Here is a 142,084-nt window from a genome sequence, read left to right on the forward strand (position 1 = left end):
GGTAGGGGGAAGAGGTTAGGAGCCTACCCCTCCCTCTCAGCAGCCCCTCTTAGGAAACTCAGCCACCCACACTCATTATCATCTTATTTGCATAGATACCCCACCCCCCAGCCTTCCAGGTCCCTGGCCTCACCCCATCAAGAGTTCAGGTTCCAATTCTATTTGGGTAGTTCTGGCTCTGGGACCAAGTCTGGGCCTGGCAAGGCCTCCCCAGGCCTCTTTGGGAGGCTTGCCCACCCTCAGGCTTCGCATTCTCCAGCCGGTGGCCTCATCCACTTCTCAGAAAACAGGACATCCTGAATTCAGGACCAGGAAGGACCGCGCCCCCATTCCAAATGGAAGAAACTGAGGCCCAAGGTGCCCATTTCTCCGGCTTCCCCCTCTATGGGGGAAATGCTTCTCCCACTTGACCTCCCCCAAGGGGGACAACGGGCAGTGATACTAAAAGAAACTCGCCGTCCCCACCCTCCGGCCCCTCCCCCGCTCCGCAGATCTCCCGGCAGGAGAGGGAAGCAGTGACCCGGCCAGGTGGTGATGATGCGGCCGGCCGCGCTGGTCACTCTTGGCCGCTCCCCGCGCGCAGCCCGACCCCAGTCGCACGGGTCACGGCGCCGGCAAAACTCCCTGACACAGAAACGCCGCAGGGCCTGCGCGTGTCGGGAACAATCCTCCGCGTGATGGGAAGCGACAGCTCTGCTCCGCCCCGCCCTCCCCTCCGCTCCTTTTCCTCCCGCGACTCCGCCCCTGCTCCCAGCTCACCCGCCGCTCCTGGCCCAGCCCTGCTGGGGCGCCCCAGCAGGTGCCCGGGCCCCCTCGACCCAGTCCAACAAGTCCCTGCCAAGCCCTCCGGTGTGTCCCACGGCGGGGAGCGGGAAGTAGCTGAACTGAGGGGGAGTGGAGACAAGAGGGACACCAGGAAAGGCACACGGCAGCAGTCAGTGTTGGCAGGGGGAAGGACGGCAACAAAAACCGGTTTCCTTCCAGGGCCGTGCTTCTGTTTTCACCACGTGCACAAAGAAGAAAGACTGGAAAGAAATATACCAAGTTGTAGAGGGGGTTCTTTCTGGGTGTGAATTGACAGGTGGTTTTCACTTGCTTCATTTTACTTGTCTCTTGGGTTTCTCCCCCCTCCCCTCTTTCTCTTTGTGTGTGTGTTTGTTTGCGATAAACATCTTGTGTGACTTCCCCACACAGGTATAAAAAAGCCAAGCTAAGGGGCTGCAAAGGGAAACTCCCACCCAGACTCCAGGCCCTGCCACTGACTCAGCCACAGGGAGGGAGGCTAGTGCACTCTGGACGGGCTGGGATGCCCCACGACGCTGGGGAAGGGTCCCTCACTTTCAGGGTCCCTGTCCCTCCTCCCACATCCCGCACAGAAGTGAAGCATACGTGGGGAGGGACCCTGGCCATAGAACAGCCCAGACATACAAAAGCAGCCTCTCAGCATTTCCTCACACATCGACCCACAGGCGCTCTGGGACACGCAGACACATAGCTACACACCCAAATGCATTCACACATGTATTCCCACACTTATAAACATATCCTTGTAGATATGGCCACACACCTAAGAACACACTCATTCACAGACATGTGCTCATACAAGCACCTGCGGCCCTTCTGTGCTCACACACTCAGCGTGTCCCTCACTGCTCCAGACAAATACTAGCCATGGCCTCCTGTTCTCACCCTTGCACCAGCCCAGGCCCTTCAGGGAATGAATGCTTTTGTTCACCTCAAATGCTCTCGTTCATCCTTCTCCAGCTATTTTTCTGCTCAGCTTCCTGCTGCCTCCTCTTCGCTATCAGCCTCTCCTATCCCTCTTGGCCCAGGCTCGTCATATTCCACTGCTTAGTTGTGAAAAATGAGAGAAAATTTGCCTGTTCTACCACCTGACCTCAGTCCCAGGTTTGGTATGGAAAGAGGAGAGACTGAAGGAGAAAATGAGGGGCTCCCCCCGAAAACCTCCCAAATAAGAGGCTTGTGTGGGATCCCTTTGGGCTCCTAGGGCTGTGACTGGGGTAGGCCCTTCCTGCCTTCTGCCTGTGGACCGCTGACCCTGCCCACAGAGCCCTTCCCTTCCTCGGCTCCAACCTCACTCCTCCCTGCCCTTTGTGGCCCAGCCTGGGACTCAGATTCTCCAGGAAGCCTTCCTCCTGGAGACACCAGCCTAAGGCCTGGCTGTCCACTGACACCCCTATCCCCTAATTGTACCCCTTACTCAGGTGACATTCCTTTTGAGGCTTCACATTTGATTCTCTCTCCACAGTTGTGAATCCTGTGACCTGCAAAACTGGGGCAGATCTTCCATTCATCTTGCATCGCCCCCCCGCCCCCCGCCCGCCATCTGCCTAGCAGTCCCTCAGTTGGCCCCTTAGTGAATGAATGAAGGAGCTGAAGAGTGTTTGTGGATACAGCTTTTGTCTCTGCTGTTGAGAGTGACATGTGTTGAGTGAAGAGGACACAGCCACATGGTGTACATGCCACTGTTTAGTCCCTCTGTGAAGGTACTAACAACCAATGCATTCTTCTCACCTACTTTGCATCGGAGGGGTCTATTTTATGAAGAAAGAGAGGCTTACAGAGTTTACATTATTTCTCCAAGGTCACACCTCTGAGGGTGGCAGAGTTTGCCAGACTGTCACTCTGTGAGGGGATACTAACAGCTTCTGCCTCCCTCACCATGGCCCAAGATGGTGTGGTGGGGAGGAGCTGCTTTCTGATAACTATGCTGCCTCCCCCCACCTCTCCAGAGTGAGGGGGTCTCTGGTCCCCTCTCAATGACAAGCCCTAAGCCTGTCTCCTTCTCAAACCCTTACTTTGGCCCTAATTCCCCTTTATACCTTCTCTGTTATATCATCTCTGCCCAAGAGCACCACCTCCCCAGTGTTCCTTTGGTCTTGAACATGTTTCCAGAAGCAAGAAAACAGGAACTACTGCCTTGGCTCCATCATTGACTAGCCAGTGGCCTTGAGCAAATCAATAACCACAAGTCTTGTCTGGCCTTGGTTTCCCCAAGTGTGCACAATAAGATGGGGCTTGAGTAGCTGCTGTCTGAGGTTCCCTCCAGTGTCAGCAATCAGGGACCCAACCTCTGGTAAGAGGGGGACAACAGAAAGCCAGCACCTTACCCAGGTTGGCCCACCCCCAGACCTCCCAAGAGGGGTTTGGGCTCAAAGAGGGCTGGGAAATGCTGTGAATTAATTACCATCATACCTCAGGCCGCTGTTCATCTCTGTAAACAAACATTTTAATATGCAGTAATTAATTACATCTGCCACACCGTCCCTCCTCTCGTTGATCCTTCTTCAGCTTTTCCTCTGCTCACCCTGAACTAACCTCCTCCTCCCAGTTGAAGCCTGAGAACCCAGGGAGGCCCCCCCCACCTCCCCAGCCTTCTTCCCCTACCACCAGGTGCAGGTGCTCACATCTGCCACAGTACTCTGCAGCTTTTTGTTCCCTTTTCTCTTTCCCTAATACCTGTCTGTCTGTCTGTCTGTCTGGCAGTCCTTTGTCTCTAATTCTCTCTGCTTGAATTTTTCTCCCCAACAAAGTTTGATGCCAAGGACGCTTGCTTTCTGGGAGGTGAGGAAACTGAAGAAGCCAGTGGACCTGCCCCCAGGTCCCAAAGCATATGAGCACACTTCTCAAATCCTCGGCAGCCCAGGACCAGGCTAATTTACAGGGATTAGCTAAAAGCCAGAACAGACCCTGCTTCAAGAGTATCACTGCTGACCCTAAAAGCTCCCAAGAGTCCTCCTGACCCCCAACCTTTCCCGCGTCCCACATCCTGCTTCCACAGCCCTCAGTGTGAAAAACACAAAGGGGACACATCCGCCCAGGTGAGCCTGCCTGGACGCACCACAATTACTTCTCACCATCTCCAACAGTCAGAAGTACCAAGATTGGACCCATGTTCCACGCCCAGCGCTCCCGGCCTCAGTACTCGCCAGGGGTAGACAGCCAAGCACGGTGGGCATGTGGGTGGCGCCCCCAACCCGTGCATTGGAGGTACCCCTTTTCTGGGGAGGTTCACGGTGTCCTGCCTGGAGTCTGGGTGGGAGCCGGAGAGTGACCAACACTGGATCAGAACCGAGAACCCTAGATGAGAAAGAGATAAAGGAGACCAGATGCCCAGGGCTCGAAGCGACAGGAAGGGCGGGAAAAGGACCGATGGCTGGAGACGTAAGGCCCAGCCTGGCCGCGCAGGGGGAGCCGGGAGCGGGGTGGGGGTGGGGTGGGGGTGGGGTGGGGGTGGGGCGGGCGCCACCAGGCGTGGCGCAGGGAACGGAGCAGAATGAAATGCAGATGCAAAACGTGCTCGTAAGAGTTTCCTCTCTCTCCCCATCTGCCAAAGCCGAGATTTTAATCTTTAATCCATGAGCAATCAGCGAGCAGCGGCGAATGGCACATTACAGATGTTTTACTGTCGCGGGCGCTCGCAGCCTCCGCGCTCCGCACAGGCGCGCCGGGCGCCCCAGCCCCGCCCGTTCCCACCCCACCCCCTTGCCTCCCCCTCTGGTCCCTCTTCTTCTCCTCTCCCCTGGTAGTCATTTAACAATTTCCCCATCACTTGCACGCTCCTGACTCGCAGTGGAAGCGGGAGTGGGGCGCAGGGCCATTAACCCTTCCTAGCTGACCTGGGGCTCCACTGCTACGGGCGGGGGCACTGACTTGGCGGCGGTGGCACTCAGCATTGCGTCGAGGCAAATTCTGGGCTGGGTCCGGACTGGGAGGCGCAAGGACAGAGGCATCGAGTGGCCCGCTAGCTGAGCTGTCCCATCCCTCTATCCCCTTCCCTGCTCTGTCCCACCTTGGGAGGCCGCTGGTGGTTCCTCGATTAGCGCTCCAGATGTTCAGCTGCGCTGCAGCGCCAATTGATTTCCAGATGTTGGGCACCTCTGTCTCACGTGTGGGACCGCTGTCCCCTCTGCATGATGAGGGAGGAGAGTACTTTGGTAGATTTGGAAGATACTAGGGTAATCTGACCTGATGGAGTTTGGAACACCAGCTGATAAAAGCTCACTTCACAATTTGGGGAGTTGTGCTCTCTGCAAAATCGGGGCAGGAGTCCCCCCCACTCCTTGGGAGCTGGCACATGAGGAGGAAGATGGAGACCTTATCAAGCCCTCAGTCTAATTTGCTTCCCCCAGACCCCATAAGATTCCTGAAAGCCACAAGGATATATTCTCCCCACTCCCCAAGCGCAAAAACCCATAGCAGTGATCCCAGTTTGCACAGATATATTTGTGTGATTGTTTTATTAATATCTGTTACTTCCACTAGTCCATAAGTTCCATGAGGTGAGACTGTTTCACCCATCATTATTTTTCCTGGGTCTAGCACTGGGCCTGGCACATAGCGGATGCTCAATGAATATTTGTTAACTGGCTGAGGGGACTCATGTTTTCTGCTGTAATCTCACATCATTCTTTCTTATGTCATTACCAATGAAGACAGGCCTTTCAACCCATGCACCTAAGCATGCACACACAGTCTTCCTCCATCAAGATTCTTCCCAAACTGCAGGCCTCATCTCTGTAGGTAACCCCTCATTGTCCCCTATCTCCCTGGTAGATCTTTCCCATTAGATATTAGGGGACCCCAGGGCAAGAGTATGTCTGACACCAAGCCTTTGGCCAGCTGCTTTCTCTATGGGGGTCTCCAGGATCTAGATCCCTCTGATTTAGCCTTCATCCCCAAGTTTTGGACATCCTTTCCCTTCCCCCCTGCTGACCCCTTCTGTTTGCATGGCCCTTTCCCTACTGGCTCCAAATGTACCACCAATCCCAACCCAGCCCCAACCTAGTTTAAAGCCTCACTCCAGTAAGCCGGGCCCATCCTTCTCCGGGAATCCCCACTCCACCCCAAATGGTTTTTGGTCTTCTGAGAAGAAAAATAAAGGGAAAGATGTAGAGACTGGAAATGCAGAAGATAAAAAGGTGAAAAAGAAAACAGCCTGAGAAGAAGCCTAGACAGTTTGAAGACGAGATCCACAAACGAGGCAGGCACAGAGAAGGGCGCACAGGGGCGAAGGAAGAGCGCCTGAGAGAGAGAGAGGACCGCGGCTCAAAAGACGGAGAAAGAGTGATTGGCAGGGGCAGCGGAAGAGTTGCAGGCCGACAGACACTAGGAAGAAAAAGGGATGGCAAAGAGGGAGAGTAAGGTGGGGGTTGGAGAGTCAGGGCAAAAGAAAAGACTCGGATTCTGGAAACCACGGCGTCGGGGAGGGAGACACCAGCGGACAGGGTCCGAGGTGGGGGAGGCGGCCCGGAGCCTGGTGCGGCCCAAGCCACCCCGTCTGTCGGCAACCCAGGGCCTTGGCCGCAGGGCCCACAGGCGGCCCTGAGAGGTGGTGGCGGCGGTAAGGGAAGCCGGAGTGAGAGGCAGCGGAGCTGCGTGTGTGTTTTTATTATTATTATTTCTGATTAAAGAGGAATTCATCTCGTATCTGCCTCCTGCCAGGGGCCGAGGCGCCGCCATTGGGGTTAACGGTGCGGAAGAATACAAAAAAATTTCATTGAGGAGGATTATAAAAGTTACTAGCTGGAACATTAACAGAAGAGTAACTTGTAAAAAATGCAATATTACAATATTCACAAGGACGGCAGAGCGTGGTAAAGCTATAAAATTCAACATTAAAATCTTCCACAGCCTAGATAACCTAGTTAACAAACATGGTATTGGAACTACTTTCTGTTGGGGCTGCGAGATATGGAGCCGGGGGCGCTGATCACCCCTTTGCAGCGGGTGGGGGTTGGTGCCGGGCGGTGGGCGGGGCTACCCGGGGCCAGCCCCGCCCCTCCTTAACCTCTCAGCCTCCTCCCCAGGAATATGGGGAGAAGCCCCAGAGAGTATTGGTAACTGCCAAAAGAAGCACCTCAAAATCTAGGATAGGGCCGTACACTTGTGTGGTTATGTGTGTGTGTGTGTGTGTGTGTGTGTGTGTGTGTGTGTGTGTGGAAGTGCTAATTAAAGCAGACAATTCAGCGTGGATTTCATCCTGCTGAATAGGATATACATCTCTCTAACTGCAGGTTGTGCATGCAAAGTGTATTAAGAAACTATTGTATGAGAGTGTGAAAGTATGCATGCAGAGTGGTATATGTGTGCATGTACAGTATGTGTGTACCCAGTCTCTGTATGTGTGTGTATAGTTCCTGAGAACATATGCATGGTATATAAATGTGCATGCAGGGCACAGAGCTTTGGGGTACAGAGTGTGTTTATACAATGAATAAATGCCAAGTGGGTCTCTTTGTGGGGTATACTGTGTATGCATTGAATCTATGTGTGGGTAAGATATGTGTCTAGACAGCATAGATATTTGTGAGTATATGTGTATATGGTGTACTCATGTACAGAATGTGTATGACATTGCAGGCATATTATATATCTTGTTGCAAGATGTGTTTTTAAAGAGGATATATGTTTACATGGTTCTGTGTGCATGCATATGAAAGGTGTATATATCACAGGGCACTATGTGGTTGTGAACACAGGATGTTTATGTGTGCAAACAGCACACAAAGTATGTCTTCTGTGTATGCAGTATATGTATTTATGCATAAGCTCTGGGATAGTGTGCATAAATGTGTATGTGTGTGTTCAGAGAGTGTGTACCTGTGTGTAGTGTGAGTGTATGTAAGCACAGTGGATGTTTCTGAATGTGTGTCCAGGTATTTTGTGTAGATATGACTCATATCAATGAACTGATTTTATATATGTGAAAGGTGTATATATGTGTGTGTTATAAGTGTATGAAAAATACACAGACATTACGTGAGGCGTCTGAGCATGTAGAGTGTGTGTGTGTGTGTGTGTGTGTGTGCAGGTGCAGACACAGAACATCTGTTTCTGTCAGGCCCCCAAATCCTAGTAGTGTGCTGGTTAAGAGCACAGACTCTGGAGACAGGCCGCTGGGGATTGAATGATAGCTTTGTCATGTAATATATGTATAATCTTGGACAAACGTAACCTCTAGCTGTTTCAGCTTCCACATCTGCAAGATGGGATTAGTAACATCACCTACTTTATTGAGTTGTTTTTAGGGTTAGATGAATTAATACTTGTTATGGTAGGAAGAATAATGACATCCCCCCGAAGGCCCCATCTTAATCCCCAAAACCTATGGCAAAATGGATTTTGAAGATGTGATTTTGCGAAGGATCTTGAAATGAGAACATTATCCTGGGTTATCTGAGCAGACCCAGTGTCATAACCAAGGTCTTATAAGAGGGAACAGTATCAAAGAAGGAGATGTGAGAACAGAAGCAGAGATTGGAGTAATGTGGCCATGAGCCAAGGAATGGCGGTGGCTTCTACAAAGTGGGAAAGGCAAAGAAACTGATGTTCCCTTAGGAACACTCCAGAATCAACACAGTCCTGCTGACCTAGAGTTTTAGACTTCTGAATTCAAGAAATGTAAGATAATAAATGTGGTATTTTAAACCACTAAGTTCATGATAACTTCCTATGGAAGCAATAAGAAGCTAACAAACTTATAAAGTGCTAACAGCAGTGCAAAGTATATAGCAAGTACCTTATAAGTACTTGTTAAATAAGTTTCTGCCCTGGCCTACTGGCTCAGCTGGTTAGAGCGTCATCCTGATGCACCAAGGTTGTGGGTTCTATCCCGTCAGGGCACATATAAGAATTGATCAATAAATGCATAAATAAGTGGAACAACAAATCAATGTTTCTTTCTCTCCCTCTCTTTCCCTTTCCCTCGCTCTCTAAAAAATCAATTAAAAAAAAGAAAAAAGAAAGTAAAATGAATTCCTTGGAAGTGATGCTTGAGGCTCTAGAGGAGGCCTCGTTGGTTAATCTGTTGCCAAATTTGCCATCCCCATCAGGCTATCTTGGGCCCTCCAAGATTCTGGATTCTGCCAGAGCCTATGTTTTGCCAACATTAGTGTGGACACATGGCCGGGGCCAGAGGGGTGGGCGGTGGCATGGATACTCCCTCAGTATCTGCTGGCTTCTTCTTCCTTCCTCATGTGCTGGGGTTGGAACCCATCTAGGAATCTAGGCCTGTGGCTGAGGGGATTGGGGGCATGTTGACAATCTTTGAACCTTTCTTTTGATTCACTGGCTTTTTGGCTCAGGCTCTGCAGGAAGACAAGGTTATTGTGGGGTAGGGAAACTTGTGTCGGAAGTTGATGCCTTGAGAGCCATGGAGTATGTACATGTCCTTAAGCACAGAGCTACACCAGACCCTTGGCCACACTCAGCCACAGTATTAGCCACAGAACCCAAGCCACCAATAGGGGGAGTTCTTGTTCAAAGGCCATTGTTCTCCCCTTACCTCTCTGCTTCTTTTGCTGTCTTCATCTCCGTCTTGGGGCTCCTGGGTAATGCTCTCCCCACAGTTCCCAGATTGGGACAGGGACTTTGGTGACATTGCCATAAGACAATGGAATGAGTGTATTAATTTGTACTACAATACATTTTTAACTCTTACACATATGTGCCTGTGCACGTGCATATATATGTGGTTGTGAGCCTCAGTTTCTTCATCTACAAAAAGGGAATAGTGATCCTTTGCTGCTTTCCTCACTGGGTGTTAAGAGACTCAAAAGAGAATGCTATTCAATCATTTGGTATTGTTAAGGCCCGGTACCCCGGGCCCTTTTCTCACATTTACTTGGAGAAAGGAAGCCATTCTGGTTATTCTACGTCATGGGCAGTGCAGTATAAGTAGAAAGTGCGGGTCACAAGGAATCTGAAGGTCCATTGCTAACAGGGAGATATTCATTTCTTCTCATTGTGGAAGAGGACACAGGGAGCCTGTCCCCAGAGGGCATCTGCTCTGGGGCTGTGCAGATGTGTTTGGACAAACAAACATGTACTTAGGCCCACACTATATGGGTCTGTGTACATTCGTGTCAGGCCTCCAAAAGGTGTGATAGAGCATTCTTGGGATGTGCCCATCGAGGGTACAAAAATAGATTGTGGAGTTCTCTGTGTGCATTGAGATGGTTAAGCACCAAACTGTGGAGTTAGAATACCCATGTAAGGATCTTGGCTCCACCACTTCCTGGCCAGTGTAACTCTGGGCAACTTAATTAACCTCTTTGCCTCAGCTTCCTCACCTGTAAAATGGGATAATGAGGGTGTCTAATTCATAGGGTTATTGTAAGTTTTCAATGTTATAGGAAATATTTATCACAGTGTCTGGCACATAACAAGTTCCCAATAAATGTTGTTGTCGACAATGATGATAGTATTGGCATCATTATGCCTCCCCTTTCTGGGAGGAAGCATGTGGTGCTATGGCCTGTGGGCCAGAGGGACCTAGTTAGAATCGAAGCCCCACCACTAATCAGTTGTATAAATTTGAACAATTGTGTAATTTTAATCCAAATGAGCCTCAGCTTCCTCATCTGTATCATTTCATCAGTAATATCTACCTCAAAGGGACCTCCATGAGAATCAGAGTTGCAAACATGTGATCCAATAGCCACAGCCTATAGCTGGCCTATAGCTGGGTTTGTTTAGTCTACACTTTAAACATGTAAATCATGCAGTTAGTGCAAAAGTCAAAACATACCCAAGGGTATACAGGGAAAATAAATCTTACTTCCACCCTTGCTGCCTTTCTTGAGGCAACTACTGTTTCCAGTTTCTAGTATATGTTTCCAGAGGTAGTCTATACAGGTACAAATGTGTGCATGCATGTAGCTTTATGTCTCTTTTTCTCTCAATAAATGGTACCTTACACATTGTTTCATGCCTTATTTTTCTTCACTTAATTCACCTTGGAGATCTTTCCATATCTATATATGAAGATTCATTTCATATATAAATGCCATAAGTCATTTAACCAGGCTCCTACTAGTGGACATTTAGATTACTTCTAATCTGCAAACAAAGCTGCAGTGACTATCCTTGCACATCTCCATTTGATCATCTGCCCAGTTAGGTTTTAAAAAAACTTTTTAAAAATTAATTTCCAATGGATTTCAAACAAAGACCAAAATTCCTGGCTGCTTTTTTAAAAACCAGATAACTTGGCATCCCTGGCCCCCATTTACGCATGACAATCACAATTTCTAGAGAGTTCCTGGCCGCTTGAGTTTCCCCAGTACCCATCCCTATTGTCTTCCCAACCCTTTCTGCTCTCACAAACATCCGTATTTAGTGTCTGGTAGCCAAGCAATACTCAAGAAATGCTATTGTTACTCTTTCATGGGGGATTACTCATCTGTAGTTTTTAGAAGGAGCCAGTTTAGTTCACACACATGTTGGTGGGTTGCATTATAACATATAAGGAACTGGTGGTCCAAACAGGAAGGGGACCCTGCTCACAGGCCCCCCACTGACACACACAGGACTTCCACACCTCCGGAAGAAGGAAGGGAAATCTTTCATGTATATCCCACCCCATTGAACATGATAAAGACATATCTGCTCAAGAGAACTGTGCAGGCCAATCCAGCAGCCATTAGCCACAATTAAATAATCAAACTAAATGAACTTAAATTTAAATGAGTAAATAAAATTAAAATTCAGTTCCTCAGTCACATTTGTTACATTTTGAGTGCTCAATTGCCATGCGTGGCTAGTGGCCACCATATTGGACTGTGCAGAGAGAGAAGTTTCAAGCCATCACAGAAAGTTCTATAGGACAGCAGTGATCTAGACTGCAGTCCATGGAGGCAGAGGCTGGGTATCTGTTGCCTACCACTGTGATTCCCATGTCAAGCAGAGAGCTGACACAGAGAAGGCACTCAGTAGCTGTTGCTCAATTAATACTGAGGAATGAGTGAATCAGCTAATCAACAGCCCACAAGAGACATAGCCACAGGCTCCTCCTTGACAGCAATGCAGTGAAGCAGGTTTTTAAGGGGAAACTGAGGATGAGCTAGGGGACTTTAATATAATGCTAGAGCTTGGCTGCCCTCAGGGAAGCCAGCAGGGTCACCCCTAAGACTGAGGCCTAAGAAGGAAGCAGTCACCTATGGCTTGCTTTTTGAAGCAGAAACCTGTGTTCTGAACATTCTTGCTGGTACTTTTTGTGAAGTGTCCCTCCTTAGAATCTGAACAAACCCCCTTCTAAAACGTGTCAGTATCTGTGGGCCTGAACTAAAGAGAACTCATTCACCCCGGGGGTCAGTGCAGAGCAAGTGAGTTTCTTCCAGTTGTTTGGTGGGGCAGTTGAGATCTTGTTGGCTACACGCAAACTTCCCCACTTAAGCCAGAAGTAGTTCCAGAGGTTGTGGGACCTGACCTGTTCCTGCCTAAGCTGTATGTATGTGCTGAGGGAGTGGGGAAGAGAGAAAGGAGGGGGGGCTGAGAATCTACATACGAGAACATTGAGAAGACAGTACGTGTCTGCACACTTATGTGTTTGAAATATGTGTCTTCTTGTATGTATTGGGAGCCATGTGTGTGGTAGCAAGCTGTGCATGTATTAGGGATTTGTGTGGTATAAGGGGGGCTATGTGTACACAGGGATTGGCTACATGAGTATGATTAGAAGGCTTGTGGGGGGTACGTACGGGGGACTGTGTGTGTCAGGGACTGTGTGTGGTGTATATGTGGTAGGGAGCTCTGAGTGAATTGGGGGTTGTGGGTGTGATATGTGAGGTGGAGGCTTATGGTGCGTGTGTGGCTATGTGTATGTGTTGTCGGTTGTGTGTGTGTTTGTAGTGTATGATGGGCATGAACATGTGCCTAGAGCGGCCCTGCTCCATTTTCTCAGACTGCTGGATGTGGGCCTGAGTTGACCCCTGGAATCCGCCGGGCGGTCCCCACTGTGGAACCCTTCCTCAGCCCAAGAGCAGAGCTCAGGCCTCCTGTTACAAACGGCCCTTGTTGCTTTTTGCTTATGGCAGGGAAATGGGGATGCTGGGTGGGAAGAAAGCAAAACCCTAGAGAGATAGGTATTGAGATGGAGACAAAGATGTAGAGAGAAGGAAGACCTGCCCGGGTCCTGGAAACCAGGTTGAGGGTGGCTGAGGAGAAGACTACAGGGGAGGGGAGAAGGGCGCATGTTATCGGGGAGGAGAAAGCGGAGAGACCGGGGATCAAAGGCCATGAGAGGGATGAAAGAGATGAGAGAAGAGAAGAGAAGAGAAGAGAAGAGAAGAGAAGAGAAGAGAAGAGAAGAGAAGAGAAGAGAAGAGAAGAGAAGAGAAGAGAAGAGAAGAGAGAGAAGAGAAGAGAAGAGAAGAGAAGAGAAGAGAAGAGAAGAGAAGAGAAGAGAAGAGAAGAGGTGGAAGAACACAGAGACAGTGGATCAAAGGCCAGAGACTGCCGAGATTGAGGGGGGGCGGTGGGGGGGCGGTGGAAGGGGCGAGGGGAGGGGGCTTGGCGGGGGAATTGCCAGGCGGGTGCTCCGGCGCTCCGAGCCGCGCGGCTCCCCGGGGAGACGGCAGACACTTTGCGGAGATGTTACTCCGGAGTTGGAGACGATGATAAATATGATAATTTGTATAAAATCTGAATGGGTCTTGTTTTCAGGGAGAATGCCTCGGATGATGAATGGGCCCGGCTCTCAGATAGATGGCTGATAAAAAGTGTATTGGATTGTTGAGAGCGATTTTAATTCTCATTCTGTACCTGCAGATGCCGCGGCCGCCGCGCCCGGCCTCCTCCCTCCTGCCCGTGGCGCGGGCGGCCGGCGGCCCGGCCGGCCTCGGTGGCTCAGGAGGCTTCTGAAATGACTCTAATTACAGAGTTATTAATTTTAAGAGGAGGGTGAGCGGGGGGTTTATGATTATTAATCGAGCGCCGGCGCTCGGCAGGCGGGGCGAACCGCGGGCAAGCCTGCTCGGAGCGCCGAGTACACGGACTACTCGCGGGCCCCGGGGCAGCTCCAAGCCCGGCGGGCTCCGCAGTGGCGGCGGCCAAGCGCACTCTGGACCCAAGCTGGGGGCCCCAAGTTTCCCGCGCGCATTCCGCACCCCTCACCTCTACCCGCAATTCGACCAGGCCGCCCAATCTCTGGCCTGGCCAGTGCGCTGGCGGCGCTGAGCTTCCGGTTCTGTGCGCAAGAGACAAGTGGGTCCGAAACCCCAAGACCCAAAGGCCCTGTTGTGCCGCAGGAAGCGCACCCTCCCAGCTCCCAGATCCTACAGGTGTTGAGGGGTGCCGGTGGACCCTTGACTGACTCAGTTTGAGCTCCTTTAAAGGCACACCATACTAACAGTGACATTTACCGGGGTCCCTATTATGTGCCAGGGTGCTGGGCACTCTAATGCTCTAGTTTCCCCATACAGAAGGGATGAACCTCCCACTTCTCAGATGAGGGAATTTTGAGTTATTTGTCCTTGGGAGGGGATATATTTGCTCTAGGCACTCCCAACCATACCTTTCCTTGAGGAAGGCCTAGGGGGTAGGGGGGTGAAGAGAAGGGGCCAGCAAGAGTGAAAGCTCCTCTCTAATTTACATCCATCCAGTCACCTTCATCCTACTGTCTTGTCTGGATGATCTGGCGGAATGCCTAACACCCTGTCCATCTTAAAGAAAGATTTTCAAAAGACTAGGCTGCAAACCAGGAAGGCAGACACTTAAAAGAAGTCCGTAAATGTTTTTGCTCCATGGTGCTGGCATTTTGGAATACCTGCCTGGCTACAGTGACTATTTTTATATTTTATTTTATTTTATTTTATTTCATCTCATTTTACTATTTTATTTTATAGGGAGGGAATGGGAGGGAGAAGGAGAGTGAGAGAAACATTGACTGTTTGCCTCATACAAGTGCCCATACTGGGGACAAAACCCACAGCCCAGGCATTTGCCCTGACCAGGAATGGAATGGGCAACCTTTCCTTTTACAGGACAATGCCCATCCAACTAAGCCACACCAGCTAGCGCTACAGTGACTCTTTTAAAGAACTCACAGGTCATTTAGAAGAGATCATTTTCTGTAGAATTGGTTAAATTCCAGTCAAAATGAAACCCCTCCAAATATAGGCCTAGACCCCTCCTCCCATACACACATATTCACTCCTGCCCTATCTACCTGGATGAGTTAAAGGAACCACAGATAGTTTCCACTGGCAAGATCATCCCTGAACTTCTTCAACCTCTGTCTTTTGACAAAGATGATTCCTGCCTAAAGTGGTGGCTGGGGGAGAAAGACCTCTGTGGGCTAGAGCAAGGGGAGACTAGGGTAGTTCCAGCATACGGGGCAGGGCAGCTCCCTGACCATAGTGAGGTCAGTTCTGAGAACTGCCAATTATGTGGACTCAGGGAAGCCAAAAGAGAAGTTGCGCTCATACGTAGAGTCCTCTGTGCTTATCTGCAGTTCCCAGGGCACATTGGCCTAGCTCATGGGGATCTGTATGGGACAACTCAGGTCAGGCCCAAATATGGGGCATCAGGATCAGTCCACAGAGTTCTTGTCTGCGGCTGGCATTGAGTGAGGAGCAGAATCCACCAGGTCTTGACCAGGAGCTGAGTCCAGCTGAGGCGAGGCATGGAGGGGACCCCCACCCCCACACATACATGTACACACATTGAGGCTGCAGGCCTGCAAGCTGGAAAAGCCTGATGCCCATGGAGAGGGACAAGGCCTGGCTGGAAAAAATCAGAGTATCCTAATCGAAAGCACAGCTCATAGGGCAGGGCTTTGAGCTTCCTGCAGGGCTGGTGAGGACTAGTAGCTCTAAAGCCTTACAGATTTCTGGCTGGTCCCAGGACCCAGCCCTGAGCTCTCAGATCCAGAGGCCCTGGGCAGAGAAGAGAAGGGCATGGAGGCAGTGAAAGGGACTGGTGTGAGGATCTGGAAGGCCGAGGGGAGGAGGGCTTCCAGACATACCAGATGGATGTCTAGAACGAGTGAGTCTCTGCAGACCCACCTAAACTCTGAGCCACATCCTATGTCTCTTCTCTCTGTGACTTCCTTTTGGGCACTAGGAATATCTAGTATAGCACATGCTTGAGAGTGTAGGTTATGAAGGCTGTATCTGGGTATAGATCCTACCTTTGCCGGCTACTGGCCATGTGATTGTGGATAAGGTATTAAAACTCTTTGTGCCTCAGTTTGCTCATCTTTAAAATGGGGTTAATAATAGATGAGGATTGATGGAATTAATATATGTACTGCTATGCTGTAAGGCCTCAGGCGCGTTAGTTGTTTTGTTGTGGTTCTTATTAACCTTGCTCCAGCTAGGCATTTGACCTTCCCTCTGGATTGACTTCCCCAGAGTATCTCTGTTTTATTGCTATTTGTACCCCTGACACACTGTGCCTGCTCAGGAGATAAGGCTTAATCAGCGTACGCAGAGGTCTGAGCCTGGAATTGGCATAGGGAATGAACTAATGTCACCAAACACCTATGCACCAGAGGTTAATATATCCTTTATTTAATACCACCCAATTCCAAAAGGCAGGTATCCTTGTCCCTATTTTACAGATGACACTTAGGCACAGTGAATTCAAGGGATGTGCCTAAGATCACATAACTGGTATGTTTTAGACCTAAGAAAGGTTCCATCCACCTCAGGACTCACCTGGCTCCATTTTCCACTCTTGGGATGCTGCTTGCTTTGTCTTGGGGTTCATGAGAAGTTATCCCCTTCTGTGGAGCATGTTGTTCCCCTGCCTTTATCAGGGGAGAAGGGGTTGCCTCCAGACATTATATGTGGGTTTCTACTTTTGTAAACACTATGGAGGGGTACCAAGGGAGGGAGGGCGGAGAGCAAAGGGAGGGTCAGGGCTGAGATTAAGTCACCCAGAAGCCTAGATGGGCCTTAATTTATTGTCTCATCTGAGAATATGCACACACAATCTGTGACCTACTCCTGACCATCTTGCCTCCACCTCTCACTTTCAGCCTGTCTTCTCTATCTCCCTCAGACCTTTTTATCTCGAGACCTCTCATCTTCTCTTGCTGAGCCTATTTTCCCTGCCTTTGCTGCTCTACCTCCAGCGCACTGTCCTTACCTCCAGAGTGGTCTTTTCTCTCCAGATCAGATCTTTTCTCTTCCCTGCTTAAAATCCCTCAAGTGGCATCCCATGGGCCAAAGTAGCAAATCAAAACTCCTTACCAAAAGTGCTCCTGGATCTTGGCCTTGCCCACCTCCCAGCCTTATTTCCCTTGACTCACCCCTAGTCCTCATATTGGCTTCACAGAATCCTTTGCAGTTCCCCACCTAAGTGGGTTGTTGTCCCTTCCCATGCCTTTGCTCCTTACTCTTTCTGCCTGGGAATACTCGTACTTTACCCAGGTATCCCCTGTGTTTTGTGTACACCAATCATCTTGCAAGACTCCATCCTCATTATGAGCATTCTCTGACTACCCCAGCTGTGTTTCCTTGTGTCCCGGTCACCCTTCCAGCTGGTATCTTGCAGACTTCCTTGGTTTATAGCTCTCTCTTTGCCACCAGGTAATGTCCTCCTTGAAGGCAGGGTCAGTGTCTTGTTTACCTCCATAACTCCAACGTTCATCACAGAGTTGACTCAGGTTTAACGACTGACACTGGTGCCCTCACATCTGGCCCAGCATGGTCACTGTCTTCTGAATTTCCTCAACCCAAAGGATTCTGATCTAGATGTCAGTTTCATCCTGTCTCCATGCAAAAGTAGAAACTGACTGAGCTGCCTATCTCCTTCCTGGAGGTCTTTCTCCTTCTATTCTCCTCTAGTCCAGCTCTGTGGCTGACCTGGCGCAGAGACAAGGCAGAAGAGAGGGAAGGAGGGAGCAGAAGAAAAGAAGTGGGTTGGTCGTCGCCCTACAAGTCCCAAAGATTGGGAAGTTTCGGGGCACTTGTCATCCCAGGGGCTGCTTGACCCATAGGGGAGATTCTTCTCACTGCACAGAAGCTTCCAAAGGCTTTGCTGGGGTCTCAGTGTCCAGCCTGACGTCCTGGAGAGGCCTTCCACCTCGTCAGATCGGAGAGGAGATGTTCCCTATCACCCTGGCTCCTTCCTTTCCCTCTGGTCTGAGTTTCCATATTTCATTCCTCTCTGTATCTCTTCTGCCCGCCCCCTCTCCCACTTCTTTTTCCTCTTCTTTTCTTTTCTTTCCTCCTCCTCAGTCTCTGGCCCGGGCAGCCCAGTGCGGGGAGGGGGGGCGGGGAGGGCGGGAGGGTCCGACCCCTAGAGCGAGCAGACTCTGCTGGGAGTCCCTCTGTCGCACCGAAGAGGCGGTTCAGGAAATGCGCCCTCCGCTGGCGCCCAGTTGCGGTTCTCGCTGCGTTACTTTTTTTTCTGGCAGCTTTGGCTCAGCGCGCCGGCCTGGACTATGGGGACCTGCAAGGGGAGCGGGGGTGAGTGGGGTGGGGAGGGACGGGAGTGCTCCTAGGCCCTGCAACAGAGAGCGACGATGTTGGGGTGGGGTCCTAGCTGTCGGGACGCTGTCTGGTCTGTACAGAGGAGGCCGAAGCCTGTCCTCCTCGTTCCCCGCTTCCCTCCCTTCGCTCTAGAGCAGGAAGTCTCAGGTACCCAGTGCCTGCCCAGGAGAGAGCCGTGTACCTTATGTCTATCCATCTCTTTCTCAGCCCTGGATCCAGGATGACACCCTACCTTTCAAACACCATTCCTTTCGGGGACAGATACTCCTGGGCACCCCGCACCCAAGAACTTAACTCGGAGTCCGGTTCTGCGCCTGGCTGGGCCTACAGCCCGCCGCGAGAAGGCTGCGCTCCTGCCCGGGCTTCCCGGGTCTACCGCCCTCCGGCTCTTGGGCGCGAGCCCTGGCCGCCACGGGGCGCGCTCTCACTGCTGAGCTTCCCAGGGGAGTTTTTGTAGAAAAAACAAAGGCTTTTGCTTTCTTGGTTTTTAAAAAATTTTCTTTATTCTTTTGTCCCTTCCTTAATCTTCCTACACGCTCTTCTTTCTTCTCGAACTTCTCTTTCGCCCTTCTCATTTTCTCTTTCTTTTCGTTCGCCTTTCTTTCTCCCACACTCTTGTCTCTTTCCTGTCCATCTTTTTCTGTATCTCCCTCTTCTGTCTTGGTCCCTTTGCCTTTGGGTACCTTCCTTTCTTTGGTTCTTTCTTCCAGGGCTCTGCACTGTCCCTGGGCTAGGGTTACTCCATCTCTCCGAATCATTTTTCCTGACCCCGCCGCCTCATTCTTGGTTTTTCGTTCGAGAGGCCCCAGTCTGGCGGGCTCGGTCCGGCTCCCTCGCCGCCGCCGCAGTGATTTATTCACCTCACCGGGCGGAATCAGGTGCTGAACCGAGCCCCGGAACGAGGGAACAGATTTCTCCCAGGAAGGGTTTTGTGAACTAAACGATACTAATTACAGGGTGAGGGGACGTGCTGCTTGTGGAGGGGAGGTTCGCCGGGCCGGGCCGAGTGCACCGCGCGAGGGGAGAGGCCGGGGCCGGGCCACGGTCCTCCCAGGCCGCCTCCCTGAGCCTCTCGCCCTGGCTGTCGCCTTTCCCTGGGAACTTTCCTGTCTGAGTTAACTATTAACCGCTGGAGAGAGGCAATTTTCTTCGGAATTTCAGCGATTTCCTTTTTGCGGTGGAGGCAGATTAACATGCAAATGGAGAGATGCGCGGCTAGAGTCTGCGCGCGGACGAGGATGCCTCTGCCCCTCTGAACAGTGTCCTTCGCAACGGCGGAAAACTACAGCCCTGGCCACCCCCCCTTGCCGGCGCAGAAAGCCGTGACCGAGCCAGTGTTGGGCGGGTGCCCCGAGAGAAGGTGGAAAAAGCCGAGAGCTCGTGCTTGGGGGCGGGGTTGAGGGAGAGAGGCTAACCCGGGCGAGCCTGGGGGACCGCAGGCTCGGGGCGTGGGCACGACCACGGAGGAGCCCGCGGCCAATACAGCCTGGTCCCTACTCGGAGACCTGCACACGGGGACGCTCGCGGACGCATTGGGAAACTCGGGGGGGGGAGTCTTTCCCTCCTGCAGAACCCCCCAGACTGCCCCCACTTCCTTCCTCTTCGCCACCACCGAGCACACCCAACACACAGGCACACACGCCCTGCTCGGACTTGTGAGCGTTGCAAACTTTGTCAAACTTGAGTCGCTGGTTACAAACTCCTCGCCTTTTTCTCCTTTCCTCTCTTGCCCGGCGGGCTCTTTCTACAGGAGGACGGGAAGGGTTTCTCAGCCTCCGGACCTGGGAAAGAACAATTTCCAAAAGCCGGGACGTTAGCTTCTGGCGGTCCGACGGGATGCGGGTCACCCAACCTGGTCCACTGCGGAAGGCGCTAATGGTCGCAGCGGCGAGGCTTGGCAGGGCCCTGGCCGACTGCTCCGCTGTTGGCATGGCCGGGCATTCCCAGGGCGCCTGTCCGGGCCCCTCACTATGGTGCGGCCGGTTCAGGGCTGCCAGCACCCCCAGACGAGCCGCCCTCCCTGCGTTCTTTCTAGTTTATTTTTCCCGGGCCCTCACCCGAGTCAGCTCTCTCTCCGTCCTCCTCGCCGGCTCTGTCTCTGGCGGGGCTGCCTCTGTCTCTCTGTCTCTCCCTGTGTCTCTGTCTCTGTCTCTCTTGTTTGTTTCAACGCGCGGACACTGATTGCGCCTTATGAAGTTCTAACTGGTTTTGTGTCAGGAAGATCTTTCTCACTGCTACCCAGCCTGGCGTGACGGATTAAACATCAACTAGTTAAATAAAAATTAATATCAACTGCCTCCTAACTTCTAATGTCATGTTGTTTATAACTAATGAACTGATTAGGGGATAAACACATCACGGAGACATTCGGCTCCCTTGCCTGGGCTCCGCCGCCGCCCAGTGCCCATTCCCCAGCATGGCCTGCTGGCTGCCAGGCCAGGAGGAGGGCGGGGCAGGAGGCTGCCATCTCCCCGGGGCTTGCTCTTCTGTCTGCCTTGGTCTCTCCCCCCACCCCTTCTCTTTCCCTTTCCTCTGTACATTTCCTCTTCCCTTCTTTCCTTCTTTCTTCAGTCTTTATTACTTCTTCCCTTTATTCTTCTCATTCTTTTATGTCCTCTACTTCTCACACTGCCCCTGGTGTTTTCTCTCCCTCCCTCCCTCCCTATCCCCAAGTGGGTCTCTACCTCTCTATCCCCCACTTCTTCCCCCTCATTTGGATTCATTCCTCCCCCGGTCCAGGGTGCAATGATTAAAAGCATCCTTGTGACTGGGCTTCTGCCCTGCTATAAAGCAGGAGGCTGCAAGTCTCCCTCAGCACCTTGTGAAAGGCTAACATCTCCTCGCCAGCTATTTAGGAGAAAGGGGAGGGACCTAGAATAAGTGGGGTTGTGTTTTGTATTTCTCCTCTATTCCATCTGGAAAAGGAAGAGGGGGAAAAAAGCAATTTTTTAAACTTTTACCTTTTCTCTTGTCCCAGAAGCAATTAATACAGGTTCAAGAGTTAAATTTAATTTTCAAGGAAAGGAAAAGTGCTCTGGTGCCCTTTCTCCAGGGACTTCAGAGCATTCTCCATGCACACCCAGCTCACCAGCCAGCCCCAGCCTGACCTGAGCAGCCAGCCTCCTGCAGGGCCCTTTCCCTAAAGATACTTAAACCAAATCACAATTGTCATCATGACAACAATAAGGCAGGAAAGCGAGTAATTACAGACCTGGCCTTGGTGATTTTTTTTTTCCCCTAAGAAGCCACAACGTTTAAACTTGGTTTGCCCTGGACCGCAGGGTCTGACAAGACAATAACAACAGAAAAAGCTTTTAAAACCAATTTAGCACACGTGAAAATGTAATTCTAATGAAGAATCAATAGGCTGGTGGATCATTTTTCCTGGGACTCCTTGGAGAACCTGAGAGAGACTCTCAATCAATGGGGCAGGCAATGAGCAAAAGGGCCTGAGAGACAGTGCGGGACAGGGCCGAGGGCTGAAGACAAAGAGCAGCAGAGCCTGAGGGAGGAGGACAGGGGGAGGCTGAGGTATGGAGCTGAGCCCTTTGACTGGCATCACTTTGCAGTTCCGGAGTCCCCAAGGCTCCAAGTATATCAGAGCCAAGAGCTAAAAAAAACCTCCTTCCTCCTCTTGGTCCCTCTGGTATGCGACAGGCTGCTTAGCACAATGGCCTCAGCTGCCTTCCCCTGGGCCCAGGCCCCAGCCCTGGCACCGCCCCAACCCTGGGCCCCGTGTTCAGGTAACTGTGACGAGCTGGCTCAGGAGCAGGCAGGGACACTGAGCGGAGTGTGTGTGTCTGCGGTTCAAAACACCTGGTTCCCCAGTGGGTGCCTCTCTGCTATGTGTGTGTGTGTCAAAAACTTCGGGTGTCAGTTCCTGTCTCTGATAATACAAGAGCAAGAGCAATGAATGGGTCTGTGGTCACACTTTACATTTTATAAATCACTTCCACACAATTTATCTTGCAAGAAGCCTGTGAGAAGGACAAGGATTACTATTTTAGAGAAGAGGTTAACAAAGACAAAAAAGTGGCACCGTAAAGGTATGACTCAGCAGGTCATGGCCCTTGTGTGTGACTGGGTGTGGTTCTGAGTTGGTGACAGAGAGGCTAACTATGTGTGTGAACATGTCACATGTCTGTAATGAGAGTGTGATTTTGTATGTGCTCTCCCTTCTTGTCCTTGGGAATGCTGCTCTGTGTATGACAATAAGAAAAAAATTGTTTTGCTTCTAAGTTTTTGGGCTCTTAGATTGGAAAAATCACTGATTTAAAAAGGGAAAAAAGAAAGGCTGGAAAAGTCTGATGTCTTAAATCACAAATAATAGTAAGGTGGTAATTTGGCCATGATTTGACTGAAAGATTAGAAATCCATGTCCCTGTAGGAAGGTTTAAGAAAAAATTAAGTTGGGAAACAAGGACGTTGGTTTTGTCTCTGGGCTCCTGTGCCCTCCAGTTTCCTGTCCTCAGTTGCACGACTTTCTAGAAGTTTAGCTGAAGTGGACGCAACTTACACGAAGAACTTCCAGTTCCTAACCTGCGTTGGGGCTTACCCGGCACTTTTCTTGACAGCCTCTCAGCGTCCCTGAGCACCTGTGTGCCAGGCTGTGCGAGAGTGGGAGGCCCAGCACAAGTTGGGAGGGGTATAAAGCGGGACAAGTGAGAAAGGGGTAGATACAGGGAGGGTAGGCGTGGGGGCAATAGTACTTGAGAGGTGTCTGAATGTGTAAGAAGTAGGCGTACAAGAGTGTGCATGTGAGAAAGTCGTGTATAAGAAGTTTGAAGGAGAATTTGTGCCAAAGGTGTGAGAGGTGTGAATTCCAAATCAAAAGGGCGCCGTGTGGGAAAAAGCTGAGTTAACCTTCGCCAAAGCAAACCTTCGATAAGGGATGTTTGGACAGGGTGTGCATTTGAGGGTCCAAGAGGGGGCGGGAGAAACAGACTCCTGCAGGGTGGTGCGGCCCAAGCTAGTGGTCGTGTGCGCCTGACAGGAGTTGGGGAGGCTCTGGTGGTTCTCCTTCTCCCTGGGGTCCTTACTGCCTCCTTAAGACAAGGGAACCAGGACTTTTCCTTTTATTTTGAGTTTTGTTTTGTCTTTTAAATCTGGAGCAGGAGAGCTTCTGAGAGACTTAGTAAGCAGATCCACAGTGTATTGGTGACAGGGACCTCCAGGGAGAGACTGTAAATGGAGAAAGTTGGGGGGTGTGGAGAAGGGTCTGGGAAACTGAGGCTAAGACCGGGGTATGTGCAGCAGGCTGTAGAGCCTGATGATGGGGACAGTAGGATGGGAATGGTGCTGTGAGTCACCGGGGAGGAGAACCTCTCAGAACTGGGGAGTGCACAAGAGTGAAGACGGCCCTGCGTTCCAGGCTGTTGACTGTAGGGGGGCGCTTGTCACAGTGAAGAGGGGGTGAGTGAGAGAGTGCCGGTATCTAGGCTGGGGATACGGTCTCTGGGTGCCTCTGGCAGCGCAGGAGTCGCTTGCCTGAGGCTGGCTCCGGGCCTGGGGGCGCGTGTGCGCCTGTGCGCTGACCGAGAGCCGGGGGCTCCCCCGCGCGTGGCTGTGCCTCGGCGCGGCCGGGTGTGTGAGCGCGGGCGCGAGCGGAGCGCACCGCCGAGGCGGCGGACAGCCTGGGTTATCTGAGCCACTCGGTCTTGGGTGGCTGCGCCCAGATCTCGGGGCGGCGGCGGCAAAGGCGAGACGCGCTGTCGGGCCGCGGAGGAGTGGAGAAGCGAGACCCAGTCCCAGACAGCAGCGGCGGGGAGCAGAGCATGGAACGGCGCACGGGCCGGGCAGGTGAGAGCCAGGTCCGCAGGCAAGGGGGGGTGACTGAGAGGGATGGGGGCGGCCAGGCCAAGGGCGGACTTCATTTCCCTTTCTCTCTGTGCTTGCCTGGCAGAAAGCCACTGCGACGGCTGGGGACGGGGCTCTGTGGCCCCTTCCCACCACTGCAGCTTCTGGCCCTCCCTCCTAGTGCCCTCTAAATCCACTTAAAACTTTCCACCCAGAAATGTGAGTTACAACTTCTCTCGATCTCTTTACAGAACCTGGCATTTCCTTTCTGTTGTGCGTTTAAGACTTTATCTTTCCACTTTCCCTCAGTGTATAAATATTTTGCACAACTTTCTCCAAGTTGAGAGCACTGGGGAGAGCCTTAGTTTCTAGTGGGAACTGCGTGTGGGTGGGTGTGCAGGTGTGCTAGTGGGTGGGGACAGGGTGTGTGCACACGTGTGAGGTCTTGTACATTAGAGTAGGAGCCAAAGTGTAAGCGCTGGTGTGCACGCCGAACACATGTGGAGAGAGGGCTCTGCCCCTCCCCCAGAATAAACAATTCAAGGGAGTCCTGGGATAAGGGGAGAGGTGGCAGGCCCCAGGGGACCCAGGCGGGAGAATATGAAACTGTTTACCCAAAAAGCTAAGGTCAGAGGGCTTCTCTCTCTCTCCTCTTCCCTTCTTTCCCTCTCCCTCTCCTCCAGGCCTGGCCACTCAGCGCTGCCCACCCACTAGGTGCCCTGGTGTATTTCAGGGAAACTAGGGACCCAAGTTTAGCTTGGGATTAGTGGGGAGGGAGAAATTTGGATCAGGTTTCCAAGAATTTTCCAAATAATCCCACAGAGGTCAAGGACTAACTCCAGGCACCCCCCCCCCCCTTTTGCCTCACTCCTCCCTTTCCTCAAATCCCCTTCCTTCCCTCCCTCCTTCATCTCCCCCCACCAACTCAGGTTCTAGTTCTTTCAGCTGGTAAAGCAGTTTCCACCCTCAGCACTACCCTTCCCTGAGGTTCTTGGCCCAGTCCTTGGGCTGTCTCCGTTTCCCCTTGGGGGCCTTGTCCCCCCTGGGGAACCTGGACCCTCAGGAGTGTCAACTGTGGCCTCCTGGGCTTTTAGGGCTCTGGGCCACCCCTCCGCACCAGAGGTTTAAGTAGGGAGATCAATAGCAAACAGTTGTAATGATCTAATTAATTATGGCAAAATTAAAAGCGAGTACAAAATCAATCTCTGATGGTGTTGAAGATGGAATTCAATTGAGAGCCCATCTGTGCACCCCCTCGACCGTATAAATATGCAGCCCAAGGACAGATCTAATGGCTGGGCCTTTCTGGGAACCTCTCTCCCCCTTTCTTCCTCTCCTGCACAGGGCTTCTCTCTCCCTCACTCTGGATCTATTTTGCCCCCTGCCCCCCTCCCTGCTTCTCTCCCTGTCCCGTCTTCTCAGGCTCCCGACGCTCCCACTTTTCCATTTTCCCTCTAGCAAGGCGGCTCTCCCTGCCTTGCAGGCCTGAGGTACCTGGACCTGGTTCCCAGGCCCATCAAGTCTCCCAGAAGAGGAAGCCTGACACCCTCCACAGCGCCTCAGGAAGGAGGGGGCAGAGCGGCGAGCGCCTCCTTGACCGCCTGTCAGGGTCCTCATCCCAAGTTTCCTGGAGCTCGGGACACTCCAGAAGGGACCGGGACGCTTACACAGTAGCGGCTCCCCCGGGTGCGCCTGGCGGAGCGGCCAGGAAGGCCAGCTGCGCACAGCATTCTCTTTCCCTTCCCCGCCACCCACGTTTTTATCGCACCCCCGCCAGTCGCGGTTTGGGGAAGCGGGGGGAAGAGCTGCGGAACTGGGCCAGAGGAGAGATTGTTTTCTGGGAGAAGGAAACCGCAGTTCCCTTTGAGGCCGCCCCACCGAGCTCCGGGGTCTTCCGCCCTCAGAGCCGCCTTCTCTCTCTTTTCACCGCCCCCTCCCGCTCCTCTGCCCCTCACCTCTTTCTTACGCACACCTGGCTGGGGCACAGCTCCCCGGAGGGCCCCGTGTCTCCCTGACGGGGCCCCACGCCCCTTTCGGCCCCGTCCGGCTAGTTCAAAATGACAGTGACACCCGCGCGCGAGCGAGCGTGCCTGGCAGATGCCCTGGCGCAACCGCCGCAGCCGGGTTTGCGAAGGATGCGGGTTTTCTTTTAGTGTCGCTGAGCCTGTTCTGGAGTAGCGAAAACCAACAGGAAAGGGGGGAGGGAAGGGAGAAGGGGAGAGAATCAGCAACCAGGTCAATTGTGGTCTTCGGCCATCACCACCTATACCTCCAGGACCATAAAAGCAAGATCTTTATTTGTCGTCCTCCCTTTTATTCTTCTGGCCTGCCCCAGCGGCTGCCTGCCGCCGGTCCCCTGCCTCTCCCTCCTGGGGTCTTGGGCCCACTCCCGAGCCCACACTGAGTTCCCATGGTTCTTTCTGCCCTCGGAGACCCCTGCCACTCCTTGGCGCTGCCGCAGGGACCTCAGAGCCTGGGGGAGACACAGCCTGATGCCTCGCCGCCTTCTTTTGCCAGGCCTCCTCACCCTGTTATTAATTGCTGTGTTGACCTGCAGGATTGATTGGCGGCCCCTCTGGAAGAGGCTGCGGAGGCCTTGGCCTGGGAGCAGCCTCAGCTGAGGGCAGAGGGAGGAGGGGGAGGTGCTGGATACGGGTCCTGTGCTCCTAACTCAGCCCCGCCTGGGACACAGCTGTTTGCCTAGACACCCTTCTCCATCCCCCTGACACATAACACCTCTTACAAACCCTTGCAACACTCAAACACACACTCTCCCAATCCCCTCACCAAGAGACGTTCAGCCCCCAAGGAGACACATAAGAAATTCTCCTTAATTGATTTAGAAATTGAAAGAGGCTTCCTCCATACATTAGTCAGTTTCTTCAATACATTCGTTAGCCGCGGGTCTAAACCTCCTCGCTGGTCCAGACGTGGCGGATCGAACTACTGGGACCGGGGCTTTCTGTCCGAGATTTACTTGGCATCTACCCCCACCCCTACCCCCACCCCAGGAACAGTTACCGAAAGTTAAGAAATACTCCTGGATGCGACCCTTAAAGTCTCAAACCAAAGCACTTTTTCCAGAAAGAGTCTGTGCCCCGACTCCTGAGGGATTCTGTCCAGCCCTTTTGTTTCAAGTTCGGAGGATGGACTGCTCTGGACCGCGGAGGGTGGAGGGCAGAGGCGTGCAGCCGGGCCAGGGGTCTAATCCAACAGCGAAGGCCCTTTCCCAGCCCTCCCCCGCCTGCCTCCCCCGAGCGCGCGCGCGCGTACGCACCCACACGCCTACACGGCACCCCCACCCCAGCCACAGCAACACCCCTCGCCCAGACCCCATGCCCACCGGCAGGAACCCCAGAGGGTGTGAGCCCCCGGGACGTCCGACTCTAGGCTGGAGTGGGCGGAGGCGGCAGGAGGGGACCAACCTCGGTCAGTCCCCCGAGAGCCGCCTCTCTTTGGGTCTCTTTCTGTCACACCAGCCCCTCTCTCCCCCGTTTCCCCCTCTCCCCTCCGCTCCGGTCCTTTGTCTGCAGCCACTTCGCGGCGCCAAGCAGCCCATCCCCGCCCGGGCGACCCTGCCCTTCGCTTCCCAGGGTCGTTGGCGGGTCTCCCCTTCCTTACCCGCTCCCGGCTCTGGCGCGTTCTCCGCCTGCTCCTCACACCCGCACAGCTGCTGGCAGAGGAGAAAGGGAGGGCGGGCGCCGCGGATGGATCCGAGAGTAGATTTGGTGCTTGCTCGTAACTCTGGGACAACTCAGCCCGCCGGGCTTCTCCCGCCCCTCTCCAACTGTTCCTCGGCGCTGCAGAGCCGAGCGCCCTCGCCCGCTTTTGGCTCCTTCCTTTCCTTGGACACTGGCTGCAGCTCTTTCCCTCTCTTAGGTCCGCCCGGCATCTGGAGTTGCGCTCGCCCTGCCCCGCACTCCGTTCCCCTTCGGCTGCCCCTGGCTGCCGCCTGCCCCCTTCCTCCGCAGCCCCCTTCGTCGCGGTGGCCGTGACGGATAGCCCCTGGGACGTCCAGGCCCCACTGGCACTGTCTCCCTGCACCGGAGCCAGGTCAGGCTGCGGGCTCAAGGCCTGGCTGAGAAAAGGGTTAATCATTACTTGCCAGAGCCACTCAGCCTCACTCGGACTCCCTCACCCCAGCTTGGGGTGGAACCTGGGAAGCGGTACTTGGCCGGGTGGTAACGTCGGCTTCTCCCAAACCTGCATCTGCAGGCCTTCCCAACACAGGTGTCGTCTCCGTTTCCTCAGCACCCTTTTCCGTCCCTTTCTTCCCCGCCCCTCTCCCCCTCCAGCCTCCCCTTGGTCAGGCCTCCCGCACCGTCTCATCTCCTCTCTGGCTTTGGCAGGTTGACTGCAGGTCCTGGGAGGACCAACTTTCTTTGTTTGGAACCGGACTGGACGGGATTTTCTTCCCCAAGTCTCTGCCAACAGGCCAGCGCCTCCCGACGGTTTTGGCAGACTCGCCCAAAGGGGACTGCGCCGGAGGCCACAATTAACCCGGCTGCTGGGGTGGAGGTGGGGGAGTTTAACTGATCCTCTGGCAGCTGCGCTGGTGCAGCCGGGCAAGTGTGCATGGAGGAGTGGCAGATAGATAGGGAGCAGAGTGGTAAACATGGACGGAGTGTGGTGTAGTCAATGGAAAGGGGGGAAAAATCCTGAAAGGGAGCAACACAGGAAGGGAGACAGTGACGGACCCTCTAATTACCTTTATAGGATAGAAGCTGGATGGGAAATACCACCTCCTGCCTTGCCTAAATGCTCAGGTCCCTCCCTGCCCTCTTTGTGCAAGGTTAAGGGTTCAGAAAGCTAGGCACTTATTCCTTCATCTGCTATAGAAATATTTGGTTTTCAAAATGCTTTCCTATTGGCTAGCTCCACAGAGTAGACAAGACAGGTGTAAGTATCCCTATTTCACAGACAAAAAAACTGAGGCTCAGACAGGCGAAGGGTCTCTGCAGGTGGAAGCTGCCGTTCCTTCCCACGGGCTGTAGAGTGAGTGGTCCTTTTGGCTGTGCAGGGGTCCATGAGGGTGTGTTGGGGGATCCAGGTTTGACTAGGGCCTCACTGGCCCTCTTGCCTCCCCGCACCCAGTAGCTTGTTCTCTGTTGGACAGAGCCCTCCACTCCTACCCTATAGATCTGCTGTCCCAGTTTCTCCTGGCTTGGCCAGTTTTTCTGCTCCCCAGTCGGGTGACCCACCGGGGGCAGCCACCTGGCAGGCCCCTGCGCTAAGAGGCAGCTTTGGTGGCCAAGTGACTTGCATCGTCCTTTCCCTTCAAAGGGGCTGCGAAGGGCCGGGCAGGTCGCTAGGACCTCCGGTGAGGAGAAGCCGGGTTAAAGGGGGAGGGGCCCCGGAGGATAAAGGCGCAGCACGAGCGAGGCCCCCGCAGGACCGACGGACCAAGTGGGCAGGGCAGGCCGGGAGTCTGGCCCCCCGGGCTTCACGCAGGGAGCCCAAATATTGGGAACAAAAGCGGGAAAAGAAAAGTGAGAGCAGGAGGGAGAGAGGGAGCAAGGGAGGGAGCGAGGAAGCAGAAATTAGGGGGTCTTAGATGAAAAAAAAGAAGAAGAAAGTAGCTTTAGGGGGAATGTGCCGTGGAGTGTGAAATTGCAGCCCATGGTGCTCCATATTGTACCAGAAGCTCTTCCAAAAAAAAAAAAAAAAAAAAAAAAACCCATCCTCCAACGTGACCAGAGGGCTAGGAAGGGGGAGGGACGGGGAGAGTATGGGGAGGAGGAGGGGAAGGGGCTGGGCGGGAGCTGGTCTGGCCGAGCTGGAGAGGGGGCGGGATGCGTGCGCCCACTGCCCAGAATCTGATCTCAGAGTGTGCGGCCGGGGTGGGCCGGGGTGGGCCGGGACCCTTGGGGAGAGTGGGTCGCTGGGGGTCCGGACTTGGGTTGTCAGACGAACTTTTTCTTCTTTCCTTTTTTGTGGGGGTGATGACTTCCCAAACCGGGAATAATTCAGAAAAGGAGTTCAGCTGCGGAGCTGCTGTTCTGCACTACCCTCCTCTCTTCCCTCCTCCGTTTCTGCTTCTCTTCCCTTCGGACTAGTTTTTCCCCCTTGGTTCTAAACAGCTTCTTTCCCCCCTGAACTTTAATGCGTTTAATTTGGTCCGCGCTGTGGGAAGCATTTCCTAGGGAGATGCATTTAATTTCGGAATTTCTAATCCCTTCCCTGAGAGCCTCGGCCCTGGCTCCCCTCGCTGCTCCCCGGGAGGTGCCAGGAGTGGAAGCAGGAAGACAGGCCCAGGCCAACAGAGCGCGGCTGGGGGACTTTCTGCCGCACCCCCCAGGCCCAGCCACCTTCCCAAACTCCTTGAGGTCGGGTGCCTGAGCCCCAGGTCAGGGCCCTGCCTGTGGAGGGGAGGCAGAGACATCTCTGCTTTTCCTCAAGGGGTGAAAAGCCCTGGACCAGGGACAGGGAAACTGAAAATGAGCGGAAGGATTACAAAATTGGGGTGCAGTTGGGGACAGTGGACAGGATTTCCGTAAGCCCTTTGCTTCACACACAATCTGCCCAGAAACTCATTTGGGAATTTGGAGTGCTAGTCGTGCTTGGTTTGGCTTGGGGGCCTGTGCACGTGCACCCTGTGGGGGAGGAGAAAGGAGCTCAAGGGGGACCGCCACCTCCTGCTCACCTACACCCTGGAAGAGCAGGCTCCAGACAACCGGAGACTCAGAAGGGCCGCGTCTGTGCCAGAGGAAGGCGGCGAGGGTGGGGGCACTGGGCGCCAGGCAAGCCTGGCAGAGAAGGGAGTGGAGAAGGTAAAGGAACAGAGATCCACAAGGAAGATTTATTGGGCAGATCAGATGCACAGAGGCGGCTAATGAAGCAAATCCCGAGATGGGTATCAGAGCAACTCCCCAAAAGTTTATTTGCCTTTAAATTTCCGCAGGGAGGCGGGCGCCTTGTTTGAAGTGTAAATGCCCCTAGGTTGGGGGGTGGAAGGGCTGCTTTGAAAACACCAGAGAGAAAAGGTTCATTTAGAGGCAGACGGGAAAAGCAACCAACCCTGACAGGTCGGAGCCCGGGTCGTGTTTGGGGTTGGGTTGTTTTCTTTCCTTCTCTTTCTTTTCCTCTTTCCTCTTCTCTCTTCTTCCCTTTTTTCCTTTCTTGCTTTTTTTCTTCTCTACTAGGCTCTATAGAAGAAGAAAGGGAAGAACAGAAAAGAGAGCATCAGAGGGAGAGGCCAGCCCTTCAGCCTGGAGAAGGCAGAGTCTTGGCTAAAATCACTAAGGAACGGGGCTCTTTGACTTTCTAAACCCAGGAAGGGCTGGAGCTAAGGAGGAAGCTGCCAAGGGCTGCCCTGGTGGGAGGGTGAGTGTCCAGCTAGTGCTGGGTAGAGAAAGGGTCCTAGGAGGGGCTGAAGTGGGGTGGGTGGGTGGAGTTCTGGAATCTCAGGAGCTAGCTGTGAAATGGACTATCTTGGAAAGGTCTTCACTTTTCAGGGAGTACATGTGGAGGATAGGTGTGTGAGTACAACTTCCAGCATAGTTTTGCATTAAGTGTCCTTTACAAAAGATGAAACTGCCTCTTGCAAATGCCTGTTGTCTGCACCCACGCTTCATCACATATGTAACCGTGGGGTGTGTCCATCTTATTATAGAAAAATCTGAGTCTGTGTAGAGGGGGTTCTGCCCACAGTCTTGCTCCTTCAATAGTTCAACCTCGCGAAGACAACTTCCTGGACCACCATAGGAAGACACGGAGCAAAGGGCGCCTTGAGTTCTGAGTTCCTTTCAGTAAGGACCTTTCCTCCATGTTTTCCCCGTCCCCCCGCCCCCGCCACCCCCCAATTCTGGGTTAACTGCCTCTCTGAAGAAAGCCCAAGGCTGTACCAACTAATATCACCTGAGAGCCTTTTAGTCCCAGTCCTAGGGGTGGGAGCTTTTCCCTTTAGGCTGTGAGAACTCTGTTTTGCTTTTTCACTCCACACACGAAGTTAATGCGTGTTCGTGGGGTTGTGAGGCCAAAGCAAACCCGGGAGCGCCATCTGCAGGTCTCGAGAGGAAGAGACTGACCTTCGGGGCTGGACCCTGCGCCTTCCACCTCCTGCCCCAGGGAATCATCTTGGCCACCCAAGGGAAGTGGGGTTGGGGACTGCGAGGGAGGAGGCAGGGCGGACAGGGTTTTTTGTTTTGTTTTGTTTTTGTTTTGTTTTGTTTCTTTCCCTCCCAGAAGTTACTCCGCAGGTGGACTAAGTGGACCGGGATCAGGAGGATCCAGCCAGCAGGGCAACGTTAGGATCCCGGAAGGCCCCGGTCCCCTAAGGAATGGGAGGCTCAAACTCTCGGGCTGAGCCTGGACCTAGCCCCGCAGGGGGATTAAAGGCGCCTCAAAACCTGGGTGCAAGAGGTCCAATAGGAGTCCCCTGGCTGAGTCGGGCGGGTGTGGCCCTCATCTTAGCTGCCGCCAAGGCTCCGGCCAGCGGGACAGTGGCATGGGTCTGCGGCGCTTCGGCGAAAGCCAGGGTCTGCAGGCATCGGCCAGCGGAGCCTTGAGTCCCGGAGGCTGGAGCGCAGCGCGGGCTTCCCTGAACCGCCCTTTCGCAGACCCAGGGAAGCGGGGGGAGGGAGCGAAGGAGGGAGAGAGAGTTAAAACATCAGCTGAAGTGCCAAGATGATTTATGAGACGAGGGAAAATATTTCATAAAGATCTCCTGGATATTCTGTACTTAACCAGTTAGGAGACAAAGGGCTTCTCCTGCCTGGTGCGTGCAAGCGGACCCGTGCGAGCGAGGGAGCTAGTGCGGACGAGAGCTGCGGAGGCTGGACCGGCGGCTCGGGTAGGAGCGGGCCCGGCCAGGCGCGCTGCGCCCCCTGTGCTAGCTCCGGATCCGGGAGCTGGCAGCGGGCGGCGCTCAGCCTCGCTCGCAGCCTCTTCTCCCCAGCCGGGGAGAGCCAGCCCTGGTTTCCCGCGTTCTCTGCCGCCAGCGACCAGTCACTCTGCACTGTGTCCCTCCACAAGCCCTCCTCCCGGGCCATCCTAGCGTCCAGGTGCCCAATACCCGGGCTCTCCCACTGTCCGTTCGGTCCCACTGAGGCAGACGGGTCCTCCTCGCCTTAGGCCTCCGCCTCTATTCTAAACCGAGTGTTTTGGGCTGCCCGGATCCCAATGGGCAAGGGGGTGAGGGAAGCCCTATGCGCAGCCGCGCGTGGGACGGGGAGAGGACAAACTGCCAGGCACTTTGCCCCGGAATGAGAATTGGGGGTGCGTGGGTGGGGAGGTACCTCAGGAGGGAAAGGGGAAAGGGAAGGACCAAAGGGAGGAAGGAAGAACAAGGAAGGAACGGAAGGGAACTCAGAGCGGAGAGTAGGGGGCTAAGCCTAGGGATGCGGACCCAGCTCCGGGCGGCGTGGCCCAGGCGGGCACTGGCCGGTGGATGGCGGGGCTGGGTGAGTCGGGACTTCCAGCCTGGCTTCCAAGCGCGGTGCGCTCCGCGGCCCTCTGTCGCTGCCTGAATATTCATTAGACTGGCCGCTCTTTATCCTTATCTAACGTTTATCTTATCGGCGAGTTTCGTTTCTCAGTGTAGTTTTAATCCCGGGCTCCCCTTCCTCCTCCCCCTGGCCCGCTCCCCTCCCTCCCTCTTCCTTCGCCCTCCGCTCCCTCCTCCCTCCCGTTTCCCCCTCCCCTACCCTCCCCTCGCCGGCACCGGAGTGACAGGCGCGGGGCCCTCCTCGCCGAAGCTCGGGGCTCCGGCGCTGGCGAATCACAGAGTGGTGGAATCTATTGCCTTTGTCTGACAAGTCATCCATCTCCCAGCGCGGGGAGGGGGAGGGGGTCTGGAGGGGACTTTGCAGCTTTTAGAGAGAGACACACCGGGAGCCGAGGCTCCAGTCTCCGACCGAGTCTTCTCGCGGCCGCAACCCACCTGGGGCCAGCCCAGTGCTGCCTGCGCCGCTCGCTCCCTCCCTCCCTCCCGGCCCTCCGGCCGCGGCAGCGTGCGCCTGCCTTTTCCAGGGGTGGGGGCCCGGCTCGCACTCTCCCCTCCCGAAGGCGCCCGCCCAGACATCCCGAGGATTGCTACTTCTCTGCCAACTTCGCCAACTCACCGGCACTTGGAGCGGCCCGACTCCCAGCCCGGCGCCCTCGGGCCGCCCCAGCTCCTCGCCCTCTCCGACTGCCGCCTCTCAGATGACCGGGTTCCAGGGGAGCTGAGCGAGCCACCTCCCGCTCCCAGCTTCAGCCCTGGCCGCAGCGGCCGCGAGCGCCATGCGCCCCCAGATCCCCCCGGCCCGGCCCGCCGCCTCGGGGCCGTGCTGCTGACCGCCCAGCCCCGCGCCCCGACGGCGGGAAGTTGCGGGCGCTGCGGTTGCCAGTTCCGGCCGGCCAGGGACGAGTCCCCAACGGGAAAGCAGCGCGGCGCCCCCTGCCCCCCAGCGCCCTGCCGCAGCTGGGCGCCTGCTCACCCCCACCCCCATCGTCCCTCCCTTTTCTCCTCAAGTCCTGAAGTTGAGTTTGAGAGGCGACACGGCGGCGGCGGCCGCGCTGCTCCCGCTCCTCTGCCTCCCCATGGATATGCACTGCAAAGCAGACCCCTTCTCCGCGATGCACCGTGAGTACCGGCGCCCGGCTTCTGTTCCAGTTCGGGGCTCCCCGTCCCAGCCCGGTTCCTTCCTGGCGCGGCCCTGACCCCCGGTTCTCAGGTCCCGTCTTGGAGGCCAGGCTGGCTTCTCCCAGTCTCCCCTTTCGTTCTTCCTCGCTCATTTTCCACTGTTTCTAAAGCCTTCCGTTTCTCTCCCTCCGCCTTCTGTCACCCAGACTTCTCCTTCTACCTGCCTTCCTGCCTTTTCCTGGTGCCCATCACCTGCCTTCCTTCCACCTGCCTCTTCTTAAGTCGTGGATCCACAGCCCACCCCCTCCAGAAACCCCACTCCCTAGTCACCCTCTTGCCCTGGGCTGGGTGACAAATGGGCTGGCAGTTTTCAGGGTTTGTGTTGTGTTGTGATTTCTCTATCTTCTCTCTCTTCCTCCCTCGCTGTTTGCCTCCCCTCCTCCCGCCCCTCATCTCTCTGTACCTTTCTCCAACTTAGAGTGTGGTTGTCCAGGATGGGACTGGGAGCACCAGCAGCCTCAGTGTCAGGACAATCGGGCAGAAGAGTATGGGGGTGGGGTGCCCCCTTCTGACCCTCAGCTCCCAGCATCTCTGTGCCCTGCCAGCCTAGCCAAGGCTTCTTGTGGGCTGGCGTGAAATACTTCTTTCCTCCTTTTTTCTTTCCACCCTCCCTTCCCTCTCTTTCTCCTTCTCTTCTCCTTGAGTTGGGAGTCTGAGATTGGCAGGATGTGGTGGTCATCTTTCTTCACCTCTCCCAGAGAGATACTCTAAAAACAAAGAGATGTTCCAAGGAGAAATCAAAATCAGCAAAAGATGGAATAGAGGAACCTTCCAGGAGGCACCTGGATAGAGCAAGCCTCTGCTTCTAGTTCTGGAGGCTCCTTGCCCACCTTCCCACTCCCTGGTGAGGACAATTTAGCCAGTGACCTGGCCAGGGGGTAAGCAAAGAGGGAGAAAATACAGGGGAAAGAACAAAAGGAAGGCAAATGCCAAAGCTGGGGAGAAAGGAAAGAGAAATCAAAACACAGGGAAGAAAATAAGAGAGAAAACAGAAAGGATGTGACAAAAAAAAAAAGCGTGGGGGGGAAGAAATGAAAAAATAAGAAAGGGGAATTATTTTAATTAAATTTAGATTTAATTTTTGCCATATGTCTTTAGCTTGGAAAACAATTCAGAGATTTTTGTCAGGCTTCATTTTTTTAAAAGGTAAATAGATTCTAAATAAAACATCTCTTCCTTTGTAGATTAATAATTAAGGATGATTTGTAACTTTTCAGAGGGAAACTTTTTAGAACTAGCTTGGATCTGTGCTTCAGTCAAGAGAGCCGAGGAGGGAGAGCGGTTTTTTCTCTAAGCATATATATATATATGAAGCGTTACAAGGGGAGCTTTAAAAGATACTCCTGGGATAAAATGTATTTTCCTAAATAATACCCAAGCACAGGAAATCTGAGCCAGGGGCCTCGGGCTGCCGCGAGTCTCCGCGAGCCAAGCCAGAAATCCCGGCTCCCTTTCTGAGCGAGTGAAACCGGGTCTGCACGCCGTCTTCGCCCAGCCCGCCTGCCTCTCAGCCGGCCGCCTCTGCTTGCTCTCTTCTCTGGCTGATCCCGCGGGGAACCCGCCGAATCCTGGCTGCCCACTGGGTGCCACTTTGAAACCTAAAGTGGAGCAAGGCGAGCTGAAGGTGGTCGGAGGAAGGGAGAGACCGTGGCGCGGGCGGAGGGCGGCGGGCGGCGGGCGGCGGGCCGGCTGGCAAGCCTCTGCAGCCGGAGTGGGCGCCGGCGGCAGTGGCGCATCCAGGCCCGACTCAGCTCCGGCTCCGGCCCCCAGCCCTGGACTCCCGCCGTGTTCCCTTCCATTCCCACCCCTTAGATTGGGGATGAGGGACCGGGCCCAGAGCCCGGGGAGGCTGAATTATTCATCTTTAATCTGCCCGCAGCTGCCGCCTTTTCATACCGGTAACGCGAGTTCTCCCGGGGCCTAAATTATTGATGGTCGGGGTTTGGAGGGCGGGGAGGGGTGAAGAGTGGGGTTAGAGGTAGGGAGACCAGCAGAGATGGGGAGTAAAATAAGAGGTTCCGGCCTTCCCCAGCCTCCAGGTTCCGAGGCCTCTCCCCAGGGGTTTTGCCTGCCTGTGCTATGGGTCGCCCCTAGAAGGGGAAGGGAAAGAATTGAGCGGGACGCAGATGTCCCCGCTTTCTCCGAAAGTCGCCCGAGGCTAGCAGGGCAGGGGCTGCAGGTCGATGGCCGGGTCCGGCCCAACTCGGCCGCTAGAAGTCTCCGTGCTTGGATTGATCAGTAACTGCGGCTGCGGGTTGATCGCTCTGGGTGCAGGATTTCTAGACTGCTTTAGGCCAGGGAGAATGGGGAGTCAGCAAGCGCCCTCAGGCCTGGCATCCGGTAATCACCTGGAACCATCCGGGCTCCGAGGTTGGAAGCCCGAGCTGGAGTCCGGAGTCCGGTTTGAAGCCCAGCGCCTTCCTCTTGGCCAAGCGAGCAAACGCCTTGCTGTGGGCGACTGCCAAGGTCTGAGAGGTCAGAAGGACGCGAGCTGGCCCGGGCTGGCTGCACAGGGTTCCCCGTGAGCCCTCAGCCCGCCAGAGCGGCCTGTACCAGGCAACCTGGGCGAGGCGCTGGGTCCCCGAGCCTGGCGCAACGCAGCAGGCGAGCCCTAGCCGCCCGCGTCCTCCAGCTGATACCCGCGCGGCGCCGCGGCGCTCACCGCTGCCTCCCTGTCTCGGAGCGCAGCCGACTCCCGGCCCCTGCCTCTTCGGCCCTCCCGCCTCCACCTGGCTTTCTTTGAACTATAGACACTAGGGAGGTGAGAGGGAAATATGGACCCCCAAATACCTGAAGAGAGAAAACATAAAGGAAACGAAAACTCTCGATTAAAAAACAGAACAAAACAAAAACACAGAGAAAGAGGTAGGAAAACCCCAATCCGATTAAAAATAAATACAAGGAAAAAAAGGTAGAGAGCAGGAGGGGGATGTCAGGGACTTGCGTATGTCAGAGACTTAGTGATGTCCCTCTCTGTGTTCGGAGCTCTTATGTAGTCACCCAGACCTAGACCCCCTAAAGCACCCGCACACACCGACAACTCCATCTTGCCTGCGGCTCAGGCGGGATCCCGCTCCGCGCAGGTTACGTCCTCTGCCCGGGCGTTCCTTTCTTCCACATTCTTTCCTGCTGGCATTAATTCCCCCTTTGCTGTTTTCCCCCCTTCTCCCCTCTTTTCGCTTGCTCTGAGTCTCCGTTCCTTCCTCCACTTTCTCCCTTGTGTCCCACTGGTCTGAGCCGCGTTAATTCCCAGCCCTCTGCCTAGCGTCTGCGCTCCCGCGTCTCTACCGGCCCGCGGGTTCCAATCCCCAATCCTCTGCATTGTGGTCTGCGGGCCACCATTCTCCCGCGACTCCGAGAACATGCCCCTCTGCCCTGCCTGCTCCCTTCACGCGTCCTGGGCCGCGGACCCTGACTAATGGCTGGTCCCTGCTGTGTGTGGGGTGTTGTTTTTTTTTCTTGTCTCTCCCCAGCAGGGCACGGGGGTGTGAACCAGCTCGGGGGGGTGTTTGTGAACGGCCGACCCCTGCCCGACGTGGTGAGGCAGCGCATCGTGGAGCTAGCCCACCAGGGTGTGCGGCCCTGCGACATATCCCGGCAGCTGCGGGTCAGCCACGGCTGTGTCAGCAAAATCCTGGGCAGGTGAGGGCCTCGGAGCTGCTGCCCCAGGGGGACGCCCTGCCTCCTTCCCCTGCCGGCCCTGGGTCTCTAGCCTAAGGACCTGGCTAAAAGTTGAGGATGCCAGCGGGAGAGGGAAATAACTGACTCGGTGTATCTGGAGAGCTGCTCCTTTTGGAGAGAGCATTCAGGTGATGGCTCCAGCCCCAGGAGCGAGGTTGGAGCAGGGTCACTCAGCGCCTGCCCAGCTCTGGGAGGCAACCTGATTCCTGTCTTCAGAAAAGGAGGGGGCAGTTCTTTTAGCAGAGTTTATATGGACTGGGGAATTGGAGGAGCAGGGAGAGGAGCTAAAGCCGGTGCCCAAGAGGAGAAAAATTAGCACTGAGAATGTGGAAGGATGGTCTTGGTTCCCACAGGGGCTCTGCACCCAGTGGGAAAGGGCTGGAGGTGGTGCCTCAGCCCTGCTCTGCCCCAGGGTCTGGAAGTGCGGTTCCTCCTGCTCTTCCCAAATGAAAGGCTGGGCTTTTACTCCCAGGGGCACCTATTTCGGCTGGTGTACACCCAGCCACTGGCATGACTGCCTCCTGGAAGGAGTGCACTCCTTGTACTCTCCCTCATCCTCCTCTGTTCCTCGCCCTAGCCAAGCTCGCTTTGGAAGCTGGCTTAGCCAAGCTGGGCCTTTTCCCTCTGCTCAGCTGCCTCAGGCAGGAGAGCAGTCCAGCTGCTCTGGAAACTACAGCCCCCACTCCCCACCCCTGCCCTGCCACTGCTGCTTCTCGCTGATCCCGCCGGCCTTCCCGGCGCAGGTACTACGAGACTGGCAGCATCAAGCCCGGAGTGATAGGTGGCTCCAAGCCCAAAGTGGCGACGCCCAAAGTGGTGGACAAGATTGCTGAATACAAGCGACAGAACCCAACTATGTTCGCCTGGGAAATCCGTGACCGGCTCCTGGCTGAGGGAATCTGCGACAATGACACAGTGCCCAGTGTCTCTTCCATCAACAGGTGAGCAAGCTTCCCTGGGCTGCAGGGCAGGACTCCAGCTCCCAGCTCCTGCCCACCAGGGCACCCCAGCACATGGCCTTGGGGTCTTGGTTCTTTCTCCAGGCCTCTGCCCTTCCTCCCCACGCTCAGCCTCTAAGTCTTTCGGGCATGGAGAGGGGACCTGGGAGGCAGAGAGACAGACAAACAGGGCTGTCTCCAGCTTAGGGCTGGGTATTCCCTGCCAGGCTTCTCCCGCCGGTGTCCTGGAAATGAATCCAAGTGTTTGTGGTAATTAAGACTCCAAGATTACGCGCCTCGGTATCTAGAGACAATCACAGCCCACAGCCGAAGCCTTTAAAATGACCAGTGTCTATTCATCGCCTCCAAACAGACTTCCCTTTCTAAAGGCGTGCTCCCTTCCCCAGGGGCAGCAGCCTGTCCTGGCTCCCCCACCCTCCCTGCCAACTCCCACAAAGCTTGCCTCCCCGGAGCCCAGGCTTTGCTAGCCAGTTTCACACAAATTTCCGGCCTACAAGCAGAAGTATCCAGGCCTGTGGAGCAAATGCCAACCACTAGCCAGCAATTGGCAGGGACTAGAGAAGCTAGACAAGGAGTGGAACGCCAGTCAGGGAGGGGAAACTCAGGATCCTGAAGCTGAACCTTAGGAGAGGCCTCTGACTACCTAGAGTGCCTATGTCCAGGCCTAAGAGTACATTGATGACAGGCTCAGGCACATGGAGACGATGCAGGCTGGAGTCAACTTGACATATAATAGCAGAAGGTAGTTAGTCTCCCTGTCCCAAAGCCTCTCCAGCGTGTCCCCTGAAAGTACACTTGTGCACACTCCACCCATGTATGTACACCCAGCCAGCGTGCAAATGTGTCCATCTGGGGTGGGTACAGCATATGTAAGCAGGAGTTGGATGCAGCAACCCAGGGTGGCTTCAGCATCCCAGAACTGTACAACCGGACATTAACAGAGACCCTGTACAAGTTCCAGATAACCTTGGCCAGCCTTTCAACCCCTGCCCCCTATTTTAAGGCAAATCCCCAAATGAGATGAGGGTTAAGGGTTTCATACCCTTGTTGTTCTTTGCACTCTTCATAGGCTCATTATCAGGACAACTAATAACTCAGATGGTGCCTTTTTCTGAAACTGGCATCACGTGTCAAGGTTTTTAAAAAAATATTTTGCAAATGATATGGAATTATCCCAAATCATCCTGAAAACAGCAGGTAGAATTAGCTGGTAGAATGTACCTTGGCTAAAGAAGATTCCCTCTGCCACACTTGTGCTGTAACGCACTGCAAGGCGACCCCAGAAATTATCCCAGTGTGTGCCATCTGTATTAAAATGGTTATTCAGTTATGAACAGGGTAACATAATACTGATCAGCTAATTATACACCCTCCGAAAACCCTCCAGCTCCCTGGGCCTGGCTCAGCTAGGTATTGAAAGCATAGCAGTTTGACTTTCAGACACCTTCCGAAGGAGCAGGAGAAAGACGCTGGGTGGTTTGGGAGAGGAATGAGTCTTTTGCATTTAAAAGCTAGAGGAGGAGCCTGGGGATGCTCTGGGTCGGAGGCAGGAGCGGTGGCTAGGGAAGGAAAGAGGACAGAGCGTTGTTTTCTGATCCACCTGGAGACTTAGCCTCTCCGCTGGCTGCTGGTCCTTGGTGTGAGTTGTAACTGAGGTCTTGGGAGGAGAGCAGCCCTGCTTCGGGAGCAGTGGTGCTGGGACTGGGTGCTGGTGTTCTGGAAAACACTAGAGAGAAATGCTGCTGTCAGCAATAGGGTTTGCTTTGGAGGAGCCCAGGACATGCACGGTTAAGGCGGTTTGCCCCTCTTGATGGGTGGGGGATCAGAGCCACCGATGCAGGTGTGGTGGCAGCACCCCTTGTCCAGCACCTTTCCTACCACCCCTTGCTCCCCTCACCCCAAAATATACTCTGTGTCATAGGCTGAGATGTTTTTGGAATCTGACTTCGGTAAAAGTTTGGGGGTGCTTTCATCCTGGAAAGCCATGGAGAATAGGGGACAGGTGACCCCAAGATCAAATTCCAGAGGCCATAGGGTGCATCTGCCAGAGTTATGGAAGAGTAGAGAGGTGAGTCCAGGTTGCAATGAGAGGGCAAGAAAGGACGGCCTCAGCTTAACAGCTCTGACAGCTGCAGAATCTGCTCAGGGCGGAGCCCCGTCACCTGAGGGGCACAGAGGCTCCCTTTGGGTGTGAGGAAATAACCACCTGTGGGCAGGTGTTGCTGTGGATGAAGAAGGAGTGGGAGGAAAGGAGCGGGAAAGCCACTGGCGGAATGGGCAGACAGTCCTGGGTCCGCAGTTGGGCGTCCAGGCTTGCTCTATCCCCAAGGAGCAGTGAGGGTATTCACCATTTTGCTTTGGGACAGAATCCCATCGTGGTTAATATTTTAGAAAGAATTCTGGGAGCTTCCCCAGAGTGCTGCTGAGTCGAGGCTGGAGAGATACCCCACACCCTTAGCTTCAGCCTTGCTGGTGCTTTGCTCCGAAGGGGGAAGGGTTGTCTGGAATGTGTTGTTTCACCCTAAAGCCTAATGAAGGCAGGTGTTTCTGCTGGTGCTGGTGATGTCAGGAACTTTGTGAATTCCCCCTCTCTGTGGGAAGAGCCTGGAGATTTCCTCCTGTGCAGAAAGCGTGGCGCATTGGGGCAACAGGCAGTTCTCGAGTTGAGAGATTGACTGTTGGTGAGATGCCCACGTGCGTTGGGTACTTTATAACCGTTATGAGTAAGGGTGTGCATGTGCCGGTGGTTGGCAAGAAAGGAAGTCCACACATGCTCACCCACCTGAGCCAAATCGTAAGGTTTTTCATATTCTTCTCCTCAAAACAGATGCTGTCGCCGCACTTGAAATATGCTGTTATGGTTATAAACTAAATTGCTTTTCATGCTTTCAAAATGGTTTTGGCTTTCTCTGATCCTGTCGTGATAAAGGTTTAGACAGCCAGCCCACATTCTCCGTTGGCAGCTCCTCATAGAATTACTTCTCTGAGCTGGTGGGGTAGGTCAGGGAGGCCTCCCACCCCCAACCCCAGAGACCACTGTCAAAAATCCAGAGGGTTGACTGGATTGCTTAGCATGTGGATCATTCCTTAGTATCTGAGTCATCATCTATATTGGGTGGCTGATCACTGAGCGTGGAGTTGCCAGTTCTTTAACCTGTACACTGCTGTTGTAGAGGCGGGTACGTATAAACAGGTGACTTGAGATTGAGACCTGGTGCGGGAAATGGCCTGCAGAGGGGAAAAGATGGAGGGAGATCCATGCTACTAAAGGGGAAAAAGTCGCCTAGTTACATCGCAATCCACTAGGTAGGAAGGATTTTCCTGATTATACTGTTGCTCTGGGCAGAGACAATACAGCTCCTTTGAAAGAACAGCGCAGACTGCAAGGAGAGTCTAGGGTTACTGCAAATCCCCTGAGGGCAATCTCTGGGAATGAGCTGACAAGAAGGCCATCACTCTCCTAACTTCTTTCAGCCTGCCCTACCCATTTTGGTACCAGGGTACTCCCTGCCCCTCGATCTTTGGAGCGGACTCTTCCAGGGTCCCTCTCTCACTGCACACCTGCTACCCCACACTCTCTTCACCCTGTTCAGCTCTAAGTGAGCATATTCATTCTTTTAGCAGGGGCAACACTGCCTTCAAGAAGGCCACAGCCCCAATGTGTTAGAGAATTCCATCGTGTGTCATTCACAGGTCTTCATCAGAGCTCTGGCAGCGGGGTGACAGTGGTCTACCAGCTGTTCATTCAAAGGCCTTTCCGTAGAAGCTGGGAGTCACTTATCCTAGCCAAGGGAACACCGAGGACATGTTCAGGGCTAGGGTTTTATCTCCCCCTCTGAAACTCAGGTTCTAGAACATTGCACATTTGACTCTTGGACCTAGCTTGACACGAAGCTGAGCTCAAACCACAGCTATTCCTTTGACATCTTCATAGCTCTGCAGCTATTTGGTGGTTGGGGCTCTTGGTCTCAAGGGAAAGAGCCAAGGCAACTTGATGGGCTAAGAAGGAGACTTCTCCCAACAGAGGAATGAGGAAAATAAGGACAGAGAACTTGCCTTTCATGGCCCACTAGATTGGGTCATAAATAGCAAACACACATGTCGGTTTCTGTCTGAGAAGCCTTGCTCACCTGTCCCTCCCCGGAGAGGGTCTCCTGTTGCTGAGTAACATGTGAAACAGCCATGACGGTTGGTCCTCTTATTCCTTCACATGAGCTGGTGTTCTTCTGAAAAACCATGTTTGTTCTCTTAGTTATTTTAGACTTTTTGGCCAGCGGTTGTATCCGTCTGTCTCCCTGTTGGCTAGCTCAGAGCGGGCCTTCAGACCACAAAATGGCCTGCAGGTGAGAGCGATGGCTGGTTGCCCTGAGTTTTTACCTCAGCTGGCAACTCTTGGGAAGAGGCAGAAAGGAAGGGTTGTCCCTTATGAAAGCTCCAGGTGGGTTTTGGATGGTGACACAAAGTGGAAAAGAAAGGGAGACCCCTAAATAAATAAATAAACAAATGGTGTCCCAACTATTCTGAGAACGCAATAAAACAATCACATCAAAATGAAGAGGCATAAATCTTGTGTCTGCACAGGTAACCCACTCAATTGCTTTTATTATCGCTTGGGCTGCCTCCATTTATTACCGTCCACAGCCTGGGCCGTGGAGGTTGCACGGAGGGTGGTCTCCAGTGCAATCCTACACTCTGAGAGGCAACAATCAGCCCATACAGGCAGGGATTTCGATGGAAGCTGGGGAAGGGCCCATCTGTCTGCATGAAAACCAATCAATAACTCTGTAACCAGAGCCCTGTCACAGGGAAATGGACAACACAACAGTTCAATACAGGGGCCACAGGGGGAATTAGCCAAGTGGAGATGGGGCCAGGCAAGAGTAGCCCCTGGAAAACGGAAACAGGGTGACTGAAGAAGGGAGTACTGGGGAGGAAGTGGGGTGCCCCAGGAGAGAGCATTGGCTTTGTGAGCATATTGACACAAGGGGAGAATTATTGTGCAAAGTAGATGCAGGAGATGAAAGGCACCATAGGAAATTGGGGTGAGAGGGAACAGTTGGGAAATGGGCTTGTTGGGTACACATGGGATCATGTGGTTGCCTGTGTGATGGTATGCGCTCGTGGACTAGATATAGCTTCCAGAGAAAGAGTAGCGATGGCAGTAACTGGTGCAGAAGATAAAACAACCCCGTCCACTCACCAGGACCAAGAGCTTGCTCTCTGAAGAGCCAGTTTCTTATGAGCTCACACAGGACAGGTGTCCTGCTTCCCAGTCTTCTCAGCAGGACTTATAGAGGAACATCTTAAGCCAGGGCCTGCTCCCAGCTTTCTAAATTTTAAGTTGTGTGTGTGAGTGTGCACCAACCTATATTTTCTCTTTGGCGAAAGGGTTCTGAAGCCGAGAGGAGGAAAGGGAAGAAGTCCCATAGGATGTGACCCACAGTCACAGACAAAGGATGAACCCCTTGTCCTTGGGCCCATCATGTCAATCAATGAGGCAGTCATTGGTCATTGGGCAATTATGGGGCTGGGCCAAAGATTCTTTATGTCAGAATTTGAGCAAACTGAGGCCAATTTTCTTTCTTTCTTTCTTTCTTTCTTTCTTTCTTTCTTTCTTTCTTTCTTTCTTTCTTTCTTCCTTCCTTCCTTCCTTCCTTCCTTCCTTCCTTCCTTCCTTCCTTCCTTTCCTTTCCTTTCCTTTTTTTCTCCTCCTCCTTCTTCTCCTTTTTCTTCTTCTTTTTTTTTGGCATTGGAACACTTCATAGTCCAGTTAACCTCCAATAAGAGGGTCTTTGCTACAGTGACGCGACCCTTGTGATGGAGAGTTTTGTAATCAGCTGTCCATCTTCACTTCGACATTTGAGTCTTGGCCCAGTTGGCATGACTAGTGAGGGACCAACTGCATAAGCAGCCAAAAAAATGTTCTTCCTGGTGGATCCCCTTCCTATAGAGTTGCACTGCAGTGACCCATCAAGCATTGCAGATGCCCCAGCAGCAGGCATGGCAGCAGCACTGGGACACAATCATGGGCAGAGCTTTCCCAAGAGCTGGGCCCTGGTTCTATCCTCCAAAACCCTTCCCCAGTAATCCAGGTGCCAGGGAAATAAGGAAGAAACTATGTGCAAGAAATGCATAGCTAGAACTAGAGAAGCCTTGGCTACCAGGAGGGGCACGATGGCAGAGGCAGATGCCTGGGGCCTCCCGGGGAGGGCTGGCCAGAGGGGAGCTGTTGGGTGTGTGGGAAAGAAGAGGAGAATGGCCTGGCACTGGAGGAGAAGGAGCAAGGCCCCAAGTAGACCTGGGAACTCCCAAGGAGGGAAGGAAGGAGACGGGAGAGGCCCTAAAGCCAGGTTCCTCTTGTAGTTCATCCTCAAAACCCATAAAAATAATCAGACTCTTTCTTTTGTTTTTTAAGAGCTAATATGATAAGAAGATATTTTGTGTTTTCCATGTGTATGTGACAGGGAGAGAAACAGAGAGCCTGAGAAATGGAGAGTCCTTGGCACCCTAGAGAGATCAGGCTTATCTTAGGGATGTGAGGGGAGACAAGCAAGGCCCAAAAATCCAGATTGACAAGAAACGTGTAAGTGAGGGGCAGTGACAGAGTTCCCGTGTGGCTGTGTGGGTCCGAAGCACAGATGCCTCTGGGGTCCACGGCAGGGAGGGCCAGTGGGAGCAGCCACAGGAGATGAGGCCGAAGTGGTGAGGGCTGGACCAACGGAAGCCAGAGTGCACAGGCCCAGCCTACAGGCAGTAAGACTTGGTTTTTAAAAACTCTGTGCTGGCCAAACAAAATGCATCTTCAGGCCTGATTCGGTTCATGGACCAGCAGTCTCCAGGCTGCATAACTGGACATAACTTATCTCCCTGCTTCAGCCCCTGCTTCAGACCAGAACAGTAACCTCAGTGCAGGTGCAGGGGGATTTCCTGAGCTCCTTAGTCCAGCTCCTAAGTCTTTGAGGGAGCGGGTGACTCTCTCTAGCTGGGGGAGGAGAGGACAAGATGTGGATGGAAAGCGAAAGACAAAAGTGAGACTGAGGACTGGAAGAGCGAGGAAGGAGGTGATGAAGCTGAGAGGGAAAAGGGAGGGGCCTGGGACCTGGCTCAGCCTGGGCAGGTGTGTTTGGAAACGGACTGTGTGGGGAGAGGGCAGAGCGGGGAGCGATAAGAGCTTAAAAAGCAAGGGGTTGGATCTCCACATCTGAGCCAAGGGCCTTTGGTAGCCCTGCAAAGTTTTGGAGGTAGTTGGAGGGTGCCAGAGCCTTGGGCAGCTGGTAGACCAGGTTGAGGGGAACTGAGGAGGCTCAGAGATGGTAAAGGGGAGGCCAGCTGGGGAGGAGAAAGGTGGAAGAGCAAAGGAAGTGGCATGGGAGGGTAAAGTCACAAGACCTGGACCTCAGGGCCAGGCAGCACCCTGCCAGGCAGGCTGGCAGGGACCATGCGATCACAGTGCTTTTGCTCCAGCCTGGTCCCTGGCAGGAGAGCAGGTGGGAAAGAGGCCAAGGGGAAGCAAGGTCCTCACCTCTTGGGTGTTCCAGATTAGAGCCCCTTCCATTCAGGAGCCTCTGGCCACTTTGCTCTGGACTTCCTTCTCTGCCTGCCTTCGGCTCTGCCCAAGCATCTCTGCAGTGAGCCCTCCAGGAACAGAGGAAGCCAGAGGACATGACCAGCAGCTCCTGGCAGCTCCTGGAAGCTCCTGGGAGCTTCTGGCAGGAGGAGAAAGGCTGTGACACAGGGTCACAGGCTGGAAAGGAAACTGTACCCACGTTGTAGGTACCGTAAGGTCAAGAAATCAGAGAGGAAGGACTTGGGAGGAGAGCGGGAAGGGAGATCAACAGTGGCCCTAGAGAGCTTGAACTGGGGCCAGCTTTCCCTGGCCCTGATGTTCCCTCTTGGCTCCAGGGTCTTTGCTGGGCTGGTGAAGGAAACTGAAGGAAATCAGGATCCTCATGGGCAGTGTCCAGCTTGCCTGGTCACAGAGATGGACAGGGAGGAGGAGGTCCTCATTCTGCCCTTATCCTGTGACCTTTCATCCCAATTCTAGAGAACAAGATGGTGCCTGCCTTGTGTATTGTACCAAGAGAAGTTGGTGACTATGTACTGGGGGTTTCTGTGTGGCTCTGTTCTGGAAAGAGCATGTGAGCTTGTGGTACCTAGCTGAGCATGGCATTCATGCCCTGGGAAGCCTTCTAAATGGCCCTGGCATTCCAGGGAGCTCTGGAAGGAGTCAGTCCTGTCAAACAGAGACCTAGTGGTTCACTGTTCAGAGGGTTTCCAGTTGAAGGGATTGTTTGGTCCCAGAAGAGAAGTCTCTGCCATCACTTGGACAGCCTGCCTGTTTGGAGTGTTAGCAAATTTAATTGGGAGATTGTGGGGTTGAATAGATGGTAGTTGTCCTGCTGGGTTGATGAGTAGGGGTCTGTCAGGTATATAAAGGGTCTGGACACATTTAGTCTGTGAGTATGTGCACATGCATTTGCTGTGCTGGAGGTGAGGGTGCAGAGTTGTATCTGATGCCAGGGCAGTGGGTGTGTGTAACACGCTACTAGGAAAACATGTAGCCACCGCTTGCTTGTGGCTGCTGAGGTCCTCAAAGGGAGTGTGTCGGTAGGATAAAGACCAAGCTATTCAACTCCTTTAATCAAATGCAGAGAGGACACTCATCCCACATGTTTTCCTTCCTCTGTGTCCCCCACATCATCACTCGGGTTAGCTGGTTTGGGTTAGGAGGCCAATCTCAGTAGACTCTAATCGAAGATTGAAGATAATTTGATAAGATAAGGAAGGCCATCGTTCCTCTGGGGACCAATAGAGGTTTCATGTTCCCCCACTACGCTCTGCCTCCCTAAGGAGCTGACCCCAGGGCAGGCGACCTTTCCACTGCCTGTAGCGTCTGGCCTCTGGGAGAGCCAGAGAAAAGGAGGCATTCCCCAGGGTCGAGACATGGGTTCCTTCCCCAGTTGCCAGGGGCCTGGAAGGGACGGTCTAACAGAGCTCTGCATGAGACAGGGGAAAATGGTAGAAGTGAGATGGCCAAAGACAGGAGAAGAGAAGTGAGAGCCAGATGAGATTGACATGGACCAGCCCTAGCAGGAACTTGATTTTTGGCCACAGGAATGCACTGGGTGTCTGTATTAGAAATAAGGTTTTTTATTATTACTGTTATTATTATTAGGGAAGAGACTCTGAAGGCTTTAAGCCAGTCTGCTGGGCAGAGCACTCAGTTGTTTGCAGAAAGTACCACCTTGGTTCAGGTCCAGCCCCTCCTAGAAATAGCATTCACCTCACTCTTACACCCCCTGCCCGCCTACCCCTGCACATGCACGCATGTGCCTCTTCCCCTGTTTTCACTTCCCCTGAACTTGGCTCTGAGGACCAGGTAATTCCTGGCCCCAGGGGACAGCCTGGAGGGTAATTTAGGCTCCTCAGGAGATGACCTCCGAGAGTGGGTGCAAAAAAAAGTTGAAAAAATTTCATTTCATGGCCAGTGGCTGCTTAGAAAAGGCGATTCCAGCATACGAATGTGATAAATGTTAACTGAGCATTAGTCGCATTAAAGAGGGCCCTATAAACTTTTCATTTCTAATTAAATTCATCCAGTGATGCTGCCCAAGCGAGTACTCTGGGCCTTTGTTTATGTGGAAAATTAAAATGCAAATACAATGGGATTTATATCCAGGAGTGGAGTGATGGGCTGGCCCCTCTGGCTACTGGTTTCCATGCTTGTCAGGCCAGGTGCCTGCTTCTTTGGAGGTGCTGACCTCCTTGGGACACATTCCGGTGTGATGGGAGAGGCCAGAGTTCAAGGTCAAATTGAGTTAGAAATGAGGAAAAGATGTGGAAAGAATTGAAGAGAAAGAAAAAAAGACAATAGATGACCCAGAAATATAGGAAGACATTGTCCTGGTATCCTAACCTCCAACTCACACTTCTAGGAGAAGAGGACCCCCCCCCAAAAAAACCGTGCTTGTGAATAATGTCATCACAGTTTCCTCAGCAGCTCTGGGGTGAAGGGTGTGTGTGAGGGGAAGAGATATTGGAGGAAGCAGCTGGGCCATACATATGTGGGTGTGGTCACCCCCCAAATGTGGTCATCAGCAGGGAGGGTCCAGGACCTGGATTTATCTCCAGCAGTCTGAGGGTCAGCTTCTGTCCGTATTATGGTTTCGCTGGGCTCTTCCTGCCAGTGCCAAGTGGCATTGACCTAGGGCAACGAAGCATAGTGGCACAAACTGAGGAAGCTGTGCATGCACGCCCACATGCACACAGCCTTCTCTCACGCAGGGAGAGCCAGTCTCTCATAAGAATAAACAAATGTCCCTTGCAAGGAGTCCTTTAGTGCCATGATCCCTTTGATAAAAGTGATAACCCTAAATACTACTGAATGGAATGATCTAAATTTCCTGTTTATTAAAGCATAAATTAAGTCGAGTGGAGAGAAAACCTGGTAAGAAAAATCATTTGGTTATATCAATAGAGACACTGAAAGATCGCTGTGCTGCTCTACAGACAAGGAAGCTGTAAATAGCATTAAAAAGTAGAGAGGGAAAATGGAAGAAGGAGAGATGATAAAAGGCAGGGCACTAAATCACAAATAGAGGTGCATGTACAAAGTCACAAACCAGATTTACACCCAGCTTTGCAAAATCTTCAGCTTGGACTGTTGATACGTAGAGCTACTAAGCACACAGAGAGTAGTCGGGCTGTGTCAGTATGAAGAGGGTAGATTGGCTGCAACATCAGCTCTCTGTACCAGATGCTGAGACTGATCCATCAGCTCTATCATGCAGAGATCTTATTGGGTCTAGTTCTGTAGACAGTCAAGGATATAGTCTTATAAGGTTTTTAAAGCTCTTTAAGCACACGAGTCTCTTGTGAGCTGGATCCATGTTCTAATGGATCTCCAAGGCAGCAACCCATTCCCAGAATGGAGTCTGCCTGACTAGTTTTGTCCAATAGCTGCTACCCCAGTTCTCTTTAGTCTGTTTTATTCTGGGTTATTTTTTTCTCTTTAGTGTTCACTTCTGTCTCCCAGAAATCCATGAGCACCTGCTGATGAATAGGTTAATGACTGTGGCAACTCCTAAACATCTGGGTGAAAACCAAAGCCTTTAGTCAGTCATTTAATAAAAGTTGTCGATATGATGTACCTGGTGATTTTGGAGATGTCTAAGTAATTAATTAAATTTCTTAGTTTTTATCCAGGCACAGAATTAACACCCATTTTCATTTCATTGGCGTTTCATTTATTGGGAAACACCTGTTTGCAAAGGAAAATGGGAAAGAAAATGTTGTGGTTAGAAAGCATCTTTGATGTATTTGAGTCTTGTTTCTGATTTGAAGGGAGACTGGGCTTGGCCTGAAAGTCAAGTGGAGAGCTGGAGCTTAAAGCATTTAGTGTTTTTCCCTGGCTGGTGTAGCTCAGTGGATTGAGCTCAAGCCTGCGAACCAAAATGTCGCTGGTTCAATTCCAAGTCAGGGCACATGCCTCCATTGCAGGCCAGGTCCCCAGAAGGGGTAGCATGAGAAGCAACCACACATTGAGGTTTCTTTCCCTCTCTTTCTCCTTCCCTTCCCCTCTCTCTAAAAATAAATAAATAAAATTTATTTTTTTAAAAAAAGCATTTAGTATTTGAGCAAGCACAGCTGATGGACACTTTCACCTGAAAGTTGGTTGGGAGGGCAAATCACTTTGTCCAAATTAGTTTAAGCTGACCGTTAGGGCTGGCTTCCACAAGGGAATTCGTTTCTCCAGATTGAAGGAGAGTATCAGAGGTCTTAGTAGGTATGGTGTTTCATTCATTTATTCCTTCATTCATCCATTCATAAAACCTTTGCTAAGCACCTGCTAGGTGTGAGGCAATTCAAATAAACGAATGTGGCATAGAAAATATAAGAAAGCAGGTTGTGGGGAGAGCGAGCTTGAAACTAGCTTCCCTACTCACTGGCTGTGTAGTTAGAGGTAAATCTCATGTACTTTCTGGACCTTAGTTTTCTCCCTCACCTGACGTGGGGATAATGGTACAGCTTTTTCATAGGTTCTCATGAAAGTTATATGAGTAGTCCACATAAACCTCCTTAGAATTGCACCCGGCAGATATCAAGTGCTCAATAAATGTTAGTTATTGTTGTGGCAATAGTATTCATCAAGTGCATATTTCTTGTTATGTGTCTATGTCAATGTGTATGAGTTCTGGCTTTAGTGTGCATAAACATGGAAATCTTTTAAATAAAAATGCTTGAGGAGCTAAAAGGATATTCTGTGAACAGAATTGTGTATCATGAATGCCAGTGAGAACTGTGGTCCACTATGAGCTCAGCTGAATTTAGGAAGGGGACCTGCTCTGTGTACCTCTGGGGGGTGGGGGGAAGAAACAACTCTATAACTCAGCCATCTGACCATTGAACAGAATGAGTTATATAATTTTCCCCTTTGTCCATTCTGAGAGGCCTGCCTCTGTGGATGTGTGTGTGTGTGTGTGTGTGTGTGTGTGTACTTGAACTTCGTATGACTGCACATTTCTTCTCTGTGAGCCTACCATTGCTTGAGAAGTTGAAGGTTGGCATTTTCTGGGCTTCATGGCATTTTCATGTGTTGTGGTGCTTTGCATTTTGTAGAGTTGTTTTTTTTTTAAGATAAAATGAAACAGTAATGGAAAAAAGTTCCTTATTTGATAGGTTTGAAGGGTTCCCCTGATTCTTAAATGTCATAGAGGGAAGGGGAAGGGAGGGAAACAGGAAGAGGAGAGGAAGAGAGGAGAGAAACTAGAGATAAGATAAAGGATGCAGAAAGAGGAGAGGAAGAAGTGAGCAGATATTTGACAAATTTAAGTCTGTCTACCAAATTGTCCTGCATATCTATACATTCCAGGGAAGCATAGGAAGTTGATAATTATTGCCCTTATTTCCATTACTTAGGAATAAAAATATTTTAAGGAAAAAATGAAGAAAAAAATTTACTTTGGGCTTACTGTATTCACTGCAATGGCTCAAAGTAATTGGACAGCTACAAATTTCCCTTTTACTCTATGCCCAATGACAGCAAAGATGAAAACCAAAGTTTCCCAAGCTCACGATAATGTGTTCTGGCTCCCCATCTTTATGGGAAAGCCCATGGAATGAGACTGAGGTTCCAAATTCTTTCAGCCTCTTTGGCCTAGTTAAGTGACCAAGTTCAGCTCAGTGGTCTTCCGTCAGATCCATATCCAAATGCCTTAACATACACTTATTTAATGGATTCTTTTCATGCCTCTTCCTTAGTTTCCAAATTTAACACCTAGATTCCACTATTCCTCATTTACATGTTAGGTGGTAAATGTCCTGATTTTTTTAATTAGAAAATAAATATTTTAAGTGAGCTAAATTTGAATTCTGAGAGCTCAGTCATCCTCAAATTTTTTAAAATAAGTGTTAAATGTATATGGGCCACCGTCTTCCTTTCTGCCCTCCTGGATGCTGTATGCAGCCCTCCCACAGGGATGGGCAGCGGTGAGCTGCGTCAGCCCCCAGCCCCTGCCACTGTCCAATGGACCAGAAGGCCAAGAAGAGAACTACCTCCTGCCTCCACCTGACTGCCCCTAGCTGACTATAATTTTTGCATTTCTCTGCTTAAATCACACAAACACCTTGATTTATGTTAGGTTTTATGCATATTAGCACACGTGTGTACATGTTTATACCCATGCATAGGCTAATCTTATGGATGTTTTACTTGATAAGTCATAATAATAATAATAATAATAATAATAATAGCAGCTAACAACTGCTCACTGCAGTAGGAATTGTTATAGGTATGTTACATGTATTAATTGATTTAAGTTTTATAAACAACCACATAGGTCTTTGTAGGATTGTTTATAGATGAGGAGTACAGAGAAGTTAAATAACTTGCTTTGGCCACAAGCTAAGTAGTAGAATAAGGATTTGAATGTATGTGGTACTAGCTCTGAAACCCATGTGCTTATCCACCCATCCATACTTCATATCAACTTTTGATCAAAGGAAGTGAAAACATGTGTAGTATATGGGGAGCTCTGTATATTTTGCAGTTTCATACCCAGCGATGTATTAATACATTTACTCACAAGCTCAGAACAGAGGCCCTGCACCTCAGTAGAAAGTCATGCCTCGTCCTCTTTCCTGTTCTCTCCCGTGGTGTGAGTGCTGAGCCACATCATCGGGGGACACCAGGAAGGAAGAAGATGCTGATGGCCAGAGCTGCAGAGCGGAGCAAACTGGGGATTCTTAGAACCAGAGTTTATGTCGTTACTCCCATTGAAATTGGGGAGCTTTCTCCCCTGCAGCCTCCTCTAGCCCCATCAGGGATCTAGACTCTCTACAGGCATAGGGTTTGGCGTAGGGGCTTAACTCTCCAAATTAGGCAGAGGCAGGGAGGGTGGCACTAGGACCTGTGTCAGCGGGATGACGTCAGAACTGTTCTGTCAAGCAGAAAAAGTTGGCTTCCAAGAAGAATAGAACCGTGCATTTGGTCAAGAAGAGATTTGTTCTGCATTTCTAGAGCCTTTCTTCTGGAAAGGAGCAGTACAAATGACTAAGCCAGAAAAGCTTTAAAAAATGAAAGAATGGGCCCTCTCACCCACAAACACACCGAGAAACCAATTACCAAATTGTACACCACCACCCAGCTTCAACATCATTACCCAACCCACATCACCAAGGAGACACCCATTAACCTACTCTCTGAGAGACATACATTACGGAAAAAAAAAGAAATGCTGATATGATCAACGAACACAATAATTCAAAACAGAAACATGGACATTGCCACCAAACAATACTTAAATTCTTCTGACTCAGTGTTACGCAAAGCACAATCTCCTTGATACAATACCACAAAACACCAAGTAATGAACCTTAAGCCAGCTGCCGGAGGAGCGAGTCGGCATGAGGCAATACACCGTAACACAGCATAGTTCCGCTCTCCGTCCCACAGGCACACCCGTACACAAAGGTGGGTAGCGTGCGGCCATCAGAGTGACAGTCAGCACTGATCAGACACACAGAGAGATGGAGCCAGCAATGCAACACCCAGCCCTTCTGCGTCCCCAGTGCAAAATGGTCACAGGCTCAGACTCCCCAGAGCCAGTGCTCTCGTGATCCCCAAGCACAGCGCTGCCTGCCAGAAAGCAGGGCGCTCCTGTCACTCCAGCAGGCAGATGCATCCAGACCATCACCTCTAACATGGCCTCCAGGCTCCCTTTGCTAGTAAAAGAGTAAACTGTCCCCTGAGCCTGTTTTGCAAGAAAGGACAAATCAGCTCTATCTTGGTTGGGGTTTAATCAGACTTTGCTGTTACGGAAAATGACAGAGCTCCAGGGATGGACGGAAAGGTGGGGGTGGGCTAGGAGGGGGCTTGCCAAGCCGGGTACAGGAATTCCCCGTCTTCCACCAAGCCCTGCCCTCTGTGGTCATTCCAGAACCGTAGCCCTCTTGCCGGGTGTTCACGGAGTATCGATTCAGTCTGCAAGCAATTTTAATATTTCTTCAGGGACTTTCCAGCAACAGCACAAGTCATTAATTCACCCTCCCAAATTGCTTATTCAATAGCAGGAACATGGCTCCTGAATAAAGTCCCAGAATTTATGTGACTCGCACGAGTCAGGAGGTCAAACAACTGTTATGGAGTGAAGTTAAAAATCCAAATAAAATATTGACACTTTTTTGGGGAGGGGGAGGGGGAAGTAAAGGTATTTAAAATAGGTTTTTGTTGCAATGCCCCCAGGATAAAGAATGGAAGGAGACTGAAGACAAGTTGGAGTTTATAAAATCAATGGAATTTATTGCACATCTACTTGGCATTTAATAATTCTCTCATTTCCACATGACTCTACCCCCCCGCCATCCTGGCCATAGACAGAAAAGATACACAGGTGTACGAATGCACATTTATGCACATCAATACTGGTGCACAGACTAATATAAAAACACGATTGTGATGCGATCATCTCAAACCGGGAAGGGAACAGTAATGGGTGTGGAGTCATATATGAGCGCGGCTTACATATTTGACAGAAATAGGCACAACGGAGCAGAAATTCATGAAGTAGATTTTGATAAATATATCCAATATTTTAAATCTTGGGTCAATGTATTAGAACAGATATGAATATAAAGACACACTAATCATAGAAATAGTTTCTAGAAACATTGAAACTGAAAAACACATCTGTATGCAGGGTTTCCACATAATCATGTACATGATTAGAAAACCAGATAGATAGATAGATGTACAGAATTGGAAAATCTACACCCAAAACCTACCAGTGCATATGAAATACACGACAACCATAACATTTAACCGGAAATTGTGGTTCTTCTGTAACAGATATGATGCTTATCAAATACAACCATGGCATGTGCAGAGGAGAGGGTCGGCATCTTTAGAATCACAGCCACATGTGATCTCAGTTAATTGCCCACATGTACATTTGTTCAGTTGTCCAGATCATGGATGTGAAAAGACTGAAAGGAAAACTTGTTCATACCCAAATAGGGAATGAACACAAAGACCTACTAACATAGAACTTTCCAGAAGAGGTAATATGGTTCAGCCTACAGATATTGGAGCCACAGCCTGGACCCAAAGTCTGGCTCTAGTGCAATTAAGCACGTGACCTTGGGCAAGTTGCTTGGCCTCTTTGTTGTCTCCTTGGTATGATGGAGAGAGTGCCTATTTGATAAAGTTGTAGTTAGGATCCAAATGAGGAGATGCATTTGTTATGATGTCTGTCATATAGTGAATAAGAAATAAATGATAGTTATTGTTATTCCTATTATTATATGCAGCTCCTCTACTCGGCCCCAGCCTCTCATGGATTCTACCATCTGTTCTTGATATAATTGACTTATCTTACCCAGTGGTTAGCAGCATGGGGCCTGGAGTCAGGTTTAAATCCTAGCTTCACTACTTAACGGCTGTGTAACCTCGGGCAACTTACTTTACCTCTCTGAACCTCAACTTCCATATTGACAGAATATGTTTAATAATCTGCATAAGAAGTTATAAGAAATAAATTGAATAATTCATGTAAAGTGCGTAACACACTGCCTGGTACATTATGAATATATATTAGCTCACGATATCCCTAAGTATTTTATTATTGTTATTATTAATAATAACACATTTATTATTCAACAAATAGTTTTTAAATATTTGCATTAGTCCATGCACGGTTGCTAAGTGCTAGGAATACAATGGTGAGAAAATGAGGTTTGACGGCTGCCCTTGGACCCCCTGCAGCCTAGGGACAGAGCCAATGTGAACTGAGTAAGCAAGAAAGCAAGGTCCAGCTCCATGTTAGACCCTGAGGGGAAGAGGAGGACAGAGAAATAGATTAGAAAGCCACTTTGGAGCCAGATTGGGAAAGATTTTGAAGGCCAGGCTGAGGAATTCTGAGTTCATCCTGTAGCTAAAAGGAGGCAATTATAGGGTTTAACCACATCACATTCTTTCAGACGGACACAGAGAGAAACGATGAGTTGTTTTCAAACTCTGGAGTAACTAGGTGAAAGCGGGTGGGCCAGAAGATGAGAGGCCAAGCAGTCTCCGGGAGGCCACCTCTGCTGCTGCCAACAGGCATGTCCTCCAGGCTTCCTTCTGCTTGGGGAGGGAGGGGCCAGTAGAGGGACAGGGAGGAATTGGTCCCAGCAACGGGTCTACAGCAGCACCCTTCATCATACGCGGCAGGCTTCTCACCTCTGGAGCCTCCCTGGCAAGAGTGTGAACCCCAGCTCTAGCCTGGAAGCCCTCACACATGAGGGCAGGGCCAGTGGCGAGAGGCGCTAGTCCGGTCACGGCTCTGGGCTTGGCACGCACTGCAGACTGGTTTCCAAATGGTTAGTTAAACACATTGCCCCTTAATTTTTAAACCTATGCCTATCTTGAAGTTAAATCAATCCATATGCTTACCATTCATCATCTAAACCATCCCTATTGCCCCCTTGGGCCAGCCCCATGGCCCATCTAGCCCAGTAAATTGTGTCTGGCCTGGGCTCCCGGGGACACGTGGTCAGAGGATTATCGCCCTCGGTGCCAGTCTTAGAAGGCTACGGTGATTCAGAAAATATGCCTGGTATCTGAAGAACCCACTGGGAATCTCTTGCCCTAAAATGTACCAAAAACTATTTTGAAATTATTTTTATTTCTAACCTATATTTTCATTTCCACAGAGGAACTGGGAGCTTCTTGAATTTCGGTTACTGTGTCAACTGGAGTCAGGATTAGCAGTTGGGGAGAAATGTCCATTGCTAGAATATGAGTAAGGAACCTCAGTATTCCTAACTCACTAAGACTTTCTCCTAGCTCTCTCCAGGCCTCCCTGGTAACCATGAGGATGGTTTCCTCACTCACCTCCTTGCTGAAGGTAGTCTTCTCAAATATTAGAGAGTTAAAGAATAATTTGGAGAATTTACTTAAATACATATTCCTGGGCCTGGCTACCATCAGCAATTCTAATCAGGAGGTCTGAAGCGAGCCCCAGAATTCCACATTTTAGCACACACCCCAGGGCATACTAATGCAGGCAGTTCAAGGGCAGTAGTGGGAGGAAATCCTTCTGTAAGCTTTGCAGTATAGGACTCTTATCTCTAGGAGCTCAGTTAAGACTGCTGAGAGGCAACAAGAGAGAGAAGCTCTTGACACGTTCAGTGGTAACCCTGCTAACCTGTGTATTTCAGCTACATCCTGCTACAGCTGAATAGAAGATCCTGCCCATAGCTGCTCCCCTCAGTGGCCATTCTCATGCACAGAACCCTGCCTGACATTCAGTCAGTTGTCCAAACTGAAACCTGCAGGGCATGTGAGCGGGTGTGGGCAAACAACTCGAAACTCGTACAAACTGCAAAGCCTCAGAAGAGTTTCTGTGCAGCGCTTTCCGGGGGCCTGTGTGGTGGGCAGGGCGGATGCTCTTTCTTCTGTGGGCAGGAGGTAGTAAGTTTCAGCTTTTCTCTTCCTGGGATGTACAGAGGAGAGATTCCAGTTCCTTAGAGTCCTCAGGAGCAGGGAGAGGTAGGAATCATTTTGGGGAAAGGTGAAATTTCCCTGGATGATCTACGACACCTCCCTGAAGGTTCTGCCAGGAAAAGTCTCCAGCTGTTTGCGTTCTGACTTGCCTCAGGGCTGAGCCGGGGACACGTGCCTGATGTTGGCAGCTCTCAAAAGGCCTGAGTTGAAACAATTACCTGCATTTGTTGGGCAAAATATCCTTTGCTGAAGCAAATATTGTTTTGTCCTCTAGAGTGATCCAGCCTATAATAATACCCAGGCAGCCTGAAGTCTCTGGCAGAGGCCCCTCCTACCACGCTTCTGGCTTAGCGAGCCGCGGGGCCAGCTGTCCAAAACCTTCTCTACCCTGGAGTTCCTTTCATCTTCCAAATCAGGAAAGACTTTCCCCATACCAGGGACTCAATATTTTCTGCAAAAACTCTAAAGTGGGCTATCTGCCCCAGGACAATTTAAACCGATTCACACATGTATATGACACATGTATGAAGAGACTTGACATCTTACTCCAAAGACCCTTTGGGCAAACCAGTGATAGGGCTAAACCTGAGCGAAGCCTGCCTTTCCACGAGGCAGCTGGACAGGATTTCACGGGGACCTGCTTAAAGACCCTGTGTATGTCACATTGCCAGCAGCTGGTGCTAGCAGGTGTTACTATTCCCATTTTATGGAGGGGAACACTAAAGGTCAGGGAGCCCCCTATCCTTCCTTTCTCAGAACACAACAGAACAAGAGAACTAGGATTAAGGAGTTTGGATTTGGGGCTTTTGGGTATCTCTCTCCTGGAGGCATTATAGCTTGGTAGTTAAGGGCATGGGCCCTGGGGTTAGTCTACCTGAATTCAAACCTCAACTTGCCATTTATTAAACAGTTGACCTTGGGCAAGTTAAAATATGCCTTATCTGTAAAATGGTTTGTTGTGAGGATTAAGTGAACCATTTGTTTGAGGCACTTAGAACATTGCCTAGCACATGGTAAATACTTAGCACGATAGTTTTTATTACTGGAGCCTCCACTAAGGAAGCACTGCTCCTAGAAATCCTGACCACTCCCTCCAAGGGGAGCTGTTTGAGGTCACTTCAATGCTAATAGGACCTCTTCTTGTCTCCTCCTCAGGGGGGAGTTTTTGCACACCATTTATTATCATATAATATAACGCAGTATAATATCATACATAACATAAGCTAATATGATGGGTAGGTTAACTTGGAAACCCTGAGGCGGACCTTGGATGGATGGATAGATGAATAGATACATTTGTACTAAGTATACATACATTATATCATTCTATTGATTTGTAAAAAGTTCCCGGTCTGCCTGGCTGTAATGAGATTTTTGAACTTTGCGTGGCGATCAATGAGAGGAATATTATTGGCCTGGAGAATTGATATACCTGCTCTCAGTGGCTTGTTCTGCTCCCAGGCTGCCCCGGCCCCCCAGGTGTACGATTCCAGCAGACACTTAACCTTTTTTACAGTGTCATCAGGCTAAAAGGAATCTAATAGTGACACAGGACTTGTGCTCAGCACTCTGCCACTATTGCTTTCCTGTCACAAATAATTTATAGCCTTCTATTTCCATCCCTGAGCCTGCACCCCAGCCCTGCCTCCCGCTTCCCCCCAGCTCCCAGGAATCAATAAACTCACACAGCCACAGTGGGACTTCAGGGTGCAAGAAGACAGACAGACAGACAGGGAGAAGAGGAGAGAAAGAGAGTGAAACACAGAAGGAGGAATGAGAGAAGGAGGTAAAAGAAGAGGGTGTAGAACCAGAGGAAGACTAAGAATGTCCCCAGTGCGTTCTTAGAATGTCGAGGGCTTCCCTGCTTCTTTCCAAGTTTAACGAGCTCTTACTAGGAGACTGGATCTGTGCTTTCATTCCAGCTCACAGAGCCGCTAGCCTGTTTTCCTCTCCAGGTTGGTGAGAGGTGAAGACGTCCTGGGAATTTACCCAAGAGGGAGTGATTCACCTGCTTGTCATCCTTTACTCTAAAGCTCGTCTGCACCCCCTGGCTTCTCTCGGGTCAGAAGAAGCTGCTGCTCATATTGTCTACAGATCCTTCCCAGCGCCCCCAGGCAGAGGTCCCTAGCCTGTCTTTTCTGATGCAACCTCTGTTTGGGGGTCGGCCTGTGACACCTGCTCCTGCTGTTTCCAGTCTTCTCAGTGCTCTTCCCGGGCTCTCTGTAGCAGCTGCATTGGCCAGGCTGGGGCATGTTGGGCTGAGGGGCCTCCTGCCTGCACCTGGCTCAGCCCCCACATAGAAAGCAGCCAGGTCTAGGGGTCCAGGTGAGCTGTCTGAGGTCACTTTAATGCTAATAAGACCGTAGGCATAATACTAGTTGTTGTGATTTTTATAGCAAGCATTTGTTGAGCCAAGGTTTACGCTAATCATTTTACATGGATTATCCTATTCAATTCTCACAACAGTCCTAGAAAGTGAAGAGTGTTGTTATTCACAGGGAATAAGTAACAGAGGTGGGACTCAGACTGAGCCCCTTCTCCCTTTGGCCATAATCCTGTGAGTATGGGAGACGCTAAGTGCCCGAAGTCCCCATCCTGGGCTCAGGCAGAGTCCTGGAGGTTCCAGGAAAGTTTGGGGAGAAAGAACATCTCTGTAGGGGAAAGCATGCTGGGAAGACAGGTGGGGAGCAGGCACCCTGACAGGGCAGTCTTTCCAGAAACAAGAAATAGCATCTCCCTGCCCTCAAGCAAAGACATGCCCCTCCAGGGCTCCCGACCATGCTCTCCAAAGACCCATATGACGGCCTCGACCTTCCAGGCCAAACCTGCCTGGGACTATGGAGGCCATAGATGTGTCTGGCTGCTTTTAGGGCCAAGAATGAAACCGAATTGGAGGAGGAGAAGGAGGGGGAACTGGGGGAAATAGTATCAGGCAATCACCCAAAGCAACTTCTTTTCTTCATCCTTTTAACCTCTAGTGATAGTCCCACGAGCTGTTGGGTTGTATACGGGATGCGGGAGGGCAATGGATGGCGCTCAGATTTCCACAATCCCAGTTCTTAAATTCCCTGAGATCAGCTCTGGGGGCTCGCACATGCCCACAGCCCGGGGGCCATGGATGGACACCAAGGGTATTAGTAACTCGCAGCAGGGGCCCTGCCCAGCTCCTCTCCCGGGCACCCCCAGGCCGCTGTCAGGGAAGTGATTTTCTGTCACTTGCTGCCTCCGCTAAATCTGCACCTCAGAGGTCAGAGGCTCTGGGTAACACAGACAGGAACTCCACAAGGCCAGCAGCTATCTGTCTCATCCAGCCCCAGCTCTGGGGCTTCCTTAGTCCCAAGCCCATCAGCACTCACGCCAGAGCCACCCCCAGGTCAGTGAGGTCCCAGAAGCTTTTGTGGCAAAATCAATTAGAAGCAGCTGCTTTGAAATGTTCTACCTCCTTCTAGACCTTTCCCGTAGACCAGTCTGCACTGCCCTTAGCTACTCTAGGCTTCCCCATTGTGATTATGCTCCAAACACCTCCCCTGCTTCCCCACCCCGCCCAGCAGCCACTCACCAACTCTTGGGAGATGACCTTGCCTTCTGCTTTGATAAGAGATAAAACCACAAAAGCTCCTTTTCAAAGCATTTGCCTCCCTCAAAGTATGCCACCTCTCCCGTTCCATTCTCTGCTCCTTCCGCCTTCCTATCACCATCATTCACAATCTCTGAGCCAACTTCAGTCGCTCCCTCTTCACTGGCTCTTTCTCTTTAGCCTAGAACCGTATCTAGGTTGCCCTTGCTTTAAAAAGCCTTCCCTCCACTCAGCTGCTGGTTCCATCCCCTGCCTTCCACACTCTTCTCTCCTCTCCTTTTCTACAAGCTTCTAAAGGCACTCACCTACTTTCACTGCCTCCCTTTCCTCCTGTGAACTTCCTAACCTCTGTTTGTCTGGCTCTTCCCCTTTGTTGATACTGCTCTCCCCAAGGTCACTAGTAGTCACCAAAATTCCCAAACCTGTGCCCCTTCTTATTCCCAATTGCCTCCGATCCTTACGTCACTGCTGACACTGTGGATTGTGTTCTCCTTCTGGAAATGTTCCTCTGCATTGAGAGGTGAAACTGCTGGATCCTGGAGTGGCCGTTTCCTCTGTGGCCAGTTCTGACCCCTCTGCAAGGTCAGGTTCTTTGCCCCCAATCTCTGAAAGCGGTATCCACTCCTCAGGCCTCCTGAACATTTCAACGCTCCTCTCCTTAACAATCCCCTAAATCCACATCTGGCGTACTAGCCGGGGCGTGGGCATGTGCACATAGTTGCGCCTCCCCCACCTCAAATGCTGCACGACTAGGATGAACATCACCACCTCCTTCCAAAACCAGTCACCTCCCTGCGTCCCTCTTTCTGGTAGCGGTACAAACCACCAGGTTTTCAGTTACCAGGCTTGGGGTTCTAGGGCCATGCTTGACTCCAGTTAATTGCCAACTCCTGGCCGTTCTGCCTTCCCACTGTCTTGTAAATTCTTTCTTTCCTGAGATCATCCCCTCGTCGCCACCTGCCTCTACATTGCTTTACCAGAAGCAGTTTGCACATGGCCCCTCTAGTTTATAAATCCTTCGTGGCTTGAGACCCTCTAAACCCAGTTCCTGTATATTGGGGTATGTGTGACAAAGTAATAAAAGCGTACGTTTTTGAGACTGAATTTTAATGCTACCCTAACTGGCAATGTAATCTCCAGTAAACTCTTAATCTCTGTCAGCTTTGGTGTTCTATTTGCAAAATGAGGATTAAGAGCAGTGTGTATAAGTGGCATAAATTGCTTATAATATTGGCACATAATAGATGCTCAATAAGTGGAAAATCACAGTTCTCATCATTTCCAAGTTTGCAGGCTTCTTTCTTCTTACGTCTCCCCCCAGTCCTGGCCGACCGGTCTGGGCGTGAGCCCCTGAAAAGTCATGCTCACCTGGCTTCCGTGCTTTGATTCTACCCTCCTCCAGCGCCTGCTTCTAATGCCCTGCCCTCTGCTTCTTTGCTCATCTTAGAATCATGTTTTTGTTTTGTTTTGTTTTGTTTTGTTTTTTTACTAGGGAAAGAGGCTTTAGAGATTCTGTAGTCCAGGCTCTTTACAGCTGGAGAAACTGGGGCCCAGAGAAGGAGGATGATGAGCCCAAAGCTATGTGGCCACGTAATGGCAGAGTCAGAAGCAGGACTCAGGGCCCCTGCCATGTAGCCTGGTGCCCTGTCCGCCACTCTCCGTGCCACTGGTTTTTGTAGGTATCTGTATGGCCAGCCCTACTCTGCTGTGAGGAGCTACAAGTTTCACCTACTCAGTGACTTCTCTCCCAATTCCCCCACCAAGCGGGATGATGCCTCCTTCTGGCACTTAGCCTGGCCCCCTGGGAGTGACTTAGCTTTCTTTGAGTGTGTGTCTCCCTCTCCTAACTTTGTATCCAGCACTGTGAGGCAAGGGCCTTATTTCTATTGCCTGGCGGTGCTCAGTATATGCTGGTTAGAGTAGAGTCCACTCATGGCTTAGGACTTCCCCGCTGGTTGAGGGGAACTTGGGTCACACACGTCTCTGCAGGGAGGGGCAACGCTGTTGGAAAAATTGCTTCCAAGGGCACCCGATTTGACCAGTGGGTAGAAGGGAGTGTTGCTCAGGGCTGGCCTTTTGCATCACATAGCCCTGGGTCCTTAGGATCCCTGACAAGCCAGCTCATCCCCAGTCCTGGGATGTTGACTCACCGTCCTCCCCTCCCCCCCTCACGTGCACAGTGCGGGGGCACCAGGCTTTTCAAGCAGACTGGTAAAGAAGCTGTGATCCAAGTAGGACCTCAGAAAAGGAGGCCATCAGGCCAGTGAGCTGTACAGGGACAGGGCTTTGACTTGATTGAGAGCAGTCAGTGGGCTCAAGAAGTTGTTCAGGGCCTGACATCTGGCAAAGGGCCCATGTGCTGTGTTGGAATCCTGGGAACAAAAGGGTCACCTGTGACAGTCCTTCGTGGCTATTTCTCCTTGGCTCGGTAAATGGGGAAATCTTGCCCTCTCCCTCAACTGTGGAGGTGTGCGGTCCAGTCCCAACAGGAGAGCCAGCTCCAAAATGATCTCCAGACCCAGGGAGTCCTGCTCCCAGGAAAAGATTTGCATGCGATTAAGGAGGGGAGGGTGGACAGCAAGCCACCAAGGCAGTCCCCACCCGCAGAGAGGGGAGGGATGCTGTGCTGCACTCACTCTGCTGCCCCAATCCCTGCTTCTAAAAATCCAGCTGCAATTCTGACGATGCACACGTGGCAGGACAGAACGCAGACTGCCTCCACCCAGAGCTGCACTAGGCTGGATCCGTGCGGCAAACAGGAGGGAAAGCCTGTGCCTCGTAGCAGTTGGCGAGGGCAGGGGTGCAGGGAGCAGACAGGTGAGGAAGGAGCTGAGGGGCTGGAGAGAGCGTCTCTTCAGGTCTGGGCTAGAGCAGGGGGAGAAGGAGGGGCATGTGATGTGTAATGCCCTTGTAATTCTGTTGCAGGATCATCCGGACCAAAGTTCAGCAGCCTTTTCACCCAACGCCCGATGGGGCTGGGACCGGAGTGACTGCACCCGGCCACACCATTGGTAAGAGGGCTTGGGGACAGGGAAGCAGGGCTCCACCGGAGAGAGCTGGATCTGCAGCTCCACCCCAGAGCTGTTTTCTTCCAATCTGTGCTCTCTCTGAGCTCCTAGGGACTCAGGGTAGGGGGTAAGGGGGGCGGGTGCTCCTTGCGAGAGACTAGCTCACTAGGACCCCGCTCTCTCTCTCTCAGTCTCCCCCCATCAACATTTCTCCTTTAGTTTATCTTCTCCTTCACTTCCTTCTCTTTCTCCACCTTTTGTTTTTATCTGATTCTGTCTCTCTACTTGTCCTTCTTTCTTCCATATCTACTTTCTCATTCCATTTTGGTTTCTTTTAATTTCTAAAATTATCAGTCTCTCTTCTCCCCTTCTCTCCCTTTTTCTCTCCTATTTTGCTTTCTCTCTGCCTTTCCCTTTCTCTTTTCTCTTCTCTGTATGTGTGGTTCTGGGTTTAGTCCTCTCTCCCTCGCTCTCCCTCTTCATGGTCTGTCTTCCTTGATCTCTGAGTCTCTCATCCACTTGGTAACTCTGCCTCGCTCCAACCTCCCTATTTACTGGTCCTTGCTCATGGCCTCCAGAGACATGGTAGGTCCCTACCAGAACCCCTGCTAACACCCCCCACCCCAAACATACAATCTTCCGCTTGGCCCAAGTGTGCTTGGTACCAGGGCCTAAGGGGCTGGGATGTGATCAGGCTTTTCCTGCTGCCCTTCTTGGCAGCTGTCCCCCTCTCTCTTGACCAGCAGGAAGTAGAATGGCAGGTCCCAGCCCTCCTGGAGTTGGCAGGATCTGTTGTTTACTAGGCCTGTATTACAGCGTGTGCTGGGAAGGAGGGTTGGGCTGGGCTGTACCTGAGTAGATCATTACGGAGTGAATGTGTTCAGTAGCCTGTGCCCTGAGGGGGAAATTGGGAACTTAAGTGATTTCAAGACCAGAAACAACAGGGAGGTAGGAGCTGTGCACTACACTCCTGGAGAATATCAAGACCACTCTTGTGTCTCCCAGAGATTCAGAGGCAGATCTTAGAAAGCCACAGACTCTAATCAGGACTGGTAAACGCTCAGCCCAAGAGACTAAGAGACAGTGAGCTGGGTCTGTTTAGAAGGATTTTCCCAGCCCTGGGGACTGGATGAGCTGTGCAAGGAGGCCTCCTAGGAGCTGTGCTCTCTACAGGGCTGCTGAGTCACTCTGTAGATTGAGTCAGCTTTGGTGTTTCCATTCATCTTCAGGGGAGTGACTTCAAGGGCCCCAGTGAAATGTATAGGTCTGCAGAGAAGGCTTGGGGTTGACAGGTCACCCCTCAGCCCAGGGCTGGACAGAAGGGAATAGCCTGCTCAGTAGGTAGCAATGCCTTCCTCCTTAAACTTCCAAGGAAGAAGGGGAATATGGGCTCCCCATCCCTCCTTATTGCCTCTGCTTCTCTCTGCCCCCAGCCCTGGGGCTTTGGCCTGCGATCACAACTGCTATCCTGATGGCATTTCCTCCTTACTCTCATCCAGTTCCCAGTACGGCCTCCCCTCCTGTTTCCAGCGCCTCCAATGATCCAGTGGGATCCTACTCCATCAACGGGATCCTGGGGATCCCTCGCTCCAATGGCGAGAAGAGGAAACGTGATGAAGGTAGGGAGGAGGGAAGAGGCTTGGCTTCCCTGTGCATGCTTTGTCTTTGGACTCAGAGCTCCGGTTTCGGCCCGGCCTCGCAGCTGCTCTGCTATGAGATCAGTTTTAGTCGCAAAGCCCAGGTCCCCCCACTGCCCTGCTGGCTCCTGGAGAGAGGGAGGCAGGCTGCTGGTGGGGCCATCAGCTTCACCATCTGCTCAGCAGCCTCAACCGCCTCGTCTTCCTCTGGGACTCACCTCCAATACCCCTGTGGGATGCCAGGAGGAGACGCCTGAACCATGCACCTTGCTTGGGAAGGTTTGGGAGATTGGGGGAGATTGGTTTTGGACATCTGGTCTCTGACCTGAGGATGAAAGGCCAACCTGCCTTGTCCTTACCTGATCCCAACCCATGGGAGATAGGGGATGGATGTCACATGTACCTGACCCTGGTGTCCTTTCTCTGTGACACATGGACACTGGCCCCAGTAAAACCACTGAGGAAGCTGGACAGGGGTTCCTCTCTGTGCTCCCCAGCGGGAGGAGACCCCACTCAGGCTCCTCTCTGGCCTCCCCCCATTCCCTTCAGTGCCTCACGGTGTAGCCAGCTGTTAAGCAGGGAGGGAGACAGGGGAATAAAGAGGAGAAGGAGGAGGGGGAAAGGAAGTAAGAGGAGAGTATATTGGCGGTGAGCTTGGGAGAAGGTGTTTTTCATATGTGTGACATTAGAGGTCCCTTGGTGACCATCTGGTTCTCTTCTGATGCATGAGACCAGGGCGCAGGGTTGGCAGGCCAAGGCAAACGAAGACACCAGTGCCTGAAACCTGCTTCTGGCCCCAACCTCATGATCCCTGCTGGGGAGGCAGTAACCTCCTAGTTTAGGAAGGGCATATGATTTTAAGGGTATATACCATGAAATAGACAGAATCCTCTAAAGATGAGCAAAAGGCAGTGACCATATATCCCATTAGCATGGACGGTCCCAATTTATGCCTTTGTCTCTGCATCTTGACCAGTCAGCATCTCCTTTTTCTCTCAAAAATGTCCTATTCAGACAATAAATCATATGGTCATCCCAAGCCTAGATAAGCCATTGATTGAGGCAGCTTTCGAGGGCAAGGAAAAGAGAAAAGAGACAAAGCTGACATTCTTTGGGCCCCAGGAAAAGGGAGTGTGAGCGCCCTGGCCTCCAGCGGAAGGGACAGAGTGTAGGAGAGGCCTGGGTCTGGCAAGACAGTGATGACCTCGTGCTGGCCTCCTTCCAGAAGTCCTAATGGCCTCGTTTCACAGGGAAACAGCTTGTCTGGCTCTATTTCTCCTTCTTCCCAAATATCCAAACCCATTTGGCTGCCACGGCCTTTGCCACTCACTAAATTTCATTGTGGTTGTTTTGGCCACAGCCCCTGATGGGCAGGGGGAGGCTGTGTGAAAGGCCCTCAGTCTCAATTCTCCCTGGGGGTTTCCCACACTCAGGCCTTAGCCAGGCTACCTGGCACCCCGAGTGGTTTGGATGACTCTGCCCCAAACCCTAAGGGGTTTCTCCTTTAATCACTGCCCCTGTATTTTTAGAGCGTGAGATGTCCAGTGGGCCAGGAGAGGCTACAGGCCCCCTCACCTCTCTCTGCCATTGTTCTGCAGTTGGACGCAAGCCTGCTTTTTGCTTCCTGGGTTCCTCTGGGCCATGAGGGACGGCCAGGGGTAGGGAGGCACTGGCATGAGGCTGAGGCCACCCCACATTGGACCTGGTTGGCCCAGAACAGAGCGCTCTCCTCTCGGAGCGATTGATCACATTCATTGTTTCAAGTCAATTCAATTCAGTGAACCCTTTCTGTGCGTCAGTCATAAGAAAGGCTTAGTGCTATAATATCCCAAAGCAGAGCAAGATATGATTCTTGTCCTTAAGGAGCTTACAATCATCTGGTGGGGCGTATAAAACACGTGAGCCCAGGGAGCAGAAAAGCCCATCAGATACCCGTGTTGTGGTGGAGGTCTGGGCTGCCGGCCATGGGAACTCAGAGGAGGGAGAGAAGAAACCCCAGGAAGGGCTGCTATGTGTGGAAGGGCCTGAGGGATGCATGAGGGTGTCTTCAAAGACGATGGTGGTGTGAAATTCTCTCTGATAGTCCCAGCCTGTGACTTTCTCTGTGGTGAGAAAGGGTAGGGGCGCTTTGGCTGGGATGAAAGAGGAGGACTAGAAGTCATGGGAAGTCAGGCTACATAGGTGGGTTAGGGCCACAGATCAGGTCAAGGCTAGACCATGCAAGGAGGCTGGACTTTTTTCTGCAGGCATGGGTAGCCACTGAAAGTGTCTGAGCAGGAAGGGAGAAGGACAGGCCGAGGTCTGGGAAGATCATCCTCTAGCGGGTTGACAGTGGTAGCAGCAGTTGAACCCCTCTAGGTGAGGGACAGTGGAGCCTCCAAGTCTCTGCTTGCTGCTTAAGTGCTTCCTGGACCTAGCTAGGCGGCAGGAAGGATCAGAGGCCCTACTTCTTTTTTGCGGAGTGGTAGGGTTCTCTTGCTCTGACTCTCCCTCCTGTTGACCAGACCGGATGGAGCTGTCCTTTCCCTGGTAGAGGCCAAAGCCTATGAGGGAGGCCAGTTCTCTCTGACACCTTGTCCCCACACTACACACACTTGACCCATCAGACCCAAGTCGGGAGAGAGAAAAAAGGAAGGCAAGAGCAAAGGCAGACCTTTTACAGCCTGTCCTCCCCCTCCCCCACTCTGGGTGCCTCCAAGCAGCCAGGCCCAGTTTGCATTAGGGAGCAGCTCAGATGATTAAGAATAGGGGAGATAATTATGTGTCAAGATGATGTAGCCCAACTCTGCAGTCAGGCCAAGGTAGCACAGCAGCTGGCAGGCCGGCTGCAGGAGGCGGCCTCGGGCATGGGCTGCACAGACACCCAGGTGTGTCCTTCAGCAGCTGGGCCGGCACTACAGGCAGAAGAGAAAACGGCCTTGAGGTGCTGAGGAGACTTGCGATGGGAACAGGTATACGGTATACGTGTCAAGAGAGTGGACTGAGGGAGTGGACGGCCACATGTCCTTCCAGGAGAACCCTGAGGTGCTACCAGGCTGGCCCTCCTTTGGCCCGTCTTACGTTTTACCTAGAGTGGCATCTCCCTAGAACCCCGAGGACAAGCTGTGAGCCTTTCCGTCCTCAGGGAAGCCACTCCCGCCCCTGCCTCTGGGTACCGTTCAGCCTATTCTTCAGCTCTAACAATGTCATGGTGGTGGGCATTAGCGAGGACAATCACGGCAGCGCATGCTGGCGTTATTGGAGACAATCTCAGCAGTAGTTATTGGTGTTCACAGTGATAATACCCAGAGCATTATTGGCACTGGCACTTGGAATATGGACAGTGTTATTAGTATCTGCAGCAATCATATCTGTGGGGATATTAGTAAAGGGTCGATCAGCTGTGACTCTGGGGAAAAAGAAGCTGACAGTAACTGTGAGTCTGCTTGAGATGGCTTCTCGTACCTTGGCCTTGGAGGTATGGAAGAATCCCCGGACTTTCCTTTGAGAAATGTGCTAGTCAAGAAGCTTTGACCCTCAACTCCCAAGAGTCCAGGAGCTCCCAGAATGAGACAGGTAGACAGGCCAGTGATAGATGAGGAAGTTATGTCACGAAGCACCCAGAAGACAGTCTGAGAAGGTAAACCCCCATTCCGTAGTCTGCTAAAAGCTTTACCTCTTTTTAACTACAACTGTGAGTGGGTATATTAGGGTCCTTTGAAGGACGCTGTTTCCCCGAATGTTGCTTGCCCTCGCTTACGCGGCTGGAGAATAGAGACTCTTGTATTTTTTTTCAGGCTGAAAAACCAAAGTCCTTTGCCTTCGCCCAGTTGCTTTCAGCCATGGCTCCAAATGTTGCTGTCCATTGGTGTCGTTGAAACACAGCAATTACATAACTTGTCCAAAAATCCAAATGAAGTCATATGGTCTGAGTCTGTTAATCTGCGGGAGGGGAGGTGTGCTGGGCTTCCTTTGACGTGTGGGATTGCAGGGGCTGTGGTTTTGCATTCCATTAATTAGGTGCACAATGAGTTGTGCAGTTGAGTGGCGCCAAACCGGTGAAGTTGTGCGTTTGCAGGCAGGGCAGGTTGCACGGCTGCAAGTGGCTCAGTCCTGTCACCGCCTTTAATAGCTCCCTTCTGCTTTGGATGGGACTGTAACTGGAAGAAGCAGTTTATTTCCTTATTTAGTTTCCCTCCTAGAGGTCCCCAGGTGTGTTGCTCAGGTTAGATTGGATGCAAACAAGGGATGAGGCTGTGGAAATGAGTGGCAGCTGCCCTGTGTGGGAGCCCTGGTTTCAGGCAAGAGAAGGCAGCACACCCCGACCAAGGAGGAGGATGCGGGGTGGGGGCCAGCGGGCAGTCCCTGAAGCGCAGCGTGCATGGGCAGTGTGGCCCTGTGGGGTACGCGGTGAGCTCTGGAGCCAGGCGTAGTGGGTGTCAACCCTAGTGCCTTGGTCGAGTCACTTAATCTTCATTAGCTCAGTCTTCTCTGTAAAGTGGAGATGGTTGCAGCACTCACTCCACAGGGACTGGGGAGAAGACTACACGAGATCATGGATATAGGGTGTTGAGCCAACCCACCTTGGAAGATGGGTCGCTGCGTGTTGGGGGAGGAAGACCTAATTGGCAGGTTTATGTTTTGAGAGGAAATGAAGTCATGTCAGAAAGAAATTTATTGGGGTAGAGCCTCCATAATCTTGGTGCTGCCCCCGTTAAATCAGGCAGCTAGGGCAGTGGGGGAAAGATGTCAGCCCCCCATGAGTGATCAGGAGGACCTTTGTCCACCTCTGCTTCCTCATTGGCTCTGAGGCTATCTAGCGGGGCCACGTGTCCTCTCTCAGCATCCGCAGGCATTCCAGTGGTGTGTAAGTGAATATAGGACCCCCTTCTTTTCTAACACAGAGGCACCCCCCCATTCACTGTTGTGTACTTGCATTACCATGTGCAAGTTTATTTATTTACCTTGGGAAAGGTATGTTTATACACACGTGGGTAATTTTTTTTACATAGTTTATGAAAATGTGAGTATGTGTGTGTTTTTCAGCATTCTGAGTTCTTTGGGTGAAAGGGGATGTGGAACGCCATGCACGGGGCAGGCATGCAGCCTCCTGGGCTGTGTGTACATTGGAAGAGACAATCAGATGTGAGCTGGCGCAGGCCCCCCTGTGCCAGTGAGCAGGGAGAACTCAAGCCACGCCTGAGTGTGTTAGGGTCCATGGTCTTGAGGCACAGGCGGGCACGTAGACTTTTGCCCAAAGGGCCCCATAGGCATCACCCTGCACTCTGTTGGCAAATGGATGGGCTGTACTGAACCTGCCTCCAGCGGTGGTCTGGGGCTCAAGGCAAGGGAGACTGGGAGCCCTTACACCCTCAGGCTATGTGGGAGTTGCCACTCAGCACCCTTGTACCCTTTGAAGTGGAGGCTGGCCTCCCAATCTCGGGGTCTGCCTGCCTGTCTTTCGGGATCTCTCAGTGTCTGTCTGTCTCTCATTTGCTCCAGTCGAGGTATACACTGATCCTGCCTACATTAGAGGAGGTGGAGGTTTGCATCTGGTCTGGACTTTAAGAGGTATGGGGGCCAGAGGGAACCTGGTGTGGGGGCCAGGGGAACTAGTTGCGGGGGTGGTTAGGGACTCTTCAGAGAGTGGGTTCCTAAGGGCCAGCAAGCAGAAAAGTGGAGGTGGCTCAAGCTTCTGCTGGGAAACCGAGAGGCTGACAGAGTCTCAGGGCCTGTATCACTTTCTCCACAGGCCACTGCTGGGTTTGGGGGCTGAGACCCCGGTGGCCTGGAGGGTCAGGCACTCAGTGGATGGGGGGCACTTTTTCCAGCCCTTGGAAAAACAAAGAGCAGATCGGGTAGTAAAACAAAAGCAAAGGAGACCTGGAAGCACCTGACAGCCCTAATTCATCACGGCCCAAGTTTTTTCCTGTGTTCCCATTATATTTGTTTGTAAAAGTGGAAATCAATTTTGAAGGTAATTTTCTGGAAAGAATGGAAGGGAGGTGGGAGGGCCGGATAAGGCAGAGATGGTAAAAGGAAAAATTTAGGCCAGGCACAGCCCAGGGGCAGCTCTTGGCAAGGTGAAAGAAAATTGCATATTCAATCTCCATCCATGAATCTCCCTCACTGCTGCCCGCCTCCTGCTTGAAAACAATGAAGGCTTTTTCCCAACACTGGGCAGGGCCTCGGTATCAGCCTCACTTTAACTTCAGGGTCATTAATTCCCTGATTATTGAAGGAGAAGAGAGGGTTGCAGCATCGTCAATTCCAAAGGCACCCCCCCACGTGATCAGGCCCTGGCTGGGGTGCGGTGGGGGGCCGCCAGGGAGGGGTGAGGTGTTGTTTCAGAAGAGCCAAGGGGTGAGGAGGGAGGAAGTGGGGAGCCAACTGGACTGGGGGGAAGGAAGCCAGGAGGAGGGCGGAAGAAGGCAGTCATTACTGCATACCTCTGTTGTGTTGTTATTGCAAATTAAAAGTAGCATGTTCCACTCCACAGCTATCTTTGGGGAGGGAGGGGCACCAAGGGAGGTGGGGGATCTTATCATTGCTTCTTCAGCAGACCAGCCGTGGTGTCACCGTGTGAGGTGACATTTGAATTTACAATTCCGCTGAGAAAAGCCATTAATTCACAAATTAACATTTCTCCCTCTCCCTCTCTCTTTAACACTCTCTCCCTCTCTCACATGGATGTGCAAGCAATTGAAAAGACAAAGGAAATAGCCTTAAGGAAGAGACTTTACTGCTAGTCTGTCTGTGCTGAGATTGCTCCCCCTGCTTCCAGATAGATAAACCAATTACCTGAGCAGCTCTGCTCCTGGCCGCCCGCGATCGCCTCTTTTTGTAGGCTGCCTCCATGGCTGGATTACACTCGGTGTATCTCATTAATGTAAACCAGGCATGCCCTGGTCACTGGTCTCTCTTCCCTCGCTCGCTTTCCGGAGGGGCAGTGCGGAGAGTGCCGGTGTCAGAAAAGGCAGGCAAGGAGGACCAGGGGGAAGAGGAGAGGCTGCCAGGCCCCAGGACTCTGGGCGCAGCCTCCAGTCCTGCAGGAGGCCAACGGGGGACGCCTGCAGGTGGGCGCTCGCTGGTAGGCTCGCAGGGTGGGACATTTAGAGGCAGAAGCGGGAGCCTCAGCCTGACTCTCCCAGGCCCACAGTGCCTGTCCTCTGTAGCCTTTTGGTCCAGATGCAGGAGGCTGGCAGAAGCAGCGAAAGATGTGAGCATTCCCTGCATGGGAAGAGCTTAGGGAAGTTTCGCTGAGCACATACCATTTTAGTGGGCCAGGTTCAGCCTGAAGGAGCTGGGAGGGGGGCCAGGGATGGCCCAGAAGACACAGTGAGGTTGCCCTGCGTTGGGTAAACCAAATGAGGTTGCACTGATTCCTTAACCTAAACCCACTACTTGGGCACAATTATGCCTGTTCACCGCTTAACCTTTATGCGCACACGTGCACACACACACACACACAGAGGTATCTGATTGCCTTTTAAAGAATCCCCACTCAGGAGTGTGGACCTGGGTGGCATGCCTTCAAAGCTCTGAAGTGAGCTTACATCATGGGCAAAAAACCACAGTGTCTCTTTTTGCTTCCACTGCCCTCCAAGCCCCGGGCAGGCCCTGTAAGGAGATATTACATTGGCAGCGTTAGAGTTTCTCTAAGGACTGGTGCTCTGTGGCTCATTGCTGGAGCCATGGGATTCACACGCACCGTACTACCCAGCACAGGTCACAGAATGCCCCTCGTGAGGCGAGTCCTATGAAAATCCAGAAACCAAATCTACACAAAAGCAATCATCCATCTAGGCAAGTGCCTGAGTTAAACAGCATTAACAAAGCTCAACCTATGTTCGTTTTCCAACAACTATTCAAGCCCTGGCTAACGTCCACCCTAATCTAAGAGCGAGCTAAGGTTCAAAGGTCAGCGTTCGCTCAGACACCAAAAAAATCCACTTATGAACACACATTTGTTGTTATGATTATATCTTCCCAGTAACCTGGGAAATCAGACCGTTCTTACTGAGGAGGGATTTTTTTTTTTCTATCTTAGTTGGATCGCATATTTTAGCCAAACTCCAGGCAATGTTGGCTGTGAGCCTGTTGAACACTGACCATGTTATTATACAGAGGTAGGTGTGGGTTATGTCAATGTTTCAGTAAGACCTTTGCCTTGGGTCCTGAGCCACATGGACTTACCTTTTTCTGAGGAAGGACCCGGATTTAGCCATGGCGGTGTAGAGCTGACGTGGGTGCATGAATTTGTACGTAAGTCCCTGAGTTTATACCAGGGACTTTAGTCCAATCATTAACCACCTCGGGCTCCTAACCGGTACATACTGTTGTGGATAAAGAGTTATAGTTCCTTGTTTGAGGAAGTATGTTGCGATTCAGCACAAAAGAGTTTTTTTCCCCCCATAAAGTACCAAAACATCAAAAGAGGTCGACCCCACCCCCCAAGAGCGAATGTACAGATTAGCAGTAGAGGGGGCTGTACGAGTTCCTCCCGGACTGGAAGTTGTGGTTGGTGTAGCACAGTATTACAACTTTCCCAACAAAGGCATCTGTGGATTTCTGGGCACATGTACAGACACCTATCTTGTCAGATTCTGTCGTCAAATCCTAGTCTTCCATTTGGCAACAACCTTCCAGCCCTGCAGGTAGGCATCATTCTCCTTCCCCCACCTGGCAAGGGCACAAAGCAAGAAATGAGAAATCTCTGCCTCAGTGATGCCCCCAGGCACGGGCCGTGGACAGGAGGGAAGGGCCAGGCCCTGAGGCCGTCCCCCGGGCCCCGCTGATAGTGGGCTGGCCTGCCTGGGCGCCTCCTCCTCTGCAGGCCGGAGAGAGCTGAGAAGGGCAGGGGCATGGGGTACCCTCAGAAAAAGCGTCTGGAGAGAAGGTAGGCTGGGGAGACCCAGGATCGCTGCCTGACAGGGATGGGTCCCCGCGGCCTACCCACCACTGAGGCTACACCAGGAGCCCTGGAGCCCAGGGAAGGACCTCTCCCCTGCCTGCCTTCCTCAGGGCCATGGAGGCTGGCAAGCTCCCTAGGACCTTCCCCATTCTGCCCCGTGGGGGTTGAAGAGCAAGGAGGGTTGGGGGAGGGCTGGGAGATGATCACGAGCCTCAGAGCCGAGTGGCAGCAGAGCCAGTAATTCAAACCATCCTGACCCTTCGGTGAACCTGAACCTGCTGACCTTGACAGCACCAGACAAGGGAGGCCTCACAAACCTCAACCTGCGTGGAGGCCTCGCTTTCTCTTTCTCCCTTCCTTGGAGCCCCGTGGCCCAGCCTCCAGGTAGCTCCTAATTTGGCCATCCCCACAAAATGTCAGCATCCCTCCCTCCCTGAGGCGCCTGCCCGCCTGCCTCAAAGCATCCTTTGTGCTCATCTCCACCAGAGACAAGTGTGTGGGCATCTCACAGGGGCCTTTCCAGAGCCAGGCTGAGGCTTCCTTTTTCAGGAGTACTGGCTATCAAGTGTGTGTGTATGTGCGCGTGCATGTGTGTGTGGGGGTGGGGCGGGGGGTGGCGCTGGGCCTACACAGGGGCTGGGGTAAAATGTGGCCAAGACCGAGCAGACAAGAGGAGGGAAGAAAAGCCTGAGGAAAGCTGCCCCAGGAGCCTGCATTAAAGTAAATGTAGTTTATGAAGTTTATGCTTTCCTCCCAGGGAGAGCTGGATTCCATCCAACAGCCTCCCAGAGCCTGCCAAACAGCTCCTGAAGCAGAAAGTGCAGGCAGGAGCGTGGGCAAACCAGTGACAGAGTGGGGTGCACAGACACACGTGTACGCACGGGCACACGCACATGCTTTCTCTGTCTCTGTCTCTGTCTCTCCCTCACTCTCGCGCTCTCTCACTGGCTCATACAGATCTCCCTGGACCCCGGCAGACTTCAGCGAATGGAGGGAGGGATGCAGACAGCATATTTGGTAGATGTGACTTCAGGAGCTTCCCTTTCCTTCCCTCTCCCCTCCCCATGCCCGCCCCCATCTCCTTTGGCACAGCGTGGCTGACCCAGACGCAGGGGCAGTGTGGACACTTGGGTGGACTGTTGGTGTGGTGAGCTGGGCCGAGGGCAGCGCGGACCACCGAGGCAGCCAGCCTGTGGGAGCCGGTCGGGGTGAGGGGCAGTGTGGAGACCTGGGCGTAGTGGGTATAAGGTCAATGCAGTCAAAGGGATCAGAATGTGGACTGCAAGGAACCCACCTTTTTTCTGCTGCCGAGGGTCCATTTTTCTCTGGCATTTGGTCCAGACCAAGCAGGTACCTTACAGCTACTGAAGGGGGCTGCTGGAGACTCTTAAGGAGAAACAATGAGAGACAGTATTGTTTTCTTCTGGAAATTCAAAGGAAATAAATGGTTGACAAGATTGGGATATAGGAGCTCTTAGAGGCACTTACAAGCATGCTGGACTATCTGCTTTTCTAGACTTTTCTTCGTGCACACACGCACATGGGGTTCATGTGTGTGTATGCACCAACAGTATGTAAGTGGGCCGGGATCCTTGACTTTAGAGATTGTGTGGAGGAGAAAAATTACTGGAAGGGGCAGTAGTATACGTAGCAAAGACCTCTGCCCCAGCCTGCTGGGTTGGCAACATCTAGCCTCTTGTCCCGGTGCTTCCAAGACATGCCTCTGCTGGGGACAGGCAGTGGGACAACCCCATCTCCCACCTCTTCCTGGGAACTTCTTGTCCTTACTCAAGTTCTACCAGCATCTGGGACAGAAGAGGACAACAGAGGCAGAGTCATCTGAAGGCACAAAGTCGGGGGAAGAAGAGAGTAGAAGGGAAAGTGAAGGATGAGCAGAAATGGTGATTGCAGAGGCCACTCTGGGAAGCCCGGAGGTGCTGGGCATGGAGGGCGGCAGAAAATGGCCAAGGATGGCTTTTGCCCTTTCTCTCCCCTCTCTCCTTTCCCCTCCCGCCCTCCCCCTCCTTGTCTCTCCCCTCCACACATCTTTATTGGTTCCGGTAATAGCGTTGATTTGCATGTCAGGCAAAGCCTTGCTACACACACAAAAAGAAAACCCCAGCCTTGGCGGTGTGGCAGTGTCAGCTCTCGCTGTTGTTCGACAGTGTAAAATTAAATTAATAAAGCCCCCAACGCAGGAAAACATAACAGGAAATTAATGGCCTTTACTGTCGCTCTGATGCAGTCATTTGCAACCCTGCTTTCCGCACCAAAGACTTCATAAATGCAAGCAGTTTCTCTAAACAAGCATACTTAGAGCGGCCTGGTATGTAATTTTTCGCCTTGCTTGTGTCCTCTGAGCTAACAAAGCCCCCTTCTCTTCTGGCTCCAGAGAGGTTTCTAACTGGTTCTGGCCCCAGCTGGAGGCCAACACCCGTCAGAAGGCCCCAGCCCCTCCCTGAAAGCCCAGAGAGGGCTGAAGGAGGACTCTGGTCCCACACAGACAGGCCCTCAGCCAGCCCTCCTTCCCCACCAGTGGCCAGCGAGCCGGAGCCCCAGCCTCTGCCAGCAGGCCAGCAGGAAGGCACAGGGCATGCTCTCAGGCAGGGAGGTTGATCACTCAGGAGAATTCACCCAGGCCCACCCAGTGCTCACTCCCTGCCCCAGTCTGTGCATTTGTTCTCTCTCCGCTACCTATTTGCTCCCTGCCCATGGTGTTGCCTGGCCTTCCCTCTCCCTCCCCCCATTTATACTTGGTCACTCTCCCATATGGGTCACACACACTCAGGCTGGTCCTGGGGCAGTGGGTGCCCATGCCATTCTTTCCTACAGGTAAACTGGGGCTTTTGGATGGAAGGAAGGGACCAACATTCAATATAGGGAAATTAACTGTACTGGCATAATTCTCTGGGGTTCTAGGGCTCCCTCATATCTCCCTTTTCTCTACTGGTTCGATAAGAAACATGAGGACCCTAAATGGTCATTCAGGCCATCTCTCTGTCCTTGGGCAAATTTCCTAGAAATCATTTCAGATTGTTGAGCATCTGTGATCTCGCTTTGGCATGTAAAGAGGCGGAAATTTATGCTTACCTTTCTGGGGATCCTTGTATCAATGTGGGCCCCAGTGTTGGGAAGTATGAGAGGAGCATAGACCTAGGACGTGGATCTCAAGGAGCTTACAGTCTACTGGGGGAGGCAGAGCTATCACATATCAGACAAAAAGCTGAACCACGTGCTTAAGTACTCACCAGGAATCCAGGGAAGTGTTTAGAAGAGCAAGAAGGAAATAGGACTTGAGCCTGGGAGCAGCTAAGATTCAGGGAGACACGGAGACTGGCTTTAGGGACACCTCCCATGTGGAAGGAGACCTGTGGGCTAAGAGCAGTGTCGAGGCAGAGTCTCAGGTTCTTAAAGGTCATCATGTCTTATCTGCCGTCACAGAGAACTCTCTCATCCTGCAGTTCTGGCTGACAGGCCACAGCCCCTGCCTAGACATAGGACACGGATGGATGGTCGTCACTATTAGAATCCAGATTTCTGGATGTGGGATCCATTTGCACTCCTTTCTTGCTCTGGGACCTTCGGTTAATTACATAATCTCTCTGAATCTCAGCGTCCTCATCTTTAAAATGGAGATAATGACATGAACCACATAGAGTGGTGTAAAGATCTTCAATGGACTCCCTCTTTTCTCTCCCTCCCTCCATTCCTTCCATCCCTTCCACCCAATTTACTGAACGCCTAGAAAAACAATGAGCTGAGCCCTGAGTGGATTTCAGTTTCTCACGTGATGTGGTCCCTGCACTTGCAGGGGGTCCCTGATCATCCTTGTTACCCATCTCTGAATTCATTCTTGACAGTTAAAGTCCCTCTTAAATAAATACTACGCTCTAGAGACAATCTAGCCAATGCCAAATACAGCAGAACCACTGCCATTCTCCACCTGGAGATTCTACATTCATAATGTAGCCTCAGATTACATTCGATTTTTTTAGCAGCCGTGTCAGACTCAAGCTCATATTGAGTTCGTGGTCAACTAAAACCTCGAGATCTTTTTCACATCAATTGCCATCAAGCCAGGTCTACCCCATGCTGCACTTGTGTGATTGATTTTTTTTAACCTAAACATAGGGCATTCCATTTATCCTTGTTGAATTTCATCTTGTTGGTTTGAACTCTTAATTCTACCCGATGAAGATCGTAAGGAAGTTTTCTATATCATCACCCTAGAAGGTTTTTTTTAAGAGTTATTTTCCTTTAAAATAAAGGAAAGCCACATGGCCCACCAGTGGAGACCTCCCTCCTGGTTGTGATAAATGAATGCTGTAGGTACTGTTAAGTCCAGCAGCCATCAACCACTTCACTTTTCTTTATCTTGTTCATAAGGTTAGGAAGGAGATTCTTTGAAATGTTAACATTCACTACATTCAGAGCATTTGTTTAATCAATCAATAAAAAAATCCAATTTAAGTTGATGCGCAGATTGAGTGCCTGCTATGTACGGAGCACAGCAGGACTGATTTCCAGAGGTAAATAGGACAAAGTCCTTGACTTCAAGAAGCTTCTAATCTAGTAGGGAGATAGATGTGTACATCATTATATGGACAGGATGTGATAGCTGCTATAATCAAGGTATGAAGTGCTATGATGAATTTGTTTTAAAAAAGTGGTAGTTGCTTCCAACCAGAGCAATTGAGGAAGTCTTGGTGGGGATTGCATTTGGTCTAAGAGCTAATATCCAGCTAATGTGCCACAATTTATTCTTGGTGAGTACATGCAAGCTCCAGGGTATCACCATTATCCTTCCTAGTGCCAACAAATTAACTCTATAATAATTTCTTCTAAAAGATTTTCAGATCCCAATATAAAATTTATTAGAGTGTTATTTGCATAAGCTGACCTCTCCTCCTCTTTATTTTTGGCAAGGCAGGATTGCATTAGGCTTTGTTACTGCCCCACTTTGTCACTGTGACTTTTAAAGGATTACCAACAAAAACGTAAAAATCCTATCTACCTTTCCTCCCCAGGGTCCTGCTCTGTGAATTAGCTGGGCCTGGGAAAAGTAACTCAGTGGAAGTGGCTGGGAGTTACCCGGCCCCCTCCTGACCCGGGCAACTCCTACTGGCAGCTCCTGCAACTCCATTTGGAAGATTCTTTTCTTTGGTGGAGAAGTTCTGCCTTCTCTCTCTTTTTTCTCAATATGAACCTCCTCTTCCTCAGCACTGAGCCTAAACCTGCCTTATTTTTTGGTTTTTTTCTCCAAACATAGCTACGAAGGCCCTTTTTTGTTGTCTCAGCTTGTTCTGAGTTTTTGTCCTTCTGACAGGCTCAGGCCACTCTCATATCCATCCTTGGTCATGGTCCCCTCCTTCCATCTGTTGTACGTCCTTTACAACAGAAAAAAAAACAACTTTTGTCTGATATTAAGTGCAATACATGCTCATTGTAAAATATTTTGAAGATCAGTAAATTTTAAAAAATTACCCATAATCTTATCATCGAGAGTAACCACTGTTGGAATTTGGTATATATTCTTTTACAGTCTTTTTTTTCTGTGCATGTATAATTTTATATATAATTTTTTATCAAAATTGGAATGACATTGTATATACAGCTTGTCTAGCTATTTTCACTTAACATTATATAGAATCATTTTCACATATCATTAAATATTCTTTGAAAACATGATTTTTTAATGGCCACATAATCTTCCACTATTCAGTGTACATGTCCTTTTGAAATCTAGGCTCATCATATTTTAAAGCTTATTCGTGTGCAACAACAATGATTTCCCTTAAATGCCCTTCTCTTTCAAACCCTCCCCCACTCTCACTCCCTCTACATGATCAGGCTGATTCTTTGAGCTCGCAAAGGCAGAATTTCAATTTTAGAGCATCCAATCCTTATGGAATTGTGTTCCCTTCTAGAATCTCTTGCCATGGGATCACCTGGCTATTCTTTCTCTCAACACATAGCAGTTTGCCTTCCTCAAGCCGGGTTCTGGGCAATGCCTCCTTCCTTGGCTGCTGTCAGCTCTAGACACGGTTGCTTTCTCCCCAGATCCCCGTCATTTACCTTTCACCAGCTTCTCTTTCTTGGTCAAAATTAAGCAGCTTGGAATAGCGGAGATGGCTCTGGGCTGAGAACCTCGGCTCCCAACCCAACTATGGCTGGGTGACATGGGGAAGTTACAGAACCCTTCTGAGGCTTTTTTCTTTTTTTCTTTTTTTGGTCTCTAAGAGAGAATGGAGTTAAATAATCTTGATACTTTCCAGCTGTAAAATATGATGACACCAAATTCAGAGTAGCAATTTTCCTTGTTGCTTCTTTTTTCTTCTAAAACGTAAAATGTTGAATAAGGCAAATTAAGAATCTATCAACCTTTGCTTTTGGAATTCTATTTGACAAATCAATCGACCTTTTTTGATCACCTACTATCTGTCAGGCTCAATGCTAGGTTTATAAAGATGAAACAACTTGTCTCTGCCTTGAAAATGGAAATTATAATAGAAACTCCCTGCTTAAGTTCTGGTGAAAATTAAATGAGTTAATATATGTAAAATTCTGAGATGGATGCCTAATATATAGTAAGCACTTAATGTTAGCTGCTGTTATTGTAAGGATTAAATCAGTGGATGTACGTTCAGTGGAGTGTCTGGCACCATAATGGGAACTGGATCGATTTTAGTTATTATTATTATTTCTGCAATAGAGGTTTGGATAGATGGCTATTGGAACACAGAGAAGGGAGAAATTCATGCTGCTGAGAGGGACCTAGCAACCCTCTGGTGTACATCTGAGGAAACTCAATCCAGAAAAGCTCAAGGGACTTGGCCAAGGTCATACAGCACATGAGCAACAAAAGTAGTTCAACCAGGAGATGTTTCTACCAGTCCAGTGTTAAGTTAGGGTCACTAAGGCAGTTAATGTCCCCAGAGGCACAGGAAGACAGGTCAGGCAGGCCGGGCAGCCCCCCGCCCACCTCTCCTCCTACCATGAACTCATTGAGTGCTTGGAAGCCAGGCTTGGTCAAGGAGAACCCTTCGGTCAAAGGTTGCCAGGGCTGGAAGGCTGACCAGAACCTTGTCTTTGGACCAGATTGCCAAGGGCTTCTTTGTGCCCTCCTCTTCAGCATGGCCCGGGGTTCCTGGACAGCGCAGTCACAAACACTGTCCAGTTGAAGGATGGGAGGAGAAGGGGTATGTCACCCAGCTCCTTGGACAGACAGTGTCCCTGCCAGCACGGTCTCCAGCCCAGCCCCGACCCAGCACCTTGCTGCACCACCTTCCTCCTCTGTCCTCCATTTCCTTTCCGTTTATACTTTCCACTATGCCTTCCTCCACCTTTCTCCCTCCCATCTTTGCCCCCTCCCTTTCCCTGTCTTCAGCCCTTCCCTCCTCATTCTCTCACACTCCTCCCCTTTCTTTTCTCTGTCCCTCTCTCTTGTGCCCCCTCCCCTCCCCTCCCCATTCCATTAATCCTTGTTCTACCCCCAGTCTGAAAGCAGCCCCATTCCTGGTCCCAGACCCCACACTCCCTTTTCTCAATCAGATGGGAGGGCCAGGGTGGCTGCTCAGAGCTTCTCCGTCCTGCCGCTGTGGGGGTGGGGCTGGGGCTGCACAGGCGGGCTGCCCTGAATGACAAGCGGCGATATTGATCGCATTCTGAACTCAGCCCAGCCGATAGAAGGTAATTAATGACTCCATTTGCCTCAGTACGGAGGAGAACAATTGAGTTTGAAACTGCAACAACTGGCAGCTGGGGAGACTGGGGGACTGCCTGGGGGTGAACCCCTCAGAGGGGGAAGGGAGCTAAGGTGTAGAGAGAGGGGGGCAAAGGCCATAGGTCCCAAAGATATGGAGCAAATGTCTGCACAGAGTCCCACTCTTCTCCCCCATCCCCCTGGAGGCCCAAAGCCCATCACCCACTGTTTCCACTTCCTCCACGTTTTTCTCTTTTCTTCCTGTATCACTTTTTCAGGTCACTTTTTGTCTGCAGATGAAGTAAGACTTACTTTCCCCAAGATTACTTACTGTCAGCGATGTGGTCTTGCACATGCTTTTAACTCTCCCTGAGCTCGTTTGCTCTTTTGTAAAATTGAACTCATGGTATCTCTTTTGCAAGTGTTCCGTGAGGATTAGAGAGATGGTGTGTAAAGCACGTCGAGCCTGCCTAGTACATAGTTAGTGCTCAATAAATGATGATAACGACAATCTTTGACAAAGGAGGCAAATTTGAAAGAGTGTTGAACAAATAATTTTGCCTCTCAGCTGAAAATGAGAATAATAATTACCTTGTAAAGGTAAACAGATTTAATGAGCATATGTGAAATGTAATATTGGCAGTTTCCCCAATGACAGGTAGATGTTTGCGTTGAGTATTAGAAAACTGAAATCAGTATGGTTCTTTACTATATACTTTAGAACAGTCCCCTCAAATGCCTAGTTCCTACTTCCTGGGATTTGGTGGGCAGCCCATTTATCCCATTTTAATTTTGTAGACTTTGATAACCTGGGCACTTTCTGACCAAGAAAATGGCATTATTGCATTTTGTATTATCATTTCCTCACCTACTTTTTGGTCAATGCATGAGAATTTCTCTTGTCCCTCGCAGTGACTACTTTGGAGTTTGGGTATAATGTCCACACACAAGGAAGACAGAACACTTCTGTTTTATCCCTTGTCCCTAACCCTCATCCCTTAGACATGGTGTTCAGTGACTGCCGCCCTCTCCAAGCTGCTGAGACCTCACGGGATAACCTTATTTATGATTGGCCAGACAGAAGGTTCTGCTGAGGTCACAGAGGTGGGGGGCAGAGAACTCTGCTCCAGGGAAACCCACGGATAGTTGGGGGGTGACAAGGCTGAGCGAATGAGGAGATCAGGCCTTTTTATTGAGTAGTAAAGATTATTAGTGATCCTAGAAGTGGTACATGCTCATTGTACAAAGCTTGGATGATATGGAAAAACTTAGATGAGGTGAAAATTTCCACGTGAGTAGCTCTCCTTTCAGTCAAGATGATCTTTGGTTTTGCGGTTCACTTCGTTTTCATGGAGACTGGGAGCTGATGCTCACTGGTTCAGTCCACAGCTGATTACAGAGCACTTTCCCTATGCCAGGCTCCCTGGGAGACATGCCCTTGAGCTAGCCACTTACCCTCATTAACCTGCAGCTCATTTACTCTGAGCCTCAGTTTCCTCACTAGTTAAAAGGGGATTATAATCCTCCCCTACCTTGGAGAGTGGCTGAGAAACCCAAATAACCTAAGGTCTTTGAAGCCTTTTTGCTAACCGCTAAGCAAACACAAAGTGCTTAGAGGAGAAGACAATATGAGCCTTTGTTCCCCTTGAAAGAATAATATACGTCAAAGGTTTAACTCAGCAGTTTGTTTAATTGAATTAATGTACTTATACCTGCCTTGTCCCAAAAAGGACTTGTGGCAGTTCACTCTCCTTGAAAGCGCTCACACTGTAGTGAATAAAGGTCCTGGGATGGCTCCAGTCCTGAGGCTCCCTGGCTGTGTGACCTTGGGCTTGTCACCTCCCCTCCCCCATCTCGCTGCCCACCCCACTAGTTTTCATTACTGTAAAATGAGGACTTTTGGACCAGGTGTCCCCTAGGCACTCTGGGCACAGCCGGTGCTCAGCCAGCGCAGAGGACACAGGCTGCAGCTTCCTTGTAGGGAGGGTGCAAGCAGACAAGGGGATGCTGGCTGGGGCCAAGGGGCTCCAGCTGGGCTGCTGGGTTTGGCACCCGGGCAGCAGAGTGAAAGGATGCAGAGAGCAGGCTCTGGGAGCAGACAGACCTGAATTCAAGTCCTGACTGTCATTTACCAGCCGCATGGCTTTAAATAAGCTACTTAGTAATCTCTTTGCTCAGTTTCCCTATCTTTAAATAGGTCTCACAGTGTTTACCTCCCAGGGGTGTGGGCGGGAGAGGGATTAAACAGGCTTGTAAAGCTCAGTGGTGGCATGGAAGAAGCTCTCAGCACTGGGAGCTGCTAATGGCTGGTGGCTGGGCAGGGCTGGGCAGGAGAACAGGGCTGAATCCTTCACATAAGGAGGCAGGCTAGCCCACAGTTCCTTCCTTGCTCTGTGGGGTCTTACTAAACTTACAGCAACCCCATTTTCCAACCTCAGTCTAAAAACGTGGCCCAAGAATAGGAAAGGATTTTGGAAATCAGACCTGTTCCAGAAATCTCAGGACATATGGCCACCCTACTGCAGCCCTCTTCTTGGAGTCCTGACAAGGGATGGGTTTCTTATCCCATCAAGGTGAAGGCTCAGGGCCCCCGTCCATCATTTAGGAAAGGCTTTCCCTGGAACCCACTCCCACCACAGGCAAATCGACCCATTCTGTGTTGACCCTGCTCTATGGGACCAGGGATTGGTGCGGGGATGCAATGCAGAGACTTTCTGGGCCCCCCTCTCAAGCAACCTCTCTTACCCGCTTTGGATGGCAGTTCTGCAGCTCCAAGCTTCTTCACTGGGAATACACTGTTCTCTGTCCCTTGGGGAAAGGCACAGAAGGTGGGCAGGATAGTGTTGAGAGCAGGAAAGGCCTCCTGCGGGCCAGAGTCGAGGCTGCCAGACGCTAACAAGCAGTGGGAATGAGTGAAGAGGGGCACGGGTTTGCCCAGGGGCCTCTGAGAGCTGGGGTGTGAGGGACTTGCCCTACGAGTGACTGAGTGTCCTGGGGTGCCAAGCCAGTCAGGTCACCAGGCCAGAGACCTTCTGCCGGGGGTCTGGCTTTGAGGGCTCCCCAAGAGAACCTCATTCATTTATTCAGTCATTTGTTGAGTGCCAAGCTCCATGCCTGGCGCTGGAGCTCCCAAGATGCATCGGCCATGGTCCCTGCACACAGGAGCTCACAAGGGAAAGGATGCTATCTAATCACTCACACCCTTTCCTTCCCTGCTCACTCTGGAACATAGATCAAGACCCGCTTCTGCCTCCTCCTCTACTTTAGCCCAGCCCTGCCAAAAAGCACTTCAGTATCCAGGCCTAGCAGCAGCGGCCTAGCCCCCTTCCACCCTCGTCCTTGCTGTCTCCTCTGAGACCACCCTTGGGGGATCCTACTCTGAGCGCTCTCTCCCTTTCCATTCTCCCGAGGAGGTCTCTCCAAATGGTCTACACTAATGACTGCTTCCTTTTCTCATCCTTTTCTATTCTCCATGTTCTCTTGTCTTTTCTGCTCCTTCTCTAATGTCTTCCCCTCCTCCTCCTCCACTCCCTACCCCTCTCTGGGCCCTGGGCTGCCATCCTTAGCTGGAGGCCCAGGTTTATGGGGAAGCAGAGCCAGCCGGGTTTACTCCTGTGGCAAGTGCCCTCACCCAAGCCAGTGCTGCCCCAGGCTCCCAGAATGGGCATCTTCTTCCCTTTCTTCCTCTCTCTTTCTGCTCTTTCTCAGGCATCTCCCTTTCCTCACTCCCTTCCCACCCTTCCTCTTACCTTATTCCTCCCTTTCTTCTCTAGCTGAGGGAAGGGTACCACCCAGCTCTCGGGAGAGAGCCTGGGAGAATCGATGGGCCCTCTGGCTGATTTCACGGGGCTGCCCCCCTGTCCCCCACCTGTCAGGCCACTGCCCTCTCCCTGCCCCGTGGCTCCCCTCCCTGATCACCCAGAACTCCTCTGTGCTCCTTGGGACTCATCATTACTGCTGCTTTCCCCTCCTCATCACCTTCCTTCTCCTTTGTGGAGTTTACCCAAGCCTCCGGCAGCCTCTCTTGGGGGTCCCCTGCATGCTTTCATCACAGCAGTTTGCTTTGCCGCTCCTCTAGCACCTTCTTTCTCTTCCTCTCCCCACCCCCTTCCTTCTCCTCTTCTTCCCTTTCCCCGCCTCTCACTGCCATCTCTGCCAGTAGCAGACTTCCTTTTGCCTTTCCTTTTCCCTCCCCATTTCTCTCCATTGCTGCCTCTGTAACCTGTCTCATCACCAGGGCCCAAGTATACACAAAAATAAATAAATAAAAAGGTCAGTGAGTGGAGGGAGCAGCAATAACCCCTAAAACAGTACTATCAGTGGAACATGATTGATCAATTGAATTCCATAGCGGCTGAAAAATGTGGGATTAAGTAGTGTATTATACGCACAATGAGTTGAGGCATGATGTTCATTTCAAGTTCATTTCGCCGGCCTCTGCCACCAGATCAGGCAATCAATAGGGGCAGCAGATATCATATATCACCTCTCTGCGGGCTGGGGAGAGAGCACCATAATCTCTCGCAAATTTAGAGTGACAGATTTGTCAAGATCTGAAGGGCCCCTGAATAAATGAAGGAAAAGAGACTCCTCCAGCCAGTGACCTGAGGACAAAGCTTCAGTTCAGCCCCTACACACACACACACGCACACACACACACGCACACACACACACGCACACAAGCACAGGCTTAGCCAAGCCACACACAGACATATTTACAAATCTACACAGAGGCATGCTATGAGTCTCGCCACACATACGCACACATCCATGCACATAATGTGTGAGCCGCCGCTCACAGACAGATGCCCACCCAGGACCCACTGGTGACACTGTAATAACCACACACAAAGACACTCTCACTGCCTCCCTCAGTCCTGACAGCCTGGCTCCCCAAAAAGGTAGGGGGACCCCAGCAGGAGAGAATTAGAACACAGTGAAACATGCAAAGAGCTACAAGGGGTGGAATGAGGGTAATGGCACATCCTTGAAAGAGAAGCAGGGACAGGAGGGACATGGGGGCAGGGGGCTCATGTTCCCCACGCAACCTCTCTCTCACACACACACACACACACACACCTCTTTTCAGAAAAGTTCCCACTCTGTCACTTACACATACCCAGACACTTATATGTTTATACACGTAGAAATGCATCTGTTAGGAGGATACTCACACAAGAAAAAAAAATAAATGTGCCACACCCTAACTTATATAAAGAAAGGCATACACCCTCTCCGACAGAATGTCACTGTGGAGGCTTACACAGAAGAAACACAACCACCAAGTTTTGTGCCCATAGAAACAGAGAGAACATAGAGACACCATTGCGGATGTTCCTGTGTCTGTCTGTCCTCAGACTTGATCCTGGTTTTCATTTCTCTCTCCTTCTCCCACCCCCACCATTACACACACACTTTCTTTGCTTTCCCATCCCCTCCAGAATAAAGGGGAGGGTAGACAGGAGGTTCCATTAAGAAAGCAGACCCCTGTTCTCTGTCTGAGAGGCCAGCAAGAGAGGATGGCTGCAGGTTGAGGTTAATCAATATGTAATATTTTCTATGTTCTCCCAAATGATACTGTACAGTGTTACTGTATATAATGCAGTATTGATTATATCATATTGTATAATCACCTATAAACTGATATATATAACAGTCCCAGAGGATCACCCTGGGACCTACAACATGGGCTAGGCCCAGACCCAAGGCTCCCCGGGGGGGTTGGCCAAGGCGTGGCTGGGAGGACCAAGCTTTGGTCCAGGGAAGTTGCAGGGTGGGTGTTCAGGGAGAGGTGGCCAAGTAGGCACTTGGCCCACTGTGTACCCTGAAAACTCCTGTGGGCCTGGAGCGGGAGGGCAGGGGAGCAAGGACAGCAAGAAAGCCTGGGTAGAGCAGGGTGTGGACAGAGTTGGCCAGCAGTCCCGGGGAGCAGGCACTAATGTGGCACCTCTGTGGTCTGTCCTTCATGGAGCGAGCCTCAGCTCCCTGTGGAGACCCACAGGAGGAACGAGGTGGCCAAGGAACCGGCCTCTGATAAAGCCTAGCCGGAGTCCATGTCGGGGCGGAGGCTGAGCTGGGTGGTCTGGGCGGCACAGCGTCCACAAAGACTCTGTCTTCAGTCTCTGCCCAAGTTAGTGTTTTACTGCTCACCTGCCACCTGCTGTCCTCCTGCCCTGGTCTCAGTCCTGGCACAATGCAAGCGAAATGCCTCCGCTTGGCTTCAAGTCCCTCCCCGCTCAGTGGCGGAGTTAATTACTTCACCCAGGCTCCATGTTACACTCAGCCTCGGAGATTTGATGATTTTCCACCCTTGGAGTCAGTGGAACTGATATTCATCTCAGAGCCAAGTTCAATTCTCCACAGGCTGGGTAATGCCCGCCCCAGACACCCAGCCCCTCCCCCAGGCCGACCCTGGCCAGGGTGCAGGAATTCAGAGGAGATGGCCCCTGAGGTCTCCTGTGGCTTCCACCTCTGTCTAGTCCTCTGGCCCCGACACGGGGACGACTTCCCTGTCTCTTCCCAGCTCCTTCAGGGGCTCTGGCTACCTCAGCCAGATCTCTGAGGCATGGCCAGCCCTGGGCCAGCCCCTGCCGCCTCAAAGCTGGGAGTAAGGGTCCTAGCAGGGGTGCAAAACCCTAGGGACCGAGCCAGGTGCCCCCACTTGCCCACTGCACTACCCTATGCCTCTGCTGGCCTGTGCTGATGCCCCGAGTGTCCGTGTGTCCCCCAGATGTGTCCGAGGGCTCAGTCCCCAATGGAGACTCCCAGAGTGGCGTGGACAGTTTGCGGAAGCACTTGCGAGCTGACACCTTCACCCAGCAGCAGCTGGAAGCTTTGGATCGGGTCTTTGAGCGTCCTTCCTACCCTGACGTCTTCCAGGCCTCAGAGCACATCAAATCAGAACAGGTGAGGAAGGCGCTTCCTGCGTGCAGAAGTGGAAAGGAACTGGGCAGAGCAGGCCTCTGGAGAGCATGCACAGGGACCGGCCGTGTGGATAGCCAGCATTGCGTGTGCTACGTGTGACTGCACTGTGTGCGGCCCATGTGAACAGACTCACACAGGACATTACAGTAGAGTTAAGACAAATCATTATGGTATACGGTAGTTAGAAATGGTGAATTCTGGGTGCGAGTATGGCCTTAGGTAAGTCTTACCCCTTTCAGAGCCTCAGTTTCCCCATCTATAGAATGAAGGGTGTGGGCATGTGATCTCACAGATTCTCTCCGGCCCTGCCATGCCCCGCTTCTGGCATAGAGTACTCAGGAACCTCCTTTTGCTCTGTCCCTTGCTTAAATCCCTCAGGTCCTACACAAAGTCTACGCAAGCGCACGGCAGTCATCTTGGCCAGCTGTGCTGCCCCTTGCTCCCCAATCCAGAACACACAGCATGGGACACAGCCCACAGCTCACAGCCCACCCACCCAATACACAGTGTAGAAACACATCCCCTAACTTCTCACGCTTCCCCGGGTGCACACATTTACACACCCCTGCCACCCACCATCTCCCTCGCCCCCCCAGCCCACAGTACCCCCAGCACTCCCCCCACCAGCTCAGCACCCTCCAGCCCACCCCCCCACACCTCAGTGTAGCCCGCAGTGCATATGCTCACGCACAGGAACACATCCCCATTCTTCCCACAACCACAGCACCACACACACTGCCACGCGCGCACGCACACGCCGGCACACGCGCGCACACGCACCAGGGCAGCCCCACCAGCTCCACACAGCACAGTTCCGCTCTAGGACTCCAACAGCTCGCGGCCACTCGCCTCTCTCCCCGCCTGTCCTTTTATCCCATAAGCTGTTTGTCTTCATAAAACAAAAATCAAAAGTCTTTTTAAGGTGCCCTGAGCCATAAACCAACAAAGGAGGAGCCGGCCGAGGCAGGCTGCTCGGTGCACCCTCCCTGAGTCCCCGGCTGTATTACAATGAATAACCTTTATTTACTTTCATTAGACTATTAAACACCAGCACAGTCATTTTTCCCCCTGAAACTCGGAGCAGGGCCCATAAAGCAAATCCGAAGCCTAATTGAGTTCATTTTAATTTCTCTCCGATCACAGCGAATTACTCTGGTGATAAATCAGGGGGCAGCTTCACCCCCAGTAGAAGGCCTAATTTGCAGCTAATTACAAAACTGATTTCTACAGGAAGATCAATACGAGAAGGAATTGGAAATGACGAGGCAATCCCGTCCAGCCAGGGAGGAGAGGGGGTCCTCTGGGGGGGCCAGGAAGTGGAAGGGAAAAAAACGGACCCGAAAGAGCAGAAAATCAGTTTTAATTTAACGTAATATTAATCAGAGCAACTTTTCCTGCTTTGTGCAGGCTCCTGGCCTGCCCAGCTCTGGGGTCTGGCTTGGCGGTGGCTGCAATAAAAAGGCAATTACCCGAGTGTTTCGGGCAGGACACCCTTTCAGAGTCAATGACTGGCCCCCTCCCACCCTTCTGTTAGCCATGTGGACTCTCCCCCTCCCCAATTTCATACCCCAGTGCACAGGCAGAGAGCGAGGGGCCCGTGGGGCTGTCTTTGTTTGTTTTGAAAAAGGGGGCGCCAGCACCCGATCAGCCGGCCCAGCAGTGCCAGGCTGGAGGCCCCACTAGGCCCTTCCCCCAGCTACTGCTGCTTCTGCCATCATGTCATGGTCCGCCCCTCCTCCCCGAGGCTCCCCACTCCAGGGGGACCTTAAACCGCCCCCTTGCCTGTCAGCAGGGGATCCTCACTGCTACACTCCACCCTTGGGGCTTCTTAGGCAGGAGCTGCTACAGCAACGTGAAGGGTGCTGGGATAACCGCCGATCAGGTACACGCTGCACCTCGGCTTCACAGAGTCAGGTCTGCATCCACCCACACAGGACTCTCCATCATTCTCCAGCCCGCCCCTCCCACTCTCCCCTCCCTCTGCCTGGCCGTCTCCTTCCACCCCAGCTGGGAGGGCTCCCCGGTCCTCCTCCCCATCTGCACACTGAGCCCTTTCTCCAAGCGTGTGCATCAATAGAGAGCTGTCGCTTTTCTCTCTCCTCCCAGGGGAACGAGTACTCCCTCCCAGCCCTGACCCCTGGGCTTGATGAAGTCAAGTCAAGTCTATCTGCATCCACCAACCCCGAGCTGGCCAGCAACGTGTCAGGCACGCAGACATACCCCGTTGTGACCGGTAAGAGGGCTTCCAGGAGGGTGGGAGCATGGCTTTCAGGGGCAGCACCTCAGCTCATGCCATCTGGGGCCCAGAGTGACAAGTGGGCCCCCTGCCATATCTGCAGAGAGAGCGAGTCACCAAAACCCAGGGTGCTTCCTGAATAGATGCGTGCAGATGTGCGGGTGAAAAATTGTGGTCAGGGTCCCTGTGTGCCTCAGCCTGCAAAAGGGGCTGCTGCTCGCTCCTTCTGCCCGTCCTCTTGCCCCTCTCTGCTTTTTTCTTGCTTCCACCTAGGTGTCCAGAATTATAAGCCTCCTACCAGGACTCATGCATGAGAGGGCAGAGGGTAAATAGGCCAGGCTGGCAAGAAGGGAGCATGAGCATCCAGTGACCAGCCTCTTACATCCCCAAGGTTGTTGGGGATCTGCTTTCCTCTCCCTCTGGGCAGGCTGGGTTGCTGTGGCTTAGGGCTTCAGGATGTGGCATCCAGCTCTGTGGTTATAGAAAAGCACAATTATCCCAGCATCCTCTGGCTTCCCAGGGAAATCAGAGACCAAGGCTTGGTTTCGAGGCCAGGCAGGGTCCGGCCCGTCCCACACTCAAATGCAGAGGCACATACTCCACATGCTCCTCTGCATTAGGAGCGGCAGAGGCAGCTAGAATGGAAGAAGCCTGAGGTGTGGCTCAGGGAAGGGCCCAGCCAATGGAGCTCTAGGCCTCAGAGCTGCCGTCTGTGGAAGGCGCCTGGCACTGCAGAAGGGTTTCCAGGCCAGAAAAGTGCCCAAGTGGGAGAGACACACATTGAGGTGTTATTAAAATTCACCTAATTATTCTGGAGACACTAAAGCCAATGTGCCGTTTGTTCCTTAGGAGACAGAATGATTAAGAAGGGTCTCAGTGGGGATTGGGAGACACTGAGGCGTTACCTGTCGAGCAAGGCAAGCGGAGGCAGCTTGGGGACCTGGCGGCAGGGCAGCTAGCATCCAGCATCATAGCCAGTGGCAAAGACCGGGAGCAGGCCCGGCCCCACTCGCTGGAAGACAGGGCCCTGCTTCTGCTGTGGAGCCGATCCGAGTATGGCTCAGGCTTGAGATGGGCTGCACGTGGCCACCCAGCCTCCACCTGGGGGACTGTGGGAGCCCTGTTGCCTTCCCAGGTCCTCCTTAAGGAGTATCCTGGTACCACTGTTTCTGGCCTGGACAGCATTGAGCTCTTTGGCTAGACAATGAGAGGTCAAGTTCTGGAAGTGTCAGAAAACTGTACGGTCAGGCTTTGGGGAGTGACGACAACCCTAGCTGGATCAGGACACAGCCTGTTATCAACTGACCCTTGGCATGCGCACTCCTTAGCTCAGCTTGGAAGCTCTCTGAGCTGTGCTGGATGTCCTGATTCAAGGCAGAGAGATGGCCCAGGCAAGGCCACCTTTCTCCTGATCTGCCGAGAGTTTAGTGGTCACTTCCCAAAGGGTGCCCACCCTAGGCAGCTGGTGAAAGAGAGCCCGGGAGCCTTTTCTCTAGTCCCAGCTGTGCTCCCCTGGGCCCAGGGCCACGGTCCAGAAGGCAGGGGCTTCCTAGGTAGGAGAGATGGAACTTGGGGGCAGGGCTCCTGCTGCAGAAGAACTCGGTGCTGGTGTAGAGAGGTCCCTCCACCTTGAGCCTCCCCCACCCGCCTCCCCCCCATGGCCCTGGAACAGTCCCAGCTCAGCCTGGGAACATCTCCGGCTGATCCATCTGGATCCAAGTGTGAGAAAAGTTCATTTCAGACCCAGCTTGACATTCCCAGGTGGCAAGTTAGCACTAACATCTCAATCTGTATGCGACATTTCAATCAAGCGAGGAGTAACAAAAGCAGAACCATTAACATTCGGAGCTGTTCACCAGTGGTAATGACGGGGAAACTCGCTCAGAAACTGGAAATTACCAAAAAGAGAGAAGTGTGTGGAGAGGTGGGGGAGGGGAGGTAGAGGGGGTGGAGGCCGGGAATGATTTTCTACACTTAGGCCAAGATCCAATGTTTGGATGAATGGTGCCATTACCCGAGAAAGGGCTTCTCATTCTTAAAATGTTTTTGCTGGCAATTAAACGGCTGCAGTTATTGATCTTTGTTGATTTTATGTCCTCCTAATTTGCATAATCTATTAAAGATGAATGATTCATGATGTGTTTATTATGGGGACAAACAGAATTCCCTGAAGGTACTGTCAAGGTGAGAAGCGGGGCAGTGCCCAGAGACTTCACGGGCCATCTCAGGAGTGGGTCCAGCATGTTTGGCCTTCGGGCCGGGACTTTGTGAGCAGCAGTGGGCAGTGATGCAAGGAAAGCAGGCACAAGGTTCTCTAGAAAGATGCGGGCATCTTGGAGAACCAGGCTCCAGGCGTGGCTGGGGTGTGGGAGAGACTTTCGTGTATTTGCAGAAATCCCTTTCAAAGATTCTTGAAAAGCTGATTTTGTTGGAGAATATGAAGCACTTTGGTGAAGGAAGAAAAAGCGAGGCCCTTTCGGATAGGTGATTCTGGCCAGGTGTGTGCTCAGTGTGAGACGGTGGGAGGCATCCTGTGCCCACAGCCTGGCCTAGGTGGGCCTAGGTGGGCCTAGGTGGGCCTAGGTGGGCCCAGGTGGGCCTAGGGTGGGCCCAGGTGGGCCCAGGTGTGCCCAGGTGTTCAAGGAGCCGTCTTCATCCTCCGCATCTCAGGCGCCCCGCTCGTCTTCCCTGCGGACGGGCAGCTGAGGCTGCAAACCTCCGGGAATGAGTCCTGAGGAACGCAGCCCAGAATGCCCTGGCCCAACTTGAAGAGCCGACCTTATTGATATTCCTGCCACCTCCTGGCACTGGAGGCTGATTTCAAACTTCACCAGCCACTTGATACAGCTGTTCCACAAGGTCAGGACTGAGAGGAGAGAGGAGCTTGGACTATTGTGTGGAGGAGAGAGTGGGGCCCAGTGGGCCAGGACACAGCTAATCACATTGCAAGCAAGGGTGGCTGCCAGAGGCCGCGGCTCGGCCCGATAGCCTGCCCTCCCCGCCTTCCATCATGGAACCAAGGAGAGAGACCAATTTTTCTGGGTAGTGTTTGCAAGTTCTGCCGAGATTTTAATTTCACTGCATCACAACTCAGCAAGCTGCCAAGTCAAGCTGGTTATTTAAATTTATCACCCACTTTCTCTTCTGCCGCTGGGCTGCTCTAGCTCAGCGGCATCTCTTCTCTCCAGCCCACTGCTCTAGGCTGCTGGTCTGGAACGGAGCCGAGTAGCTCCTAAGTGATAAGGAAAAAGGGACCAGCCAGACGAGAGAGTAGGTTGGGGGCACTCTGGCCCCAGGCTTCCTCGGGTTGGCTGACTGTAGCTGGTACCTTCTTATAACTTCTTATTCTTCCGAAAGACCCTCCTGGGGGCCGCCATCAACCCCTCAGTAGTCGCAGGGACCTCTGGATCTGGACCTCTTCAGTGAGGACTCTGGCTCCAGCTGTGAGCTGGTGTCTTCATCCCTTACCACTGGCAAAAAAGGAGTCCCTCTTCCCCATGGCCTTGTCACCTCGAACCCTCCCTTCCACTGCCCCACTGCCATAGATGAATATAAGGGGACACTGGCATTAATGTAGATCTGGGAAAAGAGGAGTACTGGTTTCAGGGATCCCTAAGTCTCTTGGAGATGCTTCTGACCACTTAGAGTGTCCCTTGACCTGGTGGAAGTCCTCCCTGAAGGTGGGAGCAGGTTCTCTACCCTGGAGCCCAAACTGAACGAGATGGTACTGGAGAAAGGCAGGCGTTATGCGCAGGCTGTCGCGCTCCCTCTAGAAGCTGAGGAATCCACCAGTCCCCGGAGCTGCTGCGCTGAGCAGGCTTCACTGGCCTCTAGTGGGCATCACTGCCACGCACTAAGAGAGCTCTGTGCCAGCGTAGTTCTCACCACCCTCATTTTAGTCCCCGAGAGGGGATGCAGGAATGAGACTGAGGCCAGAAACGAAGCAGGTGAAACTCACCACAACACAGCTGGGTAAAACATAGCAACAAGAATTGTTAATACACAACCAAACCTCACTCTCTGGCAATAGAAATAGAGGGAAACTCAAACACAGAGCAGTATGTGAGAGGCTGCTGGTATCCCACTGGAGGTAAATCCTAATGGGGAGAGGCCAGCGTTGTAGCACACAAGACAGGAGACACAACCCTGAGTCCAAGAGAAGCAGGAAGCTAGAATGGAGTATTACCCTGCGCAAAGCTGGGAACAGAGAAGGACAACACCATTCAATAAAGGGAAGTACACAAACCCACCCCAATGGCCCAGGGAAGCAAGTGGGGGGGAAAAAGTCTCCATGAGAAATGAAGATCCTGCTCATAACCCCGGATCAGAGTCCAAATTTATCCCATGAGTATGTGGCAGGAACTCCCAACCAAGGACTTACTTAAAAATTTGTCCAGGATAGCAGCCAACTCAGAAACCCCAGCAGGAATAAGGACAAACCTTCTCTGCAGAGATATTCCCCAATCCGGGGCACCTGGGACTCCCACAAGGAAAAAAAAACCCACCACTAAAGATGAGCTGACTATAAAAAAATTACACACCTCACATCCACACAAAGCATCATGAGGCAGAGTTTGCAAAAGCAATAAATAGGACAGTTAACAGCCCCAAGCACTGGCCATCATAGAACAATCCAAAGCAACGATAAAATAAGCATGTTTAATATTCTAAAAAAGATAAAAGAGAAGTGTAGTTTTATGATGATCACAGATCTAGATCAAGTTTGCCCTCCCCCATGACTGCTCAGCAGATCGTGAGAGAGGGAGATAATAAAGGGTAAAAAGAAGACCACACATATAGCTTTTTGTTTTGGGGTTCAGGAGCCATGGAAAGGGATGAGCCACGAGCAGCCTTAAAGCAGAGCCTGTCCCCTGCTTATCCAAGCTCCCAGACAGCTCGGTCCCAGCAGAGAATCTTCTTTATTCTGAACATTGGAGAGTCATGACAAGGGCAATGCATTTCTCCCCAGTGGGCAGGGAGGTGGGGTGGGGGGAGAGCCTTGTTAGCCTCCCCACCCTGGTGGGAAGAAGGTAGTTTTATTCAAGGGCTTGGGAGAAACTTCTCTTGGTGCCTAGAGAGGGAGTGCACCTCTGAAGGAATCCATAGCTAAGGACCAGAAGGAGATGTGGTTGCTGCCCAGGAGTGACATGCCCAAGGCAAGGATAGGGAGCAGAAGATACCAGTTTGAGCAGCGGTGGGGAGGCCAGTAAGGTAAAATTCAAAGAAAAGCAAGGGCTGGCAGCCAGGGCCTGAACGCCTGGGAGAACAGTGTGGACTCGGCCTCTGAGAAAGGGTTGTGAGCCCTTAGAAGCTCAGATTCCCTGCCCATGTCTGGGATGGTCAGCAAAGTGGCCTTTTAGCAGATAGAAGTATAGAGCCTGGGAAACCCTCCTCCTCCCACTCAGGGAGTCCTGAGGACCTCCAGGAACTGCCTCTTTCCTGTAGTTAACAACTCCCTTCCAATGCAACTGCATTTCCCTCCATAAAACAAACAGCTTAGCCCTTGGCCAGCCCCTTGGGGGAGGAAAGGGCAATAAAGGCTGAGAAATGTTTCTGAAGGAGGCTGGGAGTCTTCTAGTCTCGTCTGCCCGCTCAAAGCCCCTGATTAGCTAGAGGAATTTAGGGCACAGACATCAGAGTTCCTCTCCAACCTTGAAAGGAGAGAGGACCAGGACACCATCAACATGTGGCAAGTGTCAGAGGGCCCTTTACTGTGGAGGCCGAGCCAAGCCAGAGGGTTCTCCTCAGCACCCCCAGGCCCTAGACCCTTCACTTAAGCTGAGAAGGCCCAATGGAGAGAAGCTAGCTTCCTCCAAACATCCCTAAGGCCTCCAGCCACATCCCCAAGGACCTCCAGCCACCAGACCTCAGTTCTGATTTAATTATGGGGGCATTTCCATAGCAATGAGACAGTGACAGATAATGCAGGTGCCCTGGGCCTGCAGCCTGGGGAGTCATTGGATCAGGGCTCTTTTTCTTCCTCCTTTATCCCATCCACCTCTAGAGGAGAAGGATATTGGAAAGAAGAGGCATTAATCTACTCTAGGACTGGGAGAGTCAGGTCAAATTTGAACAGAATAAAAGCTGTACCACCCCAGTCTCCAGCTCCATGCCATGCCCACCAGCCTTCCTATTTGCCTGCCCTCCCCCCAACCAGGATGACTTGGCAGAAGCACCTGGGGCTGCTAATGGAGCTGCAGAGGGGAGGTATGAAGGGTTCCCAGGCATTTTAGCAAAGACGTGACTCTATACTCTTCTAAGCTGAGTTCAAATCTGGCCCATTACCTGGGACCTTTCTTCCTAGCCCCTCCTTTCATCTCTTCCCTCCACCCATGAGACCCAAAGACTCAGTATGCCAGGTGGACTGGGCATGGTCCTCCACAGCATGGTCTCATCGATTCATTTAGAGATCAGGGAGATTTTAAATTTGAGTAAAAATATTTTCAAGAAATTGATGATCTTTATTTCAAGTCCATGTAGTAGCCAATTCAGGCCAAAAACAAAGTGTTACTTAATAGAAAACATGGGTTGCTGCTTTCATGATTAGCCAGGTTATAGGGAACATTTAGGCTGCTGTAGATATTCAGAGACACTTGGCGTATCCCAAAGGAGAGTTCTCAAAGGGGGATCTCCCAGCACTAAGCTTGTTTACTTCATTATCTGGCACTTTCTATGAAGAAAAGGTTGGCTAAGTAAAAGTAAAGTCAGTCAACCCAACCTTTTCTAAATGACCAGGAAACCTAAACTGCAGTATTCCAATGAATGTTACAGGTATGTATGGGGACCAAAGGCTTAGAAATGTTCTGGTGACCTCCAAGCCACCTAGGCAACACCCGAAAGCCTGTTTACCCCAAAGAGCCAGCCATCCCCCAAGGTGACAGGAAGACCCCCCCCCCCCCCCACTCCCTCCCCAGAGTGATCAGAATCCTTCCTTCCCCCACATTAGCTGTAGCCTCAGGACAAACACGCCAGCACTTTTTCAGCCCTGAGCTTTGGGAGGCAAGCCCTGCCACTATTGTTACTTCTGAGAGGGCTTTGCATGCCTTCAGACTGGAATCCTTCCCTCTCCTCCCAGTGGCGGCTGGGCCGGTGGGCGAGGAGGGAGGAAATCCCGGGCAGGCTCGGAGAGCAGCCTAATGCTCCGGCAGCTTAAGTGGCCGTTTTCCTTGGGATTAGGGTTTCACTTACACAGAGCGCCTGAAAAACGCTGCGCTTTCGGAAGGATTAGAGCTGACAATTCAGTGCTCTCAGAGAACAAAATAAAGCCAGAGAGGAACTGGGAGAGCTGGAGTATCGGGAGACTGTGCAAACAGGCTTAACCTCTGCCCACCCAGCACGAGGGCCGCTCTTGCCCTGAGCCCGTCCGTGAGGCCAGGCCCCAGCCTTCCAGAGAGCCAGCACCTGCCCAACTCTAACCTTCTGCGATGTGCCAGTGGAGCCAGAGAAGGCAGTGTGGGGAAGTGAACCGAGGAAAGGGCTGGAATTCTCCCCCTCTCTGAGCCTTCGTTTCTTCCTCTGTAAAATGAGAGAGTTAGACTAGACCATAACCAAGTACCCTATTAGCCCTCTGAACATGTGATTCTCCCCAGTACTCCCTAGACTTATCCCGGGATGCTGAGGCTGCAGCTCCATGCATAGTCTGGCTGAGTTAGAAGGACGCCTTCTCTAGGCCAGTGGATTGCCATGGCCCCGGCGAAGGCCATGTGCCGTGAGGAGAAGGGGAGTGAACAGCATGCCTGATTGTGTCCGGCCAGTTGGCTATGGAGGCGAAGACCTCACTGAGCCCACACAGATCTGCCTAGGATGCACCAGGGACTAAGTGAAAGGTCCAACTGTCTGTGGGAAGCAAGATCAGCTGGGAGAGCAGCCACCCTGAGCTGCAGGCACAGCCCCCTCTGCTGGAACCCGGAGGGGACAAGCTTCGGGATGAGGAGCTGTGGGGCCAAGACAGTGGCTGGGGCTGGGGACTCACACCGACACCTCTGCCTTGGAGGAGAAACCTTAGGAAGTAAGAAACAAAAGGAAATAAGCAAAACAACAACAACAGAAAACGTCTTTCCCTCTCCTTTTAAATCATCTTTTACAGACTTAAAGTTACCTTAGTGTATTATGTAACTTGGGTTGGTCATAAAGTGATCATAATTGGTATAGTAAATGTAAGCATACGGTATGTCTAGGCAGTAATTACAAATTTAATAACTGTGTATTCTTGGAAGTAGTATAAATGCTTGTGTCAAATGCAGCCACAGACTGCCATCCTTGGAGCAATCTAACGTCTTCATTTTCGTTACCTTATGAGAAGCAGGCAAACTTGAGGATAGGATAGTAAAACAAGAGTTATGTTTTGTGGCCTTAGGGTCCTCTACAGTGTCAAGTGGATAGCAAAAGTGCTCATTTCCAGAGAAAGATGCTGAGGAAAAGCCTCTCTAAACTCATTGAATATAACTTCTGTATAAATCCACGTCTAATAAGTCTTGCTGTCTGAGCCATCACGGAGCCAAAGCACCTCCACTGCTTTGGCAGCTTCCTTTTTATTATTTCCTTGGTCTTCTGAATGCCAACATGTTCCTAACTTGAGATAAGCCTCTCTGCTCCTTCATGTGTTCTTCATATGGTCTTGTTTATCAGTACAATTCAAGTGGCTTCAAACAAATCAGTGTCTTTTCTACACCAAAGAACAGAGGTTTGTTTAGTCTTTTATAAATACTACTTATTACTCTTTGGGTCATGAATGCTTTTGAGAATATGATAAAAGCCATCTAGATATTATATACGTATATCTATCACATTTTATGTATGGCTTTATACTGACTCCCTGAAGCATATCTGTGGAGTCCCACAGGATCAGCGAACCCTTGCTGTGGAAAATGGAAGTACCTGAAACATACAAGAAACAAGAAATGACAAGATGTTCTGTTATAGGAAGCATTTGCTTAGCATAATCTCAGGCCACTTTCCTGGACCCGAATACCTATCTATTTTCTGGGACTACAATATTTGAGACTGTCATTCTAGAATCACCCAGGTGTACTGTTTGTTCTGTAGTCCAGATTCTGCCATGCCATGTCCTAGTTAAGAAACCTTGGATATAATACATCCTGCCTTTCGGTTTCAGTTTCTTATCTATAAAATGGTGATTAAAAACAGGTCAGCATCATAGGTTGCATGAGGATTAAATGAGATAATACACAGAAAATATTTAGGGCACTGCCCAGCATATAGTAGGTGCTCAATGAATGCTAGCTAGTTAGTCTAGGTGCAAGTAGAAACACAAGTCTGCCCTGGAATCTTAGATCTGACAAAACAGCGTAACTTATCTGGTGACTGAAAATTTCCAATTTCTTAATAGCCTTTCACTTTGCTTTTCTCTGTCCTTGTAAAAGCAGCTTCACTTAGATTCTCCAAAACAGTTGATTCGATCTGGCCCATTTGGTAGGGAATGTCTGACAAAAGTGCACTGTCTGATTCAGATGTAGTGATTGCTGTAGAAATTGGCTTTAGAATCTTCAGGGACTTCTGCAGTTGAACTGAGAAGACATCCTCATCAAGTACAGTGCTTCGAACACTTCTGGGTACTTTAAGAATCTCAACTACTACTGTTTCTTGAAGAGCCTCTTTGTTTTCTAGAAAATTCTCAAAGGAGATTAATACCCCACCCCATGGGGTTTAACTACAGACTTTTGGTGTCAGTATTTTATTCTTTGTGTCCTGTTTTTCTTGCCTCATCTTAATGACGACAGTGACAATATGAGATTTTGCTTGTTGGAGGACTTCTTTTCCTTTTCTTTGGCTCATTTGTGAGTATCTGGCTTCATGTGATCATTAAAAGATAGTGTGGCACAGACATGGCTGCAAACTTTGGCTCTGTCATTCACTAGCTGTGTAACCATAGGAAAGTCATTGGGGCTCTGTGTGCCTCCTTTTCCTCAGCTTTAAAACAAGCCAGTTAGACTGATCATCTCAAAGGCTCTTCCATCTTTAAAACTTTGTGATCTTAGGAAGCAAGTATCCAACATGAAATGCCCATCCTCTTGTAATACATGGGGTTTTATCCATTTGCAATTCTTGGTGCTATTTTTATGTTACTGGGATTGTCAGTGAGCACAGCAAAAACTTTACTGCTTCCTATCTCCTGTTGGACATATTTTATAAGTGATTTATTTTGCTGTGTAGCTGGGTTTTGGTTTTTTTTTCCTCTTTCTGAGCTTTTGCTTGTTTAAGGAGGTGGCGGTGTTGTCTCTCAGTTTTAGAATTCATCTCCACTCCCATTTGTCCATCTGTCTGTAGTAACGCAAGACCCAGTACCCTGTCGATTCTTCCTTGCAGATTCCATTACCCATTCATATTCTCTCACTAAAAGGGGCTTGCTCAAAGAATGCTGCTGGGCAAATGGTTTGACGGTCTCAGTAATTTGAAAACTTCCTGCAGTATGCGTTTTCCATTATTGACAATGGTGTTCCAGAAGAATATATGGCTCTGGCAAGAGTTTGGTCAATTTTTTCCTGCTCTTCAGGTGTCACCTGTGTACTAATGAAGCTATTGAGAGTGCTTTGTGTGCAGGCCTGCACCTTTGCTGGCCTAGACATCCTGACCGGGCCCCTCTTTGTAGCGATTCTCATGTTCCAGACTCTGGAGCAGCAGAAGCGCAGCTGTGTGCTGAACATCAGGAAGTTTGCATGCTTTTTCCCCATCATGGGTTTCATCGCTCACATTTTAAAAATGTCTAATAACCACCAATCAGGCTGTATCTATGAGTTGGTTTTTGTTTTCTTTGTTCATTTGTTTCTTGTCTTCTTTTGCTTTACATTCCATATAAGAGTGAAAACAGACAATTTTTGTCCTTTTCTGTCTGACTTCACTTAGCATAATACCCTCAAGGTCTACCCATGTTGTCACAAACGGCAATATTTCATCTTTGTGCACGGCTGAGTAGTATTCCCTTGTATGTAAAGCGTATTTTCTTTATCCATTCATCAGTCTATGAACACTTAAGTTGTCTCCAAATCTTGGCTATTGTAAATAATGCTGCAATGAACACAGAAGTGCATATATCTTTTTAAATAGGTGTTTTTGTGTTCTTTGGGTAAATACAGAGACTGAATTATAATACTATACACCTAAAAGTTATATAATGTTATAAACCAATGTTACCTCAATAAAAAAAGCTCACTTTGAGAAAAAGATAAATAGACTGACACTTTGACTATTAAAAAAAAAAAAGCCTAAATAGCACTTCACAGATTCGGTGTTTAAAGTAGAATTTGGAAATGTGTCTTTCAATCAACAATTCTGTAGTGACTTTAAGCATGTAAGTTTCTATAGGCAGTTGTTGGCAGGAGAAAAAGCCAATGGAAATAAACATTGCAGTAAGGTTACCCCCCAGTTAGCTGGAAACACCTTTCCAGTCATCCAGCCTCTGAACCTAAGTATGGTATTATGTGACAAGACCTTAGATTACAAGGAATTCATGTGTGACAGGTTGTAGAAACCATGCAGCTGAAAATCAGAGTTCAGATGCATTTAAATTCCTGTTTATTAAAAAAGAAGCATACTTCTTTTCCTGGCCACTTGGTAGATATCAATATCGCAAGACCAAGAGGAATTGGCTTTCTGTATCTTTGTAATTTCAAAACCTCTATATCCGCTCTAACTCTTCTCTCTCTTGGGCCTTTTTTCACCAATAAATGCCATATTATTAATCTCTCTAGGAATTGATAGATATGGCTGTCATTGTCCACTCCAGATCTACTTCTCTGAAAGGTAGTCAGAAGGAGTAAATCATTTATTGACAATAGAAGTCAATGCAAGAAAACCCACAACAAATCAAACACAGATTCTTTCTGCTATCTCTCTGGGAGTCTGCAGTGGTCTCTTGTCTGACAGTTCTACTCTGTTGTTTATTCTTCAGTTTTAAAATGTAAGATATTAGCTATATTAGATAGGTTAGAGGAAAATCATTCTATTACATGATAAAGCTGAGTCACAATATATGAGCCCCTTACTGTAAATCTTTCATCAACCTATAAAAATTCATAATCCATTGTTCAAACTATCTTTAGAGAAAGGGCAGATTTGAACATTTACATTTGTCCCAGGCTTTACCTCTTCAAAGGAGACCAACACATATAAAACAGTTAAAAAAACGATATAACCCACTCTATTGTTTTCATTGCCTACAAATGCATAGAGTGATAGAAAATTAATCAAAAAGTATTTATTGAGCATCTACCATTTCTCAACTGTGCAAGATAGTGCAGAAGACGGGGCTTTTGGTTTGATTATGATCTGCTTGAGGAAGCCAGCCCTGGCATGGAACAGCAGGGCTGGTGTATTATGAAATATAATGACATTCTAAACCATGGAGCACAGACACTACAGAAGTTTAGGAGAGAGAAACTTCTCTGATGGGGAGAAACTTTTCTGATGGGTAGAAACAGTAGGGATATTAAAGCCCGAGCTAGAAGGAGAAGGAAACTATGCCTAAGAAGACGAAAACAGTATGGCAAAAGCACAGAGGTTTCGCAGCACACAAGCCGATGAACACAGTCACACTCAGCCGGGAGAGGTGTAAATCAGAGCTGAGCGAGCTGGGTGGGGAGGAGAGCCTGGGAGGCTGTGAAAGCCTGGCAGAGTTTAGAGTCAAACTGTAGCCTACAGAGAATCAATGACAGTTTTTTACAAGGGAAGTGATGAGAGCGATGTTCCATGAGGAAAAGCCAAGCATCCACATTTGGGAGAGGACTGAGGGGGAAGAATGTAGAGGCAGGAAATACAAGCAAGAAAAATTTTGTGGTGAACCAAGTGCAGCTCTTAAGAGCTGAGCTATGGAGGTGGTGGAGGAAATGGAGAAGGAACAGATGTGACAGACATTGATAAGAGGAATTGACCACACTTGGTGACTGACTTCAGGTAGAAGGGAGGAAAAAGACCATGTCAAGAAGGGTCCAATATTTTTGGTCTGATGGTCTTCAAGGAGGTTGTTGGTAGAACCGATTATGGGGACGATGAATCAGCTTTTATTCTTGTCAAGTCCGACGTGACAGTGGGATCGTTAATGAAAATGTTCAGCAGGAAGCTAGAAATACAAACACCTGAACTGTATCTCTGTTAGGCTGGGGGTAGGAAAGGCAAATCACTCAGATGTTAAGGTGGGGATGAGGAAACTCACAGGTTTCAAAAAGGAGGAGGTGAGGTCAATTTCAAGGGGCAAGTGGCAAGGACAGAGGGAAGGAGGGAGGAAGGGAGGGGGCAGAGAGAGAGAGAAAGAGGCACTTTGGACTAGCCATTAGGAGGATGAGGATTAGTGCAACTAATGAACAGAAGGTGAACTAGGCCAGATATGCATAGTTTGGTGACTTCCTCTAGCCACACTTTACTTTCCCAGGGTTGGGCAGAGGCACTAGAGTGGGAGAGCGGCACTGGATGAAGATGAGGATAAAGGGGGTCTGGAGAGGATGAACGGGACCCAGAAGACCCAGGAGAGCCTGAAGTTGTCTTTAAGGCATGAAAGTGTGGGAGGGGGAAGAGGGCCAGTTATTGTCATTGGAATATGACAATGCTAAAATGCAAAGGGAGGTGGGGACCCCTTCGTGGTGATGGAGGGGACAGGCAAGGAAGGGAGGCCACTCAGGTGCAGCTGTGTTCCAGAGGAGATGTCTGTAGACCCTGGGTATTTCCCTAACATGGACTCATTTTGCCTTCACTCCAGGACTCTAAGGAGAACCCTGGCTCCCACTCCTCAGGCTCTAGCTAATAGAGGACCCCCAGGACAAATGTCCAGCGGTTGGTGGGGGAGCAGATTTTGGAACTTGATCTGATCCACTTGCACTGTTGGCTTAAAAGCTCCTCATTTGCTTCAGAGATGGTTTTCTCTCATTTAAATGCCACTAACAGCAAAATAGCCCGCTGGCTGGCCCCCTGCTCTCCTCACCTGCCAGGCCCAGCACCTGCAGTAGCACTTGGAGAAGGCAAGAAAGACCCATCAGCCCATGTGGGGGGTAGTAGGGGTGTCCTCCAAGCCTGTAGGAAAGATGGGGTGTTACAGAGGAGAGAGGTGAGCAAGGTCATAGAGGTCCCTTTGGCTACTGGAGAAACTGCAGCTACTGGGAGATGTCTCACTGGGAAGGAGGAATAAAATCAGATTGTCCTCCCTCCCTTCTCCATCTGGCTTTGGGCTACAAAGAGATACCAAGCAAAGGCCAACACGTACACACACATGCACAGAGAAGGACAAAGAGCATACACACAGCTGATCACAGGACAGATAGGTGACAAGCTTGCATGCTTGTAAAGGCACACTCGGACCGGCTCATCACATATACCCCTGAGTGTCTACACACAGTTCTTTCTTCTCTAAGGGTTCTTTTTCCATGGAGAACCTGGTGTGAGTAGAGGCAGCCCTCTCTCTTCCAGGCCTCATGGCTTCCCCTTTGTGTTTTTCCAGGTCGTGACATGGCGAGCACCACTCTGCCTGGTTACCCCCCTCACGTGCCCCCCACTGGCCAGGGAAGCTATCCCACCTCCACCCTGGCAGGAATGGTGCCTGGTAGGTGACAATGGTGCAGCTGCCTAATTTATGTGGGGGTAACTAAATTGTGGGTGAGCTGCTGAGTGGTCTTTAGTCTGAGGCTGGGGGTGGGAGGAGATCCAACATCCCCTCCCCCAAACCACTGCTGTTCTATTCCTCTCTCTCCCCAGAGCTGCAGTTGGTCCCTAACCCTCCTTCCTAAGCCACCTAGAGAGGGAGCTTGCAGAAGTGTCTGCTGTGTACACCCCACTGTCTGTCATGGGCCCTCCGCAAGGCCCACCCACCCAAGCCTATGCCCAGGGAAGCACTCAGCCTCAGCTCCGCCCTCAGTGCCCCAGCCCACCCCCAGCCAGCTGACACTGCTTGGAAGAGCCTGCCCTGGTTTCCATGGAAACTTGGAGCCAAGAACCATTTCCAGGGACATGTCAGTCACTCAAACAAAGCCACCCTGGTCCACACCAACCCACAGGGAAGACCAGTGTTGAGAACCTACCCCACCCCAGAGAGAGGAGGGAGCTGGTCCCTAAGGAAAGAGGAACAGGGGGACAGGCTAAGGCAGGAACCACAGAGGCCGGCTTCAGAGAGAGAAGCTACAGCACGCCCACAGCTCCTCAGAGGAACCCGGTTCTTCTTGCTCCTCAGAGCCCAGGCCATGGCCAGTCTGAGGGCAGCTGGGTTAGGCTGTGTGCACCAGAGAGGCAGAGGCCGCATTTAGGGTCTGGTAGGGCAGCTGGAGCTTGTGCTCTTGCCAGCCCCGCACCTCTGATTGGGAGCCGGACTTGAAGCCAAAGAGAGGTGAAGCTCCTATTTGCATAAACACCAAAAAACTCTTGACTTAAAGGGAGTGAGACTCGCTGAGCCTGCACCCACTCCTGTGGCTGCCTTCTTGGGTGCTCCTTCCCTGAAGCTCAATTTTCATGGGAGGGGGGTGGATAGAAAAGGGGGACTGGCCCCATTCCTGGACTCTCCATCCAGGGACAGCCCCAAAAAGCAGAGTTGGGGGAGGGGCATGGCAAAGAGGGCATTGCTACTGGGTAGGGTAGAATCGGGGCTGAAGGGAGTTAGAGGAGCTGGATAAGGAGATCTGAGAGATGCGGGTGGGGGGTGTCCTAACCAGATGTGGGGTAGGGGGAGTAGAAGTGCTGGGGGCAAGGAGGTTTTTCCAGGAACGTCCCAGCAGTGAGCTGCTGGAGGCTGGAGAAGGTCTTGAAAAGATGGGGGTGAGGGAGGGGGAAGCCTGGAAGGAGGTGGGGATGAGGGGAGCGCAGAGAGCTCATGGTGGCAAGGGGGGAGTCGTTAAACAGAATCTAGTGCTGATGAGGAAATTACACTTGTTTCATTAGCGATGGAGAAGGAGATAGCTCAGTTCCTCTTGGTCACAGTTGAGCTCAGAAGCTCATTATCCTGCTGCACGCATGCTTTCCCTCCTCGTCAATAAACAGGCTTTCCAGTGGCTGCATCCCCCACCCCCACCCCAGCTCCCTCTCCGAGAGGGGCCCCTTCTCCTCTACTTAACCCGCGGTTAGGGATCACTGTAAACAGTCTGGGGTCATCACACAGGAGAAAGGGCGAGGGGGAAACCCGGAGGCCTGGCCTTTCTCCCGCGGAGGGAATGAAGCAGCTTCCGAGGGCTCCCAGCCCACGGAGGGCCTCCGCTTACGGACCGGAGGGCAGCCCACCGGCTCCCTGCCCCCTCCTTCACCTGCTGCGTGGCCCATGAGTGGAATCTCTTCAGGGAAAGGTGGGAGGGGGGCTTTCCCAGCACAGCCCGAACCCCTTTGCTTTGGCACAGTGCTGAGATGCCATTCTTGGGACTTTCTGGGACAAAGTGTCCCGAGGGCCTTTCTTCGCCACCCTCCCCCGCTCCCACCCCGTGGGGCTATGGCTCCCAGAACCAGAGTCTCCACTACAAAGACCCTGTCCCCCAACGCAGCGGGGTGGTCGTGCCTGGACCCAGAACCCCTCCTGCGTGGCCCAGGCGCCTCCACGAGCGAGCCCCAGGCAGATCCCTCCACACTCGTGTGCGAGGCTCGTGGGTGCTTCTGCATCACCCCCCTCCATACACACACACCACCGGCTCTCCCCACGCGGGCTCTGTCGATCGTTCCGCCTTCACCTGGCCCACAGCCTGCAGCAGGCATGCCCTGCCCGCCCCACCTGCACCTTGACCAGGGGAGGCTGCCAGCCTGGCACATCAGGTCCACCTCGGAGTTGCGTGTGTCTGATCCCCACACCCCCACCCTCCCGCAGGGAGCGAGTTCTCCGGCAACCCGTACAGCCACCCCCAGTACACGGCCTACAACGAGGCTTGGAGATTCAGCAACCCCGCCTTACTAAGTGAGTACGCCACCTGGCTGGCCGGCGGCTCAGCGCGTCAGCTCGCCCCTGCTCGCCCCGCTCGCGCTGGCTGCTTCTGGATGCGTCCGACTCCCAGGCACCTGACCTTTGGGTGCCGGCCGGGCAAGGCGTTTAGTGCAGCACTGAGGCCCGGGATCCCCTGAGGACGCCCGCGCCTCCTGCCCTTCCTTCCCCTCTTCTCCCTCCCCGCCGCTGAAAGGCCGTGCGCCACCTCCGCCCTCAGCCCCTCTGGAAGGTCCACAGTCGGGCAGCGGTGGTCGCCGATTGGGTCCCTCTCCCACCCGGTGAATGCAGCTCTCCTCGGGGCAACCAGCTCCCGAAGCCCAGCCAAGGTCTTCCTGCCCGGTCCTGCCATACCCGAGCCCCGGGAGGTCTTTGCTTTTCTTTCCTTTTTTTGTTCTCCTGTTTGTCCTCTCACCCAGCCCATTCTTCTCCTGTGTTAACTTCCAGGTTCCCCTTATTATTATAGTGCCGCCCCCCGGGGCTCCGCCCCTGCCGCTGCTGCCGCTGCCTATGACCGCCACTAGTTACCGCGGGGACCACATCAAGCTTCAGGCCGACAGCTTCGGCCTCCACATCGTCCCCGTCTGACAGCCCACCCCAGAGGGAGGGAGGACCGACTCCACTCGAAGCTTCCTGGCCACCGCCCCAGCCCCACCCCACCCCAGGACACCTGCAGCCCTTCACGTCACCCCATCGAAGGCCCGACAGGACTAGTGGAGCCGCGGGCGGGACCCTCAGGCCCCAGCCCACTGCCCCCAACCCCACCCGCTGCCCCTCCCTGTCTGCCTGAACTTCGAGGTGCAGTGCGTCGAGGAGGACCCGACCCAGCTTGCCCTGGCCTCGCCGAGCCCAACCGGAGCGGACCGGCCACAACTCCGGACTCACGCCGGGCGGCCGCTGTGCGCGGGACACGTTTCTGTGACACACAATCAGCGCCGACTGCAGCGCGGCCCAGCCCCGGAGCAGCCCGACTTGGATGCTCCGGCGCCAGGAGGCCTCGCTGGAGGGACTGGGCAAAAGAAATTAAGAACAAAATGATTTTCTGCAGGAGGAGAAAGAGCCTCCTGCTGAACCCTCGAACCCTCGGGAAAAAGTCCTTACCCCGCGCGCCAGCCGGACTGCCCCCACCTTCCGAGTGGGGTGTGCCCTGCCCCAGAAGGTGGAATGGAATGGGAGCGTGGGGGCTGGGCTCTAGGGACAAAGATTGGGGTCGTCAAGTCTTTCCCAGCTTGGAACCCAAGGCACGCAGGCCCCAGCAGCCCGCACCCACCGAGCCCGACTCTTGGCTCCTCTTCCCTGTTCCGCCAGAACTGCCCAGTGTCCCAGGGCCCAGGCACCTCCTACTAGTGACGAGACTCTCAGCCCCACCTTGCCCCTACCTCAGCGTCTCTGCCATCTGTGACCTCCCAGTCTTCCCTCCTGCCAGTCTTTTTCCCATCCCACGACTCTCTGCATCGCTCCTCCTAGCTCGCCGCCCCGAGGGAGGCTCTCCGGTGCCTGCGGTAGGACCAGTCTCCGTGCGCCCTGTGTACCGGTCTTCCCCAGCAGTTACTTGACGTCCCTCCCCCGACTCAGACTCTCGATCGGCCGGTGGCGGGGGCAGGTTCTGAGCTGGCGTCTGAGCTGCGGGCGGGGTGGAAGTGGGGGGCTGTCCACTCCATCCCCAGCCTCCTCCTCCGGCAGGAACTGAACAGAACCGCAAAAAGTCTACATTTATTTAATATGAATGGTGTTTGCGAAAAGGAAAAAACAACAAAAAACCCAACAGGCTGCTGCTTTGTAGAAAGACGGTGTGTGTCGTGTGAAGGCGAAGCCCTGTGTATATAACCCCGCCCTGTCCGCCCCGCCCCGCCCGGTAGAGTCCCCGACGCCCGCCCGCCCTGCCTGTAGGTTCGCCCGCGCTCTGTGCTGTGAGAGTCGCCGCTCGCTGGGGGGGGAGGGGGGGACACAGCTACACGCCCACTAAAGCACAGCACGTCCTGGGGGGAGGGGGCATTTTTTATGTTACAAAAAAATTACGAAAGAAAAGAAATCTCTATGCAAAACGACGAACATGGTCCTGTGGACTCCTCTCTGTTTTGTTGGCTATCTCTCTGTAATTCCGTGTTTTCGCTCTCTCATTCTCTCTCCCCCGCGCATCTCTCCCCTTTCTCCATCTCTCTCTACTCCTCAGTCTCTGTCTCCGTCTTTGTCTCTGTCCCTTCCTCGGCCTCTCTCCCCAGCCCCGCCCCGGCTGCCTCGCCCTCGCAAACTAGACCCGAGGTGGCAGCTCCACCCCCGGGCTTGTCCCCTCTCGGCTGTGCCCCGTGCGCCCTGGGCCGCCGGCGGCCGGACCGCCCCGCCCCGTAGTTGCTCTCTCGGTAGCGGCGATGCGCCTTGCATGTCTCCTCACCCGTGGATCGTGATGACTCGAAATAACAGAAACAAAGTCAATAAAAGTGAAAATAAATAAATAAAAATCCTTGAACAAATACGAAAAGGCTTGGAGTCCTCGCCCAGATCTCTCTCCCCTTCCAGCCTTTTTATTTGAAAAGGAAAACGAGAAAAGAGAATAGTTTAAGGGAACTGCCGGCGCCTAGCCAGGCTCCAGTGGCCCGAGCGGGACGGCGAGGGCGCCCTGGCTCGAGCTCCCAGACCCTCCCCAGCCCTAGCGAGGCTGGCGGGGCCGGGGCGCCGGAGCCAACGCCCAGCCGACCCCGAGAGAGAGCCCCTGATAGCTCTGGTCTCCTTGGCCACTTTAAGCGCGTCGGTTCGTTTTGATTCTTTTCTTTTCTTTCTCTTTTTTTCTTTTTTTATTGTGCACATGAGAAATAAATAATAATAAATAATAATAAATAAATAATAATAAAATTTTGTATGTCACTCCCCATGGCTCCAGGTTTGTCTCTCCCTGTCTCTGGGACAGGCCTTCCCTCACACTGGTGGACCCCAAATAACCCCCTCAATGATCCTCCCACCGCCACCCCCTCCCACCCCTTTCCCAAGACCCTCTTGGAGGCAGCTGAAAGCAGGCAAAGACCCAGGCCATTGAGCCTTCAGTAGCCACCCTCCACCATCCGCCCCGCCCTTGGGGCAAGGAGCTTTCCAAAACTTCAGAATAACTTCGAGTTACACATCTATACCAGGCCTATGCGGCTGCCCTGCCTCTCCACCCGCACCCAGCTTTAGGGTGTAAACTCTCAAAACGCAACGTCAGAGGCCCCCTCCGGAGGGGGAGGGGTCGGCGAGGTGTTTGCTGTCCTGTCTTCTTTCTCCGCTCCTCTGCGCAGCCGCGATTTTATCCCACGAGTCTTCAAAGAGACCACGGAGACCACGGGCGCTTGTCACAAATTCCCTCGCCGCTCAGTTAGTATAACGCGCGGACAGTGTCCAGTTCCGCGGAGACTCGGGGAGAACCTGCCGGCTCCTGGGACCTCGCGCACCGCCTGTGTTTTGCGGAACCCCGGGCGCTGGCCTGGCGAGCAGCAACTAGCATTGGTGTGGTCTGGGTGGTTCCGGGAAAGGGAGCGTAGGCGTCCGTCGGTCGGTCGGTGCTTCCAGTTCTGTTCGACCGCATGGGTCTAGATGTCCCTGGGTAGGCCTGGGGGTGGGGGAGTGGGATAACTGTTTGGGTTTTCAAACACTCATTACTGTCTTTGAGCCCAGGGGGGCCAGTGAAGGATCTGTGTTTGCCCTGTGTCTTTCTTCCTGTTTGCGGGAAAGGGTGGAGTGACTGTCCAGGATCATCCAGGATTGTCCAGGTGGCATCTGAGATACTTGGAAGGGGACTCCTCTCTATCCCTTCAGCAATCTCTCAACTCCAGCCCTCCCACAAAGGTTGCAACCTTCACCTGGTGTCCACCTTGGAGACTTTCATGTTCTGCCCTGGGGAAACCTTCCCAGCTTAGCTCTTAGCTGGGTCTCCTTCCACTTGGAAGATGATTCTTCTTCTTCTTCTTCTTCTTCTTCTTCTTCTTCTTCTTCTTCATATTGTATTTATTTTTAGAGAGAGGGGAAAAAAGGGAGAAAGAGAGTAAGAGGAACATCGATGTGTGTGACATCAATCGCTTGACTCTTGCACACTCCCAATCAGGGACCTGGCCTGCAGCCCAGGCATGTGCCCTGACCAAGTATCCAACCCCCATCATTTCAGTTTGCAGGAAAAGGCCCAGTCCACTGGACCACACCAGTCAGGACTGGGAGGTTCTTGAAGCACTGAGGTGCCAGAGATGGCTAGAGGGTGGGGGCTGAAAGCAGGACCTGCAGGCAGACTCAGGAGTGACTTTCCCTCTTGGCTGGGGGCAGTGTGTCCCAGACACCTCCTTCCCTCCAGGAACCTAGAGGCCTTTCTTTTCCCAAGCCCACTTGCCCACCTTCACCCTCCTTGACACTTCGGGTGGATATGCAGGATCCCCAACAAAGCATCAAGTGCCTAATCAATCCATCCCCTTTTTCCACCTTCCCTACCTGTGCCTCCTCCCTATTCCCCATCTTGGCAAAAGACTGCCCCACCTTGCACTGTTTGGCACTGCCCCTCTTAACTATCATTCTCCTAGAAGGGCGGTCTTCAAAGTTTTTTTCAATCATTTACCCTACTAGTAAAAAGAATTCTTAACAGGAACTCCCAATATAATGATATACTTATTTAAATATTTACTTACTTATAAATTCCATAAATGTACTACTAAACGAATATATTACAAATTTTATAAGATATAAAATAGTAAAAGGGTGAGATTGGAATACATATACCTAAAAGTTCTAATGTTCTCTAAGATAAATGGATCATCTTGCATCTCACCCCACCCCACCCCCAGGGAAATTATACCCCACTTGGAATGTCCTGCTCAGAACCCATCAAAACCCAGCATGGCAAAACTCCTGACTATTGCCTGATGCCCAGCCAGTAAGTTCCTGGAAGTTGTCAGGGCACTGGGTTGGCCCAGTCAATGCTGCCCTCATAGTATGTAGCAGGCTACCTGGCCCCCAGAAGCCTGGCTTTGCCTCCCGGTGCCCCCAGACTGGGACTGCTGCTTTGCCTAATACAGCAAATTAGGAGTTGGGGCCTCTTACCTGGTTCTCACTAGAACTCCTTAGCTCCTGTTCTGTCTCTGGCCTCCTCATGCCAGGTTGGTCGGTGAGAGTCCCACTGTTGACAATGACTACCCTGCTCAAAAGATTTCATGCTATGTTTCTTCTAGGGAGCTGCTTTCTGCTTGGATCAGCCCGAGGGTCCCCAAAACGTGTTCTATCATCCTTGAGCAGTTGTCTGTTCCAACTGCAGCCCCGTAAGCATACCTCAAGCACAGATAGGGCCTGTTCTCCATAACTCACCCAATTCTGACTCTCCTAGTCCTGTCGCCACCCCACCCTCACAGCTGGGATACATCATGTGTGACAGTTAGAAACAGATGAAGAAAGGTGTCCTGAGTTGGAGGAATAGCAAGAACAAAATCATGGAGGCATCAAAACATACCAGATAGAATGTGGCTGGACACCAGTTGCCTAGGGAGAGGCAGAGGGGATACAGGAGGTGGCAGGAGATGAAGCTTAAAAATAGCTGAGAGCAAGGGTACTATGCTAGAAATGTCAAAATAGTACCATCACTTACGTGGCTTCTTTAAGGAAGCTGCCCCACTCAACCCCTTCCTGCCTGGGTAACCACCATGTTGGTGCCAGTGACTCTGAGCTGAGCCATTCAGTCCCCTTTTCTCAGGACATAGCACTAGAAAGTATGGAGAGAATGAGGCCAGTAACCGTTAGCAGCAAAGCCCAATGGAGGCCCTAAAGGGATTCCCCAGTCTTCCTCATCTCAGTCAAGGACAGCTTCATTCTACCCCAAATCGTCCCTGACTATTTCCGTCTTTCCCATCCATGTGTGGTCCACCACCAAAACTAGACAGCTCTGCCTTTAAAATATTGGGTTGGCCAGAAAATTTGTTTAGTGTTTTCCCCTATGATGGTTCTAGTAATGGTTAGTTGTCTTCTACTTCATTCAAAACAATTTTGTTAGATTGTCTTGTGACAGCTGTCATATCAGCATGCATTTAAAAAAACCCATCAAAATTGGTGAATTTTTGTGCAGCCATTTTAATATTAAAGATGGAAGGAGATATGCAACATTTTCAGCATATTATACTTTATTATTTCAAAAAAGGTAAAAATGCAACTGAAACACAAGAAAAGATTTGCACAGTGTATGGAGAAGGCGCTGTGACTGATCGAACATGTCAAAAGTGGTTTGCAAAGTTTCTTGGTACTATTGATATTTTGTCTAAATAATTCTTTGCTGTGGGGCTGCCTTATGCATTAGAAGATGTTTAGCAGCGCCCCTGGCCTCTACCCACTAGAAGCCAAAAGCAGAAGATAGCCGACATGCTCAAAATATCCAAATCAATAGTTATTGATGAAAATGAAAAAAAGTATTTTATTTTATTGAAAAAACTAAATGGACTTTTTGGCCAACCCAATAGATTCAGAATTTGACCACTTCTGACGATTTGCACTATTTTATCCCAGCCCAAGGCACTGTGATCCTTCACCTGGATTTGCAAAAAGAAGTCTAATTTGGCTTCCTATTTTCATCTTTACCCCACTCACCCCGGCCTATTCTTCCCCCAGCAGCAGAGTGATTCTCCAACATATGTAGCAGATCATGACCCTCCTCTGCTCAGATGCCTCCAGTGGCTCCACTTTCCCCAAAAGTCAGAATCCTAAAGTTGATCTACAAGGCCCTACAAGCTTTTGCTGTCTGCCCTCCCAACCCCACCCTCCCTGATCCCCCCCACCACTCCTAACTCACTTCCCATTATCTCCCCCAGCTCACTGTGCTCTGAGCCCGCTGGCCTCTGTGCTTCAATTACACCAAACACTGGCCTTCCCAAGACATTTGCACTTCATGTGCTTCTACCCCTATACAGACTGGCTCCCCACTTCCTTAAGGTCTCTACTCCAAGGTTACCTTTCCAACAAGGCCTTCCCTCAATAACTTAAATAAAATAGCGTACACCCCAGCATCACTTTCCGTTCCCTTCCCTTGCTTCTCCACATTCTTTACCTCCTCCTGGAAGATTATGTTTTATTGGTTTAGATCCTGTCCTCTCCCATTAGAATGTTAACTCCATGAGGACAGATCTTTGTCTGTTCTATTTGTTGCTATATCCCCAATGCCTCCGTCCATGGTTAGCACACAGATGTTTGACAAATATACAGTAGACAAAGAAACAAATGGAGTGATGAGAGGGAAGAAGAACTCATGAAAAAGCAGGAGGCTGAAGCAGGGAAGAGGGGAAGAGCAGTGATGGTAGGCCCCACAGTCACATGGAGGAACGGGATGACCCACAGGGAGTAGCTGAGAAGCCAAGGAGGAGGAGAAAGAGGACAGATGCTATTCCTACTCCTTTTGCAGCCCAGTGGTTTGAGACTCAGGGGCATCAAGCTCCTTGAATAACTCTCACAATTATCTGGGGAATAACACTCTATCCTTTATAATCCACAGCACCTATCATAGTCCCCATAGGGGGCATCAAGAGTGCACCCTACTTCCGTTGGGAAACTGTCCCTCCACCGTCCTGTGGAGTTCTCGTGGGACTGTCAGTGAGAGTGCTACTCAGTCAGAGAAGCCATCAGCTCCTGACTGTGATGTGGACCTGAGATCCTTATCTGGCCAGTGGGGACCCGATGTCCCTGTCCAAAGCACATAGGTCTCAAGTTAGGAACAATTGGAGTCCTCTCAGAAGGCTTGTTATGTGGTACAGGAAAGGCAGGGGGAGCGTCTTGTCCTCTTTTGGACTCTGAGCTGCAATGATGAGAGCTCCAGGTCCCCAAGGACTTCCCCTCACCACGTGGAGAGCACAGTCATACTCTGAGCCGGGCAGGGACACAGAAACAAGAGAGAGAAAGAGCTTTGGCAGTATCATTCAAGCCCCTGGAGCCAGCTACACCCGAAGTATGACCACTTTTGGACTTCCAGGGTCATAAGCCAGTATGTTCTTTTTCTCACATAAGCAAATGTGTTGAATGTCTGTTAATTTCAGCCAAAAAGTGTGTGACTTCAACAGTTCTGGAGGGATGAATGCCCTGCTAAGGACTTTGGATTTTTTTCTATAAGCAATGAGCGTGATGGAAAACCTTTGAGCAAGAGAACAGTGTAATAAAGTTGCATTTTTGGAGGAGCTCTCTGTCCATAATGTGAGGAGTGGAAGCATAAGGAGAGACAGTGGGCATGAAGAAAACTGTATGAGCCCGCTACAGTAGACCAGGCAAGAGACGACGGCGGGGTGGGGGGGGTCTACATTGAGGAGTAGCTCAGGAAGGACACTGACATGCAGACATGACAAGGCTATACTTTTATGTAGAAAAAGAAAAAACCCTGACCTGTGTGGCTCAGTTGGTTGGGCATTGTCCGGCAAAGCAAAAAGTCACCAGTTCAATTCCTTGTCCGGGTTGCAAATTCAGTCCCCAGTCAGGGTGTGTACAAAAGGCAACTGATCGATGTTTCTCTCCCTCGATTTCTCTATCCTTTACCCTCTCTCTGAAAAACTAAATAAAATCTTTTTAAAAAAGAAAAAAAGTGCAGAACAGTGGACACATTGTGCAAGAAAGAAGAAAAATCAGAATTTTATCACATTAGCTTATAGGTACATAAACATTGAAAACATAAACATCAATCTAATGAAAATGGCCGTCTCTAAGGAGGGAAGAGGGTGGGTGGGGATTGGGTAAGGATGAGATTTCTGTGAGTATACTTTTTAATGTAACTTTGAGTTTGTTGAAAAATAAAATTTAAATTAAAAAAAAATTAAAGAGACCTGAGACAGCCAGGTGTTTGGCACATAAAGCCTAATTATTTAAAGAAATAAGCCAAATTTTGCTGGGGTTTTTTTTGTTGTTGTTGTTGTACAACTGCAGGGATAGCCATTGGCTTTAGTGACGAGGGGATACCTGGTAACCTGAGAGCTAGTGTTTCCTGAGGGTGGAGGGAGGGCTGCCGGGAGCTGGAGGCGAGGGGTGGCTAAGACCTGAGGAAATAGGAGGAGGCAGGGTGTAAATAAATCTTTTGAAATGTTTGGAAGGGAGGGGAACATGAGAAGGGCTAGAAAATGATGTTTTCAGTGAGTTCAAGGGAAGATTCTTTCAGGTTAAGGGCTATGGACAAGGCTGAGGCAGAGGGCAGGAGGCAGCCGGGGTGAAGAGAGGCTGTTTAGGGACGAACATGAGGAAGCTTATGAAAGGAGGCCTGAAATAATACGGTGGAGGCATAGGGCTGACGGTTAGGGAGGAACCAGAGAATTCTTCTGGGGAGAGGAAGGTCATGAGGGAAAGGGAGCTGCTAAGGCTGCTCAGAGAGATTGCAGGAGACACAACTGCTGTCTGCTGAGTGTGGGGGGAGCAGGGCTGGGTCTAGCCTTGAGGAAGATGGAGAGTTTGGGAAGCATTTTTGTTGGGGATTCAGAAGGAAGTCTGTGAGAGCCGGAAGACCTCATTGCCAGGCAGCAGCAGGGTGAGCACACAAGGGTGGACGGTCCTTAGCTCCCCTCGCCCTGGCTGACTCCATCTCTCAGGACATAGCATCCTGGTCCCCGAAGGTTACACTGCTCACCCCTCTCCCACCTCATCCACATTTATGTCCTCCATGTGGCCACCCTACTTGATGAATCCCAGTAACAACTCGGGCCCATTTTCATAGTCTGACCTTTGTGACTGTCCTTCTCCAAATGCGGAAGTGCAGCCTCAGCTACCTTGTAGGAAAGGCCTGTAGAAGACCCAGCCTCCCCAGGAACTCTCAGTCCCCAGATGCAGCCTAGAGGCAGAACAGAAAGCACATGTATATGGAGGTATCCCCAAGCCAATAGCAGAAGGAACCCAGAAGTTGGCTCACAAAGGTCACTGCGTAACCTTCAATAAGCCTCCCTCTCTGTACCTTAGCTTCCTCATGTGTAAAACCAGATGGCCTCTAGGCCTCGTTCCCATTTGACATTCTATTCTTCCATAGTTGTATTCTGCGGGTGCCCAATCTCTGTGGCCAGGAGAAGTTCAAGAAAGGTCTATGGAGGTGGGATGGGTATATTCAGATGAAGAAAAAGATGGAGGATGCTTTTTAATCTAGAGAAGGAGGAGGCAAGAATTTATTTATTTGTCGTCATCTCTCCCATTTGGGAGTTAGAGTTAGCACTGTCTTTTCTCTCTCTCTCCCCAGAGTCTGCCCAAAGGTTTCTAGAGGCAGGGGCTTTGAGCTTTGAGACAGAAGAATAGTGGGAACCTTGAGGGTGCAGAGCAGGAGACTAGGGGAAGAAGACAAAGGAAGCAGCTATTTGGGGCCAACTATATTTCCTGCCTCCCCCCAGCACCCCCACCTGCCCGACCATCCCAATACCCTAATTAGCCAGTCCCTTAGGCCCCTGTTAGCAAGGCCGGCTGAGCGCCCAACTCCCTAGGGACCAGCCCCCTTACCCCCCAGACTAATCAGTCCTTCACTCCTTGAGTATGTGAGTGTACGCGAGCGTGCACACACACACGCACACAGAGCCTTATTCTTCCCCAGAGCTCCAGGCCCCATTCCAGCCTTTAGAGAGTTAATGGAGGATGATGTTGAATTCCCCAGTGAAGACACCCCCATTTGAGATGTTCAAAGAGTTGGGGAGAGGCCAAAGTTTGGTGGGTCCCCTCCAATTTGGGGTTTTCTCTCAAATTTGTGGGATCAATGATGTGTAGCAAAGGATGAAGCCATGATTGGGGGTACTCTATGGCCCCCTAAGCTCTAGGGCTGGTGCCTCTCAGGCTCCCATCTATGGTCAATATTCACCCCAACACAGACCCCTCCCCCCTTTATCTCAGGCCCCCCATTCATCTCCCACCCCCCTACCCCCCGACACCCGCACTGTCAGCCCAAACACATGATAAATTGCCCTGTCAACAGAATTCATTCAGGGACCAATTAATTCCACAGAAATGAACCAGGAGCCATCAGTTGCTGAAAAACTCAGAGTGCAGGGAGCGGAAGGAGGGGGTGCAGACGAAGGGGGGGAGTGGGCAGCAGAGGAGGGGACAGGGAGGCTGGGGAAGTTAGTCTGACAGAAATTGGTCATTTAATGCTTAAGTGCACGCTAGACAGCCCTGTCATCGCCTGCGGCCCCCGCGCGGGATTAATTATCAGAGGAGGAGAGGGCAGCCCAGCCCAGCCAAGCCGTCTGTCACCAACCAAGGCTAGAGTCACCCAGGACTTGGGCCACCCTGAGTCCACTTCCAAGCCTTCAGGCCTCCTGCTCACTCAGCTTTGGGGTTCCCGCAGATCCCAACCCTAGGCCCAACTTCTTATCTTGGACCCTAAGCCATGTTTAGTCATGGTCTTGCCATTAGTTACCCCAACCAGGAAGACCTCTTCAGCCCCTTGACTGGGTTAGAACCTGTAACTCCCTGTACTTCATTATCATTACCCCCAACCATCTTGGGTGACTTCTTGTGTGGAGCCCAAAATATGATTGTCCCACCCATTGGCCCTAATCTGAGGTAACGGCACCATCTTCCACTCAAATGCTCAAACCAGAATCCCACCAGTTGTCCCTGACCCCTCCCTCTCCTTCATCCCTTTCAACCAATCAGAATCCAAGTCCCGTCAGCTCAACCTCCTGTAAACGTATCAAATCTGGGTCACTTGCTTCTAGCTTCCCCCATCACCCAAGGCTAGACCGCCAGCAGCTCTGCCTGCTGCCCTGATTTAGGTCCTTTCTTTCAGTTAAAGTTATCTTTAAAAATATAAGTGACACCCTGCTGTACCCCCCTCCCCCACATACACAAAATCCAGTTTGACACTCTTTGGTGGACCACCATAGGCCTGCAGGGGATCAAGTTCAAACTTTTAACTTGACTGAGAAGGCACAAAGCCCCAGCCTCTGCCTGCAGCCCAGCCTCGCCTCCAGCAGGCTTGCCCTGCTCTCTCTGCCCAACCCCACTGACCTTCCCTTTCGGCCTCTGCATACGTTGATCTTCCTCAGCCTGAAAAACTCTTTCTACCTTGCAACCCCCACCATTCACTTGACTAACTCCCATTCATCCTTGAAATCTCAGATTAAATCGCTCTCCCTCCAGGAAGCCTTTCCCCCCACCCCACGCCGACCCCTTCGCGAGCTTTTGCAGCTCCCAAACTTCTTCATCTGTCAACATTGTCACCCTACCTGTGCATTGTCTGTCCTTCCACCAAAATGTTAAGTTTCACAAGAATGGAATCCATGTTTTTATCCTTAGGGCCTGGCATTTAATGGATACCAGAAAATATTTGTTGAATAAATAAATGAATAAATGAAGGCCCAACTTTTTCTTGGTTCTGTCACTGGCCTGACTCTGGGGCCAAGCTTCCCAAAGTCAGACCTCTCCTAGGGGCCAAGAGAGGGTGGTGTGGCTGGAGAGCTGAGAAACCCTCAGAAAACAACTTGTGAGCCCATCAGTTGAACCCAAGCCAGCTGTGGTGAGACAGGGTCTGAGAGCTGGAGGTTAGCATGGTGGAGAGAATTGCTGGGAGGACTTTCTACAAAAGCAAAGCCCAGAGTCTGGCAGAAGCATGCTCTGGACACATATGAGGGTTGGCTGGGCATGGGCTGATTAGAGGAGGAGGGGAATAAACAGCTGGAAAGGCCACTTTCAAAATGGATTTTGATATATTTACCAGAAGTTGAACTGACAGGACTTGATTACTGACTGGAGGAAGAGGGAGGCCGGTCTTGCAGAGCAATGAATGCCAGGCTAAGTTTGCCTTTTTTTCCTGCCTTTGATGGCAGAGGATAGTCAGTGACTGCTTGTAAAGATGGCCAGGTACAGGTTTATTTGCCAAGTTAATTTTGGCTGCCAGACAAGATGTCTGAAGGAAAGGTTGAGGCAGGAAGGCTGGTGTAGTTATGAAAGAGGAGGGTGAAGAGAGAGAGAGAGAGAGAGAGAGAGAGAGAGAGGGGTCTGTGGAAGGAAGGTCTGTGATGGAGAAGTCTCCCATGAGGGGCAGAGGTGAGCTGAGTGGGCTCTGTCTCTAAGAAGCCCAAAAGGCCTGTTACCAGCCTCACTAAGATGACATCTCTGAACTTGGCTGCCAACTGGATCTGAAGATAAAGTAGAGAGAGAGGGAGAAGATGATTTCCTCCAAGGTGTGTGTTCCAAGAGGCCGGGTGGTGGGTGGGGCCATCAACAGAGGTAAGAAAAGAGGCTGACCTGAGACTAGAAACAATGAACATGACTTTGTATACGGAGCACACTTGTCTGGTTTGACATGCTTGGCATGATGTCCAATAGACAGAATTACAGAGTAGTAGCTCAGGAGCGAACTGGCCTTGGGATGTAGAATTGAGAGATATCTTCTTGCCCTCACTCTCCTACCCTCCAAACTTGCATTTAGTTAGAATGGGTTGATGTAATTTTGTGACAAAGTGATACTGTAACACTGAAACAAATGATCCTAAATAATATAATGTAGTAAAATGTGTCATGTAGTACAAGTGATAGTGTAGGACTTGTAATAATAGTGTAATATTGTAACCCAGAAATAGGATAACCATATGACAATTTACTAATATAAACCAGGAAATGATGGGTCAATGTACTAGTTAACAATATGGGGCTGTATTGTAGTAATGAAATAACCATGTAATCAGTGACACTGCAACAAGTCACACAATCCAGCAACCAAATGACAACCTGACAGTGTAACCATGTTAACTCAGTAATGACATACTGACACAATGATGCCATAATACAATGGCAGAGTGTGGTGATGATGTCATGCAATAATAAGAGGCAAACCAGTGAGCAGGTCGAGCCACAACACAAACAGGTAACATTCCTAAACACAAATTTTACTCAAAGACCAATGTTAAGATGAAGGAAAATTTGTATAATAAGCAACCATGTCTCTGAAAAAGAAAAGTATGAATACATATTATTGTTTGCTTACATTTTACAAAATGGAAAGATGAGCCAAAAAGTTTTTTAATGTTCATCTATTAAAGAACGGAGAAACAAAATGGAGAGGACAAGACAGAAGGTAGACATCACTGATTATATTTTGTAGATTTGACTTTAGAACCATGTACATATTTTACATAATAACATACAAAATTAAGTAAATAAATAAGCAATCCCCCAAAAGGTAGAAGCTAAATGAAATAAATGAACACAACTATCCATTGAGTTGGAATCATAACCACAGAGAGAAAAACTATTTCAAGTAATTTAAAACCTAATAATTGATTATATGTACACTCCTTAGTGTGCCATACACTGATAAAGCAAACAAGTAATGATATTGATGTTCTTGAAGATTTTGTTTGGTGTGGGACAAACAAACAAAACCAAATGGAAGATCAATGAAGATAAGTAAAATCCCTGTAGTCTGGGATTTCAATTGGATGCATTAGTAATAACTCAATGCATTTTAACTGTATTTCCTAGCTCTACCCACTGGAAAAGACAAGAAGTTAATCAACTCAATAACAATAAGCACCTCTAGTCCCCAGACTGTGGTCTTTTAATACCACATTGCACTAAAAGGAACCAGGATTCTTTAGGGAAATAGATGATTCTGGAAATCTTGCCATAACAGAAAGCAAGAAAGTTATTAAAAACTCCTAGAAAGGTCAGATCAAAAGGACGTAGGTGCCAGTTAGAGGCTGCCATTGACCAACAATGACATAATTGAGCATCAGTGAGAATAATAAGTACAATTGATTTAAATTCATCAAATATATTTAAATGCATGAATGTATAATTAAGAGAAATATCTTATTGACCTTCTTTGTAAGACACCAGGAAACCAACTCATTATTTGATAAATTAATAAATAAAGAGAAAAGAATCAAGCATTTCTACTGCCTTTCTTATAAGAACTGTATCTTTGGGAAAATCAAACAGTGGGTAAGGGGAAGTTTCTCTTTATAAATGTCTTACAGCTAATAAATGAAGAAGAAATGGATAGAATTAGAATATTACCATTTTGCAACCCCTAATGGAATAATAGATCTAGGAAATGATCATCAATGGCTGTTAATTTCACAAAAAGAGAAACAACAAAACATTATGTGCCCCTTGATGAAAATACAAAACACACACACAAAACAAAAATAAAAAAACCTATTAGGTAATATTTCCAAAAAATCAAACCTGCATCTGATCAAGCCTCTAGATGTAACTACCATTTTACAGATGATACTATGAACAGAGGAACTACACGGGTAAAATCTGATTTAGGCTCTTGCTTGTACATTTTCCCCAGACTGTGCAAATCTATAGGGCACATTATCTGACTTCTTCAATAAATAAATTTCAAGAGGGGAATGGATAGACAAAAGAGACATATCAACTAATTGCAATATATTTGAATCTTGCAAGTAGTTAAAAAGAGGAGGAGCAGGAAGAGGAAGAGGAGCAGTAAGAGCAGGAGGAAAAGTTATGAGATAATCAGTGACATATAAAGGCTGCACTAATTGCACATTATGAAATTTTTAGATGGGCTAGTATTAATATGGTCATTTTTAAAGTCCTTTTATTTTAGAATTATTTAATTGAAATATTTACAGATTAAATAATATAATGTCGGGGATTTTCTTTAAAATAATACTGGGGCAAACTGGTAGGACCAAAAATGGCTATAAATTGATAGTTCTTGGAGCTGGGTTTATTATACTGCTCTCTCTATTTTTATTAATGTTTGACATTTTCAATAATAAAAAGTTTTAGGCCTTTGTTATATTAAATCAAACTAGTTAAATTTGGGGGTAGTCACCTGCCCTATCTTGACTTTCAGAAAGCTGACAACTGTCTTCAATTGGTCAGCTGTCTAAGCTGGATATTCTGAAGAAACTGACCAGCCTAAAAGAAAATACCTTCAGATTCTGGTAATTGGGGTCTCCCACAAAACATATGGATCTCCACCTCATTACTCTTCAGTGATGTCTACCAATCAACAGGGCCCAAACATGCATACAGAGTTTCCAAGCAATCTTTTACTGCCTTACTTTTGTGTATGGATGGACAGGAAAGGATATTAATGATTTAAAATAAGCCTCTAACATGAGAAACAGAGACCAGAATTAACTACCACAAGAAAAAGAACTTGAAAAAAAATCAAAGACAATTCAGGAAAAAGAAGAAAACTAAAATCAAAACCAAATAAAAACTGTCTATAATTAATAACCTCAAAGCAGTAAAAGAAGAGGGGCAAAGGTGGAAAAACTTGGGACAACTGTGATAGCATAAACAATGAAAGGAAAAAAAGAGGTAAAAGAAGCACAACCATAAAATAAATACATTCTCTGAATGTATATTAAGGTACATTCAGAGAATAATAATAATTCTTAAATCCCTGGAAATTAATATATATGTGCATATATGTATATGTGTATATGCATATATATAATATCAGAAGTAAAAATATTCAATAGAAGGTTTCCAAGGTTAAGTTGAAGAAATATCTAAAAAGTACAATGAATGGCCACAGAAATGAAACTAGGAAAAAAAATAACAAACTACAAGATAAATAAAGAAAGAATAAATATCTGTCTAATAGGAATTTCAGAAAACGAAGACAAAGAAAATAGAGGTGAGAAAATAATAAAAAAATAATTCTATAAATTTCTCCAAAATGAAGGACATGAATTTCTAGATTGAAAGAGCCTATCAAGGACTCAGCACAGTGGACTTACAAATTCCCACATCAAAGCACATAATCATAAAATTATAGAACATCAAGGGATAAAGAGAAGCTTTCAGAATGAGAGAGAGGGGAAATAAGGCTTAAAGTATAACCATTCAGAAATAGGAATGGCAGCAAACTTCCCAACAGCAACAATAGAGACTATTAGATAATGGAACAATACCTTCAAAATGCTTAGGAAAAATTACTTCAAGTCTAGAATTCTATAGCCAGCTAAAATATCAATCAGGTCTGAGACTAAAATAGTCTTTTTCAGGCTTCCAAATCCTCCCAAATTTCCATTCATTCTTTCTTTAAAAAATTATTGGAGAATGTTCTCTATCAAAAATAAATGAATAAACCAAGAAACAAATACTTGGGACCTAGTAAGCAAAAAATCTAACACAGGAGAGAGGTGAGAGGAATTCCCAACATGATATAGGAGGGAAATTCCATAATGACAGTCGTGCAATATATCCCTGGAGTAACCAGTACCAGTAGGAACAGAAACAGACACATCACATAGAGTCGTGTAGGTTGTTTTCTGCCCAAGGGTGGCCATAAATGAGAGCTGAAATCCACCTTTGCACTCTGCTTGCCAAGCCACAATCTTGATGAAGGTTTGCATTAAACCTAGAAGAAGGAAACACTAATTGGTATTCCCAAAGAGAGCATTATTCTATTGTTTGTCATCCCAGGAAGCTCCTTTTTATAATCCATCTGTCCAGAGGAGGAACCTTTTTAAAAAACTCTACTCAAAGTTTCATTTGCATTAGTGATGGTCCTGAATGGAAAAAAACAAACAAACCTGTAGGCTTTCACAGGATGCCACCAGTAACAACAGATGACAAAATTTGCTTGACAAAAATAAAATGAGTTTCATATTTCTGTTGAGAATTTGCACATGAATTAGTAATAAGTAAGTAGAAAACTTAGCAAATAAAGGAAAACAGAAGCAGCTATTAAGCAGGAGAAAACAAAAAAGTTATATAAGAAATAAAACGAAGTGAAAGTCGTAACATGACTCAGCTGTAAAAAAAATTACTTTTGTTCTTTTTTGTTTTTCTCTCTTCTTGCCTTTTGCTGTGCTGGACCCGTGCTCCTAGTGCCTCACAAAATTGAGGAAATCAAGGACTTCCTGCCCACCACCATGAGGAAGTATGCCAAATTTGTCAAGATCAGGACAAATAAGGATAATGTGACGTTTAAAGTTCAAGGCAGCATCACAGAAAAAGAGAAGGTAGAGAAACTGAAGCATTTCCTGCCCCCAGATTTGTTATTGAAGGAGCTTAAATGAACCAGACCCACTGATATGAACTGTATTAAAATGTTAAAAATCACACTTTCATTTACATTAATACAGAATATTGGTTTTACTACAAATTTTGATATATGTATATAGAAAGAATTTTTAAAAATAAAGTAAATATAGATGCTCATATAAGACAGCCCCATCTCCATCTTCTATAATAGACAGTCAACAAATAATTCTAAAAAGTGAAAAGTCAAATATAGCAATATAAATGGAATATTTCAATAGAAACAGGGAGGTAAGTAAATCAAAAGATACAGTTAAACAATTTTAAAACATAAACCTATGAACAGCTAATGGGGTTTAACTATAAACTTTTATCAGTTTGCTATTTGAGCCATGTAACTAACTTTTTAATGAAAAATTCAAAGATACCTAAAAACAGAGAAAATAGTACGCTGATCTCCCATAGTCTAAACACTCAAAAGTGTCCTGGTTTAGGTAACTAATTTCATAGTGACTCTACTCATTGAACCTGAAGTTTAGATCCTTCACCATGACAGTTGCCTTCCCTAGACATCCCTCTTAAAAAGAGTCCTCAGCCCTAACCCTAGCAGAGTATGGAAGCTGGTGGCACGATTGAGTTTTCTTATTGCAAGCTTTCTGCATCTACTAAGGAAGTTTGGGAGCCAGGGTGTGTGTCATCATACCCCTGACAGTGCCACCTAACTGATTCACAATGAATTGACTGTCAAACTAGGTCTTTTTCAAGTGATTCATTCTTAAACCAGGGCTTTTCTGATCTTTTATAACCTGCTTGCAGGACTCCACACCCACCTTCCTCCAAATGTCATTTGCTCATAGATGTTCTTCGTTCCAGCCTGTCAAAATCATTTTGAACCTCAATTGTTATCCAGCCTATTAGTGATCCTGTTCCTCTTTGCATCATCTGGAAGTGTGATAAGCTAGACACCTACATCTTCATCTGAGCCACTTATAGAAACATTGCATGACCAGAGCTGAGTCACCGGCTCAGAGACCTCCTGCCTGCGAGACATAAACCCTATCATCATCACACCCCTTTGGGTACAGTGATTCACCAGTTATGAATCCACAAAGCAGGGCCATTATACAGCTCACATTTCCTCATCATTTCCACAAGCATAATCTGACTAACTGCTTAACACCCTGTTGAAAGCAAAGACAGTATCCTCAGCATTCTCCAATCCTCATCAAGAAAAGAAGAATGATATGCTCCTTTTAGGTATGTGTTCCACCAAAGGCAGACACATTCTCCTTGTTAAGCATTGCCAGTCCCCATATGTAATAAGAATTTCTAGAATTCTGCTGGGAATCAACATCAATTTTGACAATCTTTGATTTCCAAACCCATTGTCTACTCCTTGCTGAGTGAGGCGTCGCTGGTCCATTTCCGTCCCATGGCACGCCTCCATCGTCCATGACTCCCCAAGGGTCCCTGAAAGCAGATTCCTGATCGCATTTGATCTTGACACCTATCTGGATCTTGGTCTTTTTATCATATTTGCTTACTGTTTCTGATTTGAAATCATCTTCCTCAACACTCTGGAAAGGAAGGAAAGGGAGCAGCTCTTCTCTCTGTCTTTGGTTAATAACACAGCATGCCCTTCTACCCTAAAGGTATTAAACACATTTTATTTATTTCCTAATTCATTCATTCATCCATTCACTCATTCATTTATTTATGTTTAATCACACAAAACAAGTTAAAATGCACATATTATGGATATCATTGACCAGTCTGTCTAATTCCAGTCCATTCTTAATTGTTATTAGCTTGGTGTACATTATTCTGTGCATTTATACACCAGTATGTACATTAAAAAACACATGCTTTGGTTTTTTGTTTATCTATGCTGACATGTCCTGCAGAACATATTCCCCCATTAACATTTTCATGGCAGAACATCTCTAGGTTTTTAGTACCCAAACTTGATAGAACACATGGATCTCACAATAATATTTTTCACTTGTTTACATAAGGAAAACGTATATAGTATTTGCATCCTCCAAACTCAACATAGCATTCTCAACACAGTGATGTACAGGAAAAATTCCCAGTTACAGTTCAGATAAAATTGGTAGGGCATCAGATTCATGTATAGATGTTTCAAAGCATGTCATCAAAGGGGATATGAGTCTGGAGTGTGGCTGACACTCAGAGGCCTTATTATTGCCAACAAAGCAACCTTTTGTTACAACCATATTCCTTATTTGGTAACCAGAAAGCAATTTTTGAGCTTTTACATCCTAACATAATAATTTCTTATTTATATAGTATTGGCATTTTACTGGGATTTAGTTACATTTTAGGAAATCTGTGGAGGGATTTGAGTCGCCACAATCTGTTACCATTTTTGCCATTTAAAATAATGGAAGACAGGCTCCCAATTAGTGTTTCCACACAGAACATTTGATTTGAAGGAACAGATTTCTGACATTAAGAGAGAAAATGCCTGTCAGGTGAAGGGATAAAAAAAAATGTGGCACGTACACATGATGGGATCTTATTTGGTCATAAAAAGGAATAAAGTTCTGATACATACTACAGCATGGATGAATTTTAAAAGCATTATACTAAGTGAAAGGAACCAGACACAAAAAGACAAATATTGTATGATTCCATGTATGAAATATCTTATAGGCAAGTTCATAGAGATACAAAGTAGATTATGGGTTACCAGGAGCTTTTGGGAGGAGAGAGTGGGAAGTTATTGCTTAATAGATATAGAGTTTTTGTTTGGGATGATAAAAAAAATTTAGAAATAGTGGTGATAGCTGCACAACATTGTGAATATAATTATGTCACTGAAGTGTCCACTTTAATATGGTTAAAATGGCATAAATTATGTTATATATATTTTGCCAAAATAAAATGACAGGTTCTATATATTAAAAAATACTTTTAGTACTGAGACTCTTATTTACATTGAATCCTACAAAGATTGACATATATATGAAAAAAAATTCAGGGGGAGTCTTGTTTTTAATCTTATTAAACCCTTAATTTTTGGGGGGGAAAAAGTAAGATTTCCATATATACACAAATGACAAAGGTTTTCTTCCATAACTTGCTTCTCTCATTCAACAACACACGTTGGAGAGCCCCCAGTGCTAGGACCTGGGAGCACCCGACCCTGTGATTGTCGCCGAGTCCTCTACTGCCGCGATTTTCAACCTTTTTCATCTCATGGCACACAAAAGCTAATTATTAAAATCTGCGGCACACCAAAAAACATGATATTTTTGCTGATCTGACAAAGAAGTAGGTATAATTTTGATTTATTCACACTGGACAACTACTGTTGTGTTGGCTGCTGTCGTTTTTTATTTGATAATCTAAGAGAAAAGAGGTCAGTGCACCTGACTAAAGAGTCGGGCATTGCACGTGTCAGAAATTCTGATGGCACACGTGTTGAAAATCGCTGCTCTATAGAAGTACCTGGGCTTTGTCGGGCCATTGCCCTGCCAGGCAGTTTTCATGGCCTTCACGCTTTTCCAGCTCTAACCTTTCAGATGCTTTTCACAGTGTGTTGCCAATCTGGTGTCCCTCTCCCTGGTCACTCTTCGTTCCTCCATGGTCTGTGCAAGTCCTTGTCAATCTGGCCTCATTAGAGACCTTCCCAGGCAGTCACGTCGGTGTCCTCCCCTGCCTCTTCTGGATGTAGAGATACATGCTCAGAGATGTTCCTTGCATTACTGTTTTTAAAAGCAGAAAGCATTCTGAGTGTCCATCATTAAGAAATTATTCAGTAAAGTTATCCTTTCTGTAGACTACTACGCAGCCGCTAACAATGTTGGTTGGTATAAATTATAGAACTATATTTATTGACATGAAAAATTTCCCACAATTGCCAAATGAAAAAAGTGTTTTTCAAAACAACATTTATTATGTAATGCAGTTTTTTAAAAAAGAGAAAATTGATTATGTACATAAAAATAAACTCTGGAAGGATATACACATATACCCAAATGTGAAAAGTGGTCATCTGGGGATAGGATGACAGGTGATGTTTTTATTTTACACATCTGAATTTTCCCGTTTTTCTTTAATTAATATTCATAACTCATATAATGAGGGAGAAGAGTTTTTTGGGGTTTTTTTTTAATTAAAGAAGTCAGGGTTGACATCCCCGAGTCTGGTAATTGTACTGAACTAACTCAGAGCACAAATAACATTCCTCACATGTTTCTCTTTCTCTCTGGGACTTCCGTCTCCACCATAAGGAAGAAGGAGGGGAGGGAAAAAGAGGAGGCTACTTTTGTAGGCACAGTGCTGAGCCTCAGCCGGGAGGCTTTGTCTCCATCATTGCATTTAATCTTCACAAAAACTGAGTGGGGAAGATATTATTAGGCCCATGTTACAGATGAAAAACTGAGGCTTTGAAATGATAAGGCAATCACCATCAATCATGAGGCTAATAAATTACTAAATCAAAATTCAGAGCTTGGTTTGCCTCATTCCAAAGGCCACACACTCACGCACTGACACATTCTCTCTTCATGTACTAGTCACCCCAGCCCATCACAACTACCATCCTCATTTCTGTTGGAGGAGTTGTTTATTCTCTCGAGGGCTCTATACTGAGCAATCTACCCTCAGAGAGCCAGGCACTGGAGAGTCACTGAGGAACGGGATATGTGGTTCTTGCCCTCGTGGAGATTATATACTAGTTAGAAAATAGATTATTAAAGTCCATGGGCACTAAACAGAGAGTATTTTTGCAAAGTCATAACCCATATAGGCTCACCAAGAACCAGCAGCCTAAATGGAGAAAAGAAAGGAAAAAGTAGAAGGGTATAGAAGTCTGAAAGGAAATTTCCAGAGCCTGGTCCCGTGACTTGATCCGTGGCCCTTCCTAGTCCCTGTTTCTGTTAACGACCTCCAGGCTCCTCGGATTATCAGAAGATATAACACTTATTAAATGGCAGAGGCCAAAATTAGACAGCTTGAATTAATGGGTCAAATTGAACATAATGTAATTAAAGGGATAAATGTGAAGTCCCGAGTTCGTGTTACAATTACAAATCAATCATCCCAGTGCACTGTGAGATGGTCCGGGTTTGTCAGTGGCTCGCGTGAGAAAAAGCGGGGAGTTTTTGTTGTCCATGAGCTTAACGTGGGTCCACCAAGCCAACCAACCACAATGAAGCCAGGACATTGGTGTGGGCAGCCCTGATGGAGTCTGGCAGAGGCTGGAAAGACACTCCAGCTGTCCTTGGGGCAGTTCTGAGAGGGCCCTCCACCCAGCCCGCCTCTGGAGCAGGCTGCAGGGGTCAACAAAGACACATGCATTGCTGCATCATCACATACCAGGGCTGACCACCTTCTCCATCCACCTCATTTACAGCATAGCCAACTGAGGCCCAGAGCAGGGAAGGCTTCTGCCCTGTGAGGTCCGCGTGTTTGCAGCAGACCTAGGCCAATTCTTGACTATTGTGAGTACAGGGATGAATGAATGAGTGAGTGAATGATGTACCTGGATGACGATAAAGTGCATGGATGGGCAGCAGATGAGAGGAATTAATCGAAGTGATGTTTTTCCACTGATTTCTGCACTGATTCTCTGTACTAAGTGCGTGAGTGTGTATATGGATACCCACACCACGCCATGTCCCCAAAGGTTCTGCTGCAAACTCCCGTATGCTTTCCTCCTCGCCTCAGGCTAGTGCTGTCCCAACTCCCTGTTTTTCCCTTATCCATCTCCTCGAGTTTTCTTCGCTCTTTTCAAGGCCCCTCCTCCAGGAAGACCTCCTGAATTGGGGAGGTAGTGGTGCTGGCCTCCCACCCAGTCAAAGAGCCCTGCCAGCAGCAACCTCTGCTCAGGGAGTTATCCTAAATTGTCCTAAGGGGGCAGGAGCCTAGAGAAAGCCCCCACTTTGTACCTTTGTCCCACTGCCTGCCCATGTGCTCTGTGCCCCTGGCCCTCATCCTCTCACCCTTATCAGGGCCCCATCCTAAGACCTGTGTCCCTTGGACCCCAGACCCCCAGTTCCCTTTCTCTTCTCCTGTACCCTCCCCCAAGATTCTCTGTCATTATCTCTGGAAAGTGAGGCTTGTGCATCATCATTAATGGGCTAAACAGCAGGGTCAGCGAGGCAGGTAGCAGTAAACACAGCAATTACGGCCGCGCCTCCATCCGAGCGCCTTCGCTCCCAATCCATCTCCCCTCATCACCGGGCGGTGCTGAGCCGGCCCTGCCTTCATTACATTAATCAGGTTAATTCCAAGTTAGAGTCCACATTCTAATCAAAAAGCAGGCAACAAGGGCGGGGTGTCAGAGGGAGAGGGAAGAGCTGTCCTCCCAAGGAATGGGAGTTGACAGCAGGGTCCGGGTCTAGACACCTGACAGCATGGCCTGCAGAGCCCATCCCTTCCAGGTGCTGCTACCACTCTGTGCCTGGGCCTTGCTCCCGAGACCTCTTTTGCGTCTTGGATTCAACCCAGGGCTAAGGCTCTGGATATGTAGTTAGGGGCAAGGGAGAGTCTTTTCTCATCTCACTAAATAGGCCAAACAGGCCATCACGGACTGTTGGCAAGGCTGTACCCTGAGAACTCCAGGAGAGCACCATATTCATGTTGTAGTTGATGTGGATGATGCCCTTAGAACTGTGCGATGTACAACACACACACCAGTGCAGAGCAGCCCTGCAGCCGCCCTCCTGAGACACCAACGGCCTAGAGAGAGTGGGCGGCAGTGAAAGCAGGAGAGTAGACGCCATGGAGCCTACACTGGAACTCAGAGAGCTTGTAAAGAGGAAACAAAGATCAACAGGCCCAGCCCCCACCGCTATCAACCCCCAACATGCTGGCATTTCCCCAAGGTTTTGTCCTCACCCTCTGCTAAGTAACCTCGCTTGCTTTCATAGCTTCGGATATTGCCACGCTGATGAAGACCCCATTCCCCAAAATCTTCCCCACCCTGGCTTCCTGTTCCACATGGGTAACTCTGCATGGAAGTCCCTATAGCCCACAGAACAGGACTGAAATAGCTCAGAAGCTTCTCTCCCAAATTTATGTCTCTTCCCTTTCTTAATGGATTCTTCCCTGTCTGGCACAAGCTAGAAATCTTGGAAGTCATCTGAGGGCCTTTGTTCTTGGTCTCTTTATTAGTCCCTCATTGCTGCTGTAACAAATTAACACAAACTTAGTGGCTGAAAGCAACACAGATTTTATTATACTTTGGTTATGGAAGTCAGAAGTCTAAAATGAGTTCCACTGAGTTCAAGTCAAGGTGTTAGCAGGGCTGTGTCCCTTCTGGAGGCTTAGGAAAGATCCTGTTCCCTTGCCTTTTCCAGCCTCTGGAGGTCTGCATTTCTTGGGTTTCTTCCCCTTTCTCCCTCTTCAAAGCCAGCAGCATAGTATCTTCAAATCTTTCTCTGATTCTGACCCTCTTGCCTCCCCTTTCACATATAAAGGCCCTTGTAAGTGCATTGGGCCCATCCAGATAACCCAGGTTAATCTCCTGGACCTTCTTGGCATCTTTAATTTCACCTGCAACCTTAATTCCCTCTTGCCATGTAATGTAACATATCCACAAGTTCTTGAGATCAGGATATGGGCATTGAAGGACCATTATTCTGCCCACCAAAACACCAACTGCCTTATTACTCTTCAAGTCCTCTTAATTCTATGCCTCCAGGTGACCCTTCCTCCTGTCAGTCCCTACATTCTTCATCTTGGATTGTCTGGATGTTGCAATCATCTTCTAATTGATACCTCTGCCTCCAACCTCTCCCCTTTCAATCCATCTCCCAAGTGACTACCAGAATGTAGCTGATGCCTTTGTTGTACGTAGCATCTCTTCCTCTCAGCTCACTTCTGATTTCAGTGCAGCTGGCCTAAGAAAGGGGGTGCAATCAATGGGGAACCCCAGGCAGTGGATAAGTGCCCAGCTTCTTATCCTTTAGAGGGACAATTCTGAGGTCTATACTCTATGTGATTCCTGAAAGGGTCCCCAAAGATTGAGTCCACAGGGGCATTAGCTCTTTTATGTCTCACTTTTCTCACTCCCTCCCTACTGCTCCCTGGGATCAGCTCAGGACCTGATCTAGATGTTCTGGTCAAGTCATCTTCCTTATTAAAGATAGTCAATAACCCCTGCCCTCTGATGAAAGTACTAACTATTAGGTTGGTATTTAAAGCCCTATATGCCCCAACTCACTTCTCCATCTCATTGTCTTCTACGTTCATCCACTCATCCTATACACCAGCCATACAAGATTCCACCTCAAACTTTAACACCTCCAAAGCCTCACTCATGCTGAGAGCTCTGAGCTCTAAATCTTGGCCCTGGGGCATCACTGTATAAATGTCCCATAGCAACCTCAGATTCAACATGTCCAAAGCTGAACGCAGCTTCTTATCAATGTTCTCTTCTCTTTCCTAATTATCTCTCAGTTTTCCTGTTTTTATGACCCCTCCTCATCTTTTCCTGATTCTTTTTCTCCCTTCTGTCTCCTACACAAGAGTGCTCTCCAGCCTTTTCCCCTTAGCCTTCTTCTTTTCTTGATCTCAACACTTTCCCTGGGTAATCTCATTCATTCCCATGGCATTAGTTACTTCACACTCATGCTATATATATATATATAAAATTTTATTTATTTATTTTTTGTCTGCAGACCAGACTTCTCTGCCAAGCTCCAGGCTTATACCCAGCTGCTTGCTGGATGCCTTAACCTGGAGGTCCTATCACAACTTAAACTACATGTTCAAGGCCCCCATCCCCCAACTTGCTCTTCCTCCAATATCTCCCTTTATGGAATTGCCAACTACCTAGTTGTTCATAAATCTTCAATACTTTCTTTCCTATTCTCCTCCCCAAAGACTGTCCATTCTACCTAATCTATTCTCTCTTTCCCCTGCACTCAGACCTTCACAATCTCTCCCCTGGATTTTGCAATGATTGTAACTGGTTTCCTTGCCTCTGGTCTTGCCTTCACCCATCCAACCTCCACACAGAAGTCAGAGAGGCCTTTCTGACACACAAATCTGGTGGGGTTACTTTCCACTCAGCACCCAGGAGGAAAAGTCCACATTTCTTAGCATGACCTAAAGTCCTTCTTGCTCTGGATCTGCCCTTCTGGGCAGCCCCGCTTCCCTTATGCTCCATATGCTGTTTCCTCTGGCTATAAAACCCTTTCTGCGTCACGACCCCATCAATCCCTTCTCTATTTGGAAACTTCTTATCTTTTAAGCCACCTCTTCTGGGACGCCTTCCAGAAGAGTGCTCTCAGAGCAATCCATGCAATATGGTTCTATGACATTTATTTACCAGTCTGTCTCCTCTGTTAGTCTATGAATCCTTGAAGGCAGGGACCCCAGCTTAGTCAGCTTTGCCCCAAAGCACCATGTCTGGATCTTAGCAGTTCATTTGACGTTTGCTAAGCAAATGAACTAATAGATGTTCAGTTCCACATACAGCCGAATTCTTACCTACATAATAACACACAATAGTCAGTGTATTCATGGTTACACAGGCAGACACAGTCATCCTCATTCACACTGTTATTTCCACGTACAGGAGTCTTCAAAAGTCAATCACACACTTCTGCCGTCACTAACCTCCAGCCAAATACCAACACTCACCCACATACACACCTCTGCATCAACCAAGTCACTTACAGTCACACCCACGCAAACATGCATAGTCACAAACACTCCCACACAGTCGTGCACACAGATTCACACAGACACACACACACAGCTCCAAATACCTCGAGGGCACACTTCATCTCCAATTGTGAGCAAATGCTGTTGGTTTTCATTAATCTGCAGACTCTGTGTTTGCCAGTCTCTCTGGCTCCCCCTCTCCCTCTTCCCCACTCTCTCTTTCTGCTCGGAGGCAGGTGAGCGCATCAATTTTCTCCTCGTCTGTGGCAGTTAAATTAAATGGAATCGGCCTGATTGCTGAAAATCAAAGGGAAGGCTGATAAAGCAATTAAATCCCTCTAATTCCTCGTCCTGAAAGGTGCAGCGGCTCTGAAGCTAATTAACTTCATAATGAAAATCCTTCTTCACCCTTTTAGGCTCTTCTCCCCGGGTCTCCTCTCCTTCTCTCCTTCTGGGGAGAAGCTGGTAACTGAGGAAGAGCTGGATCAGCAGCATTAAAAGTCAGAATTCTGGAGAGGTCTCCCGAGGCCTTCCTGTGCTCTCACATCCAACTCCCTTCCTCAGCCCTGCCCCATTCACCTGTCTATCCTCAACACCTAGATCCCATTCTCCTGTACCCAGTTGCCTGCTTACCTCTCAACATTGCATTTCTAATATCAACCCCTATCTCAAACACTCAGCACCATGTCAACACCATCTCAACCTCCAACACATAACCCAGCCTCCAACATGTAACACCACTTCCAGCACAGCCCTACACAAAACGCCCAGCCTACTTGAACAATGACCCCATCTCCAGCACCCACCCATTTCACCTTAACACCCAGCCCTACCTCAACACATAGACTTACCTGCAAATCAGCCCTCCTCAACCTCAGCTCTGTTCTAATACCATCCCTACCCCAACAACAGCCCCACTTCCAATATTCAGTCTTACCCCAAACCAGCTCTACTCTTACACCCAAGCCTACCCTACCTCCCTATCAGCCCTCCTCCAATGCCCAGGCCCAACTCCAGCTCCACTCCTCTCTCAACACCAGCCTACCTCCAACGCACAGCCTATTATTTTGAGTACCTAATATGTGCCCAGAACTATGCTCAGCACTGGGGATATACAGGTGAACAAATAAAAGAGCCTACCCATAAATTATCTCCTTATCTAGAGGTAAAGACAGAAAAGTAAAAAAACAATCATCATATGAGCTAAAACTTTCTTAAAGAAAAGCCCATGACAAGTGTCCCTAATGGGCTCTGGCAGACAGAGAAGGCTCCCAGATGGGAGACACTGAAGTTAGGTCACTGTGTTAGCTAGGCTGGCTAGATGGGCAAGAGATGGTGTCAGAAGAAAGAGCATGTGCAAGGCTTGGGGAGAGGGGAGAATATGGGCTGATTAGGGATTGGGAGTTTAGAAAGCTAGCCTGTGGGCATCTGGAGATGAAGTTGGGTAACTGGACAGGGGCCAGAACATGAAGGGCTTTGAAGACCATAGCAAGGAGCCTCCATTTTTTTCAAATGATGTCAGAAGCTGAAGAAGGAGTTACATGTCAGATAGAACCAGAGTCTGTTGGACTTGTCTTCCACTACCCCATATGAGGAATCAGATTGCCTGATAGTCTCACATGCAGTGTCACGTGCAGTGGTCACAGTGACGGTGGGGGGCCACAGGGACCATCCAGTCAAAGCTTATCTAAAAAAGTAACGGAGCCACCCTGGCTGGTGTGGTTCAGTGGTTTGAGCGCCAGCCTGTGAACCAAAAGGTCACCAGTTTGATTCCCTGTCAGGGTACATGCTTGGGTGGCAGGCCAGGTCCTCAGTTGGGGGTGTGGGAGAGGCAACCAATTGATGCTTTCCCTCGCGCATCGATGTTTCTCCCCCTCTCTTTCTCCCTCCCTTCTCCTCTCTCTGAAAATAAATAAATAAAATCTTCATTAAAAGAAAGTAATAGAGCAAATGTACTGGATGGCCTTCCATGATGTGAGGAGGACAGGAAACCCCAGTGGTGTGGCTATCCCTTGTCCGACCCTGCGGTGCTGGCAGTCTAGCACCTTCCTCTCTTCTCCTTCTGGAAAGTTCATCCACTCCCAGGGCTTCATATACCACCTCCCCACTGATGACTGTGAGTTCCACAAGGGAAGGGCTCAGCCTGTCTCATTCACCACTACATCTCAATACTATCCATCACAGACGCTCGATAATATCTGTTGACTAATACATAGAAATGAACAATGACTTCCAAACTTACTGCCCCAAGCTTATATTCCACTGTCAACTCAACATTTCTGCTTGGATATTTCCATCTCACACACATCCTGTCCAGATCCAAGCTCAGCCCTCTCCCCACACCCTCCACAATCCTGCTCTCCTCCTGAGTTTCTCATCCTGGCTAATGGCACCACCAGCCACACTAGCGACCAAGCCAAAGTTCTGGGCTTCATTCGTGGCTCCTCCCTCTCTGCCACCCCTACCCCAATACCAGTTCAGCCTCCAGTCCTATTTATTCTGCCTACCCAATGGTTTCTCCTCTTTCTTCTCTCCCTGTAACACATCAGTCACCAACTCTCATTGTCTCTGTCAGTCTCCGGCACTGATTTCCTAACTGGTCTCCCTGCTTTGATTCCCAGCCACCTCCAGTCCATCCTCCAGAATAATCGTCCTTGATTAGAAAATAGGATCACACCATTCACTTGCTTATTGACCTCCAGGGTGGCTCCTCAATGCCTATAGAAAAAGGCTCAAACCCCTCAGCCAGCCAAAGGACCCCCAGTCTTCAGCCACAGCAGACTCCTTACAGCCACCAAACATCCCAAATTCATGTCAGGTGCTTTGACTCACATCTCCACCCCTGCCTGGAATGCCCTCCTCCAAACTCCCTCCCCCAGCCTAGCTTCCCCACATTACCACACTATTCACTTGGTAAAACTCCTCTCATCTCTCAAGACTCCCTGCAATTTTCTTTAGAGACTCTATTTTGTTTTGGTTTTCCTTTGAGCTTTTCTGATGCCTTCTCAGCATTCTGCACTGAGGAAATATTATTTTTGTAAGTAGAAAAAAGAAAATGTTTTGAATGCAGCTGAGAACCCCCTTCTCTAAAGAGATTTTCTCCATGCTTCTGCACCCTACCTAGAGAATTCAGCTTCCTTTGGGCCTCACTCTCTCTCCCACCCCCCACCGCCAAACACCAGCATTCTTATCTGTTCACCCACCTGCCTCCCTTGAAGGCAGGGTCTATGAGCATCTTGCTCATATTGGTTAGCACAGTGCTTGGCAGATCAAATGTGCCCCATGATTGTTGAATGAATGAATGATCAAATGGTCTGAGGAGGAACTGAGAGTGTGATCCAACCACAGCATTCTGTGGGGAGTGAGGGTGTTAGGAGAACTTCATCTGGGCCATGTGACGAACAGCCAGCATGCCCACCCTTACCTTAGGGCCCTGTTAAATACCCAAGCACCCACCATTACCACCAGCCAGGCTCCCTGTCTCCTTGCCATGACAGGGAAGGGTGTTAATAGAACTTCCCCAAATGAAGAAGACCACCCTAGGGACCAAGGCCCCAGCCCTACCCCAGACCTGATCTCCACCTTCAGAGACCCTCAAGGGGATGGCCAGACTGCAAGGAGAGAAAAGCGGTAAGCAGAGAGGAACAGGAATGTTGAAGGAAAGGCAGAGACAGAGAGGGAAGGTGGTCCTCATGAAGACACAGGGGGAGGGACAGAGAGAGAAAGGAAGGGCAGATATGCAGCAAGACCCCAAGCACAGCCCAGGAACCTCCTCCCAGGCTGGGGTTGAGAAACAGTGTCTCCGGAATGGAGTGTGTTCCCCACCCCCCAAGAAGGTACTGCTTCCATCCGGGCCATCCCTCCCACCCCCCCTTCAGAGCCTGTGGGCGGCACCCAGCAGGGGGCAGATGAGGCTGCACGGTGAGTAATGGGCTCCAATATGGGCCCAGATTCTCGGTGCTTGGGGAGCTGGCGCAGCTCCGAGACTGGAGGAGGGGTGGACTGGGAGGAGAGGTGGACTGGGTGTGCGTGTCCAGTCCACACCAGACTGGCCACTGGAAGTGTGGGTACGTCTCTGGCTCTCTTCCCTCAGCACCCAGGGCACTTCAAGTGACCAACGACTCAGAGCAGCAGCCAGGAGACTTGACAGGAGCACCTGGTGCAGGGCTTGACTTCGGTTTGCAGGGAGTGCAAGGCGGGCCTCCTGAAGGGGTAGTCACAGCTGAGCAGGGAGTTGGCGTGTGTGTCAGTAGTAGCTCCCTGAAACTGCCGAGGGCACATGTGCGCACGCGTGTGAGCACACACATGCACATCATTTTACAGCATTCACATCCAGAAATAACCACTGTGAGGTGGCTGGATAGACACACTCATCAACTCTGTGTGAGCACCTACTATGTGCCACAGCCTGACTGAACCATTCATATACTTAGTCACACCCCGTGCAACTCAGTCACACAGCCCCACAGATTAGTCCCCCACACAGAGTCATCCTCCCCACACTCGCACGCCATCACACCCTCATCGCCCCACAGACTTTTGTTCAGTCACTCGCACTTCCACAAGTGACAAGTCCCAGACAGACATAAAACAAAATGCACCCCCCTCGCAGTCACAAAAGGCCACCGACACTCATTCACCCTCTCCCAGTTGCTCAGAGGGTAAGTCATGCAACCGCACATAGTTCAACACAAAAGAGATTGCACGGTCACCCAGGCACCCCACACATATGCAGAAATAGGCAGGCACACACGCACGCGCGTACATGCACACGCACAGATTACTCAATTTTGCAAAAGTAATGGGGGAAACCCCAGAGACTGAGAGCAATGAATCTGGGTCTTGGTTTTGAAGAGAGAAGAAGGCAATCTCAGGCTACTGGGCTCATGGAGGCAGATCTGTGGCCCTGAAGAGTCCAGTGATGTCAGCCACAGGGTCCAGATCTCTTGGGGACAGTCCTGACCATCCAGCTGACTCAGGCCGCACCCACACTGTCTCCAGACATCTTCCTGCACCTACCAGGGTCCAGTCCCCTTCAGTCCCTACAGTCAGCTCCTCCCTGCCCCCCTCCTGTCAGCTCATTCTCTTCCCATCTGCATCCCTTCTCCTCCCCCCTCCGACCCCCCCATCCCCACCCCTCGGTGATAAAAGAGCCAGATTGGAGCGGGTGCCACGCAGCTTCATTCCCCACCATATGGGCCCAAAAGCCAAATCGTCAGCTAAGCGATTAAATCAAGTATGTCGAACAAAATGTTATGAACTGACATTATGGGTATATAATTTTATGCCATTTGTTGCCATCTGTTTATCTAAACAGCCCCCGTTCCACACAGACATACAGACTCACACCTTCTCTCTTACCCCCCCCCACCATCAGGAT

At 50.3% G+C, this 142,084-nt stretch overlaps 2 protein-coding genes across 5 annotated transcripts; both read left to right on the plus strand.

The window, feature by feature from the left end:
- Nucleotides 1-34,547: 34,547 nt before the first annotated feature.
- Nucleotides 34,548-109,740, plus strand: PAX2 (paired box 2). Of its 4 annotated transcripts, XM_054581720.1 has the most exons (11): nt 34,563-34,605; nt 38,139-38,307; nt 39,090-39,287; nt 64,790-64,875; nt 66,372-66,491; nt 71,991-72,059; nt 89,835-90,010; nt 92,135-92,261; nt 106,708-106,809; nt 109,042-109,128; nt 109,600-109,676. In XM_054581720.1, the coding sequence occupies exons 1-11, from the start codon at nt 34,563-34,565 to the stop codon at nt 109,674-109,676; spliced, it is 1,254 nt and encodes a 417-aa protein (XP_054437695.1). The 4 variants fall into 4 exon arrangements, with proteins under 4 accessions (XP_054437697.1, XP_054437695.1, XP_054437694.1 ...); XM_054581722.1 differs by lacking the exon at nt 71,991-72,059 and having other exon boundaries at nt 34,548-34,605; XM_054581719.1 differs by lacking the exon at nt 71,991-72,059 and having other exon boundaries at nt 109,619-109,740.
- A 16,517-nt stretch (nt 109,741-126,257) lies between these two features.
- Nucleotides 126,258-127,097, plus strand: LOC129077034 (60S ribosomal protein L38-like). The gene is made up of 2 exons (XM_054581218.1): nt 126,258-126,297; nt 126,907-127,097. The coding sequence occupies exons 1-2, from the start codon at nt 126,258-126,260 to the stop codon at nt 127,095-127,097; spliced, it is 231 nt and encodes a 76-aa protein (XP_054437193.1).
- The last annotated feature ends 14,987 nt before the right edge of the window (nt 127,098-142,084 follow it).

The sequence above is a fragment of the Pteronotus mesoamericanus genome, unplaced genomic scaffold (assembly GCF_021234165.1).
Source record: "Pteronotus mesoamericanus isolate MK-2021 breed Mesoamerican mustached bat unplaced genomic scaffold, CSHL_Meso_final contig_657, whole genome shotgun sequence".
NCBI classification, from domain to species: domain Eukaryota; kingdom Metazoa; phylum Chordata; class Mammalia; order Chiroptera; family Mormoopidae; genus Pteronotus; species Pteronotus mesoamericanus.

Bases quoted from the DNA above. Each gene is read 5' to 3' on its own strand.
- PAX2 (XM_054581720.1), top strand. From the start codon at position 34,563: ATGGATATGCACTGCAAAGCAGACCCCTTCTCCGCGATGCACC. The intron at 38,308-39,089 runs GTGAGGGCCTCG...TTCCCGGCGCAG, and splicing joins GTCAGCAAAATCCTGGGCAG to GTACTACGAGACTGGCAGCA. The intron at 72,060-89,834 runs GTATGGGGGCCA...TGTGTCCCCCAG, and splicing joins TCTGGTCTGGACTTTAAGAG to ATGTGTCCGAGGGCTCAGTC.
- LOC129077034 (XM_054581218.1), top strand. From the start codon at position 126,258: ATGACAGTCGTGCAATATATCCCTGGAGTAACCAGTACCA. The intron at 126,298-126,906 runs GTAGGAACAGAA...CCGTGCTCCTAG, and splicing joins CCCTGGAGTAACCAGTACCA to TGCCTCACAAAATTGAGGAA.